The 108,504-nt window shown below is 46.6% G+C and overlaps 1 protein-coding gene across 1 annotated transcript; it reads right to left on the bottom strand.

Annotated features, from left to right (window-relative positions):
- Positions 1–8,511: 8,511 nt before the first annotated feature.
- On the bottom strand, positions 8,512–84,885 carry LOC143796716 (nuclear pore complex protein Nup160-like). The gene is made up of 8 exons (XM_077281043.1): positions 84,843–84,885; positions 70,992–71,062; positions 13,878–13,973; positions 13,698–13,793; positions 11,472–11,577; positions 10,244–11,211; positions 8,828–8,896; positions 8,512–8,676 (listed from the first exon to the last, which is right to left on the bottom strand). The coding sequence occupies exons 1-6, from the start codon at positions 84,883–84,885 to the stop codon at positions 10,832–10,834; spliced, it is 792 nt and encodes a 263-aa protein (XP_077137158.1). The 3' UTR covers positions 8,512–8,676; positions 8,828–8,896; positions 10,244–10,831.
- Positions 84,886–108,504: the final 23,619 nt, after the last annotated feature.

Here is a 108,504-nt window from a genome sequence, read left to right as displayed (position 1 = left end):
GGGGCGTTGATCTCTCTGATCAACTCCTCCAACCGTACAGTGCTTTGAGAAAGGCCAGGGTGTGGTACAAAAAGCTATCCGTGCAAATTGTACAAATGGCAATGCTCAACGCTTTCCTGCTGTCACGATGTGCACACAACACCGATACGTCGTACCTTCATTTCCAGGAGGTAGTGGTTAAGGCCCTGATGTTTGGCACGAGGGAAGAAGCAGGCCCCAGTACTTCTGGAACTGAAGGTACACGTATTGTACCAGGTCAGCATTTTCCGGGGGTGGTCCCGCCAACTTAAAAAGGTAAGCTGCAAAAAAGGTGCCGAGTGTGCTACAAAAGAGGAATACGCAAGGACACCATCTATCAATGTGACACCTGGCCTGTGTATGAAGGATTGCTTTAAATGGTACCACACCTCCATGCACTACTAATTTACAGGAAACAGATTCATTCCAAAGGAGGCACATCTACGCAAGTTCTTTGGGGGCCTACTTTCCAAAATGTTGTCACTTGTAGGTTTTTTTCCTGTTTAGGCACATCAGGGGCTCTGCAAACGGAACATGACGCCCCGCAGACGATTCCATCAAAGTCTGCATTCCAAAACTTCAGTACTTCCCTTTCGAACCTCAACGTGTGCCCAAACAGTTTTTTCTCTGATCGCCCATGACGGCACCACGGAGAGAGGGGATCCGCCCACCAAGGACAGGAAACCTACGGATAAAAAGGCGGTACCACTCTCCTGCATCAGTTGGTTTCCTGTCCTTGATGGGAGACCTACGGACTTACCAGTTCGACGTTGGAATTCCGGGGCCAACCAGTCCGATTCAGGCAGCTGGGGTCCCTCTGCCTCGGCTAGGGTGGTGACCCGAAGCGCCACCGCTGGGAGCCAGGGGCGACAGGGTGTGCGGGGGAGGTGACAAGGAGTTCGCGGTCACCTCCCTAGGTAAGATGCAGCAGCAACATCCAGGGGGGTCCCTCTGTGGTTGCGGGAGGTGCAGCGCGGCCCTCCCTAGAACAAAGCATCAGTCTGCACGCTGCACCGCCATCGGGCGTGCAGAGTAACGCGCTATAGGGGCTGCATAGGACCGGGGGCGCCGGTCAGCAGCGCCATAACTGCTTCCCGGGCGCCATCTTGAAAGATCGGCGCATGCCCGGGATCTAAGCTGGTCTCGCGAGTTAGGAACGCTGGTAGATTACCGCTCAAGCGCCGGGACGGTCTGCGCAGGCGCTGACGGGGCGCCGGGTGCGATCTACGCAGGCGCCGGCGGGGCTTCCGCTTAGGCGCCTAACGCGTCTGCGCAGGCGCTGGCGGCGCTAAAACGCTCGGCGCGATATGCGGACGCCGGGCTAATACAGGCACCGGCGTTCGGCGCTCCTCTCCGTGGCCTGCGCAAGAGAAGCGGCGGGAGGATTTAAATAGGCCACATCCTCCCAGCGGCTCTGCAGTGAAAGCAAGAGCCTCATGAGTAGTGCCGCAGCACCAGCTCAGCAAGGTGTTAAAGCAGCATCCGCAGACCAGCAGCAGTATGAGCGACCCGACATCACCTCAGCCCGAGTCACCTCCACCTATAGCATCGCCGCAGCAGCAGCAGCAAAAAAGGCGACAGCAGAAAGGGCACCAGGACACCAGCAAAGAACGCCAAAGGTCCCAGCACAGTAAGGGGTCCAGTACGGCGTCGGGGAAAAAGCCAGAGGCAGAGAATCCCCAATCGGTATTTATGGGTCCTGGAGGTGGTAAGTGGATCTTCGTGAATGTCAGAGACAGTAAGATTGTTATTTGTCTCTTGTAGGGGAGGAAAAGCGTATGTAAAACTAAGCACAAAAGTTGCGCCATCTGTAGAGAGGATCTTCCACCTACATGGGATAAGAGCCTATGCAATACTTGCATTCAGCAGACCGTATCTGAAAACCTTCCTGGGTTCGCAACAGATCTTAAAAGCCTGATTAAGGAGCAAGTAGAGGACACCTTCAGGTCACTAAAAAGTGGAAAGAAAAGGAGAAAAACCAGACTCAGGTCCCCATCTCCCGTCTCAAAATCAGAAAGCGATAGTGAGAGCTCAGTGTCCTTCAACTCCTCCACCTCATCTTCATCATCTACTTCTTCTTCGGGGGGACATAACTGTTTCCCTCTAGAAGATACTGATGGCCTCATAAAAGCCGTGAGAAGTACCATGGGTCTGGTAGACTCCCACCCTAAAAAATCAGTACAAGACATCATGTTTGGGGGTCTGGAACAGAAAAAGAGAAGAGCTTTCCCTCTTAACGAAGCAATAGCAGCCTTAATTAAGAAAGAATGGAAGAAGCCCATGAGAAAGGCTCTTTAAACGCCAAAAAGAAAATACCCCTTCGAGGAGGAATCCTGCTCCTTTTGGGAGAAGGCCCCCAAATTAGATGTTGCGATCGCTAAAGCCTCAAAAAAATTTGCCCTCCCGTTCGAGGACATGGGGGTCCTAAAAGACCCTATGGACAAAAAGGCAGATGCCTTTCTCAAAGGTGCCTGGGAGGCAGCGGGAGGGGGCCTGAAGCCGGCAGTAGCGGCAGCATGTACTTCACGCTCCCTGATGATTTGGCTGAATCAACTAGAGGGTCAATTAAAGGGGAAAACTTCCCGGGACTCAATGCTGGACACATTACCAGTAATGAGAGGGGCCGCGGCTTTCCTAGCTGATGCCTCGGCCGACTCCATCAGGCTATCCGCCAGAGCAGCAGGGTTTGCTAATGCGGCCAGGTGCGCCCTCTGGCTTAAGAATTGGCCAGGCGACCTACAAACGAAAACAAAACTGTGTACCATCCCCTGTGAAGGAGAATTTCTGTTCGGTTCCACGCTAGATGACATCTTGGAAAAAGCGGGGGACAAGAAAAAGTCCTTCCCCCCCTCTGGGTCTCCCCTCTTATAGGAAGCCCTTTCGGAACGAGGTTTTTCCGTAGGAACCCGGGGAGAACCCAAGGGAAATGGGAAGATAAAAAGAACAAAAATAAGGGGTTTATCTTTAATAAAAACCTCAATGATAACAAAAAACCATCACAATGAAGGTTCGCCCCAGGTGGGGGGGAGATTATCTCTCTTTCTCCCAGCCTGGGAAAAGATTACCTCAAGTCGATGGATACTAAACATCATAGAGTCGGGACTGAGGCTAACATTCAAAAGGTACCCTCGTCCCTCTTTCAAGATAACACCCACAAGATCCTCGGCAGAAGAGCAGTTGACGCTAGAAAACGAGGTTGTCGGGTTAGTAAAAAAAGGAGTACTCCTGGAAGTTCCCCCTCAGGAAAGAGGGCAAGGGTACTATTCCCCTCTATTCCTGAGGAAAAAGCCAGATGGTTCCTTCAGGACCATTATCAATTTAAAAAACCTAAACAACTACCTAGAGGTTCAAGCATTCAAGATGGAAACAGTAAAATCATCTATCAAAATGCTGTTTCCTCAATGCTTCATGGTGGTCCTGGACCTAAATGACGCATATTATCACGTCCCAATACACAAGGATCACCAAAAATTCCTCAGACTGGCAGTCCACATCCAAGGAGTCCTAAGTCACTTCCAGTTCTCAGCTCTACCATTTGGCTTAGCAATAGCCCCGAGGGTTTTTACAAAGTTGGTTGTGGAGGTAATGGCTCACCTCAGGGAAGAAAACACCCTGATCATACCATATCTGGACGATTTCCTGGTGATAGGCTCCTCCCCGCAACACTGCAAGAGTCAACTAGATCTAGTGATTCATTCTCTAAAAGATCTGGGTTGGCTAATAAACCTAGAAAAATCCAGACTGGTGCCTTCTCAGGTTCAGGAGTACCTAGGTCTCACTCTAGACTCCAAACAAATGGAATGTCGGCTCCCAGAGAGCAAAATACAAAAGATAAAAAGTTTAGCGTTAAAGAGTACAATCTCTTCCCTCCATAACACTCCGGCAGGGCATGTCCCTATTAGGCTCTATGACCTCTTGCATCCCGGCGGTCCAGTGGGCCCAACTACATTCAAGAGATCTCCAATGGCAGCTACTATCAGAGCAAATCCTTCTAGGAGAGCATTTAGACGGGCGGTTAACATTGTCTCCTCACACCAAAAACTCTCTGACCTGGTGGACGTTGCAGGAAAATCTTTCCCAGGGAGTCCCATGGGTAATCCCGATCTCGAAGGTCCTAACTACGGACGCAAGCCCCTCAGGATGGGGGGCTCATCTGGGTGACCTAGTAGCCCAGGGCATTTGGTCTCCGTCCCTCGCAAACAATTCCTCCAATATGAAGGAACTCCTGGCAGTAAAATTTGCCCTTCAGGAATTCTTGGGAGTCCTTCAATCTCACCATGTGAGGGTGATGTCGGACAATCAAGTAGTAGTATCTTACCTAAATCATCAGGGGGGTACCCGTTCCAAAAATCTAATGGAAGTGACCAGCTCAATCCTTCAAATAGCCAAGAGCAATCTTCTATCCCTGACAAGCCTACACATAAAGGGTGTAGACAATTACAAGGCAGACTTTCTAAGTCGATCCAGCCTAAAACAGGGGGAATGGGAACTAAATCCAGTGATATTTACTCAGATCACACAAAAATGGGGGGTTCCCAAAATAGATCTCTTCGCGAGCCATTTAAACAAAAAAGTAGCCTCCTTCTGCTCCCTATCTCCCTTGGGGAACCCAGTAGCCGTGGACGCTTTCCTGATTTCTTGGGGTCACCATCTGGTCTATGCCTTTCCTCCTCTCATTCTGATTCCAGCAGTGCTGAGGAAGATTCGGGAGGACGGGGCATTGGTCATCTTGATTGCCCCGTTCTGGCCGAAGAGACCTTGGTTCTCATGGATGAGGAAGATGTCAATATCCGACCCGTGGGTATTACCAGACCTCCAGGATCTATTGTCGCAGGGCCCAGTCTGTCATCCACAAGTCAAGAACTTGCACTTGACAGCCTGGCTCTTGAGAGGAAAATACTAGAAAACAGAGGCTTCTCTTCGGGTTTAATCTCAACCCTGTTAAAAAGTAGGAAGCCGGTTACAACAAAACAGTACGGCAAAATATGGCAAAAGTTTTTGTCTTCTTCAGGTGCAAAAATAGGGAAGGAGATTCCCCTTAATTCCATATTAGAGTTCCTACAAAAAGGCTTGGAGATGGGTTTAGCCACCAGTACCCTAAAAGTTCATGTGGCGGCACTGGGAGCATTATTCAATTTTGACTTAGCTTCAAATAGGTGGGTCTCTAGATTTATCAGAGCAGCAGGAAGATCGAGGCCTCTGCCAGTAAAAGTAGTTCCACAATGGGACTTAAACTTGGTCCTTAAAGCCCTGACTAGTCCACCATTTGAACCATTACATGAAACTTCAATAAAAAACCTGTCTCTCAAAACCGCCCTGTTAGTCGCCCTCACTTCTGCCCGTAGGGTTAGCGACTTACAGGCTCTCTGTTAATCCTCCTTACACACAATTTTTAGAGGATAGGGTTATTTTAAAAACAGACCCAGCATATCTCCCGAAAGTGGCTTCGAAATTTCACAGGTCTCAAGAGATATCTCTCCCCTCCTTCTGTCCCAACCCTACAAATAAGGAGGAACAAACATTACATACACTGGATGTAAGAAGGTGTCTCTTACACTACCTAGAGGCCACTAGAGAGAGTAGGGAGGATTCCTCTCTGTTTGTGTGTTTCCAGGGTCCCCGGAAGGGGAAAAAAGCTTCTAAAGCCACCATAGCAAGATGGATCACGGACGCCATCAGTCTTTCATACTCGGCAAGTGGGAGGTCCGTTCCCGGGGAGGTTAAGGCGCACTCGACAAGGGCAGTGGCAACTTCCTGGGCGGAGAAGGCCGGAGCTTCTATAGACCAGATATGTAGAGCTGCTACCTGGTCCTCACCATCCACATTCTATAGGCACTATAGATTGGACCTAATCTCTTCTTCAGATCTTACCTTCGGTAAAAGGGTTCTGGAAGCAGTGGTCCCTCCCTGAATGTACTATCTATGCAATTCTCTCCGTGGTGCCGTCATGGGCGATCAGAGAAAAATATAGTTCTTACCGATAACGGTATTTCTCTGAGCCCATGACGGCACCCGTACATTCCCTCCCTTCACTTATGGGTGTGCACATTCAAACAGTGCCATAGTCTATTCATAATCTATTTTTAGTTAAAGTCACGCGGTATCTTACTAGGCTAAAACAGTTAAAATATACAAATGCCTTAGTAGTCTCCCATCATTCTCTATGTAAACAAACTGATGCAGGAGAGTGGTACCGCCTTTTTATCCATAGGTTTCCTGTCCTTGGTGGGCGGATCCCCTCTCTCCGTGGTGCCGTCATGGGCTCAGAGAAATACCGTTATCGGTAAGAACTATATTTTTCCCACATATGGGGTACCAGCGTACTCAGGACAAATTGGACAACAACTTTTGCGGTCCAATTTCTCCTTTTACCCTTGGGAAATAAAAAAAATTGGGGACTAAAAGATAATTTTTGTGGGCAAAAAAATAGGATTTTTTATTTTCACACCCGGGCGTTATAAACTTTAGTGAAACACTTGGGGGTTCAAAGTTCTCACCACACATCTAGACAAGTTCCTTAGGGGGTCTAGTTTCCAAAATGGGGTCACTTTGGGGTTTCCACTGCTTAGGCACATCAGGGGCTCGTCAAATGGAACACGACGGCCGCAGAACATTCCATCAAAGCCTGCATTCCAAAACGTCACTACTTCCCTTCCGAGCCCAGACGTGTGCCCAAACAGTAGTTTTTTCCCACATATGGGGTACCAGCGTACTCAGGACAAATTGGACAACAACTTTTGCGATCCATTTTCTCCTGTTACCCTTGTGAAAATAAAAAATAGGGGACTAAACCATCATGTTTGTGGAAAAAATATGATTTTTTATTTTCACGCCCGGGCTTTATAAACTTCTGTGAAGCACTTGGGGGATAAAATGCTCACCACACATCTAGATAAGTTCCTTAGGGGGTCTAGTTTCCATAATGGGGTCACTTGTGGGGGGTTTCCACTGTTTAGGCACATCATCGGCTCACCAAACGCGACATGGCGTCCGATCTCAATTCCAGCTAATTTTAGCTTAAAAAAGTCAAATGGCGCTCCTTCCCTTCTGAGCCCTGCCATGCGCCCAAACAGTGGTTCCCCCCCACATATGGGGTATCGGCATACTCAGGACAAATTGGACAACTTTTGCAGTCCAATTTCTCCTGTTGCCTTTGGGAAAATAAAAAAATTGTTGCTAAAAGATAGTTTTCATGACTAAAAAGTTAAATTTTCATTTTTTTCCTTCAACATTGCTTTAGCTCTCAAGAAGCACCTGAAGACTTAATAAACTTCTTGAACGTGGTTTTGATCAGCTTGAGGGGTGCAGTTTTTAGAATGGTGTCACTTTTGGGTATTTTTTGCTATATAGACTCCTAAATGTGACTTCAAATATGAGGTGGTCCCTAACAAAAATGGTTTTGTAAATTTTGTTGTAAAAATGAAAAATTGCTGGTCAATTTTGACCCTTATAACTCCCTAACCAAAAAAAAATTGTTTCCAAAATTGTTCTGATGTAAAGTAGACTTGTGGGAAATGTTACTTATTAAGTATTTTGGGTGACATATCTCTGTGATTTAAGGGAATAAAAATTCAAAGTTGGGAAATTGCAACATTTTCGCCAAATTTCCATTTTTTACACAAATAAAAGCAGGTAATATCAAATAAATTTTACCACTATCATGAAGTAGAATATGTCACGAGAAAACAATGTCAGAATCGCCAAGATCCGTTGAAGCATTCCAGAGTTACAACCTCATAAAGGGACAGTGGTCAGAAATGTAAAAATTGCCTTGGTCAATAAGGGGTTAACATTGATAGCCTGTCTTTACCACTGGTTACACCCGCCATCTTGGCTGTTAGCTCTTCCCTGGTGGCAGCCGGAGCTGCTCAATCACCGACACCCACAGCACAGCGGCGTCACCGAAGCTGTGTCCAAGGTCGGGTACAGCACGTCTGACGGCGGAGCTGTGCAGCGCAGGGACTGACAAGTTCCATCTAACAACTTAAAAGGCGGAGGTGCCGGTGTCGCACCCCCACAGATCACACACAGATGACATACTCTAATGAGACCATCAATGTCACGTTCATGGACAACCCCTTTAAAAAGAGAACAGTTCAAGGGATGAAAGCTCATGCCCACCATGGCAGCGCCTCCAACGCTGCTGCAGCAGATCAGCACCACATCGTCGCCCATACCGATGACATCTGTACACGAGACCCATGAGGACGAGGACCACGAGCCGCTCGTGTTTATATCGTGGCAGTTGTGAAAATGCAAGAACGGGGATGTTTCAATTCACTGCTTGCAAGCAGCTACAAAAGAGCCATTACTTACGCTCCGCCAGCTGGGCCCACCTTTATGACACAGTTCTAAAAAGTGGGAAGGGCTTAATGGGAGGGGCGGAGTCTGCTAGCGGTTAAATTAATATAAACTATAAACTTGATGTAAATTATCTAATGCTGAGGACACGGCCCATTACCGAGAAACCAGCGACTCAGTATCGCAAAAACATAGAAAATATAAAATTTTATTATACAAAAATGACTAAATACAGATATAAAGGGGAAAACCATGGAGCACATAGCGGTGCTCGCTTCTCCAATGGAGCAGATGCGACGTGGCGTCTCCCAACTTCTGAAAGTAGTAGTTGAGTTTGTCACTGAGCTTCTCCCGCAGCTGTAAAGGAAATGGAGGAAGACATTAATGGTACACACATGGTCTGAGCCTGGCTGCCATAGCTAATCCCTCACAGTTTCTGAGTGTGGCATTACGTCACCATGAATGACATCACCATTAGTCATGACGGTCATGTGATGTGAATTCTCACCATAAACGGTCACGGAATCCAGGCGCATGTGGAGGACAAGCTGTGGCTTTGCCGGTTCTCATCCTTAGGCTTCATACCCATTTGCAATAAAAAAAAAAAAAGGTCCAATTTCCGGACAGAAAAAAAGAAAGAAACATGCGAATGTCATGCGAGATCAATGCAATTTTTTTATCGCAACATCCGTATGCAATGCGATTTGAACATGAGCTTTTACATACAGCAGTTCTGTCATTCACACATCATTTTAATACTAAATATTTATCAAAACACACACATGTATGTATGTGTATATATATATATATATATATATATATATATATATGTGTGTGTGTGTATATATATAAAAATAAATATAAATGTGATAGAACAGCTGGCAATTCCTGTGTGCATACAGTAAAATCACACTGACAGGTTACAATACAATAGATTGAATGGAAATATACACATAGTATAGGTGTGTATATATACATATATATATATATATATATAGCCTTGTGAAAGTATTCGACCCCCTGGAACCTTTTGCCCACATGTCATGCTTCGAACATAAAGATACCAAATGTAGATTTTTTGTGAAGAATCAACAAGTGGAACACAATTGTGAAGTTGAACGAAATTTATTGGTTATTTTAATTTTTTGTGGAAATTCAAAAACTGAAAAGTGGGGCATGCAATATTATTCGGCCCCTTTACTTTCAGTGCAGAAGTTCATTGTGGACCTCTGAATGATCCAATATTGTCCTAAATGCCTAATGATGATAAATAAAATCCACCTGTGTGTAATCAAGTCTCCGTATAAATGCACCTGCTCTGTGATAGTCTCAGGGTTCTGTTTGAAGCACAGAGAGCATCATGAAGACCAAGGAACACAACAGGCAGATCCGTGATACTGTTGTGTGTAATAATCCTTTAATTTAACACCTACAGCTCCAAAATTTTACACACACACACACACTACTAACACTATTAGTGAGGGACATATAAAAATCTAACGAATATGCAATGGTTCACTGTATGTAAACCATGTCTCATATCTTGTCGGCTTCTGTAATGATTATGCAGAAACCGACAATTGAATTACCAGCTTTTCTGCTATCTATGAAATATTAAGAGATTATATATATATATATATATATATACCTATTCTATGTATATAGATATCTAGTCTATTCTAACCTGTCAGTGTGATTTTATTGTACACTGCACATGAATTACCGGCTTTTCTAAGGACACCGGTGCGTAAAAAAAATCAGAGCGCACTCTGCATGGTGCGATTTGTTTTATCAGTCCTATTTAGGATGAGAAAAATCTCGCAAATGAGAAGTCCCCTATTGAATAACATTGGTCCGAGTGCAATCTGATTTTTTATTGGATTGCACTCGTCTGTTTCTCGCACAAATGGGTATGAGGCCTTACATGTTAATCATCCCAGCAGCACCAGGCAGCACAGACTTAGAATGGGGTCTACTGTGGCATCCGGTAAGTATGGCGGCAGAATGTGCAGCGCCTAATGGAGGACAAGTCCTATAATTCGAGCATATACCAAGCCCTCCGAACACCACACGCATGTGTGACGGTGACTGCGGCTCTTCCCTCTCGGTTTAGCCGGCTGTTATTTTCTTCCAGCGCTTGCAGAAGGTGATCGATGGACGAATACAGCAGTCAAACCAAAGGAGACAAGACAGACAGAGGCCACTGGTGAGAAGTATACTGGATCGCAATGATTAAAAATTTATAACAGAAGTTTCTAGACGGAGAAGTTTATCAATCTGGATCATGCAAAATAAATTGCTCTGGTTATGTGGGGTAAATAAAAGGGACTTTCTTATCTCACTCACTGATGGGAATATGTCAAGTGTTCAGAGTTACAGACACATCGGCCGTAGCCCATCCACTTACAGATATGGCATTGCACGACCAGCTCAGCCATTTCCACAGCTCCGACCAGCGCATAGACAGAGTTCGTTCACGGCTTGGACCCCAATATAACTTTAAGGGTTGAAGCTACGGATATGGGTGTGCTGCGCCGGTTCTGTGACTTAATGAAGAGTTTGGTAAATGGCGTAATATAGTGTACTGCAATAAATGGTGCTGTAATAAAAAAAATGATGCTATAATACTAAATGGCATACACTTGTGCTGACTGACAGATTTTACCATGAACGCCTGAGACGAGAATCCATCCCTGGACAGGAAAACCCCTGTAACTATACATTTCTTTCCCACTGCCCCCAACGCCGGCTGCACAATCCAGGAGTATTCGGAACGTATAAGTTGCAGACAGGTCAGACACGCCAGGTATGCATTCACTTGCTTCTGAAGACCTATAAGAGTTCGGACCTCTCTGCTGAGATGCATCCTGTACACAATCATCACGGTGTCGGCTGAGGAAGGAGACAACGACATTCAGCAGAGACGGAAATCAAAAGAGGAATGGATATCACTAGAGGGTACAATCTCAAATACGACGGATAACTACCTGACCCCCGAGTGTGCCCCCCCCTCTGTGTGCAAAGAAAAATGGAGGGCTTCACATAACGCACATATGTCCAGGAGGAATGTACAGTACTAAAATTAGCGGCTCCAGAATTTGTAATACAATCTCTTAATAGAGATAAGATCAGAAGAGTAAAACCCCCGATACCTTTCAGATAGTTGTGCCGATGAATATGGAAAGCATACAGGATCTCATAGTAATTATGGGTCAGCAGATCCACCACTTGAGCCCGAGCTTCAATGATGCTCACAACCTGAGGGAGACACAGCAGTGATATACAGCTGGCTCGGTAAGAAGACGATGGCTCCGGCTGGGCGACGCTCACCTCACTGTAAATTCACGTAAGGGAATTCCACAAGTTCATTAAGCTGTGAACGTTCACACAGGATTATGACCAGCTGCCGAAGGCAATCCAGCTATTTGCAAAAAGGGGGGACGGGGGATGAGGAACCAACCAGCCCCTAATATTCCAGCACTCCCGCAGCATGTAACTGGGCACCTACTCTGGCTAAGTGAGGGTTCAAGGGAACCTGACACGTCGTTAGGCCCTGTAAGGCCTCTTTCACACTTCCGTCTTCCAAATCTGCACAAGATCCGTCAAGAAGTTGAAATGACGGATCCTGTGAAGATTGTGGAAAACGTGAGCACTGGGCCCATTTTCCTGACAGACCCATCGAGGCTATGTGCACCTGTTGTGTATGCGTCTTCGCAGCGGTTTTCCGCTGCGAAAACGCATATACAACACAACCCAGGTGAAAAGAAAGAAAAAACAAAAATCGCAATATTCTTACCTTCAGGCGTCCCGTGCAGCGTTACCGATGCTCCCGGCAGCTAGCGTTCCCAGTAATGCATTGCGCCAATAACCCAGAAGACCTAGCGGTTTTGCTAGACCGCGAGGTCATCGGATCATTTCGCAATGCATTACTGGAAACGGAAGCTGCCGGCGGCATCGGGAGCATCGGTAACGCTGCGCGGGACCCCGGAAGGTAAGAATATTGCGATTTTTTTAAAAAATTTTAAAATATTTGTAACATGATATCTTTTTACTATTGATGCTGCATAGGCAGCATCAATAGTAACAAGAGAGCGAGAGACAATTTCCCTCACAGGAAATTCTTCCACGCATGATCAGTTTCAAAAGATGGGACCCGTCGCTGGATTCCTGCTTTTGACGGTCAGCGACGGATCCTGTGTCCATAGGCTTCCATTATACCCAACGACGGACAGTGCAGGATCCGTCGCTGAGCGATTTTACGATGTGCAGAAAAAACATTCCTCTGAATGTTTTCTCCACCTGACGGACAGCAATTTTCCGACGGATCCACTGCACGATGAAACGGAAGGCCATCCGTCACAATCCGTTGCTAATACAAGTCTATGAGGAAAACAGGATCCAGCAGAAAAATTTGCTGGATCCTGTTTTTTCAAAAATCGACGGATTGTGATGGGAGCTCAAAGATGGAAGTGTGAAAGAGGCCTAAGCTGCGGCCACTGCCCTTCACGGCTAATCTACAGTATTCTGTAATGCTGTAGATAAGCCTCCGCTCTAACCTGAAATAGAAGAAAAACAAGTTAGATTATACTCACCCAGGAGGGGGAGGGGGGGCTGTCCCGTTCGATGGGCATCGCGGTCCAGAGGCTCCCATCTTCATACGATGACGTCCTCTTCCTTGCTTCGTGTCGCGTCTCCTGCGCAGCCGTACTGATCTGCCCTGTTGAGGGTACAGCAAAGTACTGCAGTCTCTGGGCCTCTCTGACCTTTCCAGGCACCTGCTCACTGCTGTAATTTACTCTGCCCTCAACAGGGCAGATAAGTACGCCTGCGCCGTGGCCACGACACAAAGCAAGGAGGAGGACATCATTTCATGAAGATGGGAGGACCTGGACCTGAGACACCCATCGGAACCGACCACCCCAGGGTGAGTATAATAAAACTTGTTTTTCTTCTATTTCAGGTTGAACCGGGGGCTTATCTACAGCATTATAGAATACTGTATATATGCCCTGAAAGGCGGTGTACGCAGCTTACAGGGGCAAACCGACGTGACAGGTTCACTTTAACAAGTGGGGTCACTGTGAGATTTCTGCCCATTGCTATTTCCTGCGGTGCCTTTAATACATTCCCAACCATTGAGGTGCATGTATGTTACAGGCCAGGAGCCGGTGTACGTAGCGGCTCATGATCAGGGCCTGTCACTAAAAAGATATGCTTCCATCCTCCATTTGGCCATGTATGGAGCATACGCTGGGGTCTAAGGCTCAGGCACAACGTACACACCTCCGCCCCACACAACGAGCTGTCAACCCTCCACCCCACACCACGAGCTGTCAGCCCTGCACCCCACACCACGAGTAATCGGACTTCCGTCTCACCTGCTGTGATCGGGAAAATGCGTGACAGCGTTGTACGACTGGCGGTTGTGTCCGAAATCCAGGTGACGCTTGCAAGATACGAGTCCTCAAAGTTGCCTACAATCAGGAGACATCTGGTCACTCACCCAAAAATATCATAGATACATAGAGCAGGAGACGAGAGCTTGTACATGGCATTACCTGACTTTTCAGGCCATCCACAGTCTCCGAAATAGCCAATGTTGCTAATTGAATCAGCAGCTCTGGAAAATCCACACGTTCCAGGAGATGCAGCACCTGGGAATACAGGCAACAATTTACTACAGGCAGAATACGGACGCTGGGAATAAAGGCAACAGGTTACTACAGGCAGAATACGGATACGCTGGGAATACAAGCAACAGGCTACTACAGGCAGAATACGGATCCGCTGGGAATACACTGTGTTCCAAATTATTATGCAAATTGGATTTAAGTGTCATAAAGATTTAATTGTTTTGTTTTTCAAATAAACTCGTGGATGGTATTGTGTCTCGGCTCAATGGATCACTGAAATCAATCTTAAACACGTGATAATTGGTTTTCCAGGTGATTCTAATTAAAGGAAAACTACTTAAAAATGATGTTCCACATTATTAAGCAGGTCACAGTTTTCAAGTATTATGGGAAAGAAAAAGGATCTCTCTGATGCTGAAAAGCATCAAATAGTGCAATGCCTTGTTGAAGGGATGAAAACATTAGAAATTTTCCAAAAACATAAGCGTGATCATCATACTGTTAAGAGATTTGTGGCTGTATCTGAGCACAAATGTGTTTGTGCTGATAAAGGCATAATGAGGAAGATTTCTGCCAGGCAAGTTCATTGGATTAAGAGAGCAGCTGCTTAAAAGCTATTACAAAGCAGCAAACAGATATTTGAAGCTGCTGGTGCCTCTGGAGTCCCTCGAACCTCAAGGTGTAGGATCCTTCAAAGGCTTGCTGTGGTGCATAAACCAACTATTCGGCCACCCTTAAACAGTGTTCACAAGCAGAAATGGTTGTATTGGGCCCACACATACATGAAGACTAATTTCCAAACAGTCTTGTTTACTGATAAGTGTTGAGCAACCCTGGATGGTCCAGATGGATGGAGTAGTGGATGGTTGGTGGATGGCCACCATGTCCCAACAAGGCTGCAACATCAGCGAGGAGGTGGAGGAGTCATGTTTTGGGCCAGAATCATGGGAAACAACTGGTAAGGCCCTTTAAGGTTCCTGAAGGTGTGAAAATGACCTCTGCAAAGTATATAGAGTTTCTGACTGAAAACTTTCTTCTATGGTCTAAAATGCAGAAACGTTCCTTCAGGAGCAAAATCATCTTCATGCTGACAATGCCCCATCTCATGCTGCAAAGAATATCTCTGAGTCATTGGCTGCTATGGGCATAAAAGGAGATAAACTCATGGTGTGGCGACCATCTTCCCCTGACCTCAACCCTAAAGAGAACCTTTAGAGGATCATCAAGCAAAAGATCTATGAGGGTGGGAGGCAGTTCACATCAAAACAGCAGCTCTGGGAAGCTATTCCAACTTCATGCAAAGAAATACAAGCAAAAACTCACAAGTTCAATGGATGCGAGAATTGTGAAGGTGACATCAAAGAAGGGTCCTATGTTAACATGTAACTTGGCCTGTTGGGATGTTTTGGCGTTAAATAGCTTTTTTGTTCAGGGAATGTGACCTCCTAATGCTGTAAATTCCACAAATGAGCATTTTCAGTTCTTTAAAACATATCAAATGTTTAGAAATTCTACTGTGCATAATTATTTGGAACAGTGCATTTTGAGTTTTTATTCATTTTGGAGATTATACTGTTATCATTGGGAGGTTTCTTCAATAAAATTCGATGTATAATCTAACGGGTGATGACTTTTATTAGACTGACTGTCATTTGCACCGACCATTTAGGAAAATCTGATAAAAATGTAATTTGCATAATAATTTGGAACATAGTGTAAAGGCAACAGGTTACTACAGGCAGAATAGGGATCCATGATCCTGAATGCGCCCTTCCTTACATGCGAAATGCGCGCCGAAAGCCATAAATGTGCGCTCCTGAATGCGCATCGGCAGAAATGCGGGAATTGCGCGTCGGCAGAAATGCGCGCTCCAAATGCGCGCTCCTGAATGTGCTCCTTCCATATTGCAAACTAGGCATTGTGGGCAGAGATACACAGGCCCCCCACAGTAAGGCCATGTGCACACGTTCAGGATTGTTAGCGTTTTTTTCGCGTTTAATTCGCTATAAAAACGTGATAAAAACGCGAAAAAAACGCTAACATATGCCTCCTATTATTTACAAGGTATTCCGCATTTTTTGTGCAAATGTTGCGATTTTTTCCGCGAAAAAATCGCATAGCGGAAAAAAAAGCAACATGTTCATTAAAAATGCGGAATTGCGGGGATTCCGCACACCTAGGGGTCCATTGATCTGCTTACTTCCCGCACGGGGCTGTGCCCACGATGCGGGAAGTAAGCAGATTATGTGCGGTTGGTACCCAGGGTGGAGGAGAGGAAACTCTCCTCCACGCACTGGGCACCATATAATTGGTAAAAAAAATAAGAAATAAAATAAAAAACAGTCCTATACTCACCCTCGATGTCCGGCGCTGTGTTCCCGCCTCTGTGCTGCACGCTGGCTGGTTCCTGTAGCTGGTGTGCGCTGAAGGACCTCGCCGAATGACGTCACTGTCCTGTGATTGGTCGTGAGCGGTCATGTGACCGCTCACGTGACCGGACCGTGACGTCACGGAAGGTCCTGTGCGCACACGCCAGCTAGAGAAAGAGGAACGGACGCCGCTGAGGAGATGTCTGGGTGAGTATAAGCATTTTTTTATTTTTTTTATTATTTTTAACATTCTATCTTTTACTATAGATGCTGCATAAGCTGCATCTATAGTAAAAAGTTGGTCACACTTGTCAAACGCTATGTTTGACAAGTGTGACCAACCTGTCAGTCAGTTTTCCAAGCGATGCTACAGATCGCTTGGAAAACTTTAGCATTCTGCAAGCTAATTACGCTTGCAGAATGCTAAAAAAACGCGAAAAAAACGGAAAAAAAACGCAAAAAAAAAAATGCGGATTTCTTGCAGAAAATTTCAGGTTTTCTTCAGGAATTTTCTGCAAGAAATCCGCAACGTGTGCACATACCCTAAGGGACCCCCTATCTATCCATAAACAGCCCCGTAATAATTATATGGATACTACGGAATCTGATAGCATGGGATAAAGCCAGTCTGAGAACAAAGTTGCAGCAAAAGATGTATTTACTCACAAACGAAAATGTAAACAGAACTAACAGATATTTCTGCAATTGTAACGAGAGCTTCAGCTCTATATAGAAAACAGCCAACAGGTTAGCAAACAAAACATAGTACAGATATTTCTGCAATTGTAACGAGAGCCTCAGCTCTATATAGAAAACAGCCAACAGGTTAGCAAACAAAACATAGTACAGATATTTCTGCAATTGTAACGAGATCCTCAGCTCTATATAGAAAGTCACAGCAAACTGAGTAGCGGGGAGCGACCGCTAATGTGAACCAGTCCAGCAAGGAAATTATGTGGGGGCAAACAAGACACTTAAACGAGGAAGTCCAATAAGGTTTAGTGCACACAGTATTTATATGATGATGTCCAGCAACACTTGTTAATACGTGCGCACAGTACTTGCAAGTAGGAGTCCAGTAGTTCACAGATGATGCGTCATGTGAATGTCGTCCTAGAAAAGAGAGGACGAGGGGAGAAAGAGGGAGAGCGCCATCTAAGCGTAGTAGATGAGTAAATATTTCTTGTAGCGATAACACAGCTTGAATCTTGCTCACCTGGTGTGGTTGTGCAAAGAGGCACAACACTGGGAAAGGTTTGGTACACAAAGGAAACTGGTGTGCTGCCAGTCGCAGCAGTTCCAGAGGCGAGAGGTAGCTGAACAGGGCGAGGCAGATCTGAGTAGTGAGCAGCAGCAGGGAGTTAACCAGCAAACAGGCAGATGCTCAGGAGCCAGCAGCACAAAATATTCAGGCACAGGTGAACACAAGACCCGGACTTAAATAATCAGACAGACAGGAAGTTCCATGACAGGGTGAGATCCAAGCCTCCATCTTGGATCAGGGCAAACAGACACCAGGAAAGTCCGGAATCCTTACAAGCCCCCCCGCAGTAAGGGACCCCCATCCATCCATAAACGGACCCCCGCCATAAGGGACCCCCTATCCATCCATACACGGACCCCCGCCATAAGGGACCCCCTATCCATCCATACACAGCCCCCCGCGCCCTGTCCCCCTCTCTGAGCCCCCCGCGCCCTCTCCCCCCTCTCTGAGCCCCCCCGCACCCTCTCCCCCCTCGCCGAGGCCCCCGCGCCCTGTCCCCCCTCGCCGAGGCCCCGCGCCCTTTCTCCCCGTCTTAGACCCACCGCGCCCTTTCTCCCCGTCTTAGACCCACCGCGCCCTCTCCCCCCTCTCTGAGCCCCCCACGCCCTCTCTGAGCCTCCCCGCGCCCTCTCCCCCCTCTCTGAGCCCCCCCGCGCCCTCTCCCCCCTCTCTGAGTCCCAGCGCCCTCTCCCCCCTCTCTGAGTCCCAGCGCCCTTTCTCCCCATCTTAGACCCACCGCGCCCTCTCCCCCCTCTCTGAGCCTCCCCGCGCCCTCTCCCCCCTCTCTGAGCCCCCTGCGCCCTCTCCCCCCCTCTCTGAGCCCTCCGTGCCCTGCCCCCCCCTGTCTGACCCCCCAACGCCCTGCCCTCCCCGAGCCCCCCGCGCCCTCTCCCCCCCTAAAAGGTTAACGAGGCTGAAGTTGGTTTCTTATTCGTTCAGTTTCTTATTCGGAGCTGAAGTTGGTTTCTTATTCATCAGTTTCTTATTCGGCAATTTTTTTTTATTTTCTGTTTTTTATAGGTTTAACAACAAAAAATAATCATCACAATAATACAACACAATGCATTGAGGAGCCCTAATGTGAATTCGCTTAAAAACGGCTACAAAAACAATAAAACTGGCACAAAAATGGGCATCAAAGTGGGCAACAAAGAGCGCTGAAGAAAGGGTTAAATGCCATTGGGCCACTGATCTCACACTGCAGACATATAGAACAGGGCGCCCAACATCCAAACCAGTTATTTCCAGCCTGGCCCAAATGGGTTCTGGGCATCTGAACTGGCATCAAAGTGGGCAGACAGTCAATTTTCACAGATTTGAATAAGTAGCTGATGTTTTTAAGGGGTTAAATGCCTTTGGGCCACTGATACAACACTTAAAATTCACAGACAGTGATGCCCTGCATCAAACCCAGATCCCTTCAGCCTGGCCCAAATGGGTTCTGGGCACCAGAACTGGCATCAAAGTGGGCAAACAGCCCATTTTCACGGATTTGAATAAGTAACTGATGTTTTTAAGGGGTTAAATGCCTTTGGGCCACTGATACGACACTTAAAATTCACAGACAGTGATGCCCTGCATCAAACCCAGATCCCTTCAGCCTGGCCCAAATGGGTTCTGGGCACCAGAACTGGCATCAAAGTGGGCAAACAGCCCATTTTCACGGATTTGAATAAGTAACTGATGTTTTTAAGGGGTTAAATGCCTTTGGGCCACTGATACGACACTTAAAATACACAGAAAGTGATGCCCTGCATCAAACCAAGGTTCCTCCTGCCTGGCCCAAATGGGTTCTGGGCACCAGAATTGGCATCAAACTGGGCAAACAGCCTATTTCCACAGATTTGAATAAGTAACTGATGTTTTTAAGGGGTTAAATGTCTTTGGGCCACTGATACCACAGTGCATACATATAGAACAGGGAGCCCCACATCAAAAACAGATCCCTGCAGCCTGGCCCAAATGGGTTCTGGGCATCAGAACTGGCATCAAAGTGGGCAAAGTGGCCCATTTTCACAGATTTGAATAAGTAACTGATGTTTTTAAGGGGTTAAATGCCTTTAGGCCACTAATACCACAGTGCATACATATAGAACAGGGGGCCCCACATCAAAAACAGGTCTCTTCAGCCTGGCCCAAATGGGTTCTGGGCATCAGAACTGGCATCAATGTGGGCACACAGCCCATTTTCACACATTTGAATAAGTAACTGATGTTTTCAAGGGGTTAAATGACTTTGGGCCACTGATCTGACGATTAAAATTCACAGATAGTGATGGCCTGCATCAAACTCAGATCCCTTTAGCCTGGCCCAAATGGATACTGGGCATCGGAACTGGCATCAAAGTGGGCAAACAGCCCATTTTCACATATTTGAATGAGTAAGTGATTTTTTAAGAGGTTAAATGACTTTGGGCCACTGATCTGACACCATTATTACATGCATTTTGCCCTGCATGAAATTCATGTCACTTTAGCTTTTCCCAAATGGGTTCTGGCCATGAGAATTGGCATCAAAGTTGGCGTTGATTTTAATGATTTGAATAAGTAACTGAATTTTAAGGGGTTAAATGACCTTGGCCACTGATCTCACACCACTATTACATACACAGGCTGGAGACACACTAGCGATTTAAAAATCGGTCCTATTTATTGCAGGAAAGTCTGACGAGTGCAATGCAAGTGTCATGTGAGTGTCAGGCATTTTTTGTGCGAGTACAATCTGACTTTTCACACCTAGCATCCAATCTACATCCGACTGCAGTGCGATTTTAACATGAGATTTTACATACAGAAATGTTATTAATCATCTACACATAGTTTTAAAACGTAATATTCTTCAAAACGTATATATATATATATATATATATATATTTTTTTTTTATTTTATTTATATACAGTATATATATATTCTAGATAGATAGATTAAAAGCCGGCAAATGGTCAGCCACATACATTTTAATCAGAGTGACAGGTTAGATTACGATAGAATAAAGAGATACACATAGAATAAATGTGTGTGTGTGTGTATCTATAATATAACGCTGGGAGCGTCACTCTGTCCGAAGCCTTTATAGACTGCGCAAGCGCAAGCACAGTCTGGACCCCACAGAGCGACGCTCCCAGGAGATTGCGGTGTGCGTAAGCACTGAACGCACAGCGCGATCTCCAACGGAGAAGCAGGGACGAGCCAGGAGGGTGAGTATGCAATATTTACCTGTCCTCCGTTCCACCGATGCGTGCTACTCCGTCCTCCACCTCCTCCCCTGCCTGCGACGTTCAGTTCAGAGGGCGCGATGACGCGCTTAATGCGCGCCGCCCTCTGACTGAACAGTCACAGGCAGAGGACCCCGGAAAGACAGAGAGGCGCGCAGCAGTGGAATGGAACGGGGGACAGGTAAATATAGCAAGTGCCGGGGGCCTGAGCTAGCGGCGACTCCGGCACCTGACCCCCACAGCGCGCCGGTGTCCCCGCTTGCTCAGGCCCCCAGCACTCGCCGCCCAGCACAGCCGCCCGCACTCACCACAGCCACGCACAGCCGCCCGCACTCACCGCCGCCACGCACAGCCGCCCGCACTCACCGCCGCCACGCACAGCCGCCCGCACTCACCGCCGCCACGCACAGCCGCCCGCACTCAGCGCCGCCACGCACAGCCGCCCGCACTCAGCGCCGCCACGCACAGCCGCCCGCACTCAGCGCCGCCACGCACAGCCGCCCGCACTCAGCGCTGCCACGCACAGCCGCCCGCACTCAGCGCCGCCACGCACAGCCACCTGCACTCAGCGCCGCCACGCACAGCCGCCTGCACTCAGCACCGCCACGCACAGCCGCCGGCACTCAGCACAGCCGCCCGCACTCAGCACAGCCGCCCGCACTCAGCACAGCCACGCACAGCCGCCGGCACTCAGCACAGCCACGCACAGCCGCCCGCACTCAGCACAGCCACGTACAGCCGCCCGCACTCAGCACAGCCACGCACAGCCGCCCGCACTCAGCACAGCCACGCACAGCCGCCCGCACTCAGCACAGCCACGCACAGCCGCCCGCACTCAGCACCACCAAGCACAGCCGCCGGCACTCAGCACAGCCGCCAGCACTCAGCACAGCTGTCGGCACTCAGCACAGCCGCCGGCACGCAGCACAGCCGCCGGCACTCAGCACAGCCGCCGGCACTCAGCACAGCCATGCACAGCCGCCCGCACTCAGCACCGCCACGCACAGCCGCCCGCACTCAGCACAGCCATGCACAGCCGCCCGCACTCAGCACCGCCACGCACAGCCGCCCGCACTCAGCACAGCCACCCACAGCCGCCCGCACTCAGCACAGCCACGCACAGCCGCCCGCACTCAGCACAGCCGCACTCGGGCAGTAGAGCCAGAGAGAGAAAGATGAGAGCAACATATGGCAGAATGGAAACAGGAACAGGCAGAATGGGTGCAGCACATTACAACAGAATGGGGGCACAGGATGGGAGCAGCACATGACAGAATGGGGGCGCAGGATGGGAGCACCACATGACAGAATGGGGGCGCAGGATGGGAGCAGCACATGACAGAATGATTGCGCACGATGGCAGCAGCACATGACAGAATGGGGGCGCACACATGACAGGATGGGGGTGCAGGATGGGAGCACATGACAGAATGGGAGCAGCACATGACAGAATGGGGGCACAGGATGGGAGCAGCACATGACAAAATGGGGGCACAGGATGGGAGCAGCACATGACAGAATGGGGGCGCACACACATGACAGGATGGGGGTGTAGGATGGAGCAGCATATCACAGGATGGGGGCACAGGATGGGAGCACATGACAGGATGGAGACGCAGGATGGAGCAGCACATGATAGGATGGAGGCGCAGGATAGAACAGCACATGACCGGATTGAGGCGCAGGATGGAACAGCACATGACATGATGGGGGCACAGGATGGAACAGCACATGACAGGATGGGGGCGCAGGATGGGAGCACATGACAGGATGGGGATGCAGGATGGAGCAGCACATGACATGATGGGGGCGCAGGATGGGAGCACCACATGACAGGATGGGGGCGCAGGATGGAGCAGCACATGACAGGATGGGAGAGCAAGATGGGAGCAGCACATACCAGGATGGAGACCATATACCAATATAAATGCTCGCCACCCGGGCGTAGAACGGGTTCAATAGCTAGTATAATATAACGCTGATAGCGTCACTCTGTCCAAAGCCTTTATAGACTGCGCAAGCATGACGCGTCTGCACAGTCTGGATCCCACAGTGTAACGCATCAGGGGAGGAGGATTGTGGCCCAGGAAATCGCGGTATGAGTAAGTGCAGCGCCCCAGAGTCCTGGTCGTTGCAGTACTGATGCCCCGCCGCTAAGGGGGGCTATGGTACGTCCGATGGCACTGAAGGAGTTCACCTGACCAGGTATCACAGACACCAATACACTTCACAGTCTGGCCTCCAGGGGGAGCTAAGGGTGCTATGCATTAGGCCACTCCTCACAATCTGGTAAAACTGGGGGTTAGATAGGAAGTTAGTCAGAAGCTGACTGGGTTGGAACCAGGCAACATCCTGTGGCAGAGGGTGTTGCAGGGGAAGATTCAGGGGGGTCTCTGTCAGGGGTGGGATCCTGACAGCGGCCTAGCGAACAGAAAGAACGTTACGGGACCGCGCCTGCACTTCATCGCGGCGGTACCCCAAGAAAGGATAAGAAGCGAGGTTTATTGTGCTGAGTGAGAAACGATATAGCAAACTAGGAGAGACAAGAGTGGACCCTCTGGACCGTGGGGAGCCCTACCCCTGGGCGAGCGACCTAGGAGATAACGACCCCTATACAGGGACCGCAAGGAGCAAGCCCAGAGGTCACTTACCCACGGTGAGATACCAGTAGGGACGGCTCCAGGAAGAGAGATAAACGAAGGCAGGGTACTGGGGAAGAATACAGGAAGCAGCTAGAGAGCCTGGAGGGCCGGGAGGCAGGAACGGAGCGGAGCTGAGGGAAGGAAAACAAAACAAAGACCATAGGTAAACTACAGGAAAGGAAGAACAGGGACTGCAGGTAACAACAAGGAGGAAACGGAGTGAACCAGAGAGAACCGGAAGGTAGCACGGTAAGGCACAGAGTGCAGGCACTGAGCAGGGAATACGAAGGGCCAAACGTAATAGCAAAAGTGCTGAAACAATCAGGCACCAGGAAGCAGGAAGAACTACCTTTTATAGGAGGAGCAGGAACGGGATTGGATGGAAAAGAACATGTGACTTCAGGAGGAGGTAGCAGAGACGCTGGGTCTGCGTCCTAGAGGGAAGCTAGAGCGCCTGCGCAGAGAAAGAACACCTGCAGAGGAGCGTGCAGATCGGGACGTAGCAGCGGTGGAGCGAGGACGCAGGAGCGCAGCGCTGGAGCGGTGAGAACGGCGACGCTGGAGTGCAGCGCTGGAGCGGTGAGAACGGCGACGCTGGAGCGTAGCGGTGGATGTAACAGTACCCCCCTTCTTATACCCCCCTTTACGAAGAGTAGCAAAAAACCTATTAAGAATACGAGGAGCATCAATGTTCTCCAAGGGCTCCCAGGACCTCTCCTCCGGACCAAAACCCTTCCAGTCCACCAGAAAAAACTCTTTTCCCCGAACCTTTTTAACAGCCAAAATGTCCTTAACCTCAAAAATGTTGTCCGTGCTGGCTGGTTGAGAAGAGGAACAAGAGGGAGAATGAAAACGGTTAAAGACGGCTGGTTTGAGAAGAGAGACATGAAACGTATTGGGTATACGGAGCGAAGCAGGCAATTTCAGCTTGTAGGCGACATCGTTGACTCGACGTAGAATCTCAAAAGGACCGATGAACCGTGGACCAAGCTTGTAGGAAGGAATCTTGAGTCTGATGAATTTTGAAGAAAGCCAAACTTTGTCACCAGGAGAGAAAGGAGGAGAATCTAAACGCCTCTTGTCTGCTTGTCTCTTCATTCTAGAAGAAGCTAGATTTAAGGTCCCTTTGACCTCGCTCCAGATGGAAGAAAAGTTGAGAGCCGTAGAGTCAGCAGCTGGAACACCAGAGGCAGGAGAAACCGGTAGGGGAACACTCGGATGCCGTCCAAAAACAACAAAAAATGGAGACTTTGCGGAGGACTCGCTGGAATGGTTGTTATAGGCAAACTCCGCCCAAGGAAGTAGTTCGACCCAGTCATTATGGTGAGCATTAGAAAAATGCCGAAGATAAGCAGCCAAGGTTTGGTTGGTACGTTCTGCTTGACCGTTAGTTTGAGGGTGATACGAGGAAGAGAAGTCCAGATTCACCTTTAAAAGCTTGCACAAAGCTCTCCAAAAGCGGGAAGTAAATTGAACCCCTCTGTCTGACACGATGTGCTGAGGAAGACCATGGAATTTGAAGATGTTAAGAATAAAAATGTTAGCCAACTCAGGAGCTGAAGGTAAACCGGATAATGGAATGAAGTGAGCCATCTTAGAGAATCTGTCCACAACGACGAGGATGACCGTGCAGGCGGAAGAGCAAGGTAGATCGGTGATGAAGTCCATTGCGATGTGTTGCCAAGGTGCGGACGGAACAGGAAGAGGAAGGAGATTTCCATGCGGTAGTCGCCTGGGTACCTTGTTTCTGGCACAAGAAGGACAAGAGGCTACGAAGTCCTTTACGTCTTGACGCAAAGTAGGCCACCAATAGTAACGTGAAATGAGAAGAAAAGTCTTTCTAATACCGGCATGACCAGCCAATTTGGAAGAATGGCCCCAAGATAAGACCCTCTTAGTGTCTTCATCCAAGACAAGAGTTTTACCCGGTGGAGGTTGGAACATCCGTAAAGGGGCTACGGTGACCATCTTAGTAGGGTCAATGATGTAAGCTGGCTCCTCCACGGTATCAGACGATTGGAAGGACCTGGACAGGGCGTCAGCTCTTATGTTTTTGTTGCCGGGCCGAAAACGAAGTTCGAACTCAAAGCGAGCAAAGAACAAGGACCATCTAGCTTGACGTGGATTCAATCTTTGCGCAGTCTGTAGGTAAGTAAGATTCTTGTGATCGGAGAAGATTACAAACGGGTGTACCGAGCCCTCCAGTAGATATCTCCACTCGCCTAGAGCCAATTTGATGGCCAGCAATTCTCGATCTCCAATTGTGTAATTTCGTTCAGAGGGTGAAAAGGCTTTTGAGAAGAAGCCGCACGGTGCCGTTAGACCCTCAGGAGTCTTTTGTGAGAGCACAGCTCCAGCCCCGGTAGAGGAGGCGTCAACTTCCAGAATAAAAGGCTTGTTCACCTCCGGGTGATGCAAGACTGGGGCAGAAGAAAAAGATCTCTTGAGAAGAACAAAGGACTTCTCGGCCTCAGGAGACCAATCCTTGGAGCAGGAACCTTTGCGAGTGAGAGAAGAGAGAGGACGAATCATGGAGGAGAAATGTGGGATGAATTGCCTGTAGTAATTGGCGAATCCGATGAAGCGTTGAATGGCTTTCACTCCGCAGGGCCGTGGCCAGTTAATAATGGCATTCACCTTCTCAGGGTCCATCTTAAGGCCGGAGTCGGAGACAATGTATCCAAGGAAAGGTAGTGAGGTTTGCTCAAACAAGCACTTCTCTATCTTGGCATACAAGTGGTTTTCTCTTAGGCGTTGCAAGACCTCGCGAACACTCCTGCGATGTGACGGAAGATCAGAAGAAAAAATAAGGATATCATCCAAATAAACCAAAACACAAGAGTACAGAAGATCCCGGAACACATCGTTGACGAACTCTTGGAAAACCGCAGGAGCGTTGCAGAGACCGAAAGGCATGACTAAATACTCGTAGTGTCCATCCCGGGTGTTAAAAGCTGTTTTCCACTCATCGCCAGAGCGGATCCGGACCAAATTGTAAGCGCCTCGTAAATCCAACTTAGTAAAAATACGAGCGCCACGGAGGCGATCGAAGAGCTCCGGTATAAGGGGCAGAGGATACCGATTCTTAATCGTGATGCTGTTCAAACCCCGATAGTCTATACAAGGTCTTAAGGAACCGTCCTTCTTCTTCACAAAGAAGAACCCTGCTCCAGCAGGGGAGGAGGATTTCCGGATGAATCCTTTAGCTAGGTTCTCTTGTATGTACTCAGACATAGATTTGGTCTCAGCTGCAGAAAGCGGGTAAATCCTTCCCCTAGGTGGAGAACGGCCGGGAAGAAGCTCCACAGGACAATCGTAAGAACGATGGGGAGGAAGATTCTCAGCCTCTCGCTTGTTGAAGACGTCAGCGTAAGACCAGTAAGGAGAAGGTAATCCGTCAGGAACTTCAGCAGGCTGGGTACGAGAAACCGGACATACAGACCGAAGGCAACGATCATGGCACGAAGGGCCCCACCGAAGTACGTCTCCAGTGCGCCAATTCAGTGTGGGCTCATGTAGTCGAAGCCAAGGGAGGCCCAGCAGGAAGGCGTAGGAAAGATTAGGCAGAACATAAAAAGCGATCTTCTCGCGATGAAGGGCCCCAATTTGTATCTCCACCTCTTCAGTGACGAGGGAAATTGCATCTTGTAAAGGTCTTCCATCCACAGAGGCGATTAGACGGGGAGTGTCCAAAGAGATTACTGGTACGCGAAGCCTCCGAACCGCCTCAAGACTGATAAAATTGCCTGCTGCTCCAGAATCCACATACGCCACCTCGGAAGATTGATGCTGGTTAGAGAAAAAAAGAATGGAAAGAGTCAAAGGTTGAGAGGAAACGCGGGCACCTAGGGAGGCCTCTCTTACCTGTCCTAGGCGGAAGAGTTTTCCGGTCTGTCAGGGCAACTGCGGAGTAAATGGGTTGCACTACCACAATAGAAGCAGAGGCCCTGGGTGCGCCTCTCTTTGCGGCGTTGTTCCGCCATTTTAACTCGATCCACTTGCATAGGTTCAGAGGTTGGAACAGTAGAGGGAACAGAAACGGGAGCACGAGAAATACTAGACTGACGGAAGGTAGCGGAGACAGGCATAGATCTCCTCTCTCGAGCAGACTCCCGCGAACGCTCCTGGAAGCGGAGGTCGATCCGAGTGGCGAGAGAGATAAGGTCCTCCAGGATAGTTGGAGTGTCACGACCGGCGAGCTCGTCTTTAATACGGCTGGACAGGCCTCGCCAGAAAGCACCCACAAGAGCCTCATTGTTCCACCCTAACTCCGAGGCCAAAGTACGAAAGCGGATGGCATATTGTCCAACGGAAGAAGAACCCTGATGCAGATTAAAGAGAGACTCGGTCGTAGAGGCTAAACGTCCGGGCTCATCGAAAACTTTCCGAAAGGTCTCAAGAAAGTCCTCCAGGTGGCTGACAACGGGATCGTCACGCTCCCATAAGGGGTTCACCCAAGCTAATGCCTCTCCCTCAAGATGAGACACTATGAACGCCACTCTCGCCCGATCTGATGGATACTGAAGTGGGAGAAGCTCAAAGTGGAGGCGGCATTGATTTAAAAACCCCCTACAAAGTTTTGGATCGCCAGAGTACCTGGGAGGTTTACCCAAACGAGGGGGAGGGTGAGCGGTAGACGGAGGACTGGAGTCAAGGGAAGAGGCTTGTGCGACCACAGCTGGGGCAGACTGGAGATGAAACAAACGGTCATCAATAGAGGCCATATAACTCAGCATGCGGGATTGGGTATCGCGTTGCTGGGCAAGTTCTTGTTGGAGACTAACTAACTGGGCGGCGTTAACTGGGTCTGAAGTCTGTATCGAGGTAAGGCGGGACTCCATAGACTTCATAAAAGCCATTATGCACCGTTGGTTTTCACGCAAATGGGCTAGCTCTTTCTGGGCCGAGAAAGGGGTACCCGCGGGGTCCATGGCCTGATTGTACTATAGCAAACTAGGAGAGACAAGAGTGGACCCTCTGGACCGTGGGGAGCCCTACCCCTGGGCGAGCAACCTAGGAGATAACGACCCCTATACAGGGACCGCAAGGAGCAAGCCCAGAGGTCACTTACCCACGGTGAGATACCAGTAGGGACGGCTCCAGGAAGAGAGATAAACGAAGGCAGGGTACTGGGGAAGAATACGGGAAGCAGCTAGAGAGCCTGGAGGGCCGGGAGGCAGGAACGGAGCGGAGCTGAGGGAAGGAAAACAAAACAAAGACCATAGGTAAACTACAGGAAAGGAAGAACAGGGACTGCAGGTAACAACAAGGAGGAAACGGAGTGAACCAGAGAGAACCGGAAGGTAGCACGGTAAGGCACAGAGTGCAGGCACTGAGCAGGGAATGCGAAGGGCCAAACGTAATAGCAAAAGTGCTAAAACAATCAGGCACCAGGAAGCAGGAAGAACTACCTTTTATAGGAGGAGCAGGAACGGGATTGGATGGAAAAGAACATGTGACTTCAGGAGGAGGTAGCAGAGACGCTGGGTCTGCGTCCTAGAGGGAAGCTAGAGCGCCTGCGCAGAGAAAGAACACCTGCAGAGGAGCGTGCAGACCGGGACGTAGCAGCGGTGGAGCGAGGACGCAGGAGCGCAGCGCTGGAGCGGTGAGAACGGCGACGCTGGAGCGCAGCGCTGGAGCGGTGAGAACGGCGACGCTGGAGCGTAGCGGTGGATGTAACAAACGAGATCAACGCAACAAGGAGAAACACCAGTAGGAGTCGTGCTGTAAGACGAGGCAACATCCTACTGAGGCGCGTAGCCGGTGGCCGGAACGCCGAGGAAGTATTGAGCTCCAGGCCTTCAAACCTACGGCAGGACAGTCAGTTATAGGCGGGCTGTCTCACTCAAATCACCTAAGAAGACATAGGGGGCAACATTTGGAGAGGGGCGACTCTAGGGTCCCGGAAGACCTCCGAGCCTACCCGTCATACGGGTGCGTCCTAGCCATATCATCTGGGGGACGAAGCAGAACATCATGATCGAGTTGTGAGGGAACTTCAGAAACAGACACAACAGTTGTGGGGACTATCCCGTAAGCACAGCAGGGGAGGACCACAACACACAAGCGCTAGAAGGTAGGCACAGATTTCCGCCTGCAAAAGGAACCCTGGAGGTGCCATCGGACCGGCTGGACTTACGCAGCCCGGTTAACCGTATTCCGGATTGAGGATCCTGAAGCCTTCAGTAAAGAGGTAAAGAGACTGCAACCTGGTGTCCTTGTTATTTACTGCGACATTCACCGCACCACCACAACATCATCACCATCCACACCTTTCATTGGACGCCCCTCAGCAGGGTCACGGACCGGGTCTAGCCACCATGACAACCCCTGAACAGAGACTCAGAGGCCCGGTACCAGGTACCCGTCGGCCCTGCGGCAGTGGGGGCGCTCCAACTTGGCGTCACGAACAGGATCTACTTAAGCCTGAAGAATCAGGTCATGTGTGCCTTGGAACTGTGATTTATTGTGCTTGGACTGTGACTTATTGCAAAGACTGTGTATTGCCACTTGCTGCTAAAAGTTCCCGCCAAAACCCGCCGCCATTACAGCGCAGAGGAAGAAGAAGGGCGTGTCATGGGAGATTACCAAAGCGGCGCCAAAAGTAGCGACCGCCCCCTCCGACTTCTGCTGCGAGATGACGACCTGCCCAGCAGCAGAGGAGAACCGCCCCCTGATCTGCAACGGCGGGAACGAGGTGAAGAGGGAGCTCGACCTTGGAGAAATGGCGGAGTCAGGTGCATGCACGGCTGCCGATCTCAAGACAGCTGCCGATCTCAAGACAGCGAAGATGATCAGCAGGTGCCCGAGCGACGGCGAAGTGATCCCGGCTTACCCTCACCCACCAGAGGCGGATCCATATCCATCGCAGCTGAAGGATCTGAACTCCTTGGAGCCGCCGGCGGAGGAGCCGAGTCTACCTATCCCGACCACAGAGCCAGCAGATGCGGAGCCATGGAGAGCGGAACCACATCGAGAGGCCACCTTGGAGGAGCCGCGGTCCGGGCTGCAGCCGATTCCAGTGTCCTTGTCAGCAGAACGGATCGACATCGGTGGAATCACATCAGGCGCAGGTATGGAAGGCGCCCCTACTCCCCCGGCCGATTCTGCTCCCCCGACCGATCCCGCTCCCGATCCTGCTCTCCTGACCGATCCCGCTCCCGCCCCTCACCTCAACAATAACCGTTTCCTCTCAGTGGAGCGGGTGGTGCTGACTCCAGACGCGATGGGGAAACTGGTACCTCCACTACCGACCAAGATGGGGGAACCCCTAGACGTGAGCTCAGACGGGGTGATCCTCCAGTGGGACACCCTCTGGATCGGGCCAAATGGAGCTCGGGAAGAAGGCCTCACCCTTGCTGTGCTCACTTGGGAAAAATATAAACAATGCCTGATCTTACACTGGGAAAACCGAAAAGAGACAGAACAAACTGACGCGCCAAAAGGGAAACATCCAAAGCCTGCGCACAGCAGGAAAGACGGGGAACTGTGCTGGCCTTACACCCAAAGCGGGGTTGGGGCTCCATACAGGAACCGGGACTACCGACTGACGTCTTCGTTACCAGTTGCAAAGTGAAGACTCCTTTCCGCAACAGATATGGTGACCCACTATTGCAAAGGGGGGATCAAGTGACCTACACCCGCCACCGGAGTGCACAAGGATGGTGCGCTCGGAACATCCAACGATGTGGGCCTGAGGGGGTGTCACCTGTTGCCTCGACCATGATTGAACCAGACTTGACAGATCTTGCTACTATCGCCACCGTACGCCTTGTTGCGGCTACTGAGCTCGCAGCTAGGGTTAGCCCTCGAATCCAGACACCGGGTGACCTGACTGCACCCGAGAGACCAACCACCGATACTGACACTGCATCAGCCGGAGACCAGGGACCAAAGCCGCCATGGTCAGGAGATGTCCACTACCAGCCGATGTCTTGCAATTTACTATGAAGCTTTAAAGTGCTTTGCAAACTGTATATAGTTAACTGTCCGTCCTTTTATGTGTCTCCTTGCTGCTACAACCCGTCTAGGGTTAACTCTTAAAGGGATCCCTTTGTTTACCCGGGATCCCTTCTGCTTTTGTTTTTGTTTCTCGTTCATCACTATTGAAAAGAACTGCTGGATCATGAACACTGCATGATTACAAACTCATTGTAAATAGTTTGCACCTTCTTAAAGGTGCCCTCTGCTGGTTTTACAAAGAAAAGGACTCTTTGCGAAGAAACTGTTCCTGGAAGCAGTATCGGAGTCCTTGCTGCATACGGACTTGCAGCTTGAGAAGTTGCACTACCTCATAGAGACTTGGTCCCCTCTTAAAGGGAACATTCATCAATAGCACTTAAAGAATGATGATGCTTTAAAAGGAAGTACTAATAATGCTTACATATAAAAGTTATATGTAGTGAGCTAGTTAATTGTGAGAAATGTTTAATGATGTTGCTAGAAGAATGAGGACAGGAAGTGAACCCGTACGGGGTTAGTCGGTGAGTCCTCCTAGGAGCCATACAGAGATGGCTCAGTGATCTTGAACTGAGAGAAGGTTGATAAGTTCTATACTGTGTATAGTAGCAGAAAGGCAGTAGGCCCGGGCGGAAAGGGGCAGTCCTGCAACAGAACGAGAGGCAGTAGGCCTGGGGCAGATAGGCAGGCGGTCCTGCAGATATAAGGATGGAAAGTGAAGAAAAAGTTGATTAGCCTTATAGTGTTTTATAAGAAGGTCTTTAGTGGATTCAGCGTGTACGTCCTTAAAGGCAACGTTAAATTATTGTTCAAAAATTTGCACTTAGTAGAATACCCGGTTGGGTAAGAAAAGTTATTTATAGTATGTTATTTAAAGTATATTAACCATGTTTGTAACGTTCAAGTGTCCTCACCTCCCATAAAGGGAAGCTCTGTTCAAATTTGCTTATTGTTATTGCATTTCAAAATTGTATGTCTTTTTGCTGACATGTATTGTTGTTTTCTTCCCAGTCCAGGAGTACTGGATTTAACCGGGGGGGAGTGCAGCGCCCCAGAGTCCTGGTCGTTGCAGTACTGATGCTCCGCCGCTAAGGGGGGATATGGTACGTCCGATGGCACTGAAGGAGTTCACCTGACCAGGTATCACAGACACCAATACACTTCACAGTCTGGCCTCCAGGGGGAGCTAAGGGTGCTATGTATTAGGCCACTCCTCACAATCTGGTAAAACTGGGGGTTAGATAGGAAGTTAGTCAGAAGCTGACTGGGTTGGAACCGGGCAACATCCTGTGGCAGAGGGTGTTGCAGGGGAAGATTCAGGGGGGTCTCTGTCAGGGGTGGGATCCTGACAGCGGCCTAGCGAACAGAAAGAACGTTACGGGACCGCGCCTGTACTTCATCGCGGCGGTACCCCAAGAAAGGACAAGAAGCGAGGTTTACTGTGCTGAGTGAGAAACGAGATCAATGCAACAAGGAGAAACACCAGTAGGAGTCGTGCTGTAAGACGAGGCAACATCCTACTGAGGCACGTAGCCGGTGGCCGGAATGCCGAGGAAGTATTGAGCTCCAGGCCTTACTTCAAACCTACGGCAGGACAGTCAGTTATAGGCGGGCTGTCTCACTCAAATCACCTAAGAAGACATAGGGGGCAACATTTGGAGAGGGACGACTCTAGGGTCCCGGAAGACCTCCGAGCCTACCCGTCATACGGGTGCGTCCTAGCCATATCATTTGGGGGGCGAAGCAGAACATCATAATCGAGTTGTGAGGGAACTTCAGAAACAGACACAACAGTTGTGGGGACTATCCCGTAAGCACAGCAGGGGAGGACCACAACACACAAGTGCTAGAAGGTAGGCACAGATTTCCACCTGCAAAGGGAACCCTGGAGGTGCCATCGGACCGGCCGGACTTACGCAGCCCGGTTAACCGTATTCCGGATTGAGGATCCTGAAGCCTTCAGTAAAGAAGTAAAGAGACTGCAACCTGGTGTCCTTGTTATTTACTGCGACCTGCACTGCACCACCACAACATCATCACCATCCACACCTTTCATTGGACGCCCCTCAGCAGGGTCACGGACCGGGTCTAGCCACCGTGATAACCCCTGAACAGAGACTCAAAGGCCCGGTACCAGGTACCCCTCGGCCCTGCGGCAGTGGGGGCGCTCCATAAGCACTGAACGAATACCTCGATCTCCGACGGAGAAGCAGAGATGCACCAGGAGGGTGAGTATGAAGGGGGAGGGTGAGCCATGCTATATTCACCTGTCCCCGTTCCACCGCTGGGTCTTCCGCATCCTCTGGCTGTGACGCTCAGGTCATAGGGCGCAATGACGTGGTTAGTGCGCGCCCCCTGCCTCAACAGTCACAGCCAGAGGACACGGATGACAGAGTGGCGCGCGGCGGTGGAATAGGGACAGGTGAATATCGCAAGTGCCGGGTGTGACGGCGACAGAGCAGGAAGAGACGCCACGCCAGTAATCAATCCAATAAAATTTATCGGAACAGGGAACTGGGACAACACAAATCAAAGTAATTCTGCAGCGTCCGTAATTAGTCTACACTGAGTCCACACAAAAAGGAGCAGATCCGGGGGCGCCACCTGGCAATCCGACGCCAGGGAAAAGAAAAATAATCCTGGGATGGGTTTACTGGATCCAACAGATGAGGGACACAACACCATTCCACGTGGCAGCTTTTAACCCTCCACACACGGGCACCAGGATCTCGCCTCAGCATACGATCCCAGCCCTTCGCAAGTCACCACACAATTGAATCAGCCAACACATGATTCTCTTGTTCTGTGTCCTGGGATCCACCCCTCCATGGGGGAGGGCTCCCCCTTCTGGTTGTTGACTCAAGCCTGATTACATAGCAGTCCAGGGACACAGGCCGGGGGAGGGACACGCTGTTACAGCGGGGGCCTTAGCCAGCAGCGACTCCAGCACCTGACCCCCATAGTGCGCTGGTGTCCCCGCCTGCTTAGGCACTCAGCGCCCAGCGACGAGAGGTGAGTATGTAATTTATTTTTTTTAAATCGCAGCAGCATACGGGGCATATCTAATATATAATTGCCTAGAATACTACTTCCTGCAATTTGTGCCAACTTCCGTGGCTTTGTCCGGAGCTAATGTCCGGAGATAATGTCCGGAGATAATGTCCGGAGCTAATGTCCGGAGCTAATGTCCGGAGATAAGTGACGTCACCAGTGTCCTACACCCAGGCTGAGCACAGGGGCCCCAGGCAGCATATGGGGCCCCAGGCAGAGCACAGTGGCCCCAGGCAGAGCACAGGGGCCCCAGGCAGCATATGGGGCCCCAGGCAGAGCACAGTGGTCCCAGGTAGAGCACAGGGGCCCCAGGCAGCCTATGGGGCCCCAGGCAGCATATGGGGCCCCAGGCAGAGCACAGGGGCCCCAGGCAGAGCACAGTGGCCCCAGGCAGAGCACAGGGGCCCCAGGCAGCATATGGGGCCCCAGGCAGAGCACAGGGGCCCCAGGCAGAGCACAGGGGCCCCAGGCAGAGCACAGGGGCCCCAGGCAGCATATGGGGCCCCAGGCAGAGCACAGGGGCCCCAGGCAGCATATGGGGCCCCAGGCAGAGCACAGTGGCCCCAGGCAGAGCACAGGGGCCCCTGGCAGCATATGGGGCCCCAGGCAGAGCACAGTGGTCCCAGGCAGAGCACAGGGGCCCCAGGCAGCATATGGGGCCCCAGGCAGAGCACAGGGGCCCCAGGCAGAGCACAGTGGCCACAGGCAGAGCACAGGGGCCCCAGACAGCATATGGGGCCCCAGGAAGAGCACAGTGGTCCCAGGCAGAGCACAGGGGCCCCAGGCAGCATATGGGGCCCCAGGCAGAGCACAGGGGCCCCAGGCAGCATATGGGGCCCCAGGCAGAGCACAGTGGCCCCAGGCAGAACATGGGGCCCCAGGCAGAGCACAGGGGCCCCAGGCAGCATATGGGGCCCCAGGCAGAGCACAGTGGTCCCAGGCAGAGCACAGGGGCCCCAGGCAGCATATGGGGCCCCAGGCAGAGCACAGGGGCCCCAGGCAGCATATGGGGCCCCAGGCAGAGCACAGTGGCCCCAGGCAGAGCACAGGGGCCCCAGGCAGCATATGGGCCCCAGGCAGAGCACAGTGGTCCCAGGCAGAGCACAGGGGCCCCAGGCAGCCTATGGGGCCCCAGGCAGAGCACAGTGGCCCCAGGCAGAACATGGGGCACCAGGCAGAGCACAGGGGCCCCAGGCAGCATATGGGGCCCCAGGCAGAGCACAGGGGCCCCAGGCAGCATGTGGGGCCCCAGGCAGAGCACAGTGGCCCCAGGCAGAGCACAGGGGCCCCAGGCAGAACATGGGGCCCCAGGCAGAGCACAGGGGCCCCAGGCAGAGCACAGGGGCCCCAGGCAGCATATGGGGCCCCAGGCAGAGCACAGGGGCCCCAGGCAGCATATGGGGCCCCAGGCAGAGCACAGTGGCCCCAGGCAGAGCACAGGGGCCCCAGGCAGAGCACAGTGGCCCCAGGCAGAACATGGGGCCCCAGGCAGAGCACAGGGGCCCCAGGCAGAGCACAGGGGCCCCAGGCAGCATATGGGGCCCCAGGCAGAGCACAGGGGCCCCAGGCAGCATATGGGGCCCCAGGCAGAGCACAGTGGCCCCAGGCAGAGCACAGGGGCGCCAGGCAGAACATGGGGCCCCAGGCAGAGCACAGGGGCCCCAGGCAGCATATGGGGCCCCAGGCAGAGCACAGGGGCCCCAGGCAGCATATGGGGCCCCAGGCAGAGCACAGTGGCCCCAGGCAGCATGTGGGGCCCCAGGCAGAACATGGGGCCCCAGGCAGAGCACAGGGGCCCCAGGCAGAGCACAGGGGCCCCAGGCAGCATATGGGGCCCCAGGCAGAGTACAGTGGTCCCAGGTAGAGCACAGGGGCCCCAGGCAGCCTATGGGGCCCCAGGCAGAGCACAGGGGCCCCAGGCAGCATATGGGGCCCCAGGCAGAGCACAGGGGCCCCAGGCAGCATATGGGGCCCCAGGCAGAGCACAGTGGCCCCAGGCAGAACATGGGGCCCCAGGCAGAGCACAGGGGCCCCAGGCAGAGCACAGGGGCCCCAGGCAGTATATGGGGCCCCAGACAGAGCACAAGGGCCCCAGGCAGCATATGGGGCCCCAGGCAGAGCACAGCGATATTTTGGACCACTGTGCGGTGTTTCAGACCCCCTGTGTGATGTCTGGGGCCCTGTTCTTAAGTACATTAAAGATTAAAGTAACGTATATTAAAGTATATTATAGATCAAATTTGACACGTTTATGAGCACCATTGAGTGATATACTCAAGAATGACATAATTTTTCAACATTTTATGGTTTCAAACTGTAAACACTCAAGAGTTTTTTTTACTTCAACCAGAAAACCTTAACGGTTCATAAAAAACTTGACTGTTCAGGATATGATAAAAGTCATAGTATTCTGAATCTTTAACTTATAAAGATACCTTTACATGGGGTGATTATTGGTTCCAGAGAGGCTTTCGGCCGATAATCGTACACATGGCTGGTGACAGGACAATCTAATATATAATTGCCTAGAATACTACTTCCGGCAATTTGTGCCAACTTCCGTGGCTTTGTCCGGAGATAATGTCCGGAGATAAGTGACGTCACCAGCGTCCTACACCCGCTCAGGGTGGACAAAGATATATGCCTTCGTGGTGCGCGGCACTTTTCTGATTGGTTGCCACCTGCCGCGAGCGACCAATCAGAAATGTGCCGTACTGTGACACACTCCGCCCGCCATTTTGGTGTGATTTTTGAATTTTTACCTCACAGCAAGTTTCTACTGCGTGGAGGCGGTCCCAGTGACGTCGCTCTTCAAGCTCCTGCCGAATTTCGTCAAAAAAATGATAATACCATTTACCAAAACTATATATATTTAGTTGTGAAGTGGTTCAGTGACATTTTCACACCAATTTTGAACTTTTGTTTGGTGTTTTCTCCATATACTGCCTATTATTCACTGACTGTTATACTGAGAGACTGCCGTTTATTAACCTCTTCTTTGCCACACTGGGTATATTGCTCTATTATTTGCCACATAAGGACATTGTCCATTATTGCCCAGCAATTTCTCTGCAATATAAACTGCCTATTTATTAATATCTGTATTCCTGCAAAGAACTATTGCCTATTATTAACTGGCTATTTTCCTACTACCTGACACTGCCTCTTATTAACCTGTTGTTTGCCACCACCACGCTTAAAGCTGTTTAGCTTAGCCAACATGAGCTCTAATAGTAAGGATACTAATGACACAGAGCCCAAAGCTGCTGATGGTGCACGTAAGATTAGGTCTGATATAAAGTATACTAATAGTGCAGAGCAAAAAGACGCCGATGCCGCACGTAAGCGTAAACAGCGTGCTAACAAGAGTACAGAGGATAGATGCAAGCGCCTGGACACTGTTAAGTATAGTAATGACACAGAGTCCAAAGCTGCTGATGGCGCACGTAAGATCAGGTCTGATATAAAGTATGGTAATGATGCAGAGCGAAAAGCCGCCGATGCCGCACGTAAGCGTAAATAGCGTGCTAACAAGAGTACAGAGGATAGATGCAAGCGCCTGGACACTGTTAAGTATACTAATGACACAGAGCCCAAAGCTGCTGATGGCGCACGTAACATCAGGTCTGATAATAAGTATACCAATGACGCAGAGCGAAAAGCCGCCGATGCCGCACGTAAGCGCAAACAGCGTGCTAACGAGACTACAGAGGACAGACAGAAGCGCCTGGACACTATTAATGCTGCTTGCAATAAACGCATTACTAATGAGTCTTTTGAGGACAAAACTAATCGATTAAGTAATAAAGCTGCTGCTGCACGCTCTCAACATTGCAAACATAATATTTCCACGTCCTCAGTCATAGATTCTGCCCACAATACAGCTTCTTTGTCTCCATTCATAGAATGTGTGCAGCCTCAAGCTCCTTTAACCGTTGGTAAATCTGCACGTAAGCGCAAACACTGTCCTACTTACACTCCAAATGATAAACGCCGTCGCCTGTACACCGTTAAGTCTGCTTATAAGACATGCTTCACACCTGACTCTTCTAAGGCAACAAACAAACCATTACCAAATGCAGCTGGTGCACGCCGTGAACGGCGCAAAAAAACCGCTTGCACCTCCATATTAATAAACCCTGACCACGATACACCTTCCAACTCCTCAGTGATTGAATCTGTGGACAGTGAAGATCCTCTACCAGGTCCACGCTTTATATATGTTGGCTTAAAGAAACATTCCAATGCTCCGTTACCACAACCTGTACCTCAACATCCTACAGGTTTTACTAATGATGACAGTACCATAGTAGAACACTCCTGTGGTCCTATGAACTATTTATGTGAACATTGTCAAGCATTACATTTTAATGCTGAGATACCAGCAGATAAAAATTTTACTCTGTGTTGTCACACGAGTAAAGTGCATATACCTATACCCCAATATCCCGAAGTCTTTAAACGATTGCTGACAGGGGAGAGTGAGTTCAGTAAGAATCTCATGGAAAATATTCGTAGTATTAACAGCTCATTTGCTTTCGCCTCCATGGGTGCCAATATATCCCCTCCACCTGGACATGGCCCTTACTGTTTCCGTATACATGGACAAATATATCATCGTACTGGAACCCTACATCCCAGTGATGATCAAGTTCCAGCTTATGCCCAACTGTATATTTTGGATACCGCTACCGCGAATGAACAACGTTTAAACTGTGAACAAAATCAAAAATGTCATCCCACTTTGATGAGTATAATTGCTCTTGAGTTAGACAATGTGAATCCCTTTGTTGCTGCCTACAAAATGTTACGAGATGTGGAACATGAAGAACATCTTAAAGCTGAAGCTAATGGCACTCTCATGCCAAATATCATCATGGCCCTTAAACAAGATCGGAATCAAGACCCTCGCCGATATAATAATCCAACTGTCAATGAAGTTGCTGTCGTATTTGAAAATGACAATGGAGAGCCACCATTTAATCATGATATTTTAATACATTTACAACCGGACCCCAAAAATCCTTTGGCGCCAAGAACACAACAGGTCATCATTCTACACAGTAATTTAGATGCTTTACTCTATCCTTTATTTTTCCCTTACGGAGACCAGGGCTGGCATGATGGCCTCAAGCAACAAGGGCAAAGTCCACGCAGAGTTACACAACTGCAATATTACTGCTATGTGCTGTCTGTCCGTAATCAGTTTAATCCACTCCTGAATGGTGGCAAACTCACTCAGCAGTACTTAGTGGATGCTTATGTGAAAATCGAGGCAAATCGCCTAAATTATATCCGTCAACACCAAAAGGATTTGAAAGTAGAGGATTATTGTGTACTCCAGGAACATCTCCAGAAAAAATCCATTGAGAAGGGCATCCCCATTGGAAAAACGGTCATTTTACCATCTTCGTTTGAAGGCAGTCCCAGGAATATGCAGCAGCGGTACCAGGATGCCATGGCTATTGTGACTAAATATGGTCGTCCTGATCTATTCATCACCATGACCTGTAATCCGAAATGGAATGAGATTACTGAGAATTTGGAACCTTGGCAGCGTGTGGAACATAGACCTGATTTGGTGGCACGTGTTTTCAAAATAAAACTGGAAGCACTCTTAAAAGACATTAACAACGGATTATTTGGGAAAGTTTGCGCTATGGTTCATGTAATTGAATTTCAAAAACGTGGCCTTCCACACGCTCACATTTTGATTATTCTGGACAGCAACTCCAAATTAAGGACTGAGGAGGACATAGACAATACAGTGTGGGCTGAAATTCCCAATCCTACCCACTACCCTCAGCTCCATAAAATTGTTCTCCAACATATGATTCATGGTCCGTGTGGAGAACACAACCCAAATTCTCCCTGTATGGATCTGGGGAAGTGTACAAAAGGTTTCCCTAAAGATTTGCAACCAAGAACCATCATAGCTAAGGACGCCTATCCTACTTATCGCAGACACTTTGGCCCATATTTTCAACACCATTCTAACATGATTGACAATTCGTGGGTGGTTCCATATAATCCGTTCCTGCTATTAAAATACAAGTGCCATATAAATGTCGAAGTTTGTGGTTCCATTCAGGCTGTGAAATATTTATTTAAATACGTCTACAAAGGACATGATAAAGCCAATCTTGAAATCTGCCAGACTAACATCCAACATGATGAAACACACCAATTCATGGATTCAAGATATGTCAGTGCACCAGAGGCAGCTTGGCGAATATTCTCATATCCAATGCATAAACAATCTCATAGCATCATTCGCCTTGCTGTACATCTACCGCATTCTCAGCCACTCTATTTTCATGAGGATGACTCTATTGGAAACATCAAACAAAAGCTCCATCAAAATTCTACACTTATGGCCTACTTCAAGCTTAATCAGAACGACCATCATGCTCATATTTATTTATACCGTGAAATTCCCGAAAACTATGTTTGGAAAGAAGGTTCTTGGGAAGTTAGAAAGCGAGCAGGTGGTTCTGTGATTGGACGAATGTATACTGTCAGTGTGAAAGACCAAGAACGCTACTATTTAAGATTGTTATTGTTACATGTCAAAGGTGCAACCAGTTTTGACAGCATAAAAACTGTACACGGAGTCACACATGAAACCTTCAAAGATGCGGCATTAGCTCTTGGCTTACTATTTGATGATAGTCTGTGGAGAAATACATTACTTGATGCCAGTATTCTCAACATGCCAGCACAGCTACGTGACATGTTTGCCTACATTTGTATTTTTGGTCCTCCAGCTAAACCTTGGGACTTATGGGATGAATTTAAGGAACACTTTGTAGAAGACTACTGCTATGCATACCACTCCGACACTCTGGAGTGTGTCAATTGTGAAGGCTATGCTATGACAGATGTCCAACATGTTCTTAAAGCTCATGGCAAAACTTATACTGATTTTAATTTGCCACGTCCAGTCAAGAAACAACACCTCCTCCCACAGTATGATAAAGATTATGAGTTATCAGCAGCTGCTGAAATGAAAGCTACTCTAAATGAGGACCAACTTTTTGCTTTTGATGCTATCACTCAAGCTTTAGAAGACACTAATTCTACAGCAAAGTGTTTTTTCCTTGATGGTCCTGGTGGCAGCGGAAAAACGTACCTATATCATCTACTCCTACATCAGCTAAGAGGACAAGGAGACATTGTGTCACCTGCTGCCACTACTGGAATTGCTGCCAACTTGCTACAAGGTGGACGAACCATTCATTCTCTTTATGGGATTGCAATTCCTGTGAATGAAACATCTGTTTCCAGGATTAAGAATGATACCGATGCAGCAAAAGATTTGCACAGCACTAAACTTTTTATTATTGATGAGTGCACAATGCTATCCAAATATGCATTGCATGTCATTGATAGAGTTTTACGTGATGTCATGACAACAAATGTAGCTCACAAAGAAAAAACACCGTTTGGAGGTAAAGTGATTGTTTTTGGAGGCGACTTTAGACAATGTCTTCCTGTCATCCCTCATGGGACAAGAACTGATGTTGTAGAGAGCTGTATAAAATATTCACAACACTGGCAACATTTTACTCGCCTGCCACTTATTAACAACATGCGCTACATTAATCCTCACTACAGCAGTTGGTTGCTTCAACTGGGAAATGGTGAACTATCTAATGAACATAACCTTGGAGATGATGTAATTGAAATTCCTCCAGACATGGTATGCACTGGCTCTTTAATAATTGAAATTTTTGGAGATAATCTTTGTATTGATGTGAATGACACCGAAAGCATAAATACAGCTGCATCTCATGCAATTTTATGTCCAAAAAATGAGGACGTTGAGAAAGTCAATTCCCAAGTCATGGATTTATTGATAGGTGACTATACTGAATATATCAGTGATGATTCCATCGATCCTGATGAAGCTGATGACCTCGATCAATACCCACTTGAGTTTTTGAATTCACTAGCACCAACTGGAATGCCTTCACATCGGCTGAAACTTAAAATTGGCACCATTGTCATGTTATTACGTAATCTGAACACGAACAAAGGTCTCTGCAATGGTACGCGGCTCATTGTCACTGCCTTACATGCCAATATCATACTGGCTAAAGTAATTAGTGGGTCAGCAGCAGGAAATGTGGTATTCATTCCACGAATTGATTTGTGTCCATCAGAGACTGGATTACCTTTTAAATTAAGACGGAGACAATTTCCCATCAAGCCCGCATTTGCAATGACCATAAATAAATCTCAAGGCCAGACCCTCCATCGAGTTGGCATTTATCTACCAGAACCTGCTTTTGCCCATGGTCAATTGTATGTTGCTTTTTCCAGGGTGAAGCAATGTTGCAATGTGAGGGTTAAAGTGGTTAATACACCACTTCAAGGACAATTATTGGCTGATAGTACTAAAGTCTTCACACGTAATATTATCTACAAAAATATTTTAGTTTAAAGTTACTTTTCTTTTTTTTCATTATTCAGTTTTTCTAATAACATAGACAGAAATAGGCAAATTCTATGTATAGAGATAAGGAAAAAAAACAAAAACAAAAAAAAATTAGTGTAGCCATAGACATATAGATTTTAAGTACTTATGTAGGAAATACGTATATAACATACGTACTCATTAGCATATAGGGTTAATAACTCTATATCATATCTACATAAATTTAGAAATATGATATATCAATACATATTTTTATAGGTAAGTAGAACACACATTAAGTACAAGATGTAAGATGTGTATCATCCAAATGCCTGTATATTTGGTGATAGGAACCTGTATTTGAAGCTCCAGCAGTATAGCTGCTGAGAGATTTCATTTTGTTTTTAAAAAGGGTGAGGTTTTTGTGAACAGGTAAGAGACGGGTGGGATGGCTGTTCACACACATCTCTATCTCCAGGTGTGTTCTGTACATAGAAATAGATATATAGATAGGTACATATTTAGATAGATAGGGAAAGAATAGAGATTTTGCTTTCACATCAACATTTTTCTGCTATTTGGAGAATTTATGGTGGAAAAAAGGCTATTTCTGCACTTCCTGCCTAAGGGCTGACCCACGCCACTCTTGCTGTAAGTTGCATGCAATGTATACGGAATTTGTACTTCACTTGCGGCAGGTGCGGCACATGTGGTTTCTGCAGTTTTCGCCACAAAATCTCCACTTACCAGTGTTTTTGTTGTGGCTGCATTTAATGCAATTGTCGAAGCCGCGTTTGCCGCATTTACTGCAAGTTAACTCCAAGCTTCATCTACATTGCATGGCACTTGCTGAAAGTGTGTTGTAGGTCAGTTCTTTGGTGCCAAGTGTGGAAGTTGTATTGTTTTTAACATTACTTCTGCAAATATCAGAAACATGCAGATGTGAAAGAGGTTTGAGTATTAAGAAATAGGAATCAGTTAGTTAGGACCCATCAGTTCAAAGGCTACCGTGACGTGGTTGATGGGCATGCTTATATTAGCCCATCGGTGTACTATGAACGTTGATTTCCTAAATTTTACACTTCTGTAAAAATAAACACAAAAAATTTGGATACACAAAAAGGCTTTTATTTCTGTTGTACTTATTAGAATTATTTAAAATGAAGGCTTAGCTAAGCCCAAGAGATGATTAAAAACGTTTCATACCAACCCATCAGATGTAAAATTACTGTGAAAATACCTGATGGGCACACAAGTATGCGCCAGTATGGGTACTAAGAGCTTTTCCACATAATAATGAAATATTTTAAAATGTCATAGAACATACCAATATACATAGTTATTGATACATATTATTTATTATTTACACTATTGTTCTTAAGCAAAGAACCGTTGTTGTGGCATTTGCCACAACACGCAAAGTTGTTGCCTGATGTCTTTCATTCCTCCCCTCATAAGCATGTTCATGGATCCTGTGTAACTGTACCTTAAATAACAAGAATTGTCAAGAGCTGGTGAGTGCAGCCATTTTTTGTTCTTTCTTACTATTATTTATTAATTGTATTATTCTTACATTTGAATGAATAAAGTATATATGGATTCTAGACTCCCGATTCTTTACAATCGGGCTGCCATCTAGTTATACATAGTTAAATAGTTACATAGTTATTAAGGTTGAAGGAAGACTTTAAGTCCATCTAGTTCAACCCATAGCCTAGCATGCCCTAACATGTTGATCCAGGGGAAGGCAAAAAAACCCCATGCTATGGAGCATCTTATGGGGGCCATCAACGATGGGAGCAGCACATGACAGAATGGGGGCGCAGAATGGTTGCAGCACATGACAGAATGGGGGCGCAGGATGGGAGTAGCATATGACAGAATGGGGGCGCAGGATGGGATCAGCACATTACAGAATGGGGGCACAGGATGGGAGCAGCACATGACAGGATGGGGTGCAGGATGGAAGCAGCACATGACAGGATGGGGACGCAGGATGGGAGCAGCACATGACAGGATGAGGGCACAGGAAAAGAGTAGCACATGACAAGATGGAGGCGCACAAAACGGGATGATGACGCAGGATGGGGCTGCACATGACAGGAAGGGGGCGTAGGATGGGAGCAGCATATGACAGGATGGGGGTGCAAGATGGTAGCAGCACATGACAAGATTAGGGGGCAGGATGGAAGAGGCGCATACCAGGATGGAGACCATATACCAATATAAATGCTCGCCACCCGGGCGTAGAACAGGTTCAATAGCTAGTGTGTGTGTGTATATATATATATATATATATATATATATATATATATATATATATATAACGCCAAGAAGACCAAAAACGAACGGCACTGTCTGTGAAACGAGGTTATCCCAAAATTTCGGGCCCAGGTATTAATGAATTATAATAGTCCTAGCATCAGCCGTGCATCAAGATCATAGGTGCTCTTCTGAAAATACACGAAAATCCATGACCATATGCAAGAAGAAAGAGAAGGCACTCACCGATCTAAAATTCCCAACTTTATTTCATCTTCATGTTAAAAAAATACTGACCCGTGGAAGCGCAAGCACAGCGTGAAACAGCCGTCGTCTATCCCTGCTCACAAGAACTCCGCTCCTCACTCCCCCGGCCATGGCATTTTTTTAACTTTAAGATGAAATAAAGTTGGGAAATTTAGATCGGTGAGTGCCTCCTCTTTCTTCTTGCATATGGATATATATATATATATATATATATATATATATATATATATATATATATATATATACATATTACAGACCGAAAGTTTGGACATACCTTCTCATTTACAGATTTTTCTGTATTTTCATGACTTTGAAAATTGTAAATTCACACTGAAGGCATCAAAACTATGAATTAACACATGTGGAATTATATACTTAACAAAAAAGTGTGAAACAACTGAAAATATGTCTTATATTCTACGTTCTTCAAAGTAGCCACCTTTTGCTTTGATGACTGCTTTGCACACTCTTGGCATTCTCTTGATGAGCTTCAAGAGGTAGTCACCGGAAATGGTTTTCACTTCACAGGTGTGCCCTGTCAGGTTTAATAAGTGGGATTTCTTGCCTTATAAATGGGGTTGGGACCATCAGTTGTGTTGTGCAGAAGTCTGGTGGATACACATGGGATAGTCCTACTAAATAGACTGTTAGAATTTGTATTATGGCAAGAAAAAAGCAGCTAAGTAAAGAAAAACGAGTGGTCATCATTACTTTAAGAAATGAAGGTCAGTCAGTCCGAAAAATTGGGAAAACTTTGAAAGTGTCCCCAAGTGCAGTTGCAAAAACCATCAAGCGCTACAAAGAAACTGGCTCACATGAGAACCGCCCCAGGAAAGCAAGACTAAGAGTCACCTCTGCTTCTGAGGATAAGTTTATCCAAGTCACCAGCCTCAGAAATCGCAGGTTAACAGCAGCTCAGATTAGAGACCAGGTCAATGCCACACAGCGTTCTAGCAGCAGGCACATCTCTACAACAAGAGGAGACTGTGCAGCAGGCCTTCATGGTAAAATAACTGCTAGGAAACCACTGCTAAGGACAGGCAACAAGCAGAAGAGCCTTGTTTGGGCTAAAGAACACAAGGAATGAACATTAGACCAGTGGAAATCTGTGCTTTGGTCTGATGAGTTCAAATTTGAGATCTTTGGTTCCAACCACCGTGTCTTTGTGTGACGCAGAAAAGGTGAACGCATGGACTCTACATGCCTGATTCCCACCGTGAAGCATGGAGGAGGAGGTGTGATAGCGTGGGGGTGCTTTGCTGGTGACACTGTTGGGGATTTATTCAAAATTGAAGGCATACTGAACCAGCATGGCTACCACATCATGTTGCTATTCCATCCGGTTTGCATTTAGTTGGACCATCATTTATTTTTCAACAGGACAATGACCCCAAACACACCTCCAGGCTGTGTTAGGGCTATTTGACCAAGAAGGAGAGTGATGGGGTGCTACGCCAGATGACCTGGCCTCCAGTCACCAGACCTGAACCCAATCGAGATGGTCTGGGGTGAGCAGGACTGCAAAGTGAAGGCAAAAGGGCCAACAAGTGCTAAGCATCTCTGGGAACTCCTTCAAGATTGTTGGAAGACCATTTCCGGTGACTACCTCTTGAAGTTCATCAAGAGAATGCCAAGAGTGTGCAAAGCAGTCATTAAAGCAAAAGGTGGCTACTTTGAAGAACCTAGAATATAAGACATATTTTCAGTTGTTTCACACTATTTGGTTTGGTATATAATTCCACATGTGTTAATTCATAGTTTTGATGCCTTCAGTATGAATTTACAATTTTCATAGTCATGAAAATACAGAAAAATCTTTAAATGAGAAGGTGTGTCCAAACTTTTGGTCTGTACTGTGTATATATATATATATATATATATATATATATATATATATATATTATATATATATTGTGTGCATATATATAGTCTTTATATTGCAGAGAGAGATACATAGAAGAATAGCCGGTAATTCATTTGTCAGCCTCTCTAAAATCACTGCTGGAGCCGACAGGATAGAAGACATGGTTTACATACACTAAGTAGATGCAGAATAGTTAGATATGTACTGTATATGTCAGTGATCAATACAATTAGTATAGTGTGTGCAAATTAGAGGACATATACCGTATTTTCCGCTTTGTAAGACGCACTTTTATTTCCCCCAAATTGGGGGGGAAATGGGGGTGCGTCTTACAATCGGGATAGTGAATAAAATAGGGGAAAAGTCGAAAATATTTCTTACTGAGGGGCTGGCGGTGGCTGCGGAGCGGCTGGCGGTGGCTGTGGAGCGGGCTGGTAGTAAGCAGGGTCACCGGTGGGGCAGTGGAGCAGGCCTGGAGCTGGGGGTGGCGGCGCTGTCATCTCCGGTGTGCGGTGGTGCGCGGGCGGCATAATGCTGGCCAGCGCCATTGCACTTCCGGAATTCTGAATCCGGAGTTTCCGGTTTCTAGATTGCGGGCCATTGCCTGTGTCTACCACACAGGACTTCAAGAAAATGGCCACCGAACCAGCGCATGCGCAGATAACGCTCGCTGTTACTGAGCTCTCGATCTGTGCATGTGCTGCAGTAGACAGGAAAGCTGGCAGCAGGGAAAGTTCTGGGCTCCGCTGCACACGGAGCCCTAAAGCAGAGGAGGGAGAGAAGCATGATTCTCCTCCTCCTTTGCAGGGAGAGATATTGATTGGTGGAGGGAACTGTTGCTGAGCTGTCTCCACCAATCAGATATCTTATCCCTGCAATGTATAGTGTAACACTTGTTATTTACACAAGTCCGAGATCCGTGGGAGAGGTGAGCACACATTGAAGTTTATAAAGCACAACCCCCATCATCCTTCAGAATATACTGTACCAATGGGTGTATTTTGATGGATGATGGGGGTTACAGCCATATGTAGTGTAACAGATCCCCCATAACTGCATCATCAGCAGATTCCCATAACAATGCGTCACCACAGATCCCCCATAAGTGTGTCATCCGCAGATCCCCATAATAGTGCGTCACCACAGATCCCCATAAGTGTCATCCGCAGATCCCCCATAACAGTGCGTCATCCACAGGTCTCCATAACAATGCGTCATCCACAGATCCCCATAAGTGTCATCCGCAGATCCCCATAACAGTGTGTCACCACAGATCCCCCATAATAGTGTGTCATCTGCAGATCCCTCATAAGTGTGTCATCCGCAGATCCCCATAACAGTGTGTCACCACAGATCCCCATAAGTGTCATCCGCAGATCCCCATAACAGTGTCATCCACAGATCCCCCATAACAGTGCGTCATCCACAGGTCTCCATAACAATGCGTCATCCACAGATCCCCATAAGTGTCATCCGCAGATCCCCATAACAGTGTGTCACCACAGATCCCCCATAATAGTGTGTCATCTGCAGATCCCCCATAACAGTGCGTCATCCACAGATCCCCATAAAAGTGTCATCCGCAGATCCCCCATAACAGTGTGTCATCTGCAGATCCCCATAAGTGTGTCACCACAGATCCCCATAACAGTGAGTCATCCGCAGATCTCTCAATAAGTGTGTACCCTGCGGATTCCCCATACCAGTGCGTCACCACAGATCCCCCATAATAGTGTCATCCGCAGATCCCCATAACAATGCGTCATCCACAGATCCCCATAAAAGTGTCATCCGCAGATCCCCCATAACAGTGTGTCATCTGCAGATCCCCATAAGTGTGTCACCACAGATCCCCCATAACAGTGTGTCATCCGCAGATCCCCATAACAGTGTGTCACCACAGATCCCCATAACAGTATCATCCGCTGATTCCCATAAGTGTGTCACCACAGATCCCCATAACAGTGAGTCATCCGCAGATCTCTCAATAAGTGTGTACCCTGCGGATTCCCCATACCAGTGCGTCACCACAGATCCCCCATAATAGTGTCATCCGCAGATCCCCCATAACAGTGCATCACCACAGATCCCCCCCATAACAATGTTTTTCATTCATCATAGGTGTAGAAAAAGACATGGGCTACACATCTAAAATCATAAGTTGATCTAGGCAAAATGAAACTGAACATGAGGTTCTTAGTTTAACAATCTGATTAGACTATATGAAGCCGCTAGCACATGACGGCAAACCTTAGTGAGCAAAAATATGCGGAACCCCTCTTACAGCCTCTAGCCTTGCAGCATGGGTGCGGTGGGGCACCAGGTACCCACCCTGCTGGTTCATTGTCGCTGTGGTTGGCACATTACTCCACACATTTAAGGCTACGGTATGGTATTTAACTTTATTGGCACACTGAGATTTGCCGTGACTTGGCAGTAGGCTTTATAAGTCTGATCATAATGTTAAAGTAAAAACTTCTTGTTCAGCTGAATACAGTATATTTTTGCCTAACACCACTAGATCAACTTGTGATTTTTGGATGTGCAGCCCATGTCTTTTATACAGCAATAATACCGTATTCATTCATGCTCTCAATCGCAATGCCCCCATAACTATGAAGGACAGAGCTGACAGTTGTTTCACTACTGTATTTTGTTGCAGAAAAATACCGTACAGTTGGCTGCTGCATATTGCACATTTTTCAAGAATGTCAAAGCAGAAAAGGCATGCATATAAAATTCCCTTTAAACTGGAGGTTATAAAATACGCTGAAGAGCATGGGAACAGAGCAGCAGAGAGACACTTCGGACCGCCTCCAACTGAAAAAATGATAAGAGAGTGGAGGAAACAGGAGGATGAGCTGCAAAAAGCGGGAAAAAGCAGATCTGGCCTTCGTAGGCGTGGTGCAAAGTGGCCAGAGCTAGATGTGGACGTAAAAGAGTGGATCATAGGCCACAGAAATAATGGCCTTTCAGTCTCAACGAAAATGATCATATGCGAAGCCAAGCGGATTGCTGCTGAGAAAGGCATCAATGAATTCACTGGATCACCATCATGGTGCTTCAGATTTATGAAGAGATGTGGCCTTGCTATGCGTACCAAAACAAGAATTGCGCAAAAAATGCCACAAGAATATGAAGCTAAGATTCTGTCTTTCCACAAGTTTGTAATTGACAGCAGAAAGAAAAATGGATATGAATTAGGCCAGATTGGGAATATGGATGAAGTCCCTCTAACCTTTGACGTGCCATCCAACAGAACTGTTGAGGCAAAGGGTTCAAAAACCGTAACGGTAAAAACTGCAGGACATGAAAAAAACCACTACACAGTTGTGTTGTCCTGCTGTGCCGATGGCACGAAACTGCCACCAATGTTAATTTTTAAAAGAAAGAAAATGCCCAAAGAAGCTATCCCACGAGGAGTTGTTGTGCACGTTCACGAGAAAGGATGGATGGACGAGAATGGAATGAGATTGTGGGTTGATAAAGTGTGGTCCAAACGTCCTGGAGGACTTCTGAAAAAAACAGCCCTGTTAGTGCTCGACCAGTTCAGGGCACATATTAGTGAAAACACAAAAAAAGTGTTTAAAGAACAGAAAACCCATCTTGCGGTAATTCCAGGGGGGCTTACCAGCCAGCTGCAACCTCTCGATGTTTCTATAAACAAGCCGTTTAAAGTCTACATGCGAGAAGAGTGGAATAAATGGATGGCTGCTGGCAATCATGACCTGACACCAACTGGACGCATGAAGAGGCCCACTATCACTCAAGTTTGTGAGTGGGTGAAGACATCATGGCAATCAGTAAAGGATGAAACGGTTATACGTTCATTCAAAAAATGTGGGATTAGCAATGCCTTAGATGGCACCGAAGATGGTATGCTATATGAGGACAGTGATGAAAGTGACACTAATGACTCTGTGGACCTGAGCTTCCTAAACTCTGACAGCAGTGATGAGGAATTCCTGGGATTCACTGACTAGAACATTATGGTGCCTGAGGATTAAAGTTTCTCCTCACTTGTTAGCCAGAACATGGCTTTTGTCGTTACTTACGGTACATGGGACTGTTCTTACATGTTACCCACAATGCTGCTGTTGACTGCTGTTGAGTCTACTATGTTAAAATAATATTTTGCTATTTAATTAAAGTTTTTTGCACAGTATTTGGCTCAAAATATTTTTTTTCTTATTTTTCTCCTCTAAAACCTAGGTGCGTCTTATAATCAGGTGCGTCTTATAAAGCGAAAAATACAGTATGTAATTAACAAAAGATTATTTGGGGGGAAAAAATGTTGCGGGCTCCCGTGTAAATTTCCAATCCAGAGAGGGAAAGCCAGCGACTGGAGACCAATGTTTATAGCCTAAGAAGGGGTTAATACCCATGGATCTCCCCAGGCTATGAATATGAGCCCACAGCTGTATTTTTAGTGTTTACTGGCTATTAAAATAGGGTGGCCCCCAAAAATGACATGGGGTACCCTTATAATTAAATTCCAGAAAAGGCTATGCAGACAGCTGCGGGCTGATATTCATAGCCTAGGAAGGGGCCATGGATATTGACCCCTCCTGGCTACAAACACTAGCTCTCAGCCTCCCCAGAAATATCGCATTTTTAAGATTCGCCAATTTCAGCACTTAACCTCTCTCCTCCCGCTGCCCTGTATCAGTGGTATATGGGGTAATAGTTTGGGGGTTGATGTGACCTTTATATTGTAAGGTCACATCAAGCCCGGCTTAGTAATGGAGAAGTGTCAAGAAGACACCTATCCATTGCTAATCCTATAGTTGTTACAGGTTCAATAAAGACGCAGCCAGGATAAAGTCTTTTAATGAAATAAAACACTAAACACAGTTTTTCATCCTTATTATCCAGCTAATACATACAACGTCCTTGTTCTCCTGTAATTAAAAAAAAACAAAACAAAAAAAACCAACAATATACCATACCTGTCAGTCGTTCTGTCCCACGCAGTAATCCATATCTGGGGAAAATACAGTTTGCAACTAGGAGCGGTGCTGAAATGCGATCGCCATGGCTGCAAACTACTGGGGAATGAGGAGATGCTGCCAGCGCAGCCTCAGTGACTAGCGGTGACGTCACTGAGTCTGCCCTCCCTGCCAGCCTGAACTGCAATGAACTGTGCAGCGTGGGAAAATGAACTGGCATTTTCCCACGCTCCAGAGTTCAGCGCGGGTCAGGCCAGCAGGGAGAGTAGACTCAGTGACTTCACCGCTAGTCACTGAGGCTGCGCTGGCAGCATCTCCTCATTCCCCATTAGTTTGCAGCTGGGCTGGTAGCATCTTAGCACAGTCCTGGTTGCAAACTGTATTTTCCCCAGATATGGATTACTGTGTGGGACAGAACGATGGACAGGTATGGTTGTTGTTTTTTTTTTTTTATTCATTACAGGAGATCGAGGGTGTCTCATGGATTAGCTGAATAATAAAGATGGCAAACTGTGTTTATTGTTTTATTTAATTAAAAGACTTTATTCTGGCTGTGTCTTTATTGAACCTCTAACAACTATAGGATTATTAATGGATAGCTGTCTTATTGACGCCTCTCCATTACTAAGCCGGGCTTGATGTGACCTTACAATTCAAAGGTCACATCAACCACCCAACTATTACCCCATTGCCACCGCTACAGGGCAGTGGGAAGAGAGAGGCTAAGTGCCATAATTGCCATAAATCATGCAGCTGCGTCAACAAAAACTAAATCTCTGAGCAGTCACAAATACTCGGAGATTTCCCGAGCAACAAGTGTATTCGCTCATCACTATTAACTACCTGCAAAAAACACTTGATGAACTTTCGATAGTACCGTATATACTCGAGTATAAGCCGAGATTTTCAGCCCAAATTTTTGGGCTGAATGTGCCCCTTTCGGCTTATACTCGAGTCACGGTCGGCGGTGGGGTCGGCGGGTGAGGGGGAGAGAGGACTGTCGCATACTCACCTAGTCCCGGCGCTCCTGGCGCTCCCCCTGCCCGTCCCACGGTCTTCGGGTGCCGCAGCTCTTCCCCTGTTCAGCGGTCACATGGTACCGCTCATTAAAGTTATGAATATGGACTCCACTGCCATAGGGATGGAGCCGCATATTCATTTCTCTAATGAGCGGTAACGGTGACCGCTGACAGAGGAAGAGGCTGAGGCACCCGGAGACCAGCTGTCCGGGATAAGGAGCCAGGGACGGCGGGAGCAGGTAAGTATGTCATAGTTACCTGTCCACTTTCCACACGCCGGGCGCCGCTCCGTCTTCCCGTCCTCTTGCTCTGACTGTTCAGGTCAGAGGGCGCGATGACGTACTAGTGTGCACGCCGCCCTCTGCCTGAACAGTCAGTGCGGAGAGATGCCGAGACGGGACGCTGAGGAGCTGCGGGCAGCAAGAGAGGTGAGTATGTCGTTGTTGTTTTTTATTGCAGCAGCAGCATTATATATTGCACAGCTTTATATGGAGTATCTATGGGGCCATAATGAACGGTGCAGAGCATTATATATGGCACAGCTTTCTATGGAGCATCTATGGGGCCATAATGAACGGTGCAGAGCATTGTATATGGCACAGCTTTCTATGGAGCATCTATGGGGCAATAATCAACGGTGCAGAGCATTGTATATGGCACAGCTTTCTATGGAGCATCCATGGGGCCATAATGAACGGTGCAGAGCATTGTATATGGGGCAGCTTTATGTGGAGCATCTATGGGTCCATAATGAACGGTGCAGAGCATTCTATATGGCACAGCTTTATGTGGAGCATCTATGGGGCCATAATGAACGGTGCAGAGCATTATATGTGGTACAGCTTTATATGGAGCATCTATGGGGCCATAATGAACGGTGCAGAGCATTATATATGGCACAGCTTTCTATGGAGCATCTATGGGGCCATAATGAACGGTATGGAGCATCTATTTTTAATTTTGAAATTCACTGGTAGCTGCTGCATTTCCCACCCTAGGCTTATACTCGAGTCAATAAGTTTTCCCAGTTTTTTGTGGCAAAATTAGGGGGGTCGGCTTATACTCGGGTCGGCTTATACTCGAGTATATACGGTAGTTTGCAAACCCCAAGAAGCACTGCAAATAGTGATGAGCGAGTATACTCGTTGCTCGGGCTTTCCCGAGCACGCTCGGGTGGTCTCCCGAGTATTTGTGACTGCTCAGAGATTTAGTTTTTGTTGATGCAGCTGCATAATGTATGGCTGCTAGCCAGCCTGAGTACATGTGGGGGTAGCCTGGTTGCTAGGGAATCCCCACATGTAATCAAGCTGTCTAGTAGCTGTAAATCTTGCAGCTGCGGCAAGGAAAACTAAATCTCTGATCAGTCATAAATACTTGGAGACCACCCGAGTGTGCTCGGGAAAACCCAAGTAACGAGAATACTCGCTCATCACTAGTTGCAAACCCTTCAAGTCACGGGCTGAACCCAATCACTAATAGCCTGCACCTTCTTGGGATCCATGCGAAACCCCTCATTGGAAACAATCAAACCGAAAAATGATAACTCCTGTACAAAAAATTAACATTTCAAATTTTGAAAAAAGTAGTTTTTCCCAGAGTCTATGAAGGACAGTACACAACTAGTGCAAATGGGTTTCACTGTCAGGGGAGTAAACCAAGATGTCGTCAAGGTAAATAACCGCAAAGCGACAGATCATATCAGCAAACACAACATTAATAAAATTTTGAAAAATGGCCAGGGGTGTTTGTTAGCCCGAAGGACATAAACAGATTCTCAAAAAGAACTTCTCACGTGAGAAATGCCGTCTTCCACTCGTCTCCCTCTCGAAAATTTATCCAATTATAGGCTCCCCACAAATCCAACTTTGAAAATCATTTGGCCCCAGACAATTGGTTACACAAGTCAGGAATGAGAGGAAGTGGGTAAGTGTTTCTCACAGTGATTTTGTTGAGTTCCCGAAAGTCGAGGCAAGGACTCAAACCACCATCTTTTTTCTTTACAAAGAAAAAGCCAGCTGCCACAGGAGAAACATAAGGGCGGATATGACCCTTACGAAGACTCTCGGCAATATACTCCTTCATGGCCAGCCGCTCAGGACAAGACAGATTAAACAAACGGGCCTTGGGCAATTTAGCCCCAGGAATTAAATTGATGGCACAATTAAAAGATGGATGTGGCGGTAGAACCTCAGTCTCGCTTTCAGAGAACACGTCTTCAAAGACCTTCAGGTACTCCGGAATACCTTCCAGACCGACAGACAACACAGATACAGACTTCAAGGACTTAGATAAGGACCATTGAACAATTTCCTCAGTAACCCAGTTAATAGCAGGGTTTTGATGCTGTAACCAAAGCATTCCCAAAACCAACCCACTATTTGCCCACTTTGATGCTAATTCTGGAGCCCAGAACCCATTTGGGCGAGGCTGGAGGGACCTGGGTTTGATGCAGGGCATCAATATCTATGTATTTTAAGTGTCAAATCAGTGGCCCAAAGGCATTTAGCCCCTTAAACACATCAGATACTTATTCAAATCTGCGAGAATTGGCTATTTGCCCAGTTTGATGCCAATTCTGGTGCCCAGAACGCATTTGGGCCAAACTGGAGGGACCTGGGTGTGATGCAGGGCATCACTGTCTGTGAATTTTAAGTGTTGTATCAGTGGCCCAAAGGCATTTAACCCCTTAAAAACATCAGTTACTTATTCAAATCTGTGAAAATGGGCTGTTTTCCCACTTTGATGCCAGTTCTGGTGCCCAGAACCCATTTGGGCCTGGCTGAAGGGATCTGGGTTTGATGCAGGGCATCACTGTCTGTGAATTTTAAGTGTCGTATCAGTGGCCCAAAGGCATTTAACCCCTTAAAAACATCAGTTACTTATTCAAATCTGTGAAAATGGGCTGTTTGCCCACTTTGATGCCAGTTCTGGTGCCCAGAACCCATTTGGGCCAGGCTGAAGTGATCTGGGTTTGATGCAGGGCATCACTGTCTGTGAATTTTAAGTGTCGTATCAGTGGCCCAAAGGCATTTAACCTCTTAACAACTTCAGTTACTTATTCAAATCTGCGAAAATGGGCTGTTTGCCCAATTTGATGCCAGTTCTGATGCCCAGAACCCATTTGGGCCAGGCTGAAGAGAACTGTTTTTGATGTGGGGCTCCCTGTTCTATATGTATGCACTGTGGTATCAGTGGCCCAAAGACATTTAACCCCTTAAAAACATCACTTGTTCAAATCTGTGGAAATAGGCTGTTTGCCCAGTTTGATGCCAATTCTGGTGCTCAGAACGCATTTGGGCCAGGCAGGAGGAACCTTGGTTTGATGCAGGGCATCACTTTCTGTGTATTTTAGGTGTCGTATCAGTGGCCCAAAGGCATTTAACTCCTTAAAAACATCAGTTGCTTATTCAAATCCGTGAAAATGGGCTGTTTGCCCACTTTGATGCCAGTTCTGGTGCCCAGAACCCATTTGGGCCAGGGTGAAGGGATCTGGGTTTGATGCAGGGCATCACTGTCTGTGAATTTTAAGTGTTGTATCAGTGGCCCAAAGGCATTTAACCCCTTAAAAACATCAGTTACTTATTCAAATCTGTGAAAATGGGCTGTTTGCCCACGTTGATGCCAGTTCTGGTGCCCAGAACCCATTTGGGCCAGGCTGAAAGGACCTGGGTTTGATGCAGGGCATCAATATCTGTGTATTTTAAGTTTCATATCAGTGGCCCAAAGACATTTAACCCCTTAAAAACATGTTACTTATTCAAATCTGTGAAAATGGGCTGTTTGCCCACTTTGATGCCAGTTCTGGTGCCCAGAACCCATTTGGGCCAGGCTAAAGGGACTTGGGTTTGATGCAGGGCATCACTTTCTGTGTATTTTAAGTGTCGTATCAGTGGCCCAAAGGTATTTAACCCCTTAAAAACATCAGTTACTTATTCAAATCTGCGAAAATGGGCTGTTTGCCCAATTTGATGCCAGTTCTGATGCCCAGAACCCATTTGGGCCAGGCTGAAGAGAACTATTTTTGATGTGGGGCTCCCTGTTCTATATGTATGCACTGTGGTATCAGTGGCCCAAAGACATTTAACCCCTTAAAAACATCACTTGTTCAAATCTGTGGAAATAGGCTGTTTGCCCAGTTTGATGCCAATTCTGGTGCTCAGAACGCATTTGGGCCAGGCAGGAGGAACCTTGGTTTGATGCAGGGCATCACTTTCGGTGTATTTTATGTGTCGTATCAGTGGCCCAAAGGCATTTAACCCCTTAAAAACATCAGTTACTTATTCAAATCTGCCAAAATGAGCTTTTGCCCAGTTTGATGCCAATTCTGGTGCCCAGAACGCACTTGGGCCAGGCAGGAGGGACCTTGGTTTGATGCAGGGCATCACTTTCTGTGTATTTTAAGTGTCGTATCAGTGGCCCAAAGGCATTTAACCCCTTAAAAACATCAGTTACTTATTCAAGTCTGCGAAAATGGGGTGTTTGCCCATTTTGATGCCAGTTCTGATGCCCAGAATCCATTTGGGCCAGGCTGAAGAGAACTGTTTTTGATGTGGGGCTCCCTGATCTATATGTATGCACTGTGGTATCAGTGGCCCAAAGACATTTAACCCCTTAAAAACATCAGTTACTTATTCAAATCTGTGGAAATAGGCTGTTTGCCCAGTTTGATGCCAATTCTGGTGCCCAGAACCCATTTGGGCCAGGCAGGAGGAACCTTGGTTTGATGCAGGGCATTACTGTCTGTGTATTTTAAGTGTCGTATCAGTGGCCCAAAGGCATTTAACCCCTTAAAAACATCAGTTACTTATTCAAATCCGTGAAAATGGGCTGTTTGCCCACTTTGATGCCAGTTCTGGTGCCCAGAACCCATTTGGGCCAGGCTGAAGGGATCTGGGTTTGATGCAGGGCATCACTGTCTGTGAATTTTAAGTGTCGTATCAGTGGCCCAAAGGCATTTAACCCCTTAAAAACATCAGTTACTTATTCAAATCTGTGAAAATTGGCTGTTTGCCCACGTTGATGCCAGTTCTGGTGCCAAGAACCCATTTGGGCCAGGCTGAAGGGACCCGGGTTTGATGCAGGGCATCACTGTTTGTGAATTTTAAGTGTTGTATCAGTGGCCCAAAGGCATTTAACCCCTTAAAAACATCAGTTACTTATTCAAATCTGTGAAAATTGACTGTCTGCCCACTTTGATGCCAGTTCAGATGCCCAGAACCCATTTGGGCCAGGCTGGAAATAACTGGTTTGGATGTGGGGCGCCTTGTTCTATATGTCTGCAGTGTGAGATCAGTGGCCCAAAGGCATTTAACCCTTTCTTCAGCGCTCTTTGTTGCCCACTTTGATGCCCATTTTTGTACCAGTTTGTTTTTGTAGCCGTTTTAAGGCTCCTTTCAGACATAGCGCATTTTTGAGCGCTATTTTGCGGGCGCTTTTCAAAAATGCGCATTGTCATTTTCGTCTGCCGGCAAAGTGAATGAGAAATTCACTTTGCCGTTCAGACACACCGCAAAAAAACGCGGCGCTTTTGTCTGCAAACACGCCGGCGTAAAAAGAATTGACATGTCAATTCTTTACGCAGCGGCGTGTCTGCGTATCCCCATAGGGCCCCATATTTACCGTCCACACACAGCGCCTTTGTCCTGGGTGTCGGCGTCTTTGTACGGAGGGGTTGACACCCAGGACCGGACGTGACGTCGGACAGGAAGAGGGAAGCCCCCGCCCCCCAGTGAAGCAGCATGGTTGTGGCTAAATCCAAGTCGGCTAAAGGACCTGGTCCCTCTGCCGACTGGGAAATAGCCTGCTCTGTGTGAGAAAGCTAAATCCCAGTCGGCTAAAGGCCCAGGTCCTTCTGTGCACTGGGATTTAGCTTTCTCACACAGAGTGGGCTATTTCCCAGTCGGCAGAGGGACCAGGTCCTTTAGTGACTTGGATTTAGCCTGCTCTATATAAGAATGCTAAATCCCAGTAGATAGAAGGACCCTCATTGTATATAGATAGATATGAATACTGTCATGTGATTTTTTGCAGTAATATTGAGCCGCAGACTAGATATGACATCTGATTACACATTTATTTATATGTGACAATTATACACACGAATTTTCCCCTTAATCCCAGTGTGTACAATATTCTGCGCCAATCTCATCCGCGTCCCGTTTTATTTACTGGTGATCATTTTTGTAGATCACACAACCACAGATTTTTTCCATGCACCTAGGAGTGTTTTAACCCTCGGGTGATTTTCCGTTTTTTTTTTTTTGTTTGTTTTTTTTTTCATTTCCTTCCCATAACTTATTTTTCCATCCACATCGCCATTGGGATTTTTTTTTTATTTTGGCAGGACGTTCTTTTTTGATACCATTTTGGCGCGGATACCATGTTTTGATCACCTCTTATTTCATTTTATTGCAATGTTGCTGCGACCAAAAAAAACGTAATTATGGCGTTTCTAGTTTTTTTCTCGTTATGCCGTTTACTTATCAAATTATTTTACATTTTGATTGGTCAGACCTTTCTGATCACGTCAATTCCAAATTTATTTTTTTAAATGGAGCAAAAGTGATTTTTTTTTTTCTGATATTTTTATGATATATGACGTAAGTGCATCATGCGTTATGAAGGGGTCAATACTATAATTATTGTCCAAATGGACCTGGTCCCTCTGCCGACTTGGAAATAGCCGGCTCAGTATAGAGAACGCTAAATCCCAGTCGGCTAAAGGCCCAGGTCCCTATGTGCACTGGGATTTAGCTTTCTCACACAGAGTCGGCTATTTCCCAGTCGGCAGAGGGACCAGGTCCTTTAGTGACTTGGATTTTTTCCCCTTTTTTTTTTTCAAACTTTATTTTCAGTACACAATGTTGAAAAAAACGCAGCTGCAAAAAACGCAGCAAAAAACGCAGTGTGTGAAAGCAGCTGCGTTTTTTGCCTGCGTAAAAAAACGCAGGTAAAGCAGCAGCAAAATACGCGCGCGTAAAAATACGCAGCAAATACGCTGTGTGTGAAAGTAGCCTTAAGCGTATTCACATCAGGGCTCCTCAATGCATTGTGTTTTATTATTGTGATGATTATTTTTTGTTGTTAAACCTATAAAAACAGAAAAGAAAAAATTGCCGACTAAGAAACTGAACGAATAAGAAACCAACTTCAGCCTCGTAAAAGGTTAATACCGGTAGCAGTGCTCGCAGTCTGACCCCCCCACGCCCTGCCCCCCTCTCTGAGCCCCCCCCCCGCGCCCTCTCCCCCCCCAAAGGGTTAATACCGGTAGCAGTGTTTGCACCTCCCTAAAGGGTTAATACCGGTAGCAGTGTTGGCACCCCCCTAAAGGGTTAATACCGGTAGCAGTGTTACCCCCCCCCCCTAAAGGGTTAATACCGGTAGCAGTGTTACCCCCCCTAAAGGGTTAATACCGGTAGCAGTGTCCGCTGTCTATGCATGCCGCCAAAACGAGAAGGCGGGAGAAGGGGCTTGGGGCGTGTTTCGCTGGGAGAGCACCCGCCCACCAGCTTTTACAGCCTCGGGCGGTGTTCTGAAAATTGTCGGCATGTCGTAGATAGTAGGGATGGGCGAGGCTACGGAGTCACGTGCCGCAAACTGACCAATCACGGCCAAGCAACAGCTGAAGATGCAGGGTGGAGAGAAGAGGAGCTCTGGGCGGGGCTCTGGGCGGCAACATGCCTGAAAATTTCAGGGACGGGCGTGATTATGGCACCTGGGGGCCTGGTTAAAACCACAATAGTGAGGGAGGGGGCGTGACAAAGGGAGGGGGGCGTTACTATGCTCAGAAATTTCAGGGCGTCTTCATTTCTGCAAAGGGGGGTGATTAAAGCAGCGGGGAGTGACTACATGCCGAGAAGGGGAGTGTATCCATGCCCAGCAATTTCACCAGAGGGACGATGCTGAAGTTGGTTTCTTATTCGTTCAGTTTCTTATTCGGCTATTTTTTATTTTCTGTTTTTTTTCAGGTTTTTCAATAAAAATAAACCATTGTAAGTATATAATATTATGCGGTCATGTGCCCTCTTGTGAATACACTTAAAAACAGATAAAAATATTAGAAGGCTGGCACAAAAATGGGCATCAAAGTGGGCACTGAGGTATGGTATTAAAGGTGTTAAATGGCTTTGTGCCACTGATCTGACACCTGACTTGCATACCTTGTGATGCCACACATCAAGTTCCTGTCAATCCAGCCTGGCACAAATGGGTTCTGGGCATCAGAACTGGCATCAAAGTGGGCAGAGAACCAATTTTCACACATGCGAATAAGTAACAGCTATTTTTAAGGGGTTAAATGCCTTTGTGCTACTTATTAAACACCTGATTTACATACCTACTGATGCCCCACATGAAATCCATGTCACTCCAGCCTGGCACAAATGGGTTCTGGGCATCAAAACTGGCATCAAATGGGGCAAATCGCCCATTTTCACTGATTTGAATAAGTAACAGCTATTTTTAAGGGGTTAAATGCCTTTGTGCCACTGATCTAACACCTGATTTACATACCTACTGATGCCCCACATGAAATCCATGTCACTCCAGCCTGGCACAAATGGGTTCTGGGCATCAAAACTGGCATCAAATGGGGCAAATCGCCCATTTTCACAGATTTGAATAAGTAACAGCTATTTTTAAGGGGTTAAATAGCTTTGTGCACTGATCTAACACCTGATTTACATACCTACTGATGCCCCACATGAAATACATGTCACTCCAGCCTGGCACAAATGGGTTCTGGGCATCAGAACTGGCATCAAAATGGTCAAATCGCCCATTTTCACAGATTTGAATAAGTAACAGCTATTTTTGAGAGGTTAAATGCCTTTGTGCCACTGATTTAACACCTGATTAACATACCTAATGATGCCCCACATGAAATCCATGTCACTCCAGCCTGGCACAAATGGGTTCTGGGCATCAGAACTGGCATCAAATGGGGCAAACAGCCCATTTTCACAGATTTGAATAAGTAACTGATGTTTTTAAGGGGTTAAATGCCTTTGGGCCACTGATCTGACACTTAAAATACACAAATAGCGATGCCCTGCATCAAACCCAGGTCCCTCCAGCCTAGCCCAAATGGGTTCTGGGCACCAGAATTAGCATCAAAGTGGGCAAATATAGTGGGTTGGTGTCGGGAATGCCTTGGTTACAGCATCAAAACCCTGTTATTAACTGGGTTACTGAGGAAATTGTTCAATGGTCCTTATCTAAGTCCTTGAAGTGTGTATCTGTGTTGTCTGTCGGTCTGGAAGCTATTCCGGAGTATCTGAAGGTCTTTGAAGACGTGTTCTCTGAAAGCGAGGCTGAGGTTCTACCGCCACATCCATCTTTTAATTGTGCCATCAATTTAATCTGTCTTGTCCTGAGCGGCTGGCCATGAAGGAGTATATTGCCGAGAGTCTTCGTAAGGGGCATATCCGCCCTTATGTTTCTCCTATGGCAGCTGGCTTTTTCTTTGTAAAGAAAAAAGATGGTGGTTTGAGTCCTTGCCTCGACTTTCGGGAACTCAACAAAATCACTGTGAGAAACACTTACCCACTTCCTCTCATTCCTGACTTGTGTAACCAGTTGTCTGGGGCCAAATGATTTTCAAAGTTGGATTTGTGGGGAGCCTATAATTGGATAAGTGTTTGAGAGGGAGACGAGTGGAAGACGGCGTTTCTCACGTGAGAAGTTCTTTTTGAGAATCTTTTTACGTCCTTCGGGCTAACAAACACCCCTGGCCATTTTTCAAAATTTTATTAATATTGTGTTTGCTGATCTGATCGGTCACTTTGCGATTATTTACCTTGACGACATCTTGGTTTACTCCCCTGACAGTGAAACCCATTTTCACTATTTGCGTACTGTCCTTCATAGACTCAGGGAAAAACTACTTTTTTCAAAATTTGAAATGTTAATTTTTTGTACAGGAGTTATCATTTTTGGGTTTGATTGTTTCCAATGAGGGGTTTCACATGGATCCCAAGAAGGTGCAGGCTATTAGTGATTGGGTTCAGCCCCGTGACTTGAAGGGTTTGCAACTAGTGATGAGCGAGTATACTCGTTACTTGGGTTTTCCCGAGCACACTCGGGTGGTCTCCAAGTATTTATGTCTGATCAGAGATTTAGTTTTCCTTGCCGCAGCTGCATGATTTACAGCTACTAGACAGCTTGATTACATGTGGGGATTCCCTGGCAAACAGGCAACCCCCACATGTACTCAGGCTGGCTAGCAGCCATACATTATGCAGCTGCATCAACAAAAACTAAATCTCTGAGCAGTCACAAATACTCGGGAGACCACCCGAGCGTGCTCGGGAAAGCCCGAGCAACGAGTATACTCGCTCATCACTATTTGCAACGCTTCTTGGGGTTTGCAAACTACTATCGAAAGTTCATCAAGTGTTTTTTGCAGGTAGTTAATAGTGATGAGCGAATATACTTGTTGCTCGGGAAATCTCCGAGTATTTGTGACTGCTCAGAGATTTAGTTTTTGTTGACGCAGCTGCATGATTTATGGCAATTATGGCACTTAGCCTCTCTCTTCCCACTGCCCTGTAGCGGTGGCAATGGGGTAATAGTTGGGTGGTTGATGTGACCTTTGAATTGTAAGGTCACATCAAGCCCGGCTTAGTAATGGAGAGGTGTCAATAAGACAGCTATCCATTACTAATCCTATAGATCTCCTGTAATGAATAAAAAAAAAAAAAAAACAACAATATACCTGTCCGTTGTTCTGTCCCACGCAGTAATCCATATCTGGGGAAAATACAGTTTGCAACCAGGACTGTACTAAGATGCTACCAGCCCAGCTGCAAACTACTGGGGAATGAGGAGATGCTGCCAGCGCAGCCTCAGTGACTAGCGGTGAAGTCACTGCGTCTACCCTCCCTGCTTGCCTGACCCGCGCTGAACTCTGGAGCGTGGGAAAATGCCAGTTCATTTTCCCACGCTGCAGAGTTCATTGCAGTTCAAGCCGGAAGGGAGGGCAGACTATGTGACATCAGCACTAGTCTCTGTAGCTGCACTGGCAGCATCTCCTCATTCCCCAGTAGTTTGCAGCCATGGCGGTTGCATTTCAGCACCGCTCCTAGTTGCAAACTGTATTTTCCCCAGATATTGATTACTGCGTGGGACAGAACGACTGACAGGTATGGTATATTGTTGGGTTTTTGTTTTTGTTTTTTTTTAATTACAGGAGAACAAGGGCGTTGTATGTATTAGCTGGATAATAAGGATGAAAAACTGTGTTTAGTGTTTTATTTCATTAAAAGACTTTATCCTGGCTGCGTCTTTATTGAACCTGTAACAACTATAGGATTAGCAATGGATAGGTGTCTTCTTGACACTTCTCCATTACTAAGCCGGGCTTGATGTGACCTTACAATATAAAGGTCACATCAACCCCCAAACTATTACCCCATATACCACCGATACAGGGCAGCGGGAAGAGAGAGGCTAAGTGCTGAAATTGGTGAATCTTAAAAATGTGACATTTCTGGGGAGGCTGAGAGCTAGTGTTTGTAGCCATGAGGGGTCAATATCCATGGCCCCTTCCTAGGCTATGAATATCAGCCCGCAGCTGTCTGCATAGCTTTTTCTGGAATTTAATTATAAGGGTACCCCATGTCATTTTTGGGGGCTACCCTATTTTAATAGCCAGTAAACACTAAAAATACAGCTGTGGGCTCATATTCATAGCCTGGGGAGATCCATGGGTATTAACCCCTTCTTAGGCTATAAACATTGGCCTCCAGTCGCTGGCTTTCCCTCTCTGGATTGGAAAATTATGCGGGAGCCCGCAACATTTTTTCCCCCCAAAATAATCTTTTATTAATTACATACATGTCCTCTAATTTGCACACACACTATACTAATTGTATTGATCACTGACATATACAGTACATATCTAACTATTCTGCATCTACTTAGTGTATGTAAACCATGTCTTCTATCCTGTCGGCTCCAGCAGTGATTTTAGAGAGGCTGACAAATGAATTACCGGCTATTCTTCTATGTATCTCTCTCTGCAATATAAAGACTATATATATACAGTGTATATATATATATATATATATATATATATATATAACCATATGCAAGAAGAAAGAGAAGGCACTCACCGATCTAAATTTCCCAACTTTATTTCATCTTAATGTTAAAAAAATTCCATGGCCGGGGGAGTGAGGAGCGGAGTTCTTGTGAGCAGGGATAGACGACGGCCGTTTGTGCTTGCGCTTCCACGGGTCAGTATTTTGTTAACATGAAGATGAAATAAAGTTGGGAATTTTAGATCGGTGAGTGCCTTCTCTTTCTTCTTGCATATGGTCATGGATTTTCGTGTATTTTCAGAAGAGCACCTATGATCTTGATGCATGGCTGATGCTAGGACTATTATTCATTAATACCTGAACCCGAAATTTTTGGATAACCTCGTTTCACAGACAGTGCCGTTCGTTTTTGGTCTTCTTGGCGTTATATATATATATATATACACACACCCACTAGCTATTGAACCTGTTCTACGCCCGGGTGGCGAGCATTTGTATTGGTATATGGTCTCCATCCTGGTATGCGCCTCTTCCATCCTGCCCCCTAATCTTGTCATGTGCTGCTACCATCTTGCACCCCCATCCTGTCATACGCTGCTCCCATCCTGCGCCCCCTTCCTGTCATGTGCAGCCCCATCCTGTGCCCTCATCCTGTTTTGTGCGCCTCCATCTTGTCATGTGCTACTCTTTTCCTGTGCCCTCATCCTGTCATGTGCTGCTCCCATCCTGCGCCCCCATCCTGTCATGTGCTGCTTTCATCCTGCGCCCCATCCTGTCATGTGCTGCTCCCATCCTGTGCCCCCATTCTGTCATGTGCTGCTCCCATCCTGCGCCCCATTCTGTAATGTGCTGCACCCATTCTGCGCCCCCATTCTGTCATGTGCTGCTCCCATCGTTGATGGCCCCCATAAGATGCTCCATAGCATAATATGCCCCGTATGCTGATGCTGCGATTTAAAAAAAAAAAATGACAGACTCACCTCTCGTCGCTGGGCGCCGAGTGCCTAAGCAGGCGGGAACACCAGCGCACTATGGGGGTCAGGTGCTGGAGTCGCCGCTGGCTAAGGCCCCCGGTGTAACAGCGTGTCCCTCCCCCGGCCTGTGTCCCTGGACTGCTATGTAATCAGGCTTGAGTCAACAACCAGAAGGGGGAGCTTTCCCTCATGGAGGGATGGATCCCAGGACACAGAACAATAGACTCATGTGTTGGCTGATTCAATTGTGTGGTGACTTGCGAAGGGCTGGGATCGTATGCTGAGGCGAGATCCTGGTGCCCGTGTGTGGAGGATTAAAAGCTGCCACGTGGAATGGTGTTGTGTCCCTCATCTGCTGGATCCAGTAAACCCATCCCAGGATTATTTTTCTTTTGCCTGGCTTCGGATTGCCAGGTGGCGCCCCCGGATCTGCTCCCTTTGTGTGGACTCATTGTAGACTAATTACGGACGCTGCAGAATTACTTTGATTTGTGTTGTCCCAGTTCCCTGTTCCGATAAATTTTATTGGATTGATTACTGGCGTGGTGTCTCTTCCTGCTCTGTCGCATGCCCCGTCACACCCGGCACTTGCGATATTCACCTGTCTCTGTTCCACCGCCGCGCGCCACTCTGTCATCCGTGTCCTCTGGCTGTGACTGTTGAGGCAGGGGGCGCGCACTGACCACGTCATCGCGCCCTATGACCTGAACGTCACAGCCAGAGGATGCGGAAGACCCGGCGGTGGAACGGGGACAGGTGAATATAGCATGGCTCACCCTCCCCCTTCATACTCACCCTCCTGGTGCGTCTCTGCTTCTCCGTTGGAGATAGCGGTATGCGTTCAGTGCTTACTCATACCGCGATCTCCTGGGCCACAATCCTCCTCCCCGGATGCGTCACACTGTGGGATCCAGACTGTGCAGACGCGTCGCGCTTGCGCAGTCTATAAAGGCTTTGGACAGAGTGACGCTATCAGCGTTATATATATATATATATATATATATATATATATATATACAGTATATATATACTGTATATATGTATACACACACACACACACCACACATTTATTCTATGTGTATATCTCTATTCTATCGTAATCTAACCTGTCACTCTGATTAAAATGTACGTGGCTGATCATTTGCCGGCTTTTAATCTATCTTTCTAGAATATATACGGTATATACATTTTGAAGAATATTACGTTTTAAAACTATGTGTAAATGATTAATAACATTTCTGTATGTAAAATCTCATGTTAAAATCGCACTGCAGTCGGATGTAGATCGGGTGTTAGGTGTGAGAAGTCAGATTGTACTCGCACAAAAAACGCCTGACACTCACATGACACTTGCATTGCACTCGTCAGACTTTCCTGCAATAAATAGGACCAATTTTTAAATCGCTAGTGTGTCTCCAGCCTGTGTATGTCATAGTGGTGTGAGATCAGTGGCCAAGGTCATTTAACCCCTTAAAATTCAGTTACTTATTCAAATCATTAAAATCAATGCCAACTTTGATGCCAATTCTCACGGCCAGAACCCATTTGGGAAAAGCTAAAGTGACATGAATTTCATGCAGGGCATCAAAATGCATGTAATAATGGTGTCAGATCAGTGGCCCAAAGTCATTTAACCTCTTAAAAAATCACTTACTTATTCAAATATGTGAAAATGGGCTGTTTGCCCACTTTGATGCCAGTTCTGATGCCCAGTACCCATTTGGGCCAGGCTGAAGGGACCTGGGTTTGATGCAGGGCATCACTGTCTGTGTATTTTAAGTGTCAGATCAGTGGCCCAAAGTCATTTAACCCCTTGAAAACACCAGTTGCTTATTCAAATCTGTGAAAATGGGCTGTTTGCCGACTTTGATGCCAATTCTGGTGCCCAAAACCCATTTGGGCCAGGCTGAAGGGACCTGGGTTTGATGCAGGGCATCACTTTCTGTGTATTTTAAGTGTCAGATCAGTGGCCCAAAGGCAATTAACCCCTTAAAAACATCAGTTACTTATTCAAATCTGTGAAAATGGGCGATTTGCCCACTTTGATGCCAGTTTTGATGCCCCGAACCGATTTGTGCCAGGCTGCAGTAACTTGGATTTCATGTGGGGCATCAGTAGGTATGTAAATCAGGTGTTAGATCAGTGGCACAAAGCTATTTAACCCCTTAAAAATAGCTGTTACTTATTCAAATCTGTGAAAATGGGCTATTTGCCCCCTTTGATGCCAGTTCTGATGCCCAGAACCCATTTGTGCCAGGCTGGATTGACTTGGATTTCATGTGGGGCATCAGTAGGTATGTAAATCAGGTGTTAGATCAGTGGCACAAAGGCATTTAACCCCTTAAAAATAGCTGTTACTTATTCAAATCAGTGAAAATGGGCGATTTGCCCCATTTGATGCCAGTTTTGATGCCCAGAACCCATTTGTGCCAGGCTGGAGTGACATGGATTTCATGTGGGGCATCAGTAGGTATGTAAATCAGGTGTTTAATAAGTAGCACAAAGGCATTTAACCCCTTAAAAATAGCTGTTACTTATTCAAATCTGTGAAAATGGGCTATTTGCCCCCTTTGATGCCAGTTCTGATGCCCAGAACCCATTTGTGCCAGGCTGGATTGACTTGGATTTCATGTGGGGCATCAGTAGGTATGTAAATCAGGTGTTAGATCAGTGGCACAAAGGCATTTAACCCCTTAAAAATAGCTGTTACTTATTCAAATCAGTGAAAATGGGCGATTTGCCCCATTTGATGCCAGTTTTGATGCCCAGAACCCATTTGTGCCAGGCTGGAGTGACATGGATTTCATGTGGGGCATCAGTAGGTATGTAAATCAGGTGTTTAATAAGTAGCACAAAGGCATTTAACCCCTTAAAAATAGCTGTTACTTATTCGCATGTGTGAAAATTGGTTCTCTGCCCACTTTGATGCCAGTTCTGATGCCCAGAACCCATTTGTGCCAGGCTGGATTGACAGGAACTTGATGTGTGGCATCACAAGGTATGCAAGTCAGGTGTCAGATCAGTGGCACAAAGCCATTTAACACCTTTAATACCATACCTCAGTGCCCACTTTGATGCCCATTTTTGTGCCAGCCTTCTAATATTTTTATCTGTTTTTAAGTGTATTCACAAGAGGGCACATGACCGCATAATATTATATACTTACAATGGTTTATTTTTATTGAAAAACCTGAAAAAAAACAGAAAATAAAAAATAGCCGAATAAGAAACTGAACGAATAAGAAACCAACTTCAGCATCGTCCCTCTGGTGAAATTGCTGGGCATGGATACACTCCCCTTCTCGGCATGTAGTCACTCCCCGCTGCTTTAATCACCCCCCTTTGCAGAAATGAAGACGCCCTGAAATTTCTGAGCATAGTAACGCCCCCCTCCCTTTGACACGCCCCCTCCCTCACTATTGTGGTTTTAACCAGGCCCCCAGGTGCCATAATCACGCCCGTCCCTGAAATTTTCAGGCATGTTGCCGCCCAGAGCCCCGCCCAGAGCTCCTCTTCTCTCCACCCTGCATCTTCAGCTGTTGCTTGGCCGTGATTGGTCAGTTTGCGGCACGTGACTCCGTAGCCTCGCCCATCCCTACTATCTACGACATGCCGACAATTTTCAGAACACCGGCGTGCAGTAGCCCTAGCTACTGCGCATGCGCCAGGTGCGCGCAGGCGTCCCACGATGCCGACAGCTGACGGCTTCTCCTGCTTGGCGCACACGCAGATTGTACTTGTAACATGCCACCATCTTTAAGGAGACCATATTGCTTTGTAGCGGAAGACTAACGGTAGATAGTACAACGCGCCCTCTTGTGAAGGTCAGTTGTCTCTCTCAGTCTAATCTTTCCCCGTATACCGAAGTTCTGCTTTCTGCCCTTGACGGGTAACATGGCTACTGCCACCAGATTCATCCAGCGGCTGAGGAACTGGGCTTCTGGGGTATGTACAGCCCGGCGGGTGTTGGTGCTGCTGGTTGGCCGCTCGCGCTGTGTGGGCCTGTGTCACACTAATGCTGGCCAGCCATGTACTCGCTGTTCCAGGGTGTCGTTTCTCCTCCCCTGCTTCCAGGAGCCATCACTTTTTTTTACGAAGTCTTCTCTATTTTTTAGCCTATTAAACTTTGTTCTCCATGGCTTTTTTCTGTTGTATTAATCTTCTTCTGCTGCTTTTCCTGGTTTGCAGACCTCGGGTGGGGGCAGATTTTGGCATTTTAGTAGGTAGTTTTCTGTCTGCTGTAATCTGGCCATAAAGCAGCGTCTGCTACCACCAGATACCCGGCACGTCACCCCCTAGGACAGGAAGATGCCCCCCAAACTGTCCACCTTGAGCTCTACCAGTCGTGTGTGTATGGCAGCCATATAAGCCTTCCTTGTGGGGGATGAGTTGGATTTTTTTTAACTAGTCCATGTTTGGAGGACATGTATAGTAAAAAAGGAAAAACTTTTTTTGTACTCTGTTGCTTACAGGTGACCTCTTAAAGAGTGACTATCACCTACTAGGAAACTTTGATGTAAAAAAATGTTGTAGTTTGTGTAGATTTAAAATAATCATGTCTGTCAAATTTGGTGATTCTAGTTCTGTCACTTAAAGGGAATCTGTCACCCCAAAATTCGCCTATAAGCTGCGGCCACCGGCATCAGGAGCTTATCTACAGCATTCTGTAATGCATTCTGTAATGCTGTAGATAAGCCCCGATGTATCCTGAAAGATGAGAAAAAGAGGCTAGATTATACTCACCTGGGCGGGTGGTCCGATCCGATGGGCGTCACGATCCGGGGCCTCCTGTCTTCTTACGATGACGTCCTCTTCTTGTATTCACACTGCGGCTCGGGCGCAGACGTACTTTGCCCTGTTGAGGGCAGCGCAAAGTACTGCAGTGCGCAGGCGCTGGGCCTCTCTCACCTTTCCCTGCGCACTGTAGTACTTTGCTCTGCCCTCAACAGGATAGATAAAGTACACCTGCGCCAGAGCCTGTTTTTGTACTTGGTGTAAAAGGCAGTAATATGGATGCCTGTGTGTTGTAGAAACACCAGTTGTCACTGCTTCTGAGTGCTCTAGCTCTCTGTGAGACTTCGATTAGTCCTTTGCTGCAGTGTGCACACAAGCATCTTACTACATGGCTGATCATATTCCTTTTGCTTCCAGATTGAAGGGGCGTTTCTGTAAAGGTCACAGTTATCTCCCCAACTGTTGTGCTTGGTAGGGAGTAAATCGAAAACTGTAAACTTTCAGTAATTTTTCCCCATGCAGGTTATTTGTATAGATGTAGTCATTGTGATGCTATTTAGGCAGGGTTTTTCTCTGTACATTCCTGCAGTTTAACCTCCTACGATGTGGCAATCACCCATCCCCCACACTGTCACCATTGGACCGTGTGCATCTGCTGTGTGCTTGCTGCCACTATTACATGTTCTCCCTTGTGTCATTTGACTAATTCTTTATGACCTGTTTCTTTAAGACTATGTGCATATGTTGCTGATTTGCCTATGGAATTTCTTGTGCGGATTCTGCATCTCATGGCAGAAAACGCAGGTGCGGATTTGATGCTTTTTTTTTTGTGCGGATTTGCTGTGGATTTTGTGCTTATTTCATTTGTTTTTTACCCCTGTGGATTTCTATAATGGAATGGGTACAAAACCGCTGCAGATTCACACAAAAAAGTGACATACTCCTTCTTTTAATCCGCAGCGTTTCTGCGCCGAATTTTCCGCACCATCATTTTTTTTATCATTGATTTACATTGTACTGTAAATCATTTTGCAGATCTGCAGCGTTTCTGCACAGTAAAATAAAATGCTGCGGATCCACAGCAAATCCGCAACGTGTGCACACAGCCTCAGGGAGTGTTCAGAAATTGACCCTCATTAACTTGTCATATTTTTAAACCATAGCAAAATCTTCAAGAGAAGTTACAGCTTCGTTATACAGAAATTGCAAGCAGGTAAGTACATGAAATATAATAATGGTTCCGTAGATGGGGAAACTGCAGTAAATCTAATTGTCTTAGAATCTCACCTTCACAATTTTAAAACATATCTCTGTTGCGAAGATGTTAGCTTGTGATGGTTATACTAAGAGGGCGCTAACAGATTAGTCTCTGGGAGGTGTACTTTCTCCTTCACCTTACTAGGGGACACAGGACGATGGGTGTTATGCTGCTGCCACTAGGAGGACACTAAGTAAACACAAAAAAGATTAGCTCTTCCTCTGCAGTACACTGTGTGCAGAATTATTGGGTAAGTTGTATTTTGATCACATGATACTTTTTATACATGTTGTCCTACTCCAATCTGTTCAGGCTTGAGAGCCAACTACCAATTAAGTAAATCAGGTGATGTGCATCTCTGTCATGAGGAGCGGTTTTGTCTAATGACATCAAAACCCTATATAAGGTGTGCTTAATTATTAGGCAACTTCCTTTCCTTTTGCAAAATGGATCAGAAGAGAGATTTGACGGGCTCTGAAAAGTCCAAAATTGTGAGATATCTTACAGAGGGATGCAGCAGTCTTGAAATTGTCCGGTGATCACGCTTCAAAAGTTTGGCAATCAAGCGTTTCATCGCAAATAGCCAACAGGGTCGCAAGAAGCGTGTTGGGCAAAAAAGGCGCAAAATAACTGCCAATGAATTGAGGAAAATCAAGCGTGAAGCTGCCAAGATGACATTTGCCACCAGTTTTTCCATATGTCAGAGCTGCAATGTAACTGGAGTAACAAAAAGCACAAGGTGTGCGCTACTCAGGGACATGGCCAAGGTAAGGAAGTCTGAACAAGAAACATAAGATAAAACGTCAAGATGGGCCAGAGGCTGGATCAGTAAAGGGCAGAGAGCTCCACTCCGACTCAGATGCCAGCAAGGTGGAGGTGGGGTACTGGTATGGGCTGGTATCATCAAAGATGAACTTGTGGGACCTTTTCAGGTTGAGGATGGAGTGAAGCTCAACTCCCAGACCTACTGCCAGTTTCTGGAAGACAACTTCTTCAAGCAGTGGTACAGGAAGAAGTCGGTATCGTTCAATAAAAACATGATTTTCATGCAGGACAATACTCCATCCCATGCCTCCAACTACTCCACAGCGTGGCTAGCCAGTAAAGGTCTCAGAGAAGAAAATATGACATGGCCCCCTTGTTGCCCTGATCTGAACCCCATAGAGAACCTGTGGTCCCTCATAAAATATGAGATCTACAGGGAGGGAAAACAGTCCACCTCTCGGAACAGTATCTGGGAGGCTGTGGTGGCTTCTGCACGCAATGCTGATCGTAAACAGATCAAGCAACTGACAGAATCTATGGATGGAATATAGGTGAAGCGCGCGTCGAGGCTTCCCTCTCTGCCTGCAGCATTTTGTAATTCACCGCCAACATGTCTCAAAGTAACGGTACACCGCTCTTGCTATAAATATTGTATACATTATTGCGTTGCCCGTACTACGTTACATATTCCCTGCCACTGCACTATGCTTAGGGTATGACTATGGGGGGCTCACTCACTTAAATATCTTGTGCACACTTAGGAGTGTTTCCCTAGCATGATCATTCAGCATCTGTTGGCTTGCAGACAGAGTAGGATGCTCTGATTCTTTTCATGTTATCTTTAGCATTGTCTACCATCTTCATATGCTAGCTTTTAGCTGTTTTCCTCTACACCCTTTGTCCATGTATTGCTACTGTCTATAGTATGTTTTTGTATATTTAATACTTCAATAAAATATATTTTTTTGCATATATTTCTATTATACCTCTATTTTTTTAGCACAGACTTTTGGTCAATGACCATTCTCATTATGATCCTTTGGATCTAGTTACCTCTTGATTTGTCTAGTGCGCTCAATGTCGTTTTAGGTTTATATGGTTAGGCCTAGAGGTATGCCCCCTGTTGGCCGAGAGGGCACTTCTGTTAAGGTTTTTTTTTTTTTTTTTTTTTTTTTTTTTAGTATCTATGGATGGAAGGCTGTTGAGTGTCATCATAAAGAAAGGTGGCTATATTGGTCATTATTTTTTTGGGGTTTTTTTTTTGCATGTCAGAAATGTTTATTTCTAACTTTTGTGCAGTTATATTGGTTTACCTGGTGAAAATAAACAAGTGAGATGGGAATATATTTGGTTTTTATTAAGTTGCCTAATAATTCTGCACAGTAATAGTTACCTGCACAAACAGATATCCTCCTAAGATAGCCAAATCTAAAAAAAAAAAAAAAAACCACTCCGACTTCCAAAAAATATTAAGCTTTGCTATTTGAGTCTTTTGGGTTGATTGAGAACATAGTTGTTGATGAATAATAAGAATAATCCTCTAAAATACAACTTGCCTAATAATTCTGCACACAGTGTATATGCTTAGTGTCTGTAAGAAGCACAAGGGTCTGATACTCAGACCACATTTTAACTTTTATTTTTATCTTTATTTTTTACTTAGAATTTTTTTTCTCAAGGATTACAGGGGCAACGGATCTCTCTGGGTTCCGATCTCCCCAAACCATCAACAGGTGGGAACGTGTAGTGTTGCCTCCACATACGCCCTCCTGCATCGTTGAATGTCATGCCTGAGCTATATATATATTTTTTTTTTTTGGAGTCGACAGTCTCCCCGCACCAACAACAGACGGGAACATGGAATGTCGCCTCCATGTACCCCCTTCGGCAGCCGGACCTTTTTTACGCCGGACATCAGCCCTGTCCCATGCCAGAGGAGTTAACCCCATGATGTGCAGAGGCATTTGCCACAGTCTGTGCAGCCCCCACTGCATCACCACTGATGATGATGATGATAATAATAATCTTTATTTATATAGCGCCAACATATTTCGCAGCGCTTTACAGTTTAACAGTTTCAAACACAACAGTCATAGGTAACAATGTTAACAATACAGTAATAAAGCAAAATAAGACAAAATAAGATGACCCTGCTCGTGAGAGCTTACAATCTACACTCACCGGCCACTTTATTAGGTACACCATGCTAGTAACGGGTTGGACCCCCTTTTGCCTTCAGAACTGCCTCAATTCTTCGTGGCATAGATTCAACAAGGTGCTGGAAGCATTCCTCAGAGATTTTGGTCCATATTGACATGATGGCATCACACAGTTGCCGCAGATTTGTCGGCTGCACATCCCAAAGATGCTCCATACAAGGCAGGATGGATCCATGCTTTCATGTTGTTTACGCCAAATTCTGACCCTACCATCCGAATGTCGCAGCAGAAATCGACTCATCAGACCAAGCAACGTTTTTCCAATCTTCTTCTGTCCAATTTCGATGAGCTTGTACAAATTGTAGCCTCAGTTTCCTGTTCTTAGCTGAAAGGAGTGGTACCCGGTGTGGTCTTCTGCTGCTGTAGCCCATCTGCCTCAAAGTTCGACGCACTGTGCGTTCAGAGATGCTCTTAGGCCTACCTTGGTTGTAACGGGTGGCGATTTGAGTCACTGTTGCCTTTCTATCAGCTCGAACCAGTCTGCCCATTCTCCTCTGACCTCTGGCATCAACAAGGCATTTCCGCCCACAGAACTGCCGCTCACTGAATTTTTTTTCTTTTTCGGACCATTCTCTGTAAACCCTAGAGATGGTTGTGCGTGAAAATCCCAGTAGATCAGCAGTTTCTGAAATACTCAGACCAGCCCTTCTGGCACCAACAACCATGCCACGTTCAAAGGCACTCAAATCACCTTTCTTCCCCATACTGATGCTCGGTTTGAACTGCAGGAGATTGTCTTGACCATGTCTACATGCCTAAATGCACTGAGTTGCCGCCATGTGATTGGCTGATTAGAAATTAAGTGTTAACAAGAAGTTGGACAGGTGTACCTAATAAAGTGGCCAGTGAGTGTACAATGAGGTGGGGAGATACAAAGTACAGGTGTGTATTTACAATGATATATTTACAATGATGGTCCAGCCATCATCAGGGGGTGGGGGATAGATGGAGATATTGAATGGGCTACACACACACAGACATAAAATGACTGATTAGGCAACGTGATAGGCCGCTCTGAACAAATGAGTTTTGAGCGAGCGCCTAAAACTATGCAAGTTGTGGATGGTCCTAATATCTTGGGGTAGAGCATTCCAGAGGATTGGCGCAGCTCAGGAGAAGTCTTGGAGTCGGGAGTGGGAGGTACAGATTAGTGCAGAGGTTAGTCGAAAGTCGTTTGCAGAGCGCAGCGGTCTGCTAGGCCGATAGACAGAAATGAGGGAGGAGATGTAAGGGATTGCCGCACTGTGGAGAGCTTTGTGGGTGAGAACAAGTACTTTGAATTGTATCCTGTAATGAATGGGCAGCCAGTGTAACGACTGGCGAAGAGCGGACACGTCCGAGTAACGATTAGCCAGATGGACGACCCTGGCTGCCGCATTAAGGATAGACTGGAGAGGGGAAAGTCGCGTGAGGGTGAGGCCAATTAATAGAGAGTTGCAGTAGTCCAGACGGGAGTGGATTAGGGCGACAGTGAGAGTTTTTGTTGTCTCCATGGTGAGAAAAGGGCAGATTCTAGAGATGTTCTTTAGGTGTAAGCGGCACGAGCGGGCAAGAGATTGTATGTGGGAGGTGAAGGAGAGATCGGAGTCAAACATAACACCCAGACAGTGTGTCTGCTGCCTAGGCGTTATTATGGTGCCACCCACGGAGAGGGAAATGTCAGATTTAGGGAGGCTAGTAGAAGGCGGGAGCAGAAGTTCAGTTTTGGAGAGGTTGAGTTTCAGATGGAGAGTGGACATGATGTTAGAGACTGCAGACAGTCAGTGGCGTTCTGTAGTACAGCGGGGGTAAGGTCAGGGGCTGACGTGTATAGTTGTGTGTCATCGGCATAAAGATGGTACCGAAAGCCAAATCTGCTGATGGTCTGTCCAATTGGGGCCGTGTAGAGGGAGAAGAGATGATAAACATTGGTGATGGAAGGAGGCGGACGGTCCCTCTCCACCTCCCTGTCAAAGGAGTGGTGGATGGAGGGCTCTCTGCACAGTCCACGCTACAGCAGCTGACCTGTAGCAGAGAGGCCGGGTCTGGCGTTTCTCTGTCGGTTTTCACAGAGCACACCACGGGTAGTGGGACCCGGGTCTCTATCGGCAGGAGGGCTCCTGTAGCGCCACTCGTCACTCAGCAGCTCTGCTTATGTTCTTGGTGATTCTCGTCCATCGTGAGACCAGCCTCTGGATTCTGGCGGCAATTTGTTTCTCAACTCCCGGGCTTTTTCATCGCACACCTGGGAAACCACCGGAGACTGCTCGGTGTTTGGGCTATATCTCCCTGGTGGATTTTCTCATCATCAGGCCAGTGCTCTACTTCAGTGGCCTGCTCCTGGGAGTGCAGCGCACCGGGAGGACCGTAACAGGGCCACAGGGCTTGGGTAAGATCTAAGTTTCATACACCTCACCGCTCTCAGAGCCATTGGCCCTTCTCTGCAGTATTCACTGGGGATTCTTAGCCACAATCCTCACCTATTGGGGCTCATTGGCAGAATCATGTACATACTGAGGTACACCATGTCACTCCCTAAGATATCCAGTAAGGCTAACAAAGCACATGCTGTATTTTTCACCTCATGTACCATCTGCCAGACTGCGTTGTCATGGGGACAGAGTACGGCACTCTGCAAGGCCTGTGATCTCAAATGCGCTCAGGAGCCCTCCGACGCTACTGATCCCAGTGTAGCTAGTCTTCCTGAGTGGGCTTCGTCACTGACATAGTCCATGCCTTCACTAGCTAAAGCTATTGCGTCCCGGCTCGGGGCATTTGTCTGCCTGTGTTAAAGGATTCCTCTACCACATGGGAACCGTCAGCCATCAGGGGCCGTTCTCATTCAAAAACTACACAGGCATCTAGAAAACGGACCCATACCACGTCTCCTGGACCCTCTCGCACCTTGGCATCCATGAGCTCCATTTCTCGCTCCCCATCACCCGAGGTTCACAGCGACCAGGACTGAGTGCGAGTCTGATGTGTCCCTAGACCTAGACTCACCGGATTATCAGACGATTGTGGACAGTCTCATTGAGGCTGTCAACCAGACTTTGAAGATTGCGAGGACTCTAATTCTGTTCCAGATCACGGTGTCCTTCAAGTGGACCAAACGTCCTCATAGGGTTTTCTCAAACCTTCCTGAGTTTCAGGACATAGTTCGGCGGCATAGGGAGCGGCCAGACAAACGCTTCACAGGTCAGAAACCTCTGGAGGCGAGATACCCTTTTTCATTGGATCTGCGGAAGGAATGGACTGAAACCCATCTGGTTAACCCACCTGTATTCTGCCTAGCCACCAAAACCCTCCTGTCCTTACCTGATGGAGCCTCCATTAAAGAACCCACAGACCGTCAAAGAATCTTGCCCGCTCAGTTTTTGAAGCTTTGGGCTCTGCTCTTTCTCCCTCGTTTGCTTAGGAGTGGTTAGCTAAAGCTATGGTCTCTTGGGCAGATACTCTGACCAAAACCATTGAGGGTAGTGACCTTCCACAGGAGCCAGCGGATCTGTCCAATTAGATCTTTCTGGCCGGGAACTATATGGTGCACGCTTTTCTGGACGTGGCTAACTGTGCGGCTGTTGCAGCCTCAAACGCTATCACCATCAGACGGGCACTGTGGCTCAGGGAATGGAAAGCGGACTCTGCTTCTAAACTCTTAAACATCTCTGCCTTTCCAGAGGGAATTTTTTTGGGAGAGAAGCTGGATCAGCTTATTTCTGACGCTACAGGAGGGAAGAGTAAATTCCTTCCCCAGCAGAAGGCTAGGCGAACTTTCCGCCATCGGCAACAGGCGCGTTTCTGATCCTTTCGCGGCAATTCCAGTTGGTCCGCAACAACCAACTCTTTGATCAGGGCATTTCCCCCTGGGGACAAAGGCCCCCAGGTTTCGTACAGGACCAACTAGTCCTGGAAGAGCTGTCCAAAACAATCCAGATCTAAGGGATCTAGGTCCCATAGATTCTCTGTGCAATGACTCGTGGCTTTATACGGCAGACACCAGCAGAGTAGGCGGTCGTCTACATCTGTTCTGTCATGTCTGGCTCTCCATCATGACGAATGGGTCAGGGACCTGGTGTCCTCCGAATACAAAATAGAATTTTCTTCTCACCCTCTGGCACGGTTCTTCCCCTCACGAACCCCTCCCCATCCACAAGAGAGGCGCAGGTACGGTCTTTTTACCTAGCCATCGATGCTCTCTGCCAAAATGGAGTCATTATTCTGGTCCCATAAAACGAGACGTTTGAGGGGTTCTACTCGAACCTGTTCGTGGTTCCGAATAAGGACTGAACGGTTCGGCCCATTCTGGACCTGAAGCTCCTAAACAACTTTGTCAAGGTTCGGCACTTGAGTATGTAGTTCCTCCGAGACATTACAGGAGACATCGCAGCAGCAAATGCAGCAGCTGACACCACCGCCAAAGCAAGCCCCACAGCAACATCAGCGGCAGCAGCGTCACCGCCGGGGACGTAGCAGTCGGGCGAGTGGATGCAAAACCAGCCGAAGGACCAAGGCAGGTCAGGATTCCACCACCTCCAGAGAAGAATGTTCATGTGAACCAACTCTGCTTTCATCTCCTGTACCATAGACTGAACATCTGATTGGTGAATCATCTCAGTGAATGTTAAGCATACTAAATAGGTCCCCTTTTCTCTATGTATCCTTACTAGGGAAGGCCCATGAAATGTAGCCCCAAACAAAATAACAGAGAATGCACATACACAAAACAGCTGTGTTCCCACTGTATTCAGAAGACCATCTTGGAGGAAACCCCCGGGTTTTCTACAGATTTGAAGTCCAGGACACACTGAAACAGCTAGTGAACAGAAAAAGGGGGTAAGGAGATAATCAGCAGGCGTCTGGTTCGAATGAATCGGTAATAATAGAGGACATGGACGTCTCTGACTACTTTTGGTTCCTCTCCTTCCTCCTCAGATAGTGAAAAGGGGGATAGATCGCTTTTCCCGGCAGAAGACACTGATAGGCTAGTGAAGGCCATTAGATCAACCATGGGCATTACAGATTCTAACACCGATAATACAGTTCACAATATCCTATTCTGGGGTTTAGAACAAAGGGAAAGACACTCATTCCCAATCAATGAGAAAATTAAAACTCATAGACAGGGAATGGAAGAGACCAGATAGGAAGGGTCCATTAGCATTAGTGTCGAATCGAAGGTACCCCTCTTGATGAGGAGGAATTGGGATTATGGGAGAAAACCACTAAGATCGCTGTGGCAAAATCCTCCAAATAATCCACTTTACCATTTTAAGATCTGGGAACCCTTAAAGACCCCCTGGATAGAAAAGCTGAGCCATAACTTAAACAGACATGGGAGTCTACGGCGGGAGCTCTAAAGCCTGCGATAGCCTCTACTTACACAGCCAGATCCATGATGATCTGGCTTCAGCATCTTGAGGAGCATATAATAATAATAATAATAATAATAATAATAATAATAAAAAACCACCACAAGGCAGGAGTTGTTAGGGTGTGTTTCCACGGTCAGGAAACGCTGTGTGTTTGACGCTGCGTAGAGCCGCAGCGTCCAGATGTTACAGCATAGTGGAGGGGATTTCATAAAATCCCGTCTCCACTATGTGTTAAAATAAGCATGCGTCTTTTCAGAACGCAGCATGTCTGTTTACAATGTGGCGACGCTCCGTCGCCGCACTGTAAATTTCCCATAGATAACACAGGTCAACAAAAAAAATTTTTTTTTCTGGTGTCCAAAATATTTTAATGAATTTGGGGTATTTTTGGGGTGCTGATTCTGAATATGCTATCAGTTTTGCCAGATTGGCTCAAGTTTTTAACATTTTTGGTATCTTATTTATAGCACTTGTTGGTAAATGCGACGCATCATCTCATTAATTTCTTTGGATTAGTACTTGAACTGAGCAGTTCTCAATATAGTTTTGTGTTAATTAGTGTTCTAAAAGTTTGTTCATAGCTTGATTTTTGCACTAACTTTATGTTGTTGTCTGTTTTCCAGTGAAAAGCATGAACTCATCAAGAAGAAGTTGTCTTAACGATCCAGACTCATTCTGTTACATTTGTGGTGAACACACACTGCCAAAACATAGAAGAAACATAACAGACTTTGTAAAAAAAAGTGTATTTTGCCTATTTTGGGGTTATGCTTGGGGACCAAGACAAGTTTTGGGCACCACACATAGTGTGCAAAGCATGTATCGAATTATTACGAAAATGGAGCAAAGGACAAAGAAAAAGCTTCAAATTTGGTGTTCAAATGGTGTGGAGAGAGCCAAAAAATCATCATGATGACTGTTATTTCTGTGCAGTGCAAGTATTCAATAAGCATAAGAAACGAAAATGGGAGTAACATGGAATCTGCAAGAAGGCCTGTCCCTCATTGTGAAGATGTGCCTGTACCTGTGTTTACCATAAATAACAGTCATCATGATGATTTTTTGGCTCTCTCCACACCATTGGAACACCAAATTTGAAGCTTTTTCTTTGTCCTTTGCTCCATTTTCGTAATAATTCGATACATGCTTTGCACACTATGTGTGGTGCCCAAAACTTGTCTTGGTCCCCAAGCATAACCCCAAAATAGGCAAAATACACTTTTTTTACGAAGTCTGTTATGTTTCTTCTATGTTTTGGCAGTGTGTGTTCACCACAAATGTAACAGAATGAGTCTGGATCGTTAAGACAACTTCTTCTTGATGAGTTCATGCTTTTCACTGGAAAACAGACAACAACATAAAGTTAGTGCAAAAATCAAGCTATGAAAAAACTTTTAGAACACTAATTAACACAAAACTATATTGAGAACTGCTCAGTTCAAGTACTAATCCAAAGAAATTAATGAGATGATGCGTCGCATTTACCAACAAGTGCTATAAATAAGATACCAAAAATCTCAAAAACTTGAGCCAATCTGGCAAAACTGATGACATATTCAGAATCAGCACCCCAAAAATACCCTAAATTCGATGAAATATCTTTGGCACCAAAAATGCTGTTGACCAGTGTAATCATTAGATGCTTTAAAATTGGATCTAATGATTAGTCACATGAGTAGTAAATACGTAAAGGCAGCTTACTATGCATGTCTCCTAATTTAAATAAGCTCTTACCTGTCCCGCGTCCACTGCAGTTCTCGCGATAACTTGGCTTACCACCAGAACTGCCGTGCACGTGACTGGGGGTTATCTCCGGTCACTAGTCTGGTTCTCATGGTCAGCTGATTGTGAGAACGCTGCAGTGTAGGTGATCGGCGGAGAGTTATCTCCAGCGATCATCTACAAGCGCTGCTATCTCTGGATGTCAGGCATCCAGATGTTGCAGAGCTGGACTGTGTGGTGTTTTATTACATTAAAATACTTTATTCTGCGTGTGTGTTCTATTAACCCTTGCACAAGTATAGGATTAGTAATGGTAAGTGTCTTATTGACGCCTCTCCATTACTAAGCTGGCTTAATGTCACCTTACAAAGGGGACATTTACCCCTTATTACCCCTTTTCCCACCACTACAGGGGAGTGGGAAGAGACAGCCTAAGTGCCGGAGATGGCGCATCTTACAGATGCGCCATTTCTGGGGCGGCTGGGGCTGGTATTTGTAGCTGGGGGGGGGGGAAAAATATCCATTGCCCCTCTCTAGGCTATGGATATCAGCCTGCAGCTGTCTGCGTAGCCTTTCTGGCTATAAATTATAGAGGGACCCCACGTCATTTTCTTTTTTTTTTGGGGGGGAGGGGGGGGGGTGCCAGTAAAGCCTAAATATACCGCTGCGGTCTGATATTCATAGCCTGGGAAGATCCATGGGTATTAACCCCCTTCCCAGGCTACAAACATCAGTATCCCAGTCACAGACTTTCCCTCTCTGGAGCAGAAAATTGTGCGGGAGATATATATATATATATATATATATATATATATATATATATATATATATATATATATATATATATATATATATATATATATATATATATATATATATATATATATATATATATATATATATATATATATATATATATATATATATATATATATATATATATATATATATATATATTTTTTTTTTTTAATTAAACATATTGCTCTTATGGCCGGTGTCATACTTGCGAGAAACTCACACAAGTCTCTTGCATCAATACCCGACACTGCCGCTGGCACTCGGGACTGGTGCGTTCTGCTACATAGAAATACATGCAGCCGCACGCTCTGGTCCTGAGTGCCGGCAGCAGTGCCGGGTATTGAGGCGAGACTCGTGTGAGTTTCTCGCTTGTGTGATCCCAGCCTAACTCTTTATTAACATTTTATTATGTTTATTACTAAACATCGGGCTCGGTATTATCTATCTATCGTATCTATTATCTACCGATATATCTATATATAGACAGCTATATCTATAGATAGCCAGATAGATATATCGATGGATAGATAGAGCTATAGATAGATAGATCTATATCGTATCTATCTATATCTATCACTCTATCTGTGTCTAAACATTATTCTTCAATGGAGTATGTAAATGAAGAGGTTGGACAAGAAATGACATCACAATTCTTTTTTTTTTTTTTTTTTTTTGTATAACTTTATTTAGCTTACAAAAACGCATGTAAAAACGCATCAAAAACGCAGTTGAACTGACCTCAGGTGCAGATTTGGTGCAGATTTTACCTGCGTCAAATCCTGATGCAATCCTGACCATGGAAACATACCCTTAGCGAATCTTCGGCTAATGCAGGGAGGAGCAGCCTTTCTCGCTGATGCTTCAGCAGACTCTGTTAGGCTGGCAGCCAGATCAGCAAATCAGTCAAGCGCTGCACATAGAGCATTGTGGCTCGAGCTAGCCTGGGGCTGTCCCGTCTAAAATTAAGTTGTGTGCATGCAATCCCTTGTGAAGGGAAATGCTTCTTTGGGCAGGCACTAGATGACATACTAGACAAAGCAGTGGAAAGGAAGAAGGGATTTGTTTGTGTACTCTTCCCCCACTATAAAAATTCCTGTCTGAAGAGAAGGTACAATAGAAACAAGACCCACTAAGAACAGGGGAAGTGGAAAGATAGGAGGCCAAGGACCGCAGGATTCATGTTTGGAGGCCCTTCTTCTGAAGCTAGGAAGCCTTCAGAGTGACAGGCATTCCCAGGTGGGAGGAAAGTTGTCCCACTTCCAGCCTGCCTGGAAGAGAATCTCATCCAAACCTTGGATTCTGAACATAATTTGGTCATGACTAAAATTTCTCTCCCCGTCACATATTCAGAATATCCTTCCCCAGAAGTCCTGGGGAGCAATTAGCCCTGCAGACAGAAGTATTAGGCTTAATGCACAAACAGGTGTTGAGAGAGGTGCCATTACATCGGCGGGGAAAATCATTTTCTTCTCCCCTATTTCTAACAAAAAAAAAAAAAAGAGAAACAGATGGCAGCTTCAGGACTATAATCAACCTGAAGGGTCTGAACAAATTTCTGATACCCATGGCCTTCAAGATGGAGTCAATAAAATCAATCATCAAGATGCTGTACCCAGGGTGTTACATGAGCGTCCAGGACTTAAAGGACGCAAACCACCATGTTTAAATCTGGGCAGAAGATCAGCAGAACCTGAGAGTAGCTGTTACGTAGACCAACAGATCAGGCACTTTCAGTACAGGTCATTACCCTTCAGAATTTCAATGGCTCCGGGGGTATTCACGAAGGTCATTTTAGAGGTTAGAGCACATGTTCAAGAACGGAACATCCTATTTATTCCATACCTGGATGATTTCCTCATGGTAGGCAGATCAAAAGAAGACTTCAATCACCAACTTATGCAAGTCAGATCCAGTCTGACTCAACTGGGATGTATGCTGAATCTATAGAAATCAAAGCTGCATCCACTGAGAATTCAATCCTTTGGGGCTTATTTTGGACTCGAGGGAACAAATATGTTGTCTGCCGGAGGAAAATGTAACTAAAGTGATAACCCTGGTATCAGCTGCAGTAACCAGGCCTGTTATGACTCTGAGGAAGGCAGTGTTCCTGCTGGGGACAATGTCGTCCTGAATTCTGGCAGTGTAGTGGGCCCAGTTACACTCCTGGTACCTGCAGCAGGATGTATTGAAAGGCGAAAAGAAAGCTCAATGGCCAGATAGAAAGATAACACTTTCCCAAGTGACTATCTGCTCTGTGGCCTGCTTGCTGAATTCTGAGAATCTCGGAGGAACTCCGTGGTCCTATCAGATCTTGGACATAATAAACAGATGCAAGCTCGGAAGGTTGAGGGGCACTTCTTCGAGATTGCGTAGTCTAAGGAGTCGGATCGGAGGCAGAAAGTTCTTAATTGTCAAACATGGAAGAGCTAGCAGTAAAAAATGCAGTGATAAGATTCCTTCCCCAGCTGAAGGGACGTCCTGTTCGGATCATGTCGGGCAACGGTTAGTTATATCAACCATCTGGGGGCACCTTGTTGGTGAAGCGAAGGGATCCTTCAGTTCACGGAGTTCCATCAGTTAATACTAACAGCACTGCACATAAGAGGGGAAGAAAACAGAGCAGACTTCCTCAGTCGATATACACTAAAGTTGGAATGGGAGGTGCATCCAGGAATATTATTATTCATTTTTATAGCGCCATTTATTACATGGCACTTTACACGTGGAAGGGGCAATTCTAGACAAGTACAATAAACATGAGCACAACAAGGCACACACAAGTACAGAGGGAGAGAGGATCCTGCCCGCGAGGGCTCACAGTCTACAGGGGATGGGTGAGGATACACTAGGAGAGCGTAGAGCTAGTTGTGCTTTGGTTCAGCAGACTAAGGATCACTGCAGGTTGTAGGCTTGTCAGAAGAGGTGGGTCTTCAGGATCTTTTTGAAGGTTTCCGTGGTAGGCGAGAGTCTGATGTGTTGGGGGTAGAGAGTTCCAGAGTATGGGGAAGCATTCCAGAAAATAGTGGACCAATAGGGGCAGCCAAAGATAGATTTGTTCACTAACAAGTGAAACAAAAAGAAACAGAAAAATTCTGCTCTTTAGATCCGAGGGAAAGTCCCTATGCAATAGACTCTACACATTCCCTGGAACTTCGACCTAGCCTATGCCTCCCCCCAATTAGTGTTGATTCCCGCAGTGCTGAGGAAAATATGGGAAGAGAGAGCAAAGGTTATTTTTGCTTCATTTTGGCCCAAGAGGCCATGGTTCACGTGGATGTGGAAGATGTCTGTCAGATCCCTGGGTCCTTCCAGATATCCCAGATCTCCTCAATGAGGGCCCAGTCCATCACCTTCAGAGGTTGGGCCTGCATTTAACTGCATGAATTTTTGAGAGGCTTCTCACCGGCCTTAGTCGTTAATCTGCTTCAGAGCAGGAAGCCACTGACAACTAAAATATATGGTAGGATTTGTGCAAAAATTTTGACTAATTTCTGACAATCCAGGGAGGGGGATGTTTCAAATAAAGCCATACTAGAGTTCCTTCAGAAAGGACTAGAAATGGGCCTACCTGCTAGTTGGCTCTAGGAACCTTATATAATTGTAACCTAGCTGCAGATAGGTGAATAATTTAGATTTATTAAGGCATGCGATAGATCAAGGCTGAGTCTGTCCCTGAGAATACCCCCTTGGGATCTCAATTTAGTTCTAGAGGCATTAACCAAACCTCCCTTTGAACCTCTGAGTGAAGCACTGGTTTAAAATTGTCAGTCTATAGACAGCTATATTCGCAGCCCTAACATCGGCCTGTATAGTCAGTGACTTGCAGGCACTGTCAACCACCCGTTTACCCAGATTTTGGAAGATAGTTATAATGAGAACAGACCCAGCATAACTTCCAAAGGTGCTGTCTAAATATAATAGAATCCAGGAAATTGTTCTTCCCTCCTTTTTATAACAATCCTAAAAATGAAGAGCACAATCTACATACGCTAGATGTCAAACTGGTTCTAGTTCAGTATTTGGCCCTACGGTAACCAAAAAATGGAGGAAAAGTGAGTCCTTATTTGTGTAATTTCAAGGGTTTAAGACAAGCCTAAAGGTGTCAAGGAGTACAATAGCTAGATGGATTAGGGATGCCTTTAACTTGGCCTACTCCACCAGTAATGCACTAGTTCCAGGGAACCAGGGCCATGGCAAGATATGGAAGGCAGCGACATGGTCTTCTCCATCTGTTTTCTATAAACATCTATTTATCTATCTTCCCCTTGATGATCTGTCCTCTGGGAGAACGGTGTTGCAAGCGGTGGTCCCACCCTAAGGTGTTTTCAGTCTTATGATCATCAGGGGCTAGTTTTATTTAAGTTTGGTAACTGTTTTGTTCATTATATAATATTTGACTTGCTTAGTCCTTTGTAGAACATGTCAGCATAGATGCAGGCCACTAAACTATGCCGACATGTTCTATCAAGGACTAAGCAAATCCTAAGATGATCCCCCAAAAGTGTCAGGGATAACAAAACACTAAAGTACTTCACCTGTTTAACACCTTGATCCAGAATTTAACCAACTAGAGCACTGGAAATTGAGACGCACAAGAGCACTTTGTTATTAATGCATTACATAAGAATACTGCAGACTGCACAGTATTAAGATGGCAAATAACAAAAGTCTTTGGATATTGAATAATATCCTTTGTATTAAGATTAAAGTTTTCTGTGGTCTTATTTTAAAGTAGATACCTTTGTTAAAACATAAGTAGTAAGTTTAGAGTACAACATAAAAAGTTACATTTTATTCTTATTACTCAAATTGGAAAAGGTTGTAAGATAATTATGGTTAAAAACATGGTCCGGTGATAATTATTCCAAGAATAAGCTTTGCTCCATTCATTTCTCAGGTTTATGGGTATTTGGACTTGTTTTGGATGAGATTTTAGAAAAAGCTTTAAATAAGAGGGGGGTTCCCGGAAGATAGATCCAAGAGGTTTCAGTCCTTTTGTAGGTCCCTTCCCTCCCAAAGACACTAGTACAATAGGAAAGGGAAATCGGGTAGATGGAACTACTAGAAGGTTAGGGGTAGAGGTTCCCTATTTGACTCGGGTTCTGGAATAAGAAATCCATGATGCCAGAAAGGTAGGGGGCAACTCAGGTGGTTTATAGAAGGATAGCAAGCTATATCTCAGGATCAATGAGTTTGAAGAACCATTTCAGCTGGTTACAAAAGAATTGGTTCACACAGGAAATATTCATACTAAGGCTAGGTTCTCATTGCGTTTTAGTGTGAGCGCTAACGGACAGCGTTGCACGGCGAAATTAACGCCGTGCAACGCGTCCGTTAGCGCTCCCATTGCCAGCAATGTTAAAGCGCTTTGCTAGCGCGTGCTATCTTCGGCACGCGCTAGCGATGTGCCGTTCTTTTGCGGCGCACCTCGGACGCTGCTTGCAGCGTCCACGGCGCGCCCGAGGTCCGTTCCCCGCTCTGGCAGATCGGGGATCTGCGCTAGCGGGGACGTTAAACGCGACCCCTAAAAAGACATTGCATTAGCGCAATCCGCTAGCGCTTGGCGCTAAACGGATTGCCCTAACGCAATCTGAACCTAGCCTAACAGTCTCCGTCCCCAGCCGCCTTTGCCCTCGTGGTCAGATATAAAAGCTCTAATAAGATCAGAAGCAATAACTCCAGTTCCACAAGTAGAAATATTTTCAGGGTCACTATTCAAATCATTTTTTCTAACAAGAAGCCCTCTGGGGAATCTTGTTTCATAATTTAAAACCTTTGAATCGATGGGTTACATACAAGAGATTCACGATGGAGTCAGTAAGATTGACAATACCCTTGATGTACACAAATGCAGTATTGTGTACTTTTGATCTGAAGGAGTTTTATTACCATGTACGCTTTCATCCTGCTCTGCAAAAATTCCTAAGATTTGCAGTAAAGTCCCAGGGTCAGATTCACTGTTTCCAATTTGTGTCTACTGTTTGGGCTGGCCCTCGGCCCTTCTTGTGTTTACAAAGCTGATTTTCCGAAATTGTAGCCTTTCTGAGGAGAAAGGGTATAATTTATAGTTCCTTATTTGGATGACTTCCTCATAGTAGTAAACTCCAAAAGGGTACTAGAGAACAATCTGGAGATATCTTATCTCCACTCTCTGCAGAGGTTAGGTCACAAATTGGGGAAAGTCAGACCTAGTTTCAGGGACCAGAAAGATATTCTTGGGTGTCCTGGATTCCAGTCAAAGAACATTATTGGTTCCTGTAGCAAAACCAGTGTTGTTAAGAGATGGAATTCGATCATTCCAAAACAATCATGTCAGCGATGAGAATTTTGGGTATGACAGCGTACGGTGGAGTCAGTAGTACCACTTGAGAGAGGGCTTCAGAAATCCATCTGTCCACATGAGACAGATGGCAAGTAGCACTGTACAAGGAGATAATCCTGTCTTTGGGCAGTAAAAAGATTACTGGTCTGGTGGATTGTTCCCAAAAACTCTCTAGCGGGTTTCCAATGGGTTTCCTCTCCCTGCCTATCACCACAGACGCGAGAGAGAGGCTGGGGGGCTTACCTGGGGAAAAAGTTCCTACAGGGAGTAAGGCATCCAGAGATTCAATCCAGAATTTCAATGTACAGAATTGGGCAGTATTATCAATTTTCAGTAGTACACCTGAAGAGTTCCCGAAACCTGGTAGAAAATTTACTTAAGCAGGCAAAGAATATGACCTTGAGAATGGGAACTGTATTGGGAAGTATTCCTGCAACTCTACCCATGTTAGGGACTTCCTCAGATCTTTTCGCTACAAGGAAAAATACTGTGGTGAGGTTCTACTCCTTCAACCCAGTAGACAGTCCTTAGGGGAAGCCCCCACCAGTGCCTCATTATTCCACCCCAACTCGGAAAACAACATACGAAAACGGATAGCGTACTGTCCGACCGTAAGGGCACCCTGATGGAGATTAAAGAGAGACGCAGTAGGGGAGGCAAACCGACCTGGATTGTCAAAGAAAAAAGAAAAAAAAAATCTTCCCTGCACAGCTTAGGATCGCCACTATATCGGGGCGATTTACCGAGGTGGGGAGGAGGATGAGGAGTAGAATCAAGACCGCGGGATGACTCCTGCGAAGAGGCGGCTGACTGTAAGGATAGCAGACTGTCATCCTCAAAGGCCATATACGTCAAAATGTGGGCCTGAGTGTCGTGCTGCTGGACAAGCTCCTGCTGGAGACTGGCTGGCTGGGAGGCATTTCCAGGATCTGCAGCCTGTAAGGCCGACAATCGAGAATCCATAGTTTTCATAAAAGACATAATGCGAGTCTGTTTCTCTTGCAAAAATACTAACTCCTGAGCGGAAACGGAGGCACCAGCGGGGTCCATGGCCTGATTATACTGTGCTGCCTAGGAGAGGTGAGCTTCCAAGAGTAGACCCTCTGGGTCACGGTACGGAACCTCCTCCACTTGAGCGAACCAGGTGGAACCGACCCGTATACAGGGATCGTTAGGAACAGGCCCGCGATAGTCGGATACCGCGACAGCTGGTACCAAGAGCGACAGCTCGTAGAGAAGCAAAACAGGAGCTCGTGGGACAGCCGTAGGCTGGGTAGCAAGGAGATCAGAACCAAGTGTCACGCACACGACCAGACTGGTTGGTGCGGGGGTGTGACCCCACTGGACCACAGACCAAACTTCCCTTGAAGGGGCGTAACTAAGTAGCTTCCTAGGTGTTTGCTGGAGCCTCCGATGTTGAGGTCAGACTTGTGCAATAGGAAGCTACCAGGTACCACTACAGGGTGGTGTCTGGCTGTGGCTGCTGATCCCACCGGGGAACGGAACATAGACAGGCAAGCGGGCACGGCTGGCACTCTGGCAGACAGGTTGGCACGGCTGGTACACAGACAGGCAGACGGGTACAACGGAGACACTGGCAGGCAAGCGGACACGGCTGACAAGACAGGTACACTGGAAGAACAGGTAGGGACCGGTCTGCAGGCAGGTATGTAAAACAGGTAAGAACCTGTTCAGACAGGAGGACTAAATAATAGGTAGAGATAGACCGCAAGAGCGGATACAGAGCGAAAGCATAGGAGCTAGAGACAAGAACAGAAATGCAGGAGGTGGAGCCAAGAGCTGGAGGCGGAGCCAAGTGCAGAAACGCTAGAGGCGGAGCCAAGAGCTGGAGATGGAGCCAAGTGCAGAAATGCAGGAGGCGGAGCCAAGAGATGGAGGCGGAGCCAAGTGCAGAAACGCAGGAGGCGGAGTCAAGAGAGGGAGAAGTAGAACCGCAAGGAGCGGAGCCAGGTAGAACTGCAAGGAGCGGAGCCAGGTAGAACCGCAAGGAGCGGAGCAAAGTAGAACCACAAGAAGCAGACCAAGAGCTGAGCGGAGCCGCAGAGCAGGGCCTCAGAGTGCAGAGCAAAGTCAGAGTGCAGAGCTGAGAGCAAAGCCACAGAGGGCAGAGCAAGATCACAGAATGCAGAGCAAGGAGCAAAGCAAGGTTGCAGAGAGCGGAGTCGAAAGCAGAGCAAAGCAAGACACAGAGGGCAGAGCAGAAAAAGCAAACCAGACAGGGATATAAACGCACACAGGAACAGGACTAGACTAAGACAGAGTCAGGAACGAGACTAGGCACAGAGACATGGTCACAAGCCAGGGTACGACGCCCCTCTGGGTGACGGACATAGGCCAGGGTACGAAGCCCCGCTGGGTGGCTACACAGTAAACAGACCAGGGTACAATGCCCCTCTGGGTGTCGGACATAGGCCAGGGTACGAAGCCCCGCTGGGTGGCTACACAGGAAACAGACCAGGGTACAACGCCCCCCTGGGTGGCAGACATAAGAGTAAGCGAGACAGGACCTGGCACCTCAGCAGCTAAGAACTGCCTGAGGGAGTAAGTTGCACAGGCCCCCACCAATGGGTGTGGATGTCTTAAATACAGGAAGCCTCATGGCGATTGGCCAGGGACACCTTAGCAAGGTGCACACAGTCTCTATAAGAAACAGGAGTTGCCGGCGCCGCCCCCTATGCACACAGACAGAGCATGCACAGAGCAAACTGCAGACATGAGGCACACAGCATGGAGCTGGCAGCAGAGAGAAGTCACAACAAGGCCCAGAGAAGTAAATGAGTTTGAGTGTAATGCAGGTGGGGGATGTGAGGCCATGCAGTGATGCCAGCAGAGTTGTTACACCAAGAAAACTAAGGAAGTACAGGGTTTTCAGGGGGAAGAACCCAAGGCACCAGGGTATGGGACTGGGAGAGGGACAGGGACCACTGAGCAGGAGCCGAGGGACCACCAGGGCAGAGCAGAGAGTCCGGAGGCAGAGAGGATCGGGGACACAAGCAGAGACTCCACTAAGGGAGGGCAGCCTGATATAACCAGTGGCAGCATCTGATAGGAATATCAGTTGTTCCAGGTCAGATGCTGCAAGATAAAGAGCTTGCAGAGCGCGCGGCCTAAGGCGCATGCGCAGATTCGCCGCCGGCCGTGACAGACAGCGCGGGAGAGACACGCCGGGACCCTCCACCAGCTGGATTCCGAGGCGCCGAAATGGAGCGGTAAGTATTGGGAGGCAGGGCGAGTGCAGCGGCAGCAGTCATGGCACAGAAGAAGCAGCTATTTCACGCTTTAGACATTAGACAGGCAATCCTGGCGTACGTTGAGGCTACCTGATATGATTACCTCTCCTCTTGGTGATTTTCTTATTCATTCAATACCCAGAACTCTGAATGATGACTTGCATCTTTCATGATGGACTGTAAAATGCTTGGATGCATAGGAGATTGCCCTACTGGAGCTCGAGGAGGTAATATCAGTTGGATGCTCAGATTCTGATCAGCCAATATGTTGGTCAGCGACTGTGAGGATATGGCCGCTTATTAAAGACTATAGGACAAAAGGACATAGAATGGAGACACTTTCCAGCATGGAGCCCCGGGTTTGTTGTGTTTTATTAGATATTTTCTTGCTGTGTTTAATTAGTGATTTTCTCGCTCATCAGTTCATCCTCAGGAATCAATGTTACATTCAGTAAAGGTACCTTCACACTAAACAACTTTACAACGAGAACGACAACGATCCGTGACGTTGCAGCATCCTGGATAGCGATCTCGTTGTGTTTGACACGCAGCAGCGATCTGGATCCCGCTGTGATATCGCTGGTCGGAGCTAGAAGTCCAGAACTTTATTTGGTCGTCAGATCGGCGTGTATCGTCGTGTTTGACAGCAAAAGCAACGATGTCAGCAATGTTAAACATGGAGCTAACGACCTGTGAGAACGATAAGTGAGTCACCGCTACGTCACAGGATCGCTCCTGCATCGTTGTGGAGCTGCTGTGTTTGACATCTCTACAGCGACCTAAACAGCGATGCTGCAGCGATCGGCTTGTTGTCTATATCGCTGCAGCGTCGCTGATTGTGACGGTACCTTAAGGCCATGTGCACGTGTTCAGTATTTTTCGCGTTTTTTTTGCTATAAAAACGTGAAAAAAAGCTTACATATGCCTCCTATTTACAGTGTATTCCGCATTTCTTGTGCAAATGTTGCATTTTTTTCCGTGAAAAAATCGCATCGCGGGAAAAAAAAAGGGAATTAGACCTACCGGTAATTCGGTTTCCAGGTAGTCCCTCAGGACAGCACAATGGAGGATGTCCTTCCTTTGACCTATAGCGGGACAGGATCATAGAGAGGTTAAAAGGACCCTCCCACCTCCACCCTCCAGTGTTTTTTCAAAGTACCACAGAAGGATGGAAATAAATGGTCTAAACATGCCCTTACAAACACATGTGTTATAATCCATTTAACGGCTTCATCTTAATTTTGAGCCATGGTGACTCAAAGGACGAACGATCTGCCGGTAGATTAATCCCGTACGAGCCTAAAAAGAGAAACATAAGGGAGGGAACTAAGGGTGCTGTCCTGAGGGACTACCTGGAAACCGAATTACCGGTAGGTCTAATTCCCTTTTTCCATTACGTCCCTCAGGACAGCACAATGGAGAATACCAAAGAACTCTCCCAGGGTGGGTACAGAAGCCCAGGAATCAAAGTCCCAGGCTAAAACCAGACTAGATGTATAAATGATATGAAAGATCAGAAAACCATAGATATCTAAAGAGATCCGCAAAGAAAATCACCGTAGTGAGTGCCTGGTATACATCTATAATGGCCAATTTCAGTATGAATGTGGTAAACGAAATAAGCATCAGAAACAGAGAGGGAAATTCACCCATTGTACTCCAATACCAATAATGAACCACAGCAAGTTATTTATTGTGATAGATACTTATAGACATCGCAGCCCCAGAATAGGGTTAGAAAACCTTAATGCCCAGCAAAATATAGTGAAAGTCACAGCCACCACACAATGAGGACTGTACCGACCAATAATAAGCTGCATGTGCTTATAACAGGACTGTTCCTTCATCGGTCCTTCTGGGCTCAGGTTAAGTCTTGGTTACCGACCAACTTACCGTACTAGGAGACCTGCAGGACAGAGGCCCTGGACTGCGGAGAGATCAAACCAATAACAGTTAGTACATGGATAATGGCAGAGCATTGGGATGTACACACATTACTCATCCAGGAGATCACGTCTATTCTAAATCCTTAGATGTCGAATCCCAAGTAAGGGTTGGATATTATTGAAACTAAGGGATACACCATCCGGCAGGTAATATCTCCTGCCATTACCAATGCTGGGCTTCTATTAGAAGCACTGAAAGAGAAACATGGATCATCACTCCTGTTTTCCTTGATGTTAGACACAGGGAGTCTGGACTCAATCGATGAAGGTGGTGGTGCTATTAAAAATCTTCCGACACTAGAAATTATTCTAAACTGCATTTATACGAGTCATTAGTCCAGACATTATAAGTATGTCGACTATTTGTCCATATATGCATATACGCACATACATATCCCAAGAGGCAATCTTCTCAGGAATCTTTATACACCCAGACTGCCATTGTGGGAGTAACCATATTCCATGGCTACAGAAAAAGTAGGTCTCTTCCCCATTACGGAGGGAGATTATATACTGTGAGGCAGTGAGACTATGGGGTCTTAACAGTAAGAGCCCTGGATCCAGTTTCATTTATCTGAGGAGCCGTGACTGCTGTAAGAGCCGCGAGTATGAGATCCTCTGCCACACGACAGTACTGCTACTTCACCACAAGGTACAGAAGGCAGTGCTGATGACCATGGAAAACAAAACGCAACAGACTTATGGGACAAGAATCTGTCTGATTGCCGAATGTAGAGTTTGGGAAGGATCAATAATAACAACAATAAACTTTATATAAAGTCAACATATTCCGCAGAGCTTTACAGCTTGACAGTTTAAAACACAACAGTCATAAGTAACCACCATATAATAATTAAAGCAAAATAAAACGACCCTCCTCGTGAGAGTTCAATCTACAATGAGGCGGGGAAGATACAATGTACAAGTATTAACAATGTTGTATAACAATGATGGACATCCATCTTTAGGGGGTGGGGGATAGATGGAGATAGTGAATGGGCTACACACACACAAACACAAAATGACTGATTAGGGAATGTGATAGGCCGCTCTGAACAAATGTGTTTTGAGGGAGTGCCCAAAACTATGCAAATTGTAGATGGTCCTAATATTTTAGGGCAAATCATTCCAAGGAGGAAGGAATCCTTCCTTTCAACTCGTGGGATTTTTCCCATTCCCAGGACAGTAGTATGTCCTTTTATAGGATTATAGGATGTACCAAAATGACATATGTCATCTTTTAAAGCTAATTATGTAATAGACTTGCCTTTAGCACTCAAGGTAGAATCTACCTGACAGATCTGTTCCAAACAGAAGAAATGCAAATTCTACTAAGACAATTCAAGCATATCTGTTTGCTTGACTAAGCCCTGTTGTAAAGAATGAAGTAACAGAAGCTGGATCTGGGTCCAAAAACACAAGGACTCCATATCCAGAGTTGCGGCCCAAGACAAAATGTGAAGTGGTAGGCCGATGATACAATGTGCAGCCACACAAGGCACAAGACAGAAGGTCTAACACAGTGGTTCACCGCCAGAGGCGAAAAAAGCACCAAGCCTGACACACTAATGATACCCCCTGAGGCACAGGGCACCAAAACCCTATGATGCAAAATGAGGCATATAGGAACTATGAAGCAATATAATGCAATATGATGTCCAAAGGCACTATTAAGTAATCTGATTCAATACGATGCAATATGATGCAAAGTCACTATGAAGCGCTATAATGCATATAGCAACTATGAAGAAATATGATGCACAAAGGCAATCTGAAGCACTATGATGCATACACGAACAATGAAGCAATATGATGCATATAGGAATAATGAAGTAGTATGATGCATGAAGTAACTATGAAGCGCTATGGTGCATATAGGAACAATGAAGCACTATAATGCATATAGGAACTATGAAGCAATATGATGCATGAAGTAACTATAAAGCACAATGGTGCATATAGGAACAAAGAAGTAATATGCTGTAATATAATGCACAAAGGCAATATGAAGCACTATGGTGCATATAGGAACAATGAAGCAATATGCTGTAATATAATACACAAAGTCACTATGAAGCGCTATGATGCGTATAGGAAACATGAAGCAATATGCTGTAATCTAATGCACAAAGGCAATATGAAGCGCTATGATGCGTATAGGAACCATGAAGCAATATACTGTAATATAATGCACAAAGGTAATATGAAGAGCTATGATGAGTATAGTAACCATGAAGCAATATGCTGTAATCTAATGCACAAAGGCAATATGAAGCGCTATGATGCGTATAGGAACCATGAAGAAATATGCTGTAACCTAATGCACAAAGGCAATATGAAGAGCTATGATGCGAATAGGAACCATGAAGCAATATGCTGTAATATAATGCTCAAAGGTAATATGCAGCGCTATGATGCGTATAGGAACCATGAAGCAATATGCTGTAATATAATGCTCAAAGGTAATATAAAGCGCTATGATGCGTATAGGAACCATGAAGCAATATGCTGTAATATAATGAACAAAGGCAATATGCAGTGCTATGATGCGTATAGGAACCATGAAGCAATATGCTGTAATATAATGCACAAAGGCAATATCCGGTGCTATGATGCGTATAGGAACCATGAAGCAATATGCTGTAATATAATGCACAAAGGCAATATGAAGCGCTATGATGCGTATAGGAACCATGAAGCAATATGCTGTAATATAATGCACAAAGGCAATATGAAGCGCTATGATGCGTATAGGAACCATGAAGCAATATGCTGTAATATAATGCACAAAGGCAATATGAAGTGCTATGATGCGTATAGGAACCATGAAGCAATATGCTGTAATATAATGAACAAAGGCAATATGCAGTGCTATGATGCGTATAGGAACCATGAAGCAATATGCTGTAATATAATGCACAAAGGCAATATGAAGCGCTATGATGCGTATAGGAACCATGAAGCAATATGCTGTAATCTAATGCACAGAGGCAATATGAAGCGCTATGATGCGTATAGGAACCATGAAGCCATATGCTGTAATATAATGCACAAAGGCATTATGAAGCGCTATGATGTGTATAGGAACCATGAAGCAATATGCTGTAATCTAATGCACAGAGGCAATATGAAGCGTTATGATGCATATAGGAACCATGAAGCAATATGATACACAAAGGCAATGAGCACTATGATGCATATAGGAACAGAGATGCAATATATGATGCAGAAAGGCAATATGAAGCACTCTGATGCATAAAGGAACCATGAAGCAATATGATGCAATATGATACACGAAGTAACTATGAAGCGCTATGATGCATATAGGAACTATAAAGCAATATGATGCCGTATGATAACCCAGAGGCACTCAATATGTTGCATAGATGTACTATGATTCAGTATCATGCACAGAGACCCTCCATATGATGCATAAAAGCAGTATGATGCAGTATTATGCACGGAGGCACTTGATATGATGCACAGAAAGACTAGGCCATGCTTGAAGGTGCCAAACAAGAGACCAGGCCTACACTTTTAAGCAAAAGAGCAATCTATCAGAGGTCCAGATAAATCTCCACTCTGAACAGTACCTCTCATTTGTCAGACTGACTCCACCCGAAGGAGCTAATTAATGAGCCGCCTGGAGGGCAGACTTCATGAAGACAATGTGCTGAATAAACACCTTGTGTCCTCCTACGGACGGAGTAGTTAAGATGCAAAGAAAAGTGAAACACTTGTTTATTGAACCAAAAAATGGAAAGCATGCTTCCAAAAAAAAAAAAAAAAAAACACTCTGAAGCCCAATCATAAGGCTCTGTGCAGACAAAACCTGCAACTAACTGAAGTCCAGTCATGAGATGTAGCCTGGACATATGGCCCTACCATAGCCTAGAGGTCCAAGGCCTAGCTGCAAATGGGTTCCAGGTACAGCTTTGACACAAAGGCATGAGACTAGAGTCAGCCCAGAGGCCCAGGCCATCAATGCAACATTTAAACCATGCACTCACCTGTGCTGGCTCCATACCTGCTAGAAGACAGGGGGAGCTGGTAACGCCAAAAGCCTACCGTGGAAGCAAGCGGCGTCCCCATTACTCTTCTCCTGTGCCCCCTTCCGTGTTCCATCGTGGAACGCACGCCAAACCTATGTGCCGGCGCTCCATCACTGTAAGCGCCACGGCCTTCTCCACCACACGACTTTCGGACATAGAGGTGTTTTGCCGGTTGGCGTCCGAGCCGAGAGCCCCCCACCGGGAGGAAGCGGCTCTACCCAGGAGCCCGTCCGCTCGACTGGTCTCTGGGGCTGAGGGACTCCCCACCGGAGAGTTTCCACCCTGGGCTACTTGACAGGGGGAAGGATTGGACCAGCCGCACGATCCCCCTGAGCCCATTGCACAGGCTGACTGTTGGCTGAGGAACCTCTCAAAGAGGAGTCGGCCACGGTCCACTTGACAGGGGTGAGAGAATCCACAGGCTATCTTCGCTCTAGGAGCAACCTCTCATACAACCGTCCCCTGTAGGGACAGGAAAAACACTGGAGGGTGGAGGTGGGAGGGTCCTTTTAACCTCTCTATGATCCTGTCCCGCTATAGGTCAAAGGAAGGACATCCTCCATTGTGCTGTCCTGAGGGACGTAATGGAAAAGCAAAATGTTCATTAAATTTGCAGAGTTGCGGGGATTCCGCACACCTAGGAATGCATTGATCTGCTTACTTCCCGCACGGGGCTGTGCCCACCATGCGGGAAGTAAGCGGATCATGTGCGGTTGGTACCCAGGGTGGAGGAGAGGAGACTCTCCTCCACGGACTGGGCACCATATAATTGATAAAAAAGAATTAAAATAAAAAATACTGATATACTTACCCTCTGATGGCCCCCGGAGTCTTCCCGCCTCTCAGCGGTGCATGCTGTCGCTTCCGTTCCTATAGATGGTGTGGTGAAGGACCTGCGATGACGTCGCGGTCTTGTGATTGGTCGCGAGACCGGTCATGTGACCGCGATGTCATCGAAGGTCCTGCACACACACACCATCTATAGGAACGGACGCCGCTGAGGAGATCGGCTGTCTGCAGGTGAGTATAACCATTTTTTTTATTTTTTTTATTATTTTTAAACATTCTATCTTTTACTATTGATGCTGCATAGGCAGCATCTATAGTAAAAAGTTGGTCACACTTGTCAAACACTATGTTTGACAAGTGTGACCAACCTGTCAGTCAGTTTTCCAAGCGATGCTACAGATCGCTTGGAAAACTTTAGCATTCTGCAAGCTAATTTTGCTTGCAAAATGCTAAAAAAAAGCGCAAAAAAATGAAAAAAAAAAAAAATGCGGATTTCTTGCAGAAAATTTCCGGTTTTCTTCAGGGAATTTCTGCAAGAAATCCTGACGTGTGCACATACCCTAAGGCCATGTGCACACGTTCAGTATTTTTCACGTTTTTTTCCCTTTTTTTCGCTATAAAAACGTGAAAAAAAGCTAACATACGCCTCCCATTATTTTCAGGGTATTCCGCATGTTTTGTGCAAATGTTGCATTTTTTTCTGCGAAAAAATCGCATCGCGGGATAAAAAGCAACATGTTCATTAACCCCTTTCTGACATCTGACGTACTATCCCGTCGAGGTGGGGTGGGCCCGTATGACCACCGACGGGATAGTACGTCATACGCGATCGGCTGCGCTCACGGGGGGAGCGCGGCCGATCGCGGCCGGGTGTCAGCTGCATATCGCAGCTGACATCCGGCACTATGTGCCAGGAGCGGTCACATCCCCCCGCCCCAGGCACATTAACCCCCGGCACACCGCGATCAAACATGATCGCGGTGTACCGGCGGTATAGGGAAGCATCGCGCAGGGAGGGGGCTCCCTGCGGGCTTCCCTGAGACCCCCGGAGCAACGCGATGTGATCGCGTTGCTCCGAGGGTCTCCTACCTCCCTCCTCGCCGCAGGTCCCGGATCCAAGATTGCCGCGGCATCCGGGTCCTGCAGGGAGGGAGGTGGCTTACCGAGTGCCTGCTCAGAGCAGGCGCTGGTAAGCCTGCAGCCCTGCACAGCAGATCGCAGATCTGACAGAGTGCTGTGCACACTGTCAGATCAACGATCTGTGATGTCCCCCCCTGGGACAAAGTAAAAAAAGTTAAAAAAAAATTCTCCACGTGTTAAAAAAAAAAAAAAAAATAATTCTAAATAAATAAAAAAAAAATATATTTATTATTCCCATAAATACATTTCTTTAGCTAAATAAAAAAAACAAAACAAAAGTACACATATTTAGTATCCGTAATGACCCAACCTATAAAACTGCCCCGCTAGTTAACCCCTTCAGTAAACACCGTAAGAAAAAAAAAGAGGCAAAAAACAACGCTTTATTATCATACCGCCGAACAAAAAGTGGAATAACACGCGATCAAAAAGACTGATATAAATAACCATGGTACCGCTGAAAACGTCATCTTGTCCCGCAAAAAACGAGCCGCCATACAGCATCATCAGCAAAAAAATAAAAAAGTTAGTCCTGAGAATAAAGCGATACCAAAATAATTATTTTTTCTATGAAATTGTTTTTCTCGTATAAAAGCGCCAAAACATAAAAAAAATGATATATATGAGATATCGCTGTAATCGTACTGACCCGACGAATAAAACTGCTTTATCAATTTTACCAAACGCGGAACGGTATAAACGCCTCCCCCAAAAGAAATTCATGAATAGCTGGTTTTTGATCACTCTGCCTCACAAAAATCGGAATAAAAAGCGATCAAAAAATGTCACGTGTCCGAAAATGTTACCAATAAAAACGTCAACTCGTCCCGCAAAAAACAAGATCTCACATGACTCTGTGCACTCAAATATGGAAAAATTATAGCTCTCAAAATGTGGTAACGCAAAAAATATTTTTCCAGGTCACCACCTGACAGCACACTGGAGGACGTCCTTCTTATCCATGATGGGACAGGAAACACGAGAGGTTAAAAGGACCCTCCCCCTACCACCCTTCAGTGTTTTTCCTGTCCCATTTTGGATAGGAACGGACGAGAGGAAGCTACTGTTCTGTGCGGGGGGGATGTGGATCGGGGGGGCTTTGCCTCACCCTTCCCTCCATGAGGCACCCGCTGGCCGACACCCGCCCAAGGGTCCCTCTGCCTACCAGTGTAGCGCTGCTCCTGGTATGAGGATCGCTTCTCCCTGCCGGGGGCTCTCGATCCTTCCGTCGCGCCCCCTGGTGCATGCGATCCCAGCGGCGGCCTCTGCTGATATCGGCGTCTCCATGCGGCCGGCATGGGGAAGCAAATCCTCGCTGCACCATCCTCTCTTTCCGGCCGCACGTCACTTCCGGTTTGCGGCTGAGGGGGGCGGGCGGCGTCTCTGCAACAGGAAGCGGTAGTGAGCGCGGGAGCGCTGTACAGATGAACAGAGGAACAGAAATATAAAGGTATGTGCGGGGGCAGTAAGCGATCTCCAGTGCATCATGGAGGACGCAGCTAGAGCAGAAGGGCAGGAGTCCACGGCGCTAGTAAGTAGAGCAGGGCCCTGTATTATGGATATCTTAAAAAAAAAATAAAAAAAAATGGGGCATTATGCTAGAGTTTGTTATTTCCTATAGGCAGCCTCATTACCTGAAAAACCGTTAAAGAAGCCGGGCAAAAGCAAAAAGTGTCCTATTTGTGCAGCCAAGCTGAAAGATACCTGGCAGAAACCCCTATGTGAAGCGTGCACCTGCAGAATCATAGGAGAGGAGCAGGCTTCTCTTATGTCAAATATGAGAGCCATGATAAGAGAGGAGGTCCAGGCTTCCGTATCAGGTCTGGTACTACCTCAAGCCTCACCTTCGGAGAGACCGAGCAAAAGGCAGAGGGTCGATTACTCTTCAGGAGACTCGTCATCTTCTGTATCGGATATAGAGGAGGAAGAGGAGAGCAGAGACCCTCCGGAGAAAGGGAGAAGATACTTATTCTCCGCAGCGGACACAGGAGAGCTGTTGGAGGCTGTGCGGCATACTATGCAAATTGAGGATCCACAACCATCTTGTTCGGTTCAGGATGAAATGTTTGTTGGCTTGCGCTCACAGACTGCGAAGGTGTTTCCGGTAAATTCCCATATCTGATCCATGATTCTGGATGAATGGGAGGAGGCGGAGAAGAGATTGACTATCCCTAAAGATTTCCGACTCCGCTTGCCGTTTGACCCGGATGAAGTTAAAGAATGGGTCGATATTCCTAAAATAGACATTCCATTGGCTAAAGTATCCAGAAGAACCTCAATCCCTTTTGAGGACTCTTCCAATCTGAAAGAGCCCATGGATAGGAAAGCAGATGGCCTTTTAAAAAGGGCCTGGGAGAGTTCTTCAGCAGTTATTGGAGCAAATATTGCAGCAACATCAGTGGCTCGCTCCATGGACCTGTGGCTAAATGATCTTCAGAATCAATTAATAGCCAAAACTCCTAGGGATACTATCCTGAAATACCTGCCTCTGTTAAAATTGGCGACCACCTTTTTGGCAGACGCGTCCGCAGAGACTGTTAGGTTTGCGGCTAGAGGTCAATCTCTATCTAATGCAGCCCGAAGAGCTATCTGGCTCAAAAGCTGGTCGGGTGATATGCACTCCAAAAATAAATTGTGTTCCATACCCTTTTCTGGGGGCAGGATCTTCGGTCCGGTCCTCGACGATATCTTAGAGAAGGCCTCAGATGTAAAAAAGGGGTTCCCAGAAGAAAAGCCTAAAAAATTCCAGCCCTTTCGGAGACCCCGCTATAATCAGAAACCAGATTACCAGATTACAGGGGTAAAGGAAAGCAAGGTAGATGGAGCTACCAGAAAGGGGGGGATAGTAGACCCAAAACCAAAGACTCGAGTTACTCAGGTCCGAGGTCTAGCTACCATAGAAAATGACGCCATCAGAGTAGGGGGTCGTCTAGCCGGATTCCTAGAAGGTTGGAGGGAAATAACAAGTCCTTGGGTGTTACAGGTGGTGTCCCAGGGATACAAAATCGAATTTTCCTCCCTTCCGCCCGAAAGATTTCTGGTGTCCAGCTCACATCTAAAATCATCATCCCCCATGTGGTCGGATATACAGGACCTCCTAAAAATGGCGGCAATTGTTCCGGTCCCCTCTCAAGAAGAGTACAGAGGTCATTACTCGAATCTCTTCTCGGTAACAAAACCATCGGGAGAATCGAGAACGATAATAAATCTGAAGCACCTAAACAATTGGGTGGTATACAAAAGATTCAAAATGGAGTCAATTCGGTCTACCATTCCTCTGTTGGGAAGGGGTATGGTGATGTGCACTCTAGATCTAAAGAGTGCATATTACCATGTTCCCATTTACTTAAACCACCAAAAGTTCCTGCGGTTCGCGGTAAACATGGAAGGGAAGATCTACCACTTTCAATTTCGCTGTCTCCCCTTCGGCCTGGTGTCGGCTCCCAGGGTTTTTTACAAAACGTATGGTAGAGGTGGTCGCATATCTGAGAAATCAGGATTTGATGGTAATCCCTTATTTAGACGACTTTTTAGTAGCGGCAGAGTCAGTAGACCAGCTCAGGATCAACTGTCAATCCCTCATTTCCACACTAGAGAGTCTCGGATGGATTATAAATTGGAAGAAATCAGATCTAATACCGAAATCCAGAATAAAATTCCTAGGAGTCATGCTCGACTCAGAAACAAGAATGTCCTACCTTCCGGAAGACAGGCTAAAGGGTATAGTAATAAAGGTCCATCAATTCTCCCGAGGCCGAAATATGATCAGAGACGGGATGATAATACTGGGGTTAATGACGGCCTGCATCCCTTGCGTGAGATGGAGCCAGTTTCATTCCCGGCAGCTTCAGCAGGGAGTTCTGAGGAGCTGGAACAGAAGACAGAACTCTCTAAATCAAAGACTGAATCTTTCATTTCAGATCAAGAGATCTCTGGTGTGGTGGACTCTCTCCAAAAATCTCCGGCTAGGGGTACCATGGCTTCAAACCCCGAGTGTGTCAGTCACGACAGACGCAAGTCAGGAAGGTTGGGGAGGTCATGTCCTAGGAAGATATTTCCAAGGTCGTTGGGAAAGAAAGGACAGCAAGAAATCATCAAACCACAGAGAGTTGCATGCGGTTTGGAAGGTCTTAACGGCGGCACAACATTTGCTAAAGAACAAGCATGTAAAAATCTTCTCGGACAATACGACGACTGTAGCCTTCCTTCGACATCAGGGGGGCCCAAGACATTTGGCATTACAAGATCTGGCGGAACAGATCTTCAGGTGGGCAGAGAAGTCGGTACGGTCAGTCTCGGCTGTACATCTGGAGGGATCCAAGAACCAGTTGGCGGATTTCCTGAGCAGGAAAAGTGTATCCCCTACAGAGTTGGGAACTGAACAGCGAAGTATTCAGGGGTCTTTGTCATCGTTGGGGGAAGCCGACTGTGGATCTATTTGCTACAAAGCAAAACGCAAAGGTCAAAACCTTTTACTCCCTAAACCCCTGGGAAAGCCCAGCTGCGATCGATGCCCTGTCACAACCCTGGAACAACGGTCTTCTGTATGCGTTTCCGCCTCTGGCATTAATTCCAAGAACACTCAGGAAAATCTGCGAGGACGGGGCCAAAGTCATCCTCATAGCTCCTCACTGGCCGAAACGAAGTAGGTTTCCATTGTTAAAAAAATTATCAGTGGAATAACCCCTCCTGTTACCAGAAAGAGAGGATCTTCTTCTACAAGGTCCAGTTCTACACCAGAACCCAGGAGCACTTCAGTTGGCAGCCTGGATCCTGAACGGAAGGTCTTGAGGGCAAAAGGTCTTTCAGATGACGTCATTTCTACCCTTCAAGCCAGCAGAAAGCCGGTGACATCTGCCATCTACACAAAAATATGGAAAAGATTTTGTGGATTCTGTGGGGAGATGACAGTTGATACTGACCATCCAGATATCCCGAAAATTCTTGACTTCTTGCAGTCAGGATTTCAAAAAGGTCTTAGACCAAGTACATTAAGAGTCCAGATAGCGGCCCTGAGTGTATTTTTTGATTTTTCTCTATCTACCCACCCCTGGATTAGTCGATTCTCTAGAGCAGTCCAGAGGCTAAGGCCATTCATTAGGAAATCAGTCCCGCCGTGGGATCTTAATCTGGTCCTGAATTTTCTGTGCGATCAGTCCTGGGATATAACTGGAGACATAGATATTAACAAACTCTCTCTTAAAACCGCGTTTTTAGTTGTGATCACATCGGCAAAAAGATTGGGGGAACTACAGGCTCTTTCGGTACAGAACCCGTATTTACAGATCTTTGATGATAAAATACTACTAAGGCTTGATCCGGCCTTTCTCCCTAAGGTCGTCTCTGATACTAATATGAATCAGGAGATTGTTTTACCGTCATTTTGCCAATTCCCTAAAAACCAAAAAGAAAGATTTTTCCATAACCTTGACATAAGAGAGTCAGTACTCAGGTACCTTGATTTATCTAGACCCTGGAGACGGGACAATAACTTGTTCGTTCAGTTCAGGGGTTCAAATAAGGGGAAAAAAGCGTCTAAAGCGACTATCGCACGGTGGATAAAATCTACAATTGATTTAGCCTACAAAGCTAAAGGTCTGAATTCCCCAGTTAATCTTAAAGCCCACTCATCTAGGGCCATGGCCACATCATGGGCGGAGAAAGGGGGGGCTACGGCAGACCAGATCTGTAGAGCTGCATCATGGTCTAATCTTAGTACCTTTTCTAAACACTATAAGTTAGATGTAGTTTCGCCTCAGTTGGCCTTTGGTAGAAAGGTACTTCAAGCAGTGGTCCCACCCTAAATACCATTCTCCTTTGGTATTTCTCCAGTGTGCTGTCAGGTGGTGACCTGGAAAACAGTAATTAGACTTACTGGTAATTGTATTTCCAGGAATCCATCCTGACAGCACTGTTAGTTCCCTCCCTATTGTTTGATCTTTATACTTATGTGATGTAACATTTGTATGATTGATTATTTTGTTGGAATAAAACTTGTTTTTTGCATCCATCCAGATGTGTTACTTTTGAAAAACACTGAAGGGTGGTAGGGGGAGGGTCCTTTTAACCTCTCGTGTTTCCTGTCCCATCATGGATAAGAAGGACGTCCTCCAGTGTGCTGTCAGGATGGATTCCTGGAAATACAATTACCAGTAAGTCTAATTACTGTTTTTGCAATGAAAAGCGTCTTTCAGTGTGTGACGGCTGCCAATCATAAAAATCCGCTAAAAACCCCGCTATAAAAGTAAATCAAACCCCCCTTCATCACCCCCTTAGTTAGGGAAAAATAAAAAAATTAAAAAATGTATTTATTTCCATTTTCCGGTTAGGGTTGGGACTAGAGTTGGGACTAGAGTTGGGACTAGGGTTGGGGCTAGGGTTGGGGCTAGGGTTGGGGCTAGGGTTGGGGCTAGGGTTGGGGCTAGGGTTGGGGCTAGGGTTGGGGCTAGGGTTGGGGCTAGGGTTGGGGCTAGGGTTGGGGCTAGGGTTGGGGCTAGGGTTGGGGCTAGGGTTGGGACTAGGGTTAGGGTTTGGATTACATTTACGGTTGGGAATAGGGTTGGGTGTGTCTGGGTTAGAGGAGTGGTTAGGGTTACTGTTGGGATTAGGGTAAGGGGTGTGTTTGGATTAGGGTTTCAGTTATAATTGGGGGGTTTCCACTGGTTAGGCACATCAGGGGCTCTCCAAACGGGACATGGCATCCGATCTGAATTCCAGCCAATTCTGCGTTGAAAAAGGAAAACAGTGCTCCTTCCCTTCAGAGCTCTCCCGTGTGCCCAAACAGGGGTTTACCCCAACATATGGGGTATCAGCGTACTCAGGACAAATTGGACATCATCTTTTGGGGTCCAATTTCTCCTGCTACCCTTGGGAAAATACAAAACTGGGGGCCAAAAAATAAGTTTTGCGGGAAAAAAAAAGATTTTTTATTTTCACGGCTCTGCGTTGTAAACTGTAGTGAAACACTTGGGGGTTCAAAGTTTTCACAACACATCTAGATAAGTTCCTTGGGGGGTCTAATTTCCAATATGGGGTCACTTGTGGGGGGTTTGTACTGTTTGGGTACATCAGGGGCTCTGCAAATGCAATGTGACGTCTGCAGACCAATCCATTTAAGTCTGCATTCCAAATGGCGCTCCTTCCCTTCCGAGCTCTGTCATGCGCCCAAACAGTGGTTCCCCACCACATATGGGGTATCAGCGTACTCAGGACAAATTGTACAACAAATTTTGGGGTCTATTTTCTCCTGTTACCCTTGGTAAAATAAAACAAATTGGAGCTGAAATAAATTTTGTGTGAAAAAAAGTTAAATGTTCATTTTTATTTAAACATTCCAAAAATTCCTGTGAAACACCTGAAGGGTTAATAACACTTGGGTATTTTCTATCATATAGACCCCTCAAAATGACTTCAAATGAGATGTGGTCCCTAAAAAAAAATGGTGTTGTAAAAATGAGAAATTGCTGGTCAACTTTTAACCCTTATAACTCCGTCACAAAAAAAAAATTTGGTTCCAAAATTGTGCTGATGTAAAGTAGACATGTGGGAAATGTTACTTATTAAGTATTTTGCGTGACATATGTCTGTGATTTAAGGGCATAAAAATTCAAAGTTGGAAAATTGCGAAATTTTCAAAATTTTCGCCAAATATTCATTTTTTTCACAAATAAACGCAAGTTATATCGAAGAAATTTTACCACTATCATGAAGTACAATATGTCACGAGAAAACAGTGTCAGAATCGCCAAGATCCGTTGAAGCGTTCCAGAGTTATAACCTCATAAAGGGACAGTGGTCAGAATTGTAAAAATTGGCCCGGTCATTAACGTGCAAACCACCCTTGGGGGTGAAGGGGTTAAATTTGCGGAATTGCGGGGATTCTGCACACCTAGGAGTGCATTGATCTGCT

The sequence above is a fragment of the Ranitomeya variabilis genome, chromosome 1, assembly GCF_051348905.1.
Source record: "Ranitomeya variabilis isolate aRanVar5 chromosome 1, aRanVar5.hap1, whole genome shotgun sequence".
Lineage (NCBI taxonomy): Eukaryota > Metazoa > Chordata > Amphibia > Anura > Dendrobatidae > Ranitomeya > Ranitomeya variabilis.
Note: the sequence above shows the minus strand (reverse complement) of the source record. Positions and strands in the feature narration are given on the sequence as shown.

Excerpts from the sequence above, each read along its gene's own strand:
- LOC143796716 (XM_077281043.1), bottom strand. The coding sequence starts at position 84,885 with ATGACCTTCGTGAATACCCCCGGAGCCATTGAAATTCTGAAGG. Across the intron at positions 71,063-84,842 it reads AGCCATTGAAATTCTGAAGG|AAGAGGACGTCATCGTAAGA; the intron begins GTAATGACCTGT and ends TGTGAATACAAG. Across the intron at positions 11,212-11,471 it reads TCGGCACAACTATCTGAAAG|CCGACACCGTGATGATTGTG; the intron begins GTATCGGGGGTT and ends CTCCTTCCTCAG.